The sequence below is a fragment of the Muscardinus avellanarius genome (assembly GCF_963383645.1).
Source record: "Muscardinus avellanarius genome assembly, chromosome: 15".
NCBI lineage: Eukaryota > Metazoa > Chordata > Mammalia > Rodentia > Gliridae > Muscardinus > Muscardinus avellanarius.
The window spans coordinates 27,495,727-27,639,905 of record NC_137801.1 but is presented as its reverse complement, the minus strand read 5'-3'; the positions used below and the strand labels follow the sequence as shown (position 1 = coordinate 27,639,905).

The 144,179-nt window shown below is 41.3% G+C and overlaps 2 protein-coding genes across 2 annotated transcripts; one reads left to right on the top strand and one right to left on the bottom strand.

Annotated features, from left to right (window-relative positions):
• Positions 1 to 62,112: 62,112 nt before the first annotated feature.
• Positions 62,113 to 77,416, top strand: FAM98A (family with sequence similarity 98 member A; the record flags this gene model as incomplete). Its single annotated transcript, XM_080711064.1, has 8 exons — positions 62,113 to 62,306; positions 66,254 to 66,402; positions 69,149 to 69,283; positions 73,390 to 73,574; positions 74,575 to 74,655; positions 75,209 to 75,325; positions 76,497 to 76,664; positions 76,754 to 77,416. Exons 1-8 carry the CDS (start codon positions 62,254 to 62,256, stop codon positions 77,414 to 77,416), a joined length of 1,551 nt encoding a protein of 516 aa, XP_080567190.1. The 5' UTR covers positions 62,113 to 62,253.
• A 21,125-nt stretch (positions 77,417 to 98,541) lies between these two features.
• On the bottom strand, positions 98,542 to 143,155 carry RASGRP3 (RAS guanyl releasing protein 3; the record flags this gene model as incomplete). The annotated part of the gene is made up of 16 exons (XM_080711351.1): positions 98,542 to 98,612; positions 101,447 to 101,812; positions 102,116 to 102,241; positions 105,946 to 105,982; positions 112,015 to 112,162; positions 115,758 to 115,873; positions 118,026 to 118,142; positions 123,042 to 123,119; positions 130,096 to 130,371; positions 133,927 to 134,043; positions 135,085 to 135,258; positions 137,044 to 137,191; positions 138,632 to 138,763; positions 139,354 to 139,424; positions 141,805 to 141,899; positions 143,086 to 143,155. The coding sequence occupies 16 exons, from the start codon at positions 143,153 to 143,155 to the stop codon at positions 98,542 to 98,544; spliced, it is 2,142 nt and encodes a 713-aa protein (XP_080567477.1).
• Between the last annotated feature and the right edge of the window lie 1,024 nt (positions 143,156 to 144,179).

Here is a 144,179-nt window from a genome sequence, read left to right as displayed (position 1 = left end):
GTGGCCCGCAATTTGACTCACTGTTCTTGAGTACGCAGATGTAGCTGTACTGGATTCGGTGAATTCTCTGCTGCTGCCGCCGGTGGCAATATGGCACCGCTGCTACGCCCTCGGCCGTGAGGCTGGCGTATTTCTTCTTGGTTTTGATTTCCACTCTGAATCCCTGCAGCGCGTGCTGAGCTCAGCCACTGGGAGCTTTAGATTTTACCCCACGGCAAGAAATCCCGCCTGGCTGTTCCGCAGCGGCTCACCTCGGCTTGCTGTAGCCGTCCGGTGAATTTGCCACTGCCGCCGGCAGTATGGCGCTGCTGCCACGTCCTCGGGCTTGAGGCCGGTGTATCTCCTCTGTGGCTCTGAGCTCTGTTCTCAGTCCGCTTTCTCTCTGGAGCCTGGTGATTTTTTTGTTTCTCTGGTGATGGTGTTTTCTGGCTATGAAAGGCGCTGATTTTGTGGTAATGGAGATTGGTTGTTAGCGGGGCTCTTAAGCCCCGCTTTTCTCGGTCACCATCTTCCCGGAAGTCAAGAATCTCTTGAGCTAAAGAAATTTGAAAGTGCAAAGAAAAAAAATGTAATATTAGCTTATTTACTCTAATATGAAGTCATTCATGGTACCTTTCCTAGCACTTAAATAATTGCAGTAATTTCAGTGTTGATAAACATAATTACTGCTTTTAATATGAGTGTAGAATTAACCTTTAGGCTCAAATCTTTGAATTCTCTATATGTTCATTATGTAGTGATTTGGCGATTTTGTTCTAATGACACTATAAAATGAACCCTATACGAAGCAGGTTTATCTTGACTTATTTCCAAGGATAATTAAGTATCAAAAATTTGCTTTTAGTGGCCCCATTTCCAAGGTAGATCCAGAGCTTGAACCCTATGGAAAAATATTATAAGAAGCCTTCCATGTTGTTGGCTCCACTAAATCAAATCTGCTTCTAATTGCACAGTGTATGATGTTTAGACTTTCCCAAATTAGTGGTTGATTTCCTGGCAAAACTTTGTAAACACCAAATGTCAATAAATTGCCATCCATAAAGTATAAAGAATATTTCAAATTCATACCAAATGTAATTTCTTTTTCATAAACACCAAAACATTGTTCTGAAAGGAGCTCAGTTTTCAAATACAGTATGTTGTGGTTCACAAATTCCCATGCATGCAAACTACTACCAGACTGCTAATTGGTTGCCTTACTCATTTCTTTTGCAAGGACTTTATATTAAGCCTTAATAGTGACATTTTACTTCTTCACTCTAGACCAGGTTACATTATTAGTCAAGCTGGCATAGTTCGAAATGAGAAACAAAATATTTCAGTGAGCAATTATTTAATAGAGAAGAAAATATCAGCATATTGTTCCAAGTACAACCACTTGTGTAAGAGTACCATCTAGTGGTGTCTCATATTATATTCTTGAAAAAAAGTATTCTGGCAGATACTGCAAGCAAAATATCTGAAAAGAATTGGAGAACCCATGGTTTACCACATTGTGAAGTTTTATTTTGTAAGAACTAAGATGGAACATTCATGGTGGCACACACCTGTAAGCCAAGTACTTGGGAGGCTGAGACATCTCAGGTTTGAGGCCGACCTCAACAGCTTAGCGAGGCCCTCCACAACTTAGTGAGGCCCTCTTTCAAAATTAAAAGTAAAATATGTGTAGCGCATAAGTAGAATGGCTCTGGGTTCAGTTCGATCCCCAGTACAAAAGACAACTTAGATAGCCAAATTGAGAGTGTAAAGTAAATGTCATTATTAATCCTATTAAATGTCCAAAAAAGCAATATCCTAACATGTTTGATCACAGGATGCCAGAATAAACGGTCAAATAAGGATATAGCAGATATATTTGTGGAACAGTACGTTATTAAACGACCATGTGACATGCATTGTTCTAAGGAGATAAATTATAGTAAGATAAATCCCATAACCTCAAAGAGTTAAAATATCATTGTGAAGCCAAATAACAAAATTATAAATAAGTGTGAACAAAGAGAGATAGTGTTAGCAAGAAGACAGTGCAGGATAGTGAACAGATCAAGTAAGCTCTCATACAGTAGTATTCAAAAACTTGACTCAAAAATGGCCTTATCAATAGTACTTCACAAAACAAGACATTCCAAGGCCCTGTGGACTCAGGGTGGTTAATTCAGCAATTATGCGATGTTACCAAAAGCAAGATTAGGTGCTATAGTGTGCACCTGTAATCCCAGTTACCTGAGAAGCCGAAGCAGGAAATATCAGGTGTTCAAGGCCAGCCCGGGCCACACAGGAAGACCTCATCATAAAAATGAAAACAGAAAAGAAAAAAATGAAAGGTGTCAGTGGGAGGTGTCCACGCTGGAATATTTTATCTTTATTCAGAATGGTTGGTACATAGCAATAATGAAAAGCAGATTGGCTTTTAGTTGGTTTTATGAATTTTTTAAAATACACTACAGGAGAATGTAGTCCTGTATTGCTTTCATTGTCCAGTAGCCAGTATTGAAGAAGAAAATGAATAAATGAAATAGTTATGTTAGTTCAAGAAAGGGGAACAGAATGCAGTCACCACTCATGGATGGTACCTAATTTACATGGCCTGGTGGACAGAAACGCAAAGAATCCTTTCCTAGCAACACAGAGACTCCTCTGGTGAGCAAGTTGTCATTCCAGGGTCTGTTCCCTGGAAGGAGCTCCACTGTCCTTTGTCCTCTTGGACCTCTCATTTTAGTCTCTGAGACTGCGACCTCATTCATTATTCTCATGGCTACATGAGAGGAGCTGGAAAGCATGCCTTCTTGGGCACCGCACATCTTCAGCAGCTCAATGCATCCTGTATCTATTGCTAAGCCAATCATCAGTCAGGAACCAGGATTGCTAATGATTGCCGTAAGAAACAAATGATCCCGTGGAGTGACGTGTATAACATGCCATAAATTGGGATTTAATAAAGAAGGGAAGTCAATAATTGATATATGATAGGTAGACAAGTGAACAAAACGGGTAAAATACGCTGCAGCTATTCTGTGGAAGACATTCTAAGATGTTTTCTACATGCAAAAGCATGAACATCGAACAGGGTTCATTCCATTTGTAAATATACATTTATAAATGCATTTCTGGACTAAATGCAGGCTACGGCACACCACATTAACATCTGTAAGTAGGAGCTTATATGGCAAGTATCTCAGATACTGAAATAGAGATGGATGGCTCTTCCCTGACTAGACATCTCTGTTTATTGTAGCATTGTTCACAATAGCCAAAAAATGGAAACAACCCAAGTTTCCATCAATTGCGAATGTATAAAAAACATGTACATATACACAATGGAATACTATTTTAGGCATAAAAAAAGAAAGAATGAAACTCTGTTGTTTGAGATGACATGACTAGAACCGAAAGTGAAATAAACCAGGTGCAAACAAGTACCAGAGGATCTTACACATGTGCAGAATATACAAGTTGCTGAGGAGAGTGGGCAGAGAGAAGTTCAGAATTGGTTTGCTGGTTTGTTGGTTTTTGTGTTTCCAGAAATGGACGTTGAACCTAGGGCTTCACACATCGCAGGCAAGTAGTCTATCACTGAGTTATATCCCCAGCCCTTTTGTTTTTTATTTTGAGACAGTATCTCACTAAATTCCCAAGGTTCGGCCTCAAATTTGCAATCCTCCTGCCTCAGCATCCAGAGCTACCAGGATTACAGTCATGCACCACTGCACCCAGCAGAAAAGGGGTTTTCAATGGATATTAAGTGACAGTTAAATAGGAGTAGGAAGTTCTAGTGTCTATTGTCCCCTATCTGACCATAGATCATGATTATGTACCGCACATCTCCAGAACCTGTAAGGAAAGATTTGGAATGTTTTCAGCATATAGAAGTGATAAATGGTTGCCTAGACAAATACGCTTATGCCGATTACACAAAGTACAGATGTATTAAAACATCATTACTCCTTGATATGTGAAATTTTTGTGTTTTTATCGGTTAAAAGTAAATTTAATTAAGAATAAAATAAATAAAAACTAGGGAAAATCTTGAAACCTGGGCTTTGAAAATATTTAAAAACTTACCTATAAAACCATTTATGCCTGAAACTATTTTTAAAACAATAACTTATGAGCAATCTTTGAGGTCAGTAGACCATGACTCTTGGATGAGCTTGTTCCTCTCCACACTGAGAGGGTGGCCTGTTACTCTGGAGAATTCTTGCTGGCCCTGCACTATAGGGCTGAGCCAGCCATTGTATAGGAAGTGGGGCCCTGGCACACTCGACTGAATGCATCCAGGCCTGCCGACCACTATGAGCTAGCAGAATTGCAGAGATGTGAGCGCAGAGGGTTTAAAATTTTGCTCTGGCTAGTCCCAAATTTTACCTTACTTTTAGAGTACTTTGAAAACACACACAGTCACTAGGTGTGGTAGTGCATGCCTATAATCACAGTTCTTGGGAAGCTGAGACAGGAGGATTACAGGTTTGATGACAGCCTCAGCAAGTAGTGAGACTCTCGTCAACCTAGTGAGACACTGTTTCCAAACAAAAAATAAAATAGGGCTGGGGTGTAACCCAGAGGTAGAATGCCTCTGGGTTTCATCCCCAGAACCACACACACGAAAAAAGAAAACCTATACAGTCATAAAGAAGGAGGCCAAATGTGCATCTGATACAAGTTAATCTATACTTATTTGATATTTTATGGAACTCTTCAGTATGTCTAAGCTTTTGTACAGAAATATAATATCCTTGATGGAAGTGATTGGAAGAAAATCAATTTCCTCTGTACACCGGGGCTGTGACAGTGGGGTGTATAAATGAGCTGGCAGGCTCTGACCCCTTCATGCTTTTTATTATCATGCTCAGTGCACTGTGCCCAGCTCATCTTCTGTTCTTCATATGTAAGAGTCAGCCATTCCTAAACCAACTGGTAGCAAGGCCAACTCCATATTGAATAGTAACAATAATCATATACACACATATGTATACATATAAAATTATTATATATGTGTGTAATATTGTGTGTATTACAGTGTTTCCTGTGGAGAGGACATTTGTCCCACTGGAATAGTAACAATAAATAAATAAATAAATAAATAAATAAATAAATATATATATATATATACATATATGTGCATATATACACATATTATTGAATTTATATATAATTGTGTGTGTGTGTGTGTGTGTGTTAGAGTATTTCTTGAGATAGCAGAACTGTGTTTTTTGCTTGTTTGTTTGTTTGTTTGTTTGCGGGTCTGAGGATGGAACCCAGGAGCATTCGACCTCTGAGCTACACCCTCTGCCCTATTTTTTTTTTTTTTTAAACCGGGTCTGAGTTGCAGAGGGCCTCACTTAGCAGCTGAGGCTATCTGCGAACTGCGATCCTCAGGTCTCAGCCTCCCAAATGCTAGGATTACAAGCGTGCGCCACCACGCCCGGCTTGAACTGTGTTGTTTAAAAAAAGCAAAAGTAAGAATCAGGGAAATCTGGTCTAGGCCACTTTGTAAAACTTACTGTATAAAAGTGGGTAAGTCACAATCCCTTTGACCTCAATCTCCTTGTTTGGAACCAAAGAAGTTCAGCTCTCTCTAAGATACCCCCTCCATGTAATTCTCCTCTGCAAGAGATATTGAGAGGAAAATGAAATGGAGACAAAAACAATAACATGATGACTTCCCAGATATGTTCCTTTTCAAAAGCCAAGTCAATTTTTTTTTTCTAATTCTTGGGGTCTCTCTTTGCTCAAGCTCAGTATTTTCCACAGTCAAGTCAAAAACTCAAGAGTGGCACAAAGCGGGTGTGGTGGTCCATGCCTGTAATCTCAGTACTTGGGAGGCTGAGACAGGATTAAAGGTTCAAGGCCAGACTCAACAATTTACTGAGGCCCTCTGAATCTTAACGAGACTCTTTCAAAATTAAAAGTGACATAGAATTTGGAGTGTAGCTCAACTTAGTGAGATCTCGTTTCAAAAATAAAAAATTATAAAATAAAATCAGTCTGAGAGTATAGAATACCTAGGGGTTCAATCCCAGTACCACCGGCACTATATATATACTCAAACTAGCTGGGTTCTAGAGTCCTATACTTTAAATATTTTTTAATACACTTTTACGTCCTTCTGACACCAAGGAAAGTCTAGGGACAGAAATTCTGATTTCAACCAAGGGCATCAGCCCCTTCCCAGCCGCTGATCCTTCAAAGCCGTGGAGCGGAGCCATTTTTATAACATGACATGGGCCACTTATTTTCTCTTGCTCTCAGTTTCCCGTCTATATAATGAAGTCTCCCTGAAGTCCTTTTAAAAATGATAGAGAAAGAAATAGATGGATATTTTCTGAGTGTAATAGGTTATTTATTTATATTTATTATTCTATATATTAGTTTATTTCTTTATATCATATTAATTATATATGTACATTTTTATTTCAATTCCAAAGCCAACACAACAGGACTAAAGTGGGTGCTATTATAGGTGAGAAGAAGACAAGGAGGATGTTTACCCAAAAATCTATTAAAATGTCATTTAATTTATTCAAGTTTTCCAAGCAGTCAATGCTATGAATTTTCTCCAACATATAGCTTTAGACATACTCACTAATTTCCAATGTTAGTTTTCTAAAATGCCTAATTCTATATCTCATAGGTTTTTCTAAGTAGGCTATTAATAGCAGTTTGAGTCTCTCTTTGATCCCAGTTCAGAAACCAACCATATGATTGTATGAATGATTATTATAATCATAGTCTATATGATTATAACCTTTCCTATGAATTAGTTATATTTAATATGATCACATTATATTACATGGCATGTGTGATATAAACAGGTCTGAGGGATCTCTGAATGCATGGGCTCTGCTCAGCAAACCTCACTTTATTGAAAAAGTGTTTGATCACCAGACTTTTTCTCATCTGCATCTATCTCACAAAATCAGTTTTGACATATATGGGACAGAATCTCTAGGGAGTGTAGTATCTCTGGGTTTTTTTTTCAAAATGAATTATTGAATCAAAGAACAAAGCAATTGTGTCCTGAGTGATGACCCTGTCCCTCAGGCAATCTTCCTCACTGCTGTGGTTACGAGTCTTTGACCTGACAGCAACATGATAAACACCATCTATTATTTATCAATCAGTTGCACAATGGACCCAGACAGGGCTCTTTGTCACAGGTCCTAACTTTTTCTCTCCACTGCATTTAGCTTATTGATGGGGTGCAAAGAAGTAGCTTTCTAGGAATAGATGTGGGGATGCTCTGTGGGAATGTTTACTCCCAACGCTATCATCTATCATTGCAGGATGACTTTTCACAGAGATGACACAGGGACAAAAGAGCCCCGTGAATAAAATTTCTTGCTTGCTTGTGCTGCTGGGGACTGAACCTAGGGCCTCATGCCTGCTAGACAGGCATCGTGCCTCTGAACAACACCCCCAACTTAACAGATGAGTTTTAACGTGATTTCATAGGCAAGGAAAAGCTTTAGACATTTCTAATACTACATTGGCATAATAGGTTGAGTTCCTGAATAGATTTTTTTGTGTGTGTGGTACTGGGGTTCATGGAAGCCCTTCTACCTCCGGGCTACACTCCCAGACCTATTTTTACATTTTTATTTGGAAACAGGGTCTCCTAAGCCAGCACACGCAGCTGGCTTCGAACCTGCGTGATCCTCCTGTCTCTGCCTCCCAAGCGCGGGGATTACAAGTGTGCACCACCATGCCCAGCTCTGAATAAATCTTTTAAATACTATGTCAGAGTCCGAATAATAGCCTGACATACAGATTGAATTAATGAAGTAACAGTGATAGGTAAGGTGGTAACAGGTAAGAAGATTAATAATGATCCTGATAAGTGATAAATATATTGGATAGCCAGACCAATAGACACTTAATGATCAGACCCCAGCAGGGCTTCTACTCGATGGGCTCTGAAATTGCTTAGAAATGGAATAGTGTTACAATCTTCCTGTCAGTGTGGATCTTAAATAGTTCTCATTGGAGTTCCAAAAATTCCTCTTCTCCCTATTAAAATACTAGGTACTACTAGTACCACCTAAATACATGCTACAATGTTTAGCTATTAAGATGTATAATTTGTCAAAGGGCATCCTGTGCCTTGCCTTGACTGTGGTTATGTGGAAAGTCCTGGGTGTCATCTGAGCTGCAGAACAGTGGATGTTAATATACGTCCCACCTTGTCGTCACAGTCTAGTGAGGCCTGCTCATGTCAGGAATATTTTATAGGAATATATAGAATTATCACGTATAAAAATACTCAAATCTTTTTCAAGGTCCTTTAATTATTTGCAAATCTCACCACCTTGGCTCAGTATGAACAGCTACTATTTGACATATAAGCCAAGGATTACAAGTGATACCTAAGAAAAAATCAAAAGAATGTTTTCTGATATATATATATATATATATATATATATATATATATATATATATATATATATTGAAAGCAGGGGTGTTGGCCGGGCGCGGTGGCACATACTTGTAATCCCAGTACTTGGGAGGCTGAGACAGGAGGATCCCAGGTTTGCAGCCAGCCTCAACTACTTAGTGAGGCCCTCTGCAACTTTGTAAAACCCTGTTTCAAAATAAAGAATAAAGCCAGGTGTGGTGGTGGTGCACGCTTGTAATCCCTGCACTTGGGAGACTGAGACAGGAGGATCGCTCAGGTTCAAAGCCAGCCTCAGCTACTTAGTGAGGCATCTTAGTGAGACCCTGTTTCAAAATTAAAAAAAAAATAAAATAAAATGGTTGGGGGTGTAGCTCAGAGGTAGAACAGGCTTGGGTTCAATCCAAGTACATAAAAAGCCTTTTCCCTGAAGATGCCACCCACAAAACCCAATGATGCATGATCTATTTCCTACAGCCACACAGAACTGTTTCATTACTACTTACATGCGACAGTCCTAAAAATATTTAAAGAGTGCCATCACATTTTCTTTTCTCTTCAGGCTAAACACTGCCATTTATTTCACATATTTCTCCCACAACGTGGTATTTTAATGTCACTCTTCTCTTTATTTCTCCATTTTTCTGGCCCTCACCCATTTTCCTTCCGTACCTCCCGTCACTCTGACCAAGCCTTGACTTGCATGCATACCCTTGACCACTCAGCCAGCGTGGCCCTGACATTCTACTGGCAGAAAAACTAGGGCTCAGGACTACTTTCTGCTCTTTGGATGTTAATATTGTGGCTGTCACCCTAAAGTGATGAATTTTAATCTGTGTTCCTGAAAATCTGAGTCTTCGGGAGAAGTGTTCCAGGACAACTCAGGAGGTAGGAAAGACAGAGTGGACACATCCTGCATCCTTTCACCCAGAACAACTATGCTGTTATCCAACTCTGCATCCAGCCTCTGTATGGAATTTCACTGGAAAAGACTGTTGTGGGGGGAAAAAATTACTTTAAAGTTTGAACAGCATTGCCCTAGAATAAAGATAGCAAGAGTACAAGGATGTCTAGGAGAAAGCTAGAATCCAAGAAGCCGAAGAAGTGGCCATGGATCTATGCGGGCAAGAACACCTTGTCCCAGGCCGGGCACTGTGGCGCACACCTATAATCTCAGGACTTGGGAGGTTGAGACAGAAGGATCGCAGGTTTGAGGACAGCCTCAGCAAGTAGTAAGACTCTCATCAACTTAGTGAGATCCTGTTCCAAAATAAAAATAAAATAGGGATGAGGGTGTAGCTCAGAGAGGTAGAACATCTTTGAGTTCAATCCCCAGTATCAGAATGAAAAAAAAAATTGGTCCTAAGAACTCACCTTCTTCTAAGCCATCCATCACCTTGAGATCAACGTACTAATTACATTTACAGGCTGTCACCTCTTCTTTTAATAACATGGGCTACTTCTTTCTCCTTATTAGGATGAGCTCCTGCCTGGCAAGACGAGGAATAATCAGCTCAATCCAACCAACCAGCGTTGGGAATACAGAGGGATAATCCCACTGTCCATGGCAAGGGCCTTTCCTAACGTCCAGAATACATGATGCCGTACTTCCTTCCATTCCTGAAGGAAGAAATGAAGGTCAGGGGCTAGTTTCACCTGGGCAAGGATGAGCTCATTATCTGGAACATAATTTTAACCTCAGCTCCCTGACCCCGTGTCCTTTTCAATGGTATTTGTTGAGCATTACATTCCATGCCATCTCCATGCAAACGATCTCCCGCTCCCTCCACTGCCCTATAACTTGAAAAGCACCTGTAACTTTCTGGCCACCAAATCCACTCACTCAACTCTCAATAAAGGTCTGAGTGGTCATAATGTGTGTGTGTGTGTGTGTGTGTGTGTGTGTGTGTGTGTGTGTGTGTGTGTAGAATTAGACATTATCAGCTGAGCGTAGTGGTGCATGTCTGTAATCCCAGTACTTGGGAAACTGAAACAAGAGGACCTCAGGTTCAAGGCCACCCTCAGAAACTTCAGCAACCTAGACTCTGTTTCAAAATAAAAAATAAAAGAGCTCAAGGTATAACTCACAGGTAGAATCCACCTGATTTCAATCCCCAGTACAGAAAAAAAAAAAGAATTAGATATCATGGGCCATTTTCTTCCCCTCTAGAAATTCTTGTCAATAATAATTGTCAATAATTCCTGAGATTCTTTACTCTCTTGGTGCTTCCAGGCCCCTCTCTCAATCCTCTTCCCTTCTCCATGCTCCAATAGTTTGCCGCCTTCTATGCAGATGACTCCTTTACAACAATATCACTTTCTACCTCAATCAACATATTTATTCTCTCATATATTGCAACTAGTATTACCTTCAACATCAATATCTTCTGCTCAAGCACCCTCAAGACCCAAATTATATATTTTCCTGCCCACTTAAGCATCCACCTAGGTGTCCCACAGGCATAGAACACCCAACATATCCAAATGCGTCTTCTACCTCCTTAAATGACTCTCCCCAACATTTATATCTCATTGAAAAGAATTTCATTCAGTGGTCTAACTTGTGAAGCAATCTAACTAGTACTTCTTCCCAGCCCCCACATCACCAGTGAAATATTCCAGAAAAAAAAAAACCTTCAATTTACTTCTTAAATAGATGTTCTTCTTTTGAGAAATACGGGACGAATGCCATGCCATTTCATACATGCCCAGGGGCATTCTTCCTATGAGCCACATCCTCAGCCCTATTTTTTAATTCTTTATTTTGAAACAGGGTCTCACTGAGTTGCAAAGGGACTCACTAAGTAGCTGAGGCTGTCCCTGAAAAGAAATCTTCCTATCCCAGCCTCCCAAATTCTTGAATTACAAGTGCGTGCCACCATGCCCAGCTTCACATAATTTTTATTAGAATTCTCTTAGCAGTGGTGGCATTTCTGAACCTCAGTATTAATAGCTGTTAGTGAAATTCCATAACTATGAAATTGAATATGTCAATCAAAACTCCTTAGATTTTATAAATTTTACATCTTTTTAATGAGAAACAATGCTCAATTAGATGCTTTTCTTAAAGCAGAATTTGACTCTCCTATTTCTCCTTAATGCAATATAAAGATCAGAATCCTTTATAGTCAGTACTTCTGAAAAAAAAAAAACTAAAAAAGAAGAGGAAGTGGTATATTTAGAATTTATTAACATGTAATAAGGACAAAAGCTATCTATAGGACAGTCTCTGTATGCATTTGCACACAGAAGCATGTTTCCTCGGCCTAAAATAAAATAGAGGGGTATTACAAACTTTCCTTACTTTTCTCAAGAAACATTATAGAAAACCCACCCAAAACTCAAAGAAAAACCTCTTAAATACTTTCTCCTTTCCAGTTTTTCCCAGTCTGTTCACTTCCCCTTCCAATAAAATAAAAAGGTCTCTCTGCACCCAACTAGCTAGGGATGCCCCTCCACACCTTTGTTAACCTATTCCCAGGACCTCTTTCCAGCTACTTTTTCCCTCCCCTCTACTATTTCTACTAATACACTTCTCCCTAGTTTCCCCAATCTTTGTACCTGTCACCTAATTTTCCCAATTCTAGGTAATTTTGAGTGCCTGGAAACCAACTGGTAAATACAGGATTGTCTTTTGACACTAAAGAGAGGAGAGAATTTGTGTGAGCAAATATGAAATTACCTTTAGTTAGCAAAAGAGTGGGAAAGCTCTTTCTTTATGAATAGATCTTGCTCCCACCACATGCATTTATATATAGTATGCAGCTGCATGGCGATTCATCCACACCATCTTCCCACCGCCTCTATGTCTGGAGGGAGCCAAAGGAACTTGGGTTCATAGTTTTATGTCTCCTCCACAAAAGCAAACTGCTGCTCTCATGTCTCTCTACCGCCTGTACGGTCCTATGACTCGTGGAAGAAGTCCCTCCAACATTTTCACTGCAGATCAAAATAAAAGATTGACTTCCAGAATGACAGTGTGAGGCACTTGGCAGATCTACTTTCCCCAAAGGCAACCGTGACTGTTGAAAATTGTAAAATTTCATTTATAGTCTCTTGACATTTTGGCAGGAGCATACAGCAAAAAAAAAAAAAAAAAAGAGGCCGGGCGTGGTGGCGCACGCTTGTAATCCCAGCATTTGGGAGGCTGAGACCGGAGGATCACGGTTCGTGGACAGCCTCAGCTACTACTTAGTGAGGCCCTCTGCAACTTAGTGAGACCCTGTTTCAAAATAAAGAATAAAAAATAGGGCAGGGGGTGTAGCTCGAAGGTCGAATGCCCCTGGGTTCCATCCCCAGACCTGCAAAAAAAAAAAAAAAAAGAAAGAAAGAAAAGAAATCTACTAAATCTTGGTAAGAACAGTAAAGGGTTGTGGCACTTGAGCCAAGACTCCCTACCCTCTTACCCCTCCAGCTCAGCATGAGGAAAGCTTCAACCCGGGTGGTTGTGGCTGAGAACATAGGGCTCCCTGTCTTCCCAGTTTTCCATCAGAAAATGAGGCATCTCCCCAGGAGAGACAGGCTTGTGAAGAGGCTAAATTCCAGGTGAGCAGAGCCACGATGGTTGAGGGTTTGCCCCTGGCATAGCAGGCAAGAATACTATGGCCCTGATCACCCTTACCATTCATGGAGTGGACATTCCATGTCAGAGAGACAAACCAAGAAGACCAGAGGTTACTTGTGTCACCTAGAACATAGCTCACAATACAAGGGTGTTGCTCCAAGAGAAAAAGGCAGCCATTCTTACTCTCAGCTCTAGAGCAGTGATTTAAGAGACTTTTCCAGAAACAGAGGCCTTTCTCCAGCCTAGCCCAATGTAGTGATACACACCTGTAATCCCAATACTTGGGAGCCTGAGACTGGAGGATGAGAGGTTGAAGGCCAGCCTCAGCAACTTAGTGAGACTCTGTTTCAAAATAAAAAATAAAATAGCACTGGGGGTGTAGCTTGGAGGTAGAATGAATAGCCCTAAGTTCAATATCCTCAGTTCCACCAAAAAAAAAAAAAAAAAAGTCTTCCTCCAAAAGAACAGGCTTTATTTGGAAGAATGTGGTGAAGGACAGCCCAGAGAGTGCCCTCAAAAACAACAAAGATTTTAGTGGTAAGTGATTAAGAAGAGGCTGGAAGCTTCACGAGAGAAGCAAGCTCTATCATAGGCCAGCTAGTTTGCCAGAGAGAGGCAGGGTGAAAGACAGCCCACCAGATCCTTACTGGCATCAGAAAAGTCTCAAGACTGGCCTTAAAACCTACCCATGCAGGCAGGCAGGGTGGCACATACCTGAAATCCCAGCACTTGGGAGGCTGAGATAGGAGGATAGTCCCTTTGAGGCCAGCCTGGGCAACTCAGTGAGACCCTGTCCCAAAACTTAAAAACATACCTAAATAAAAAGGGTGAGAAATATAGCTCAGAAATAGAGTGCCCCAAGGTTCAGTTTCCAATACCAAAATAAAAACAAAAACGAACAAAAACCCTACCTATGCGACAGAATGAAAAATTAATTGAGTAGTTTTTTTCTGGAGTAGTTTTGTCTCCGGGGCATTATTTTAAAACAATAGCACAGTCAATCAACATTACTGGAGCCAAACAGCTGGACAAGATACCAACAAAAAGCAGAAAGCTTAATAAAGAGACAAAGAGAGAGGCGCTACAGCAGGGCTCACTACAGGCACGGTCACTCCAAGGTGTGAGCACCAGCCCAAGGCTGTGCCATCTGAGAGTCGACTTCAGTCTCCATACTTCAGGGGGAACAGACTTTACAAAACTATCCAACTCACTGAACAAATAAGCAGTCAAGAACAAAATTATGTTGTTTGCAGAAAAATGGGTGGAACTGGAGAACACCAGTGCTACGTGAGATCAGCCCAGCACAGAATGGCAAGGGTCTTCAGCCCGTGGCAGAAATTCAAGGGTCAAATGTTTTCTCTCATATGTGGAAGTTAGAGAGAAAATAGAAAACAAAAGATATTTTAGATAAATGAGGAGACCAGTAGAATAGTGGAAGGGGGTTTGCAGGAGGGAGGCGGGGAGGGGACAAAGGAGAATTAAAGAAGGGAACAATTCAAATAGTACTATGTCCATACATAAAGAGATCACTGCCAATCTTACTAACATGTATATAATATCACGGGAGGAATTAAAGTATTTCATTAGAAAATATTCATTTAGTGCAAAAGAAAGCAGTAAGGGATAAACAGAGGAACAAAAATGCTATGAGACACAGAAAAAAAAGTAAAATGAAAGACTTAAACTACATACTTAACATTAAATATAAATGATTAGAAATTATCACACTGGATTAAAAAGCACCACCTAATTATATGCTGTCTACAGAATACAAACTTTTGATTCAGTGGCACAAATGGGTTGAAAGTAAAAGGATAAGACAGGATTCTCATGAAAAGAGTAGTTAAAAAGATAGAGTGGCTATACTAATATCAGACAATACAGACTTTAAAATGCCACTAAAGATTAAGGGGGTTATTTTATAATGATGGAAAGGTCAACACATCAGGAAGGTACAACAGCGTATTTTATAAGATCCCAAAAATAGATGAAGCAAAACTGACAGAACTGAAGAGAGACAGAATTTAAGATAGATGATAATGATTATGATGATGATGATATGATAGGTAGATAGATAGAGATGATAGATAGATAAATGGATGGATATATAGATATATAGAGAATCTTTGTCCTTGGTTCCTGATACAGAGCTCCTAACACCCAAGTCATTTCCTAATAGAAATATCTTGGCCGGGCATGGTGGCACACACTTGTAATCCCAGTACAAGTGTGTGCCACCATGCCCGGTGGGAGGCTGAGACAGGAGGATTTGGGTTCATGGCCAGCCTCAATTACTTAGTGAGGCCATCTGCAACTTAGTGACACCCTGTTTCAAAATAAAGATTAAAAAATCGGGCTGGGAGTGAAGCTCAGAGGTAGAATACCCCCGGGTTCAATCCCAATCCCTAGCACCACACACACACACACACACACACACACACACACACACACATACACACACACACACACACACACACACATATATATATATATATATATATATATATATATATATATATATATTTGTTATTTATAATGAGCCCCTCTGATTCCACTGAAGTTTCTGCTAATGAAGTGACTTGAGGTAAAGTCACTAGGTAGCCTCTGGATAGAGTTGGTCCCCAGAAAGACCAGTGACAAAAACTTGGAACTGTTAGTCCCGTTCACTGACCTCCAAGAGAATCGTCTCCACAAGGTTTCTTGAATCATGAGCGCCGATGGGCATCAGGGTCTGCTGAACAGGAGGCAACGTGGGGAAGGCACAGGAGGACTGTGTCCCCCTCTCCAGCCCTTGCTCTGTACATCTCTTCCATCTGGCTGTCTCTAAGTTGCACCCTTTACAATAAACCTGTAAATACAAGTAAAGTGCTTCCCTGCGTTTAATAAATGTCAGTAATGTATTTGCCTGGGCCAGTCTGGCAAATGATCAACTGTGTGAGAAGTCATGGAGCCCGCGATGTATAGCTTGGTCAGGCAGACAGCAGGAGCCTGGAGTTGGCCTTGGTTCTAGGAGCTGGTGTGCGGCCAGTTTGTGGGGCTGAGCCCTTCACTGTGGAATCTAATGCTAACTCTGGACACACAGAGTCCGAATTGACCTACACTGTAGGACACCCAGCTGGTGTTCAAAGAGCTGGAGAACTGCTTGGTGTAGAAAAACACCACACATTTGGTTTCAGAAGTGTTATGTGAGAGTATAGAGAAACAGTGGGTTTTAGGTACGGAGCTTTTCAAGCCAAAGAGAGGCCCAGCAGGCAGGCAGTTTCTAGTGGGCCACATCTAGCAGGCAAGAATTTGTTTGAGGAATTGGTAGGATATTGCCCCTCCTCCTTGTCTTCAAGCTCCTCTCTCTCCAGCTGCATTTCAGAAAGAAATTCATAGGCACAAACTCCCCAGGAGTCATTCCCTCTTCTCAAGATTTACCTTCATAAGAAAGACCCCACACGAGAGCTATCCCTATTCTCCCTGTCTGCTCCTGAATCCGGACTCACTGTTCCCAAAACAGGTCAGCCCCCAGCATGATAGTAAAAATGGATACTTATTAATGATTTCTTGGGAAGGAAAGAGGAGGTGGGTTTACATTGAATAATGTATGGTAAAAACATCATTAAAATAAAAATTGTTGGGTGAATGAGCTGAATATCTACAGTGCTTGTCTAGCATGAGGCAAGTTCCTACCTTTGATCTACAAGTTAGGTAGATATATACATGCATAAAAGAAAGACAGATATAGAGATAATATGATAGAAAGATAGAAAGATAAAAAAATTACCTTTGAAAATCTATGGGTTTTTTTTTTTTTTGGTGGTACTGGGGTTTCCTGGAAGCCCTTCTACCTCCGGGCTACACTCCTAGACCTATTTTATATTTTTATTTGGAAACAGGGTCTCTTAAGCCAGCGCGGCTGGCTTCGAACCTGAGCGATCCTCCTGTCTCCGCCTCCCAAGCGCGGGGATTACAAGCGTGCACCACCACACCCAGCTTGAAAATCTATGTTTTAATTTCATGTCTCAAAACCCACTTTTTTTGGTACTTAGCATTGAACCCAGAGGCATTCTCTCCCTTAGCTACGCCCCCAGCCCAATTTTATTTTTTATTTTGAAACAAGGTCTCACTAAATTCCTGAGGCTGGCCTCAAACTTACAATCCTTCTGTCTCAGCCTCCCAAGTACTGGGATTACAAGCATGTACCACCAAACCCAGCACAAACCACGACTTTTGCCTTGTCTACCCCTCCTGCCCCACCTGCAGACACTTCCTCCAGCCTCCCTGCTGCCTGTTCTGCCTCTTATCAGCACACACATCACTACCCATTTTTAGGCTGCATCCTTCTCAGAAAGGAGTTAGTGAGAGAGTCATGGAGAAGCTCTTTTTCCTGTCATACCAGAGCCAAGGACATCGTCACTGGGTCTGTTTTGCTCAGACTCCCCATAGATGGCCCCATTTCTCTCTTCTTTGCACTTCAACTTTCTCTCCCTGTTCTTCTCCATGGTTCCTACTTTTTCTTAAATGGTTTCTATCTCCTTTGCACTTTCACCAGTTGTTTCTCCCCTTCTCTCTGCAGTAGGTGGGTGAGGGTGTGATGTGGAGCCAGTGAAGACAAGGGAGGTGGTGAGTAGAGGGGCCCGGAGGAGGGCCTGCGGGCTGGCTGGGGAGGGAATCTGTCCTTGGCAGCCAGGAGGCAGAGTCTGACACTGGATTTGGATGCAGGAGATTTTGTTAGGTCAGAGGCCGCATGGGCCCCTGGGGGGTTCACAGCTACAGCTACATGGGCCTCACAAGCACAGCTGCGCCATGATAACGCAGGGCAGTCTGACCTAGTCTAAGGAGCAGTTATCAAAAAACAAGAAAACAGTCACCAGGGGGTAATATTCCAACCCTGAGCGCCACGGCCAGCCCTCACCACCCGTGAGCAACTGAGTCCGGCTCTTCCCGGGACCTTCCTTCCCTGCTCTCTCTGATATAAAGAGTTTCTTGCTTCCCCCTAGTGTGGCTGCTCTCCTGCGAGAAACAGCCCCGCAGCTAACCTCACCTGCAGTAAACTCTCCCTAAGTTGACCGACCTCTGGGGTCTCTTGTCTCTTGGGTTGCATTGATCATCTTACAGATGTGTTACAGGGATGTGCTCAGCGCGAAACACGTAGGGGAGGGAATCGCTAAGTAAAAATTACGGGGCTATCGTTTCGGATGAAGTTCCTGCAACAGACTCCAACAGACCAAGCTAAAGTTCAAATGGAGTCAACTATGTTTAAGTTCCCATCACCATATTAGCTCAAACTACACTGTTCATCTGACCGTCTGGAAATCCAAAAGGAGATATAATAAACAGCCAGATTTCCCAAATGATCCAGTCAGTTTCTACTGGCATTATGACGTGCCCCTACCTTAGTCCTTACACAGAGAAAGGATTCTGTAGGTAACCAATCAGCTATTTTTCTACCATTCTTTTTGTCCCTGCCTAACAAGGAAAGTAACTTTGTGTATGTGTCTGTGTGTGTGTTATGTGTGCGTGTGAATGTGCATGTGTGTAGTGTATATGTGCATCTATTATATGTATATATGTGTATATATGTTTATGTGTATATGTGTATGTGTGTTATGTATGTTGTGAATATGTATGTATGTACATGCATCTATGTATATATGTGTGTATATATTATTATGTGTATTATGTGTATGTATGTTATGTATATTGTGAATATGTGTATATGTATGTGTATACATGCATCTATGGGTATATGTGTGTATATATGTTTATGTGTATGTGTATGTGTGTTATGTATGTTGTGAATATGTGTTTATGTATGTGTATACATGCATCTATGTGTATATGTGTATGTCTATGTGTATATGTATGTATGTATATGTGTGTATGTATGTGAATATGTATATATGTGTGTGTGTGTGTCTATGTATATGTGTGTGTGTGTGTGTGTGTATGTTTCAGTTAGCATTCTCACTGCAGTAATTCAAACCCGTGACACCCACAACACAGAAGAAAGATTTATCTGCTTACGAATCTGGAGAGTTCAGCCTGTCAGACTGATTTCCAAGCAGGACAGGAGCCGGGGCTGCAGGTGCTCAGGGCATAATGGCAGGGAACAGAGAGAGCACAAGGGCGAAAGGGTCAGAGAGGCATGCAGCATCTGAGGAGACCCAGGACACACACTCATTATATCAGGCCATGCCCCCAGGGACCCACCTCTGAACATGGCTGTCTCTATAGTACAGCATGAGGTCTGGGGGAGATTTTAAATCCAAACCATAAAGCCAGGCATGGTGGCATGCACTTGTAATCCTAGTACTTGGGAGGCTGAGATAGGAGGATAACAGGTTCGAGGATAGCCTCAACAAGTAGTGAAACTCTCCTCAACCTAGTGAGACCCTGTTTCAAAATTAAAAAAAAAAAAATAGGGCTGGGGGTGTAGCTCAGAGGTAGAATGTCCCTAGGCTCAATTCCTAGTTACACACACACACACGCGCACACACACACACACACACACACAAATCATAACTCTGTGTGTGTGTGCGTGTGTGTGTGTATGTGTGTCTGCGTGTTGGGGGTTGAGCCCAGTGCCTTGCACATGCTTGGGCTCCAGGACAATTAGAGCCCCTTTACAATTAAGATTTTTCAAAGAAGCCTCAAAATGTTTTTTTTTCCCCCTCTGTCCTACCATTATTCTGCTAACTTGTTCATTAAACTACTTTATTCACCTAGCTTTCTGCAGACCGTTATCTCATGCTTCAGGCAAAGAACAGAAACTAAAACTGTCCCCCAAAGCCCTGGCACCTTGAGGATGCAAAACAAACCAACAAACAAAAAACCACATGCCTGGCTGAATCTATATATCTACATATGTATATTTCTTGGCTTTTGTTCTCCATGAATGATCTATAAATTGTAAAGTTGCTGTGGAGGCATATAATAAGCTATCTTCCCAGTTTGGACTGAACTACAATTAAATTCTTTTCTTCTCTTTGTATAATTTTTCTTTTTCTCAGATGCAATTGCAAAGTTACCAGTCACAGGTGGGTAACCAAGTCCAGTTAGTTAGGACCCCTGGCCTGGGCTTCAACAACACTACCACAGAGCAGACAGGGAAGAGAGGGAGAGAATCTTAAAAAAGAAGAAAGAATAGAAATATGGACAGAATAGAAAGTGTTGGGAATATAAAAGAATAGAAAACCAGAAGCTGTTTGTTGAGGTATAAAAGATAAAAGATGAATTGCTGAGCCAGGAGGAAAACGAGGCCTGTCTGTGAACAGTCTTGTGAAAGTAGAAGAAACAGAACAAACCTTCTCTTGGATTTCTGTTAGGAAGATGTTCAAAATGTGACTGTTTCCCTAAGAAACCAAAATGAAAGGAAAAAAGTTAACACTTTCAGATAATAGCTTTAAACAAAGCAATGACTTTTCACCTATTTCTTGGCCAACTTTTACATTCTCTCTCTCTCTCTCTCTCTCTCTCTCTCTCTCTCTCTCTCTCTCTCTCTCTCTCTCTCTCTCTCATCTATCTATCATCTATCTCCTTCAGACACCAAAGTCTGCAGCATGCAGCACAGGGGCCAGATCTTCTGACAACCTGAGTATACTGGACTTTCCCCTTTACAGAGCTTTTGGGATCAGAGGCTTAGGACAGCTCATCGTCTGTGAAAGGGAAAGATGATGGACACCCGCCCCTTGGACTAAAGATGCTCCTATGGAATCTAACCTGTCTCCAAATTTGTGACCTTGGAGTGAACTCCAACTGCCTTCTGCCCATACTTATGTAATCTAATCTTTTGTACTGTGATTGTGATCCCACAACTCTTCCTTTGATGGGTCCATAGGTACTGATAGTACTCCCTAAATTCCCTAACGGGAAGTTGCATGACTCCTGAATCAGGACCCATGAGTGGACAACGCAAAGGATCAGCAATCGCACCCCGTCGGTGTTCCCACTCCTGACTTCGGGGAGGCTTTTCTAACGCGCTGTCGTGTGAGCAGGTGGCGATTTCCTGAGTTCCTTCTTCCTGAAAAAAAAAAAAAAAAAGATTTCAGATGGGAAACATGACGAGGGGAAGCATAAGAGGTACATGTAGTGAAATAAGTAGACAGTTTTAAGAGAAGAAGCTGGGTTATGGGAGAGGTTGCCCTCCAGAGAGTGTCCAGAGCAGTCCATGTCCAAGAGCATGGAGTCTTCCATGTGAAGAGTTTTGTTGATCTGGAAACCTACCGTCTCATGTATATGCATGTGGGAGGGTACCGTCTCATGTATATGCATGTGGGAGGGTCACTGCCCTTTTTCACTCCACAGCTTAGTGTATCTGCACTGTTTCTATCTGCCAAGCTGGAAACTTTTCCATCAGTACCTCAGCGAAACCCACGAGCTCAGTGCTGTGTGCATGCACAAAAATTGGCAGGCCCCTTAGCCGGTTGCATCCAGTTCCTTTTATATTTAAGAAAGTAGTGCCAGGCATGGCCACACATTCCTTTAATCCTAGTACTTGGGGGACTGAGACTGGAGGGTCAAAGGTTCAAGACTAGCCTTGGCAACTTAGGAAGACTGTTTCAAATTTTAAAAAATGAAAAAGGCAAGGGGTGTATCTCCGAGATAGCATGTTTCTAGGTTCAACCTACAGTACTAAAAAAAAATTAAGTAGTAACTGACCATGAAGGAGGTAGCTTATGAAAGGGGTGTCTCCATTGCCTGAGGGGAGTGACTTTTTGTCATTCCCAGTGGAGTGAGCCCTGATTCTTCCTTCTCCCACTTGCTCTACTGCTGAGTCTTGACATTACCTCATCAATTAGGCTCAGTGCTCCCAAAATCAAAAGCTACTTCCCAGACTGTGCATGAAAGAGAAAATCAATATCCTGCTGTACCAAGGTGAGGTTGTCCCATCAATAGCAAAATAAAGGATAAAGGGGCTTGGGAAAGGCATGTTGCTATAAAGTCTCCCAGACCAAAGGAATTTTATTTGCAGTGCACCAACAAAAAGTTCTTGAGTAGCATCAAGATGAAAACCCTCTTTTCTGGCTGAGGTGATCAGAGATCACTGTTTTGACTAGAGTGAAGAGAGCTTATCTTGAGGTTGTGAGCCAAAATGCCATTTCTACTGATGGTAGTAATAAGATGAAACTAATTAACACCCTGTCCCACGTGATTCCAAGTAATACTGTGCCATTGTGTCTGAGAAATACAAAAGACAGCTTTAAAGAATGATTTCCAAGTTCCCCACAAGAGAAGTCAAACCTATAACCATCAGAAGGCTCTAATTTAATAAGGAGAGACAGCGCATGAAAACCTGTTTACAGCTCATGTGTGCCAAAGAGAATGAAGTACTCTGCACTTTAAGCCCTTCTTACAGTGGTGGATTAGGTGAAATAAAGCCCAGCACAGCTTGTCTCCACCAGGAAATGAAATGATCATCTGTTTATCTATCATTTACTTCACACAGAGGGCAAACACCATAAAACTCTGATTTCATAGAGCTTGGCAGGAAGATAAGACCAATAAAACATACCACACACTTTTGTGGCCTAAAAATATGACTCTTAGACATGTGGACCAAATATTGACAAACTAGCCTGTCTCATTATCTTTTATTTTCAGAGTGATTTTTTTTTCACAATATGGTAATCCTTTGTGTATCTAGAGGTCAGATTCCAACAACCCTTTAGGTACTGAGCAGGATCACTGAGCTTGGAATCTCACTGGGAGGACAATGTTCTGAGCATGTAGTCTAATGCCTGCGCAGCAGAGACAGCACTGAGCTGACAGTACAAAACTTTGCCACCCCGTCTCCTACTCACTGGGGCAGGACAAAAGCAGATGGAACAGAGAGCCTAGCCAGGGCTAAGGAGATGCCCCCCAAAAGACAAAGTCTCCCTTCTGGAGTCAACATTCACTTTAAGGACTTTTTTTTTTTACTGAATCTTTGACATATGGCCTCTGAAATCTTTTCTTCAGTTCAACAAAAATGTGTTTAGTGATACTAGAACACTGAGGACATCATGAGGTAAGAAGGCCCTTCAAGGAGCTTGTTGACTGGGGAGATAGACAAGGCAACCAATGGGTCCAGCGTAGCCTGATATGAGAAGCACACAGGGCAGGAGGATGTACTAACCCTGTTGGAGAGTGACAGGGTTGCAGAGATGTGTGGACATGTCTTCAGAACAACAGATGCTTCAACACAACTGAATTTTTGCATTATGATTGTGTAAAATACTAATATTTCATATGGTATGAAATTGCAAAATATATAAACAACTTAGTTTAAAATATATAAGGCAGGGGCTGGAGGTATAGCTCAGGGGGAGAGTGCTTGTCTAGCAATTGCTAGGCACTAGGTTTAATCCCCAGCACAACCAAAATAAAATAAAATAAATCTATGTATATGCATATAGTATATACACACATATTTGTATATATATACTTGTGTATATATTTGTATGTGTATATATAAATATATATAGTGTATATATACTACCATATATGTATACACTACCATAGATGTATACACTACCATCTATGTATAAACTACCATATGTATGTATATGTAGTATATACATATATATGGTAGTATATACATATATGGTAGTATATATACATATATACATGTATATATGTACGTATACATGTATATGTAGTATATACATATATATGATAGTACATACATAGATATGCATATACTACATATATATGGTAGTGTATACATATATGGTAGTATATATACACTATATATAATATATATACTCTATCATATATAAGCATTACTTACAAGAAGCCACACACCTTGACTCTATTGTCACCATAGATAGGTCTCTGACTCTCCTTCCATCCCTTCACAGAATTCCCATCCTGAAATGGAGAGGGATTAGAATGATATTCCCACATTAAAGAATAAAAGGGCCAGGCAGCAGCATGAGCTAGAAAAAAAGAGGAAGATTCAAATTTGACTAAGACATGGAACTAGAAAGTATCTTTGATTACTTGAAAATGATAAAAAAAATCATCAAAATGGCCATACTTCCAAAAGTGATCTACCAATTCAATGCAATACCCATTTAATTACCAAGGTCATTCTCTCACATAGAAAAATCAGTCCTTAAATTCATTGGTAACAACAAAAAAAACAGAATAGCCAAAGTAGTTCCCAGCAACAAAAAAACATGCAGGAGAAATCATAATACCTGCTTTTAAACTATACCACAAAGCCATAATAATAAAAACAGTATGGTACTGGCACAAAAACAGATACATAGACCAATGGTGCAGAATAGATTCAGAAACAAATCCACACACTTAGAGCCAATTGATTTTTGATAAAGGGGCCAAAAACATACACTGGAAAAAAAGCCTGTTCAACAAATGGTGTTGGCAAAACTGATTAGCCATATGCAGAAAATGGAAATAAATCTCACTTTCTCACCCTGCACAAGAGTCAACTCAAGATGGGTCAAATACTTGGAAATTAGACCAGAGACCTTAAGGCTCCTTGAAGAGGGCCTAGGTCCAACACTGCAACACATAGGCACAGATAAAAACTTTCTCAAAATGACTCTGAAGGCACAATAAACTAAAAGGCAAATCAATACGTGGGATTGCATGAAACTGAAGAGCTTCTGTACAGACAGCTAAAAGAATGGGAGAAGATTTTTGCCACCTACTCCTCCAATAGAGGACTAATATCTTGAATATGCAGAGAACTCAAGAACTCAGCACTAAGAAAACAAAAAGCCCAATTAAAAAATTGGCAAGTGAATTAAATAGACACTTCATGGAGGAAGAAATTCAAATGGCCAATAAATGCATGAAAAAAATGCTCAGCATCACTAGAAATCAGAGAAATGCAAGTCAAAATACCCTGAGATTTCACCTAACTCCAACTAGAATGGCAATCATTCAAAACAAAAAACAACAGATGCTGGCGAGGATGTGGAGAAGAGGGAACTCTAATACATTGTTGGTGAGATTGTAAATTAGTGCATGCACTTTGGAAAACAGTATGGTGGATCCTCAGAAAAATGGGAATGAGCTAACCATATGACCCAGCAATACCACTTCTGGGTATCTACCCAAAAGAAAGGAAACAAAACTACCAAACTAATGCATGTATATCTATGTTCATAGCTGCACAATTCATCATTGCCAACTATGGAACCAGCCAAGATGTCCATCAACAGATGAATGGATTACAAAACTGTGGGATATGTACAGAATGGAATTTTACTCAGCCATAAAAAAAACCCACAATTATGTCATTTACAAGGAAATAGATGGAACTGGAGGACATTATGCTAAGTGATATTAGTCAGTCACAAAAAATAAGAATTCGGATGCTCTCTCTAATATGTGAAAGCTAGGGAAAAATTGGTCATAGGAGGAACTCTGATGAAGAAGGAGATTCTATAGATGAGCAAATAAGGCAACCTGAGAGGATGGGAGGTGGGAAGAGGCAAATCCTCTAATGGACATGGTGTACTTTCGCAAATATATCAAAGTCAATCACTAAGCCAAGCATAAGAAGGAGGGAGTGGGGCAGGAATTGGGTAAGGGCTAATTGGGTGATGTGTGCATGTGTGTCTCCACCATCTTGTATCCCCTTAAGATATATGACTACAATGCACTAATAATTTTTTTAAAGTACTACTGAAGTTGAAAAATCATAAAGGGAAAAAAGAAAAGTAGAAAGGAAGAAGAGTCAACAGTCATGATAAAGAAAAACTTCCAGAAAGCCATAATATGAACAGCAAACAGGAGGGAAAAAAGATAAGAAAATTAGAGAACCAGAAAAGTCTAATATCCAACTAATAGCTTTCAAAGTTAAAAACAGGTGAGAGCCATGCAATTCTACTTCCAGTTACATGCCTGAAAGAATTGAAAGCGAGGACTCAAAGAGGTATTTTAAGCCCTGCTTCATAGCAGCTCTGTTGACAATAGCTAAAATGTGGCCACAACCCAAGGGTTCATCAACAGATGAATAGATAAACAAAATATAGTATGCATATATACTGTAATATTACTCATCCCCCAAAGGAAGGAAATTCTAACACATGCTACAACATGGAAGAATCTTGATACAATTATGTTAAGAGAAATAAGCCAGACACAAAATAATAATATATGATGATTCCACTCACATAAATGTGATGGTTAATTATACGTGTCAACCTGTGTAGGCCACAGCACCCAGATATTTGATCAAATGCCAGGGTAGACATTTCTAGTTGGTAGAGTGAGTAAGGCAGTTCACCTTTCAAAATATGAATGCAATTCATCCAACCAGCTGGACAGTTGGAGGGTTTCTTTTTGGGGGTTTTGTTTTGTTTTATTTTGAGGCAGGGTCTTGCTATATTGCCGAGACTGATCTTGAACTTATGGGCTCAAGCAATTCCCCTGTCAGGCTTCCCCAGGAGCTGGGACTACAGATGCACCCCACCACTTTGGCTTTAGTTGGAAGTCTTAAGGAAACAATGACTGACTTCCACAGAGGAAGAAGGAATTCTGCCTGAAGATGGCCTTCCATCTCCGGCTCCAACTCATTTTTCTTTGGCCAGTTTTTGCAGCCACAGTAATTTCACAAATCAATCCCCCCCAGTTGTTGTTGTTGTTGCTGTTGTTGTTGTTGTCGTCGTCGTTGTTATTGTTTTTTTAGAGTTTTTTTTGTGGTGCTTGGATCCAGCATGTGCTAGGCAAGCACTTTACCTCTGAGCTATATCCCCAATGCTGTGAATTCCTTCAAATTAATCTCTTGTGTATATTTCTTTCTCTCTCTCTTTTTTTTTTTTTTTTGTGGTACTGGGGTTCCTGGAAACCCTTCTACCTCCGGGCTACACTCCCAGACACCTATATTTTTATATTTTTATTTGAAAACAGGGTCTCTTAAGCCAGGAAGACTGGCTTCGAACGTGCACAATCCTCCTGTCTCTGCCTCCCAAGAGCGGGGATTACAAGTGTGCGCCACCACGCCCGGCTCTCATGTATATTTCAGTATGCATCTTATTCATGGGTATGTGAATATATTTGCAGCCAAGTATGGTGGCACATGCTTATGATCTCAGTACTTGAGAGGCTGGAACAGGAGTATTGCAGGTTCACAGCCAGCTTCAGCAACTTAGTGAGGTCCTCTGTATCTTAGTGAGACCCTGTTATAAAATAAAAAAATAAAATAAAAGGGGGCAAGGAGTAGAGCTCAAAGGCAGAATGCTCCTGGGTTCAATCTCCAATACCACACACAAAAAAACAAATAAATAAGTATATGTTTGCATAAATATTTCATACATTTGTATATACATAAAAAATAAAGCAAATAAAAAGCAAGGCTATTATTAATTTCAGGATAAACAACAAATGCACAGAAAAATAAACATAAACAGGGAAAGTAAGTAATGAAATTAGGCTGAGAGGAAAGCATAGTTTTAAAATGTTAAATCTTCAGCCGGGCAGAGAGGTGCACTTCTGTAATTCCAGGACTTGGGAGACGGATCCGGGAGGATCACAAATTCAAGGCCAGCCCAGGCAACACAGCAAGACCCTGTTTCAAGATGACAATTAAAAGGGTTGGGGGTGCAGCTCAGGGGTAGAGCAACCCTGGGTTCAATCCCCAGAACCACACAAAAATATATAAAATGTTAAATCTTTATCCCTTATAATGTGAAGTAAAAACATAATTATATAATTAATAAATCACGATATAGCAGGATTTTTTGTTTGTTTTGCGGGGGTTTTTGTGTGTATGTGTGTGGTACTGGGAGTTGAACACAGGGGCATTTTACATCCAAGCTACACGCCAGCCCTATTTTATTTTATTTTTTTGAAATAGAGTCTCACTAAATTGCTGAGGCTGGCTTTGAACCTGCAATCCTCCTATCTTAACTTCCCAAGTACTGGGATTACAGGCATACACCCTCATGCCTGGCTACGGTCTTACTGTATTTTATTTATGAGGTACTGGAGATTGAATCCGGGGGCATTCTACCTCCAAGCAACACCTCCAGTCCAATTTTATTTTTTATTTGGAAACAGGGTCTCACTAAGTTAATGTGAGCCTCACTGAGTTGCTGAGGCTGGCTTCAAACCTGTGACCCTCCTTGTCTCAGCCTTCCACGTGCTGGGATTACAGGCACGTGCCACCACACCTAGCTGTAGTTTTATATTATTATTATTATTATTATTATTATTAATTATTATTATTAATTATTTTGGTGGTACTGGAGTTTCTGGAAGCCCTTCTACCTCCGGGCTACACTCCCAGACCTATTTTATATTTTTTTTATTTGGAAACAGGGTCTCTTAAACCAGCGAGGCTGGCTCCGAACCAGCGCGATCCTCCTGTCTCTACCTCCCAAGCGCGGGGATTACAAGCGTGCGCCACCACGCCCGGCATAGTTTTATTTTAAATAGAGGCCTATACCAAAAGAAATGAGTGAGAGAGTTAAAGTGTTCACCAGCAATTAGAAATTATAAAAAGTGTAAAAAAGTAAATCTAGTAGATTTTGGGTTATTTTCCTTATTTTTGTTTAAGTGCTAAAACCACATCATAAAAATTTAAATAAATCTAAAATTTATATATACATCTATTAGCATGTCCAAAATCCACAAAAAAACACTGATCCCACCAAATGTTAACAAAGTTGTAAGGAGCTCTCAATGGTTTCCAAGAACAAAAAAATGTACGGCCACTTTGGAAGATGATTTGACAGTTCCTTACAAAATTAAACATACTTTTACCATATGATCTAGCACTCGTGCTTCTTGATACCTGCCCAAATGAGTGGAAAATGTAGGTCCACACAAGAACCTGCTTAAAGATGTTTATAGCGGCTTTATTCATAATTGCCCTAGATGGGAAGCAACCAGGTGTCCTTCAGCTGGTAAGGTAGATAAACTGTGACATATCCAGACAATGGAATATTATTCGGTGCTAAAAGGAAATGAGCTCTCAAGCCATGAAAAGACATGAAGAAATTTCAAGTGGAAATTACTAAGTGAAAAAAAGCTAATCTGGGGCCGGGCATGGTGGCACACACTTGTAATCCCAACATTTGGGAGGCTGAGCAAGGAGGATCACGGTTCACAGACAGCCTCAGCTACTACTTAGTGAAGCCCTTGGCAACTCAGTGAGACCCTGTTTCAAAATAAAGAATAAAAAATAAGGCTGAGGTGTAGCTCAGAGGTAAAATGCCCCTGGGTTCCATTCCTAATACCACACACACACAAAAAAAAAAGCTGATATACTATTTGACTCTAATTAATAGCTTTCTAGAAAATACAAATTATAGAGACAGAGATAGTAGGGGAGGCTGTATATATGTGGGGCCAGAAAATAGCTGGAGGCCCCTGTACCTCCTACTTAATTTTGCCGTAAACTTAAAACAGCTCTAAGAAACAAAGTCTATCTAAAAATTGTATAAGCATTATCATAAATTGAAATATCATCAATAAATTATGGATTTTATTTTGGTGGTACTGGGGTTCCTGGAAACACTTCTACCTCCAGGCTACACTCCCAGACCTATTTTTATACTTTCTTATTTGGAAACAGGGTCTCTTAAGCCAGCACGAGCAGCTGGCTTCGAACCTGCGTGATCCTCCTGTCTCTACCTCCCAAGTGTGCGCCACCATGCCCAGCATCAATAAATTATGTTTATGAATGTAAATGTATTCATAAATTTTGAAAACTTATTAAATAATATGATATGTACTTGAAAAAAGAAAAATAGGGGCTGGGGTGTTGCTCAGTGGTAGAATAGGTGCTTACTTAATATGCGTGAGGCCCTGGGTTCAATCCCTAGTATGGATTGAACTATGGATAGTACATGGACTGCTGAGGCAAGAGAATTACAGTGGGGGAAAAGAGGAAAATTAAAAGCAAAGACTATTTTTATAAAACTACATTGCAAAAAGTTCCAGATACTTATTTCTCAGCAATGTAAATATACTAAACACTACTGTACAATTAAAAACAGCTAATATGAGTTGGGTGTGCTTGTGTACGCCTATAATCCCAGTACTTGGAAGGCTGAGACAGGAGAATCACAGGTTCAGAGACAGCCTCAGCAACTCAGTGAGGCGATCAACAACTTAGCAAGACCCTGTTTCCAAATATAGAATAAAATAAGGCCGGGGGTATAGCTTGGAGATAGAATGTTCCTGGGTTCAATCTCCAGCACCACACACACACACATACAAAAAAATGGCTAATATGGTAAATTATATGTTTTTACCATAAGAGAAATATAAACAAGTAATATGAACATATATAAAGATTGCTATTACAACATATGGACATAAAAATCTAATTTAAAAGTTATGTTAGAACAAGAAACTACATAGGAACTGCTCTACTGGTGGTCTTTCTATGAGGAAGCAAAACCAAGTAGAGCTGGTATAAAATCATGGAAAACTGAAACAGAGAAGGAGAGGAATGCTTCCTGCTCTGGATCTGCACCTGCACGACGCTGGCCACATCTGGCCCCTCTTCGGGGCCTCGTGCTTTGCAGTGAAGTACTAAGGAGTCATTCTAGGCCAGCACGTTCCCAAGTGTCTGTGATCGAGCATGAGCTCCAAAAAATGGTGTGTTAGGAAAACGGGAATTTAAATCACTTTGGGAAGCGTAATACAACATGACTGGCCTCTTGAAGACTTTAATCCTCATTAACCTTTTAAGGGTATGTGAAAACTCACGATAAAGAAAATGTTATATTTACTTAACCTGCTTCATAAATCACTGGGCTATGAGCTCTCCTCACCATGTTTTTTTTTTTTCTTTCTCCTTTGAATCCATTAATAGTTCTCTGAACTGCTGTTGTGTGAAAACATAGGGAGCAACCACCCCAAGTTACTTTCTAAGGGGGACAAAAATTCCTATGTGTATTGCGTGTGTGTATGTGTGTGTGTTACTAGGGATTGAACCCTGGGGCATTCTACCTCTTCTACCTCCAAGCTACACCTCTAGCCCTATTTTATTTTTTTGTTGTTGTTGTTTTGAAACAGGGTCTCACTAGGTTGCTGAGAGAGTCTTGTTACTTGAATAGGCCAGTCCTCAAATCTGCAATCCTCCTGTCACAACCTCCCAAGTACTGAAATGACAGAGACGCACCACCATGCCCAGCTCCTTTATTACTTAAACTCCATGGCAACACCCATATGATGATCCTTGGATAAAACAGTGATAGATTTAGGAAATGCATATGCTTAAATCATTTATTTCCATGATTTCTATCTTGATCATTGTGAAATAATTTTTTAAGAAGTCATTTAAGCTGGGCGTGGTGGCACACGCTTGTAATCCCAGCATTCGGGAGGCTGAGACCAGAGGATCATGGTTTGCAGACAGCCTCAGCTTCTTAGTGAGGCCTTCTGCAACTTAGTGAGACCCTGTTTCAAAAAAATAAAAAGAATAAAAAATAGGGCAGGGGGGCCGGGCGTGGTGGCGCACGCTTGTAATCCCCGCGCTTGGGAGGCAGAGACAGGAGGATCGCGCAGGTTCGAAGCCAGCTGCGCGCACTGGCTTAAGAGACCCTGTTTCCAAATAAAAATGTAAAAATAGGTCTGGGAGTGTAGCCCAGAGGTAGCAGGGCTTCCAGGAACCCCAGTACCACCAAAAAAAAAAAAAAATAGGGCAGGGGGTATAGCTCGGAGGCCGAATGCCCCTGGGTTCCATGTTCAGACCTGGAAAAAAAAATAAGAAAGAGAAAAAGAAGTCATTTATTGCAAGGTTATAAATGTTATTTCAGAAATAAAATTTCCACAAAACAAAGGATAGTTTCAAAAGACAGCTTGGACTTACAGAATTGTTTTATCTAAAAGTATTTTATGTGGCCTAAGTTACATAATAGATAAAAGTCTTCTTATCTGAAAATGAATAAGCATACATGGAAGCCCAGCCAGATGTCATTCCATATTCAAACAAAGAACCCAACCAACTCGGCCTGCCCTTTCTGGCAAAAAGCAAATCTTCCTCTTTTGATAGAAATAAATGTGCATAAAGAAAATGTTCTGTATTATTTCATACCTGTAAGCTAATTATCTTCTGAATTTATGAGCACAGCTAGTGGGCACCTCTATCTGTCAAAGCCACGATGCAGAAAACACTTCTCAGAAGCAAAGAAAAGAGAAACTCATTAAAATGCAGTCGATAAGACAGGTCCACCATAGATCACACAATGCCAAGAGAAGCTCCCGCTTTAATGCCCTTCCAACGGTGGGAGCAGATGCTGTTATTGGCACAGGAGAGCCCTCAAGGAAACATAAATATAAAATAGTGGTTATTCAAAAATGCTTAGGGGTCCTGTGGTAGTAGAGGGAAAATGGGTCTTCCTAGCATAAGGCACCAAAAGAAGTTGGGATTTATGGCAGTTTACAGCTGTAGAAGAGACTGGAGCCCTTGACATCATTAACAACAATTCCAGGTAGATCTTTCCCACCTGGGAAGTGTTTATTGGTCAACCTGCAGTCATTATTCAGGATCCTTCCAATTAAGATTATATGAAAAATATAAACTGCCAGAATTAACATTCTATGGGGGTTTGTCTTCCTGGAATCATCACCTTGGCTAAGAAAAACAAAAGTATCCCTTTTTAGGCCAATTTAAATTAAATTACCATCTGCTAGAACAGAAAAACTTCACTGGCTGTGGAACAAGGACACCATTTCAAGGCCATTGTTAAATATCTGCTGTAGTTACCAAAAAAAATTAAGTGTCCCCAAAGGCTACTGGGCTCATTGTTATTTAAATAAAATATAACTATTTTCTACTTCATTAGGGCTTAGTCAACTCATCTTTTGTCTTCTACATATTTTACTTTATTTTTATTTATTTTTTTATTTGTGTGGTGTGTGTGTGTGTGTGTGTGTGTGTGTGTGTGTGTGTGTATTTTTGGTACTGGACATTGAACTCAGGAGCATTCTACCTCCAAGTTACACCACTAGCCCTATTTTTTTGGTGTGTGTGGTACTGTGGGTTGAACCAGAGGCATGCTACCTTTGAGCTACAACCCCAGCTCATTTTTATTTCTTATTTGGAAACAGGGCCTCACCAGGTTGATGAGAGTCTCACTACTTGCTGAGCCTGGCCATGAACCTGTGATCCTCCTCTCTTAGCCTCCCAGTACTGGGATTACAGGATACACCACCAGCCCCAACTTGTCTTCTATATGAAAGATGATACTTTCTCTAAATTTTATTTTTTCAGTTAAGAAAAATAACATACACCTAAGCATTGGTGTTTACTAGAATAAACCAATTTGGTAGACCATCATGTAGATAAAAATGTGCCAGGTAGAACAGGAAATTGTTATGATGTTAGTGTCTACACAATAATGAAATGAGAAAATGAGAAACAAGAAACCAAGTTTCTGTGGTGTAAGTCAGTTGCATTTTAACTTCCTACACCAATGTGCCAAATGAGCCACCAGCCTCCTCTCCCACCCCCTGTTAGGAGGAACTCTGAGGCTGAACAGTGAAACATACTAGCCAGGGTCCATTGACATCAAAACTTATTCCACAGTAAAGGGAATTCCATGATCACAAAGCTCCTTTACTAAGATCATTGGAACAAACATATACTTACAGTTAAAAATAATTATAGTTGGCTATCTAGAGAAGCTTGAGGGTATTAAGGGATATTTTTTATTTTTTACTTTTACTCTAGCAATGCTGTGGATCAAATTCAAGAACTGCTGCAAGCTAAGTATGCATTCTACCACTAAGCTACACTCCCATGTTCCTGGGGCTATTTTTTTTAATTGGACTTTTTTGTGGTACTGAGGATGGAACCCAGGGGCATTCTACCTCTGAGCTACACCCCCAGCCCTATTTTTTATTCTTTATTTTGAAACAGGGTCTCACTGAGTTGCAAAGGGCCTCACTAAGTAGCCGAGGCTGTCCTCAAACTGCGATTCTCCTGTCTCAGCCTCCCAAGTATTGGGGTTATAAGCTTGTGCCACCACGCCCAGCTAATTGGACTTTCTTAAAGCAAATTATACTTTTTTCAAAAGAAACAGGAGAGAAAACATAATGTACTTTTATAATGTTCAAGTGATTTAGTCCTTTTTGAAGGGGATCGGGTAACGCCCCCACAAAATATGTCACTGTGGCATAAAAATTATGTTGAAATAAAGCCATTTATTTGTGTTCCTGAAATCCTTTATGCACCTAAAAGCAGAGACCCTCTGTTATGGTTTGGGTTAGGAATGCCCCCCCAAAAGGCTTATGTGTTGGGAGCATGCCCCCAGTGCAGCCATATTCAGAGAAGGAACAATTGAATCAGGGCTCTAATCTCACCCGTGGATCAATCTACTGAAAGATGACTGGCTTGAATGTCTTGGTGGGTGGCAGCTTAGGCAGGTGGAGTGTAGATGGAGAAGGTTCACTGGGGGCGTGGCCTTGGGAACCACATCTGTCCCTGGTCACTCACTGTCCCTCCCCCTCTCTGCATGGCGTGAGAGTGGCATCCCTCCACTATGCTCCTTCATGTGGTTTCTGCCTTGGAGCCAGCTAACTATGGACTGAACCTCCAAAGCTGTGAGCTCAAGTAAAACTTTCCTCCTCTAAGCTGCCCTTGTCAGGAATTTTGATGACAAAAACAAGAAAAGCTGACTAAAACAGCCCTGGAAGAACTCATCATAAATGCCCTATCCAGGTTCAAGTCCACGCTTCTCAGACCTAGGAACGAGTTGGTGCCACTCACAAACATCATTTCTAGACTGCCAGATCCCCCACTAGCCCGTATATCATCCCCAAAAGTCATTTGCTTTTCCCTAAGTGCCTTTCTTCCCCTCCCCTTCATCTATCAAGTTGCACATAAGGCAGCTGGGCACAGTGGCACACACTTGTAATCACAGTACTTGGGGGGCTGAAACAGATGGATCACAGTTTTGAGGCCAGCCTCAGCAACATAGGGAGACGCTGTTTCAAACATTTAAAAGTGCTTGGGGTGTAAGTCAAAGGAAAGTGTCTTCAGTAAATATATATATATATATATATATATATGTATATACATATATATGTGTACACATACATACATATCACATAAAATATACATTACATATTTTATATTTATATAAGATTTCTATATATAAAATATTATATGCATATATATATATATATATATATATATATCCCAATTCTAACAGCCCCTTGGGTTTCTCATCACTGGGCACTCCCATGTATATACTTGGCAAAAATCAATACACCATTTTTTCTCTTGCTTCTCTGGTTTTTATCAGTTGATTCACAGGCCTCCAGCTACTGAACCTGAGTGGATAAAAAAAAGTTTTTTCCTCCCCTATATTTTTCAGACAGGGGCTTAATTCATTTTAAAATACACACTGATATTTTCACTCAACAATATAAACATGCAGAGATTTAAATATTCATATCTTGAGCAAGGCATGGTGCCACATGCTTCTAACCCCAGTACTTGGGGGGCTGATACAGGAGGAGCACACAGGGTTAAAGCCAGCCTCAGCTACTTAGTGAGGCTCTCAGCAACTTAGTGATAACTTGTTCCCAAATAAAATATAAATAGGTCTGGAGTATATCCCAGAAGTAGAAGGCCCCTGGGTTCCATCCCCAGTACCACAAAAAATAAAAATAAATAAGAACTCATATCTTGAGTGAAGCAGGGTGGCACATGCTTGTAATCCCAGTACTTGGAAGTCTGAGACAGGAGGATCACAGGTTCAAGGACAGCCTCAGCTACTTAGTGAGGCCCTCTGCAACTTAGTGAGACCCTGTTTCAAAATAAAGAATAAAAAATAGGGCTGGGGGTGTAGCTCGGAGGTAGAATGCCCCTGGTTTCAATCTTCAGTTCAATCCCCTGCAAAAATAAAAAATAAAAACTCATAGCTTCCTTTGTAGGCCAGGCCTAAAGTCCTCCTGGTGGCCCTATTGTTGACAGTATGTGGCCTCCAATAGGTGCTGACAGTCTTAGATTATAATAAGGACTTAGCAAAGCTGCTTCTACTGAAAGCAATGGTTCCACTTGGGCCTGCAAATGGCCAATGGGAAGCTAAAAGTAAGATGAAAAGTAAGATGAAACTCTGCCTTCATTTTACATGTCTCCTTAAGTACCTTAATCTTTGGGTCAGGTTCCTGCTTGACTCTGCACATAGCCATGGTAATCATTTAAAGAATACTCTTATAAAAACTAGTAATACAAAGTTTACTGGACCTAAACTTACCTAATCAATCGTGTCCCCTTTTACGATTGAGACCAGATTTGTAGCATCCTGTTCAACACCCTGGAATTGCACCTAAAAACTTTTAATGCTGTGCTATACCTCTCAGGAATAGCAGGAACAATTATCTCAAGGGAACTGAATTGCCCTCGTTGAGGATCACAGGTCTGACAGATAAATATCCTGCTAGTCCCTCCAGGGATGAGTGCTTCTTGGGACCACCTTACAGGCAGAACCATTCAAGAGAATGAGCAACCAGACCACAGTCTGATCAAGACTGTTTAAAAAACTGTTTGGCTATGCATACGTCTCCCTCTCTGCCCCAGTTCGTCCTCTGCTTAAGCACCTGTCAGCAGCCTGAAGACAGACAACCCTGAGATGCTGGGTCTCACTTTGTCTTCCCAATATGGCCATATTGGAGAAAATTTCCTTTCCTACTTTTTTTCTTTGTTTTTGCAGTACTAAGGATGGAACCCAGGGGCATTCTACCTCCGAGTAACACCCCCAGCCCTATTTTTTATTCTTTATTTTAAAACAAGGTCTCACTGAGTTGCAAAGGACCTCACTAAATAACTGAGGCTGTCTGTGAACCGTAATCCTCCTGTCTCAGTCTCCCAAATGCTGGGATTACAAGTGTGTGTCATAAACCGGCTTCCTTTCCTGCTTTTTACCATAACTTTCCTCCTTGGTACTGAGGAGACTAATATTGTTAAGACCTGGTTAGTTGGGACCTTTAGAGTCAGGCTCTGGATTAGGACTCCCATAACCAAAAGAGAAAAAATTCAACAGTATGCAAGCTTTCTCAGCTGCTAAGGTTGAGTCACAAATTAGGAGCAGACTGTCTTACTAAGTAAGCTATGATCTGGATGTCCACTTTTCCAGTGACATACATATAAGGCAGGGAGCCAGCTATTGTCCTGGGGAAAGAAGTGACAGAAACCTCTATGGGCTTGGTAAAGATGCCTCAACTAAGACTCCTTTGCATGCAGCTCTCAGGAGGAGAATTAGCCACTTTGCTTAAGGATTCCAAGACTGATTTTGAGGGGAGAGATAGTATATCCCCAACTGACCCAGGCCAATGTATACAATAGACCACTGGCTGGAAAAATGTCAAGAGTTCTCTGGCTGCATGTAACCGTTTGGATTTAAAATGTCCCCCCAGCCCTCTTGGAAATAAAGTATCAATGTTAGAAGCAGGGCTTGGTTGCAAGGAGAGGTCCCTTGGGGTGTGGCTTTGGGGATTATATATTGGCTCCTCCTCCTATTCTTTCTCTTGCTTCACCCTCCATGAAGTGAGAACCAAGTCTGCCACTTCACATGGACTGAACCCCAAATCCCCAAGGAAATCATGAGCAAATAAACTTCGTTCCTCTAAGTTATATGGTCAGATCTTTGGATTATAGCAATGAGAATCCCAAGACACTGCTGATCTGGAGATATGGTCTCTTTTTCCCACACATGCTCCAAACACAGTGATACCACCATTAGGCCTGCACCAGGAGCCTTGCCATCCTGCAGAAAGTGGAAGGGCAGAGAGCTCTTGTATCTGCTGTTTGTCATTTGCCTTCAGCTTAAAATAACCAACATGTCAAGGTGGTATATCTCAGAGAGGTGCGTCCCATCCAGATCTTGAACTTTCAGCCTCCAACACTGTGGACTAAATAAGCCTCTTTATTTTATCAAGTTAAAAATTAAAGAAAAGAGATCAAGCACCCCAAAGACAAGTACAAGGGAACAAAGAGTCTGGACCAGTGAACCAGGCTCATCTAAAAGGCATAGTGTGGAGTCTGAGCCAGGTACAGAGTGGGGCTTAGCGTGGACACCTCTAGGTCCCCCGCCACATAAGCTGTGGGGCTGAGCATGTGACTGTCACCTTGGAGTCCAAGCCCGGAGCTCTGCACAGCAGCCTCTGCAAGAACCTATACCAGCAAGGGCATCACTGAAGGAATGGACAGGACTCCATCCAGCTGTCCAAGACGCTCAGCAGCATAACTGAACAACAGCATCTGAAGCCAACATCAGCTCATGGGCCGAGTGGACCCCCCACCTTGGGCTCTTCCTGGGGTATGAAAGCAGCAAGGCCTCATTCCAAAGTTCTTGGACAACTGGGAAAAGCAGAAGAAAACTAAAGTGGGAGGTATTTGGTTGCTTTCCAAATAAGGAATGTGATGATAAAGAAGATGAAGTGATTTTTTCCCCCAAGCTAGTGAAACAGATATACCAAAGACAGAAACTCATTTGCATTATTTGAGTTAATAAATATGTAACAACTGTTTGATTTAACAAGGCTGTTCATCATAAATGATGAAAACTAGTAGTCTACCTCATCCCCTTAACCATACAGGGAGAAGAAAAGGCTACTGGTTTGAGAAAAACATTAAAAAAATATATACAGATAACAGTTTCAATAGTATCAGAAAGTAAGGAGAATGATAGAATTATATGTTCCTGTTTGAAGATTATTTTTACAGAATATAACACCATTTACTATTGGTTAAATTTTGCATCCAAAGCTGGGCTTGGTGGTACATGCCTATAATCCCAGTACTTGGAGGCTGAGACAGGAGAATCACAGGTTCAAGGATAGCCTCAGCAAGTAGTGAGACTCTCATCAGCTTAGAGAGATTCTATTTCAAAATAAAAATAAAATATGGCTGGGATGTAGCTTGGATGTAGAATGCCCCTGGGATCAATCTCCAGTAACACACACACATACACATACACACACACACACACACACACACACACAGAGTTCTCATCAAAGGATAGGTTTACATTATCAGGTAACAAATTAGTAAGACATACAAATATTCACAGAAATTTCTTCATTGCACAGAAAAGAGTCTAATGAATGTTCCCATTGCCTTATCAAATTAGATATTTGCTTAAGTGCTTTCAATGACACAGAAAATCCTGTCTACCCTAGACGGTACAGGACAGAGAGGATCTATTTTATCTTTTTCTGAGCTTCTTTATTAAATAGAAAGATTCTTGCTAGAATTATAATCAAAATGAAGACTTAGTGGCTTAGAGATCATTTTAACAAAGGGCAGTAAATTATAAAGATATTATTAGGAAAAAGGATTGGGGCTTTTATGGTTAATCATTTGTGTGAAAGCAACTAAGAAATACATGGAAATGATGGTTATTTTAGGAAATTTTGTTTATGTAGACTCATCTCAGTGCTGGCTCTCCCATCTCTTTTTAAGAGTCGCTGACCAATCAGAGGGTATGGAATAGGGGAGGATGGAGCCTCTTTAAAACGCAGGAGGTACATAAACAAATGTATCAAAGTTAATCACCAAACAAGCATGGGATCGAGGGAGGGGGAGGGAATGGGATGGGGGCTGGATGAGGGCTAATTGGATGATGTGTGCTTGTATATCCTCTCAAGTCTTGTACTCCAATGTGATTGATATATAACTACAATGCACCAATTAAAAAAATAATAAATAAAAAAAGAGTCACTATCCTCATACTGGTACATGGGAGAGGAGAAATGTTTGCCTTGCTATTAGGCAGAACATGGAAGAACAGAACAAGAGAGAGGGGGGAGAGAGAGAGGAGGGAGCTCTTGTACCTCCTGTTTCCCATTTACCTTCAGCTTAAAACAATCACCATGCCAAATGATTATGATCTTGGAGTGGCATATTCCGATGCCCTTCAGTAGCATCACTTTCATTTTACTGAGTTAGAAATTTTAAGAGTACTGTGGGTGATATGCATTTTTAGATAATTAAAGAGAAAGGGAAAGGGAAGTGGTGGCACACACTTGTAATCCCAGCATTTGGGAGGCTGAAACTGGAGGATCGCGGTTCACGGACAGCCTCAGCTACTTAGTAAGGCCCTTTGCAATTAATTCAGTGAGACCCAGTTTCAAAATAAAGAATAAAAAAAATTGGACAGGGGGTGTAGCTTGGAGGTAGAATGCCCCTGGGTTCCATCCCCAGACCCACAAAAGAGAGAGGGAGAGAGAGAGAGAGAGAGAGAGAGAGAGGAAGAGAAGAGAAGAGAAGAGAAGAGAAGAGAAGGGAAGAGAAGAGAGAGAAAGGGAAAGAAAGAAGTCATAGACAAAGAGAGATGGAGATCAGTCTCCTGGAATTATTTTATTGGTACTATCCAAGACTCTCTTTTTAACTTCTATATGAAGATGAAGATTATAAAAGGAAGTAGCAAACCTATTTTTTTTTTTGTGTGTGTGGTACTGGGGATGGAACCCAGAGGCTTTCTACCTCTGGGCTATACTCCCAGACCCATTTTATATTTTATTTGGAAACAGGGTCTCACTAAGTTGCTGAGAGCCTCACTAAGTAGCTGAGGCTGGCTTCGAACCTGTGTGATCCTCCTGTCTCAGCCTCCCAAGCGCGGGGATTACAAGCGTGCGCCACCACGCCCAGCATAGCGAACCTATTTTACCCGTATTAGTTCTGCATACTGGATCACTTCCTCAAGCTCTGCTCTACTCTTTAGGGTTGTTGAGCGGCTTCCTCTTCAGGGTTTCTCTCTGCTCACTTGAGACGTCCTGGCTGGCCATGCCACATCACCAAAGCCCTCCACCCAGCCTTCTAACCAGCTTCTATGGCCAACTGACTCTTAGTTCCCCTAGTTTTCCCATCCTAAATTCACAGGAGAAAAGTGCTTGGCTTGGCTCATCTTTTCATGCAAGGCAATGAATCTTGGGGGATATCATATTTAAGTGAGGCACAATCTCACCCAGTCAAGTGGGAGAATGATATGGGAGAATAGAGGGCCATTTATTTGTTGTTGTTAAAAACAGCAGAGAAAGTGTCAATAGAAGGGAAAGTGGGGGAGGCCAGAGAGTGATCAATAGTTCTTGTATAGCAACAAATGTAGTTTTAACATCAATTTAAATATCTATTTTAGCATTGTATTTTTTTTTATTTGTGGTGCTAAAGATTGAACCCAGGATCATTCTACCTACAAGATAAACCTCCAGCCCTATTTTATTTTTTTGTTTCGAAAGAGTATCTCACGAAGTTGCTGGGGCTGGCTTGGCTTCAAACCTGCAATCTTCCTGTCTGGGCCTCCCAAGTACTGGGCTTATGCATCACCACACCTGGCTAGCACTGTATTTAGAATAAATGTTTAGAAGATTTATCACTTTTCAGTACCCAAAACCTCTGAGGTATCTTTGTCTTCCTGAATTTCTTCAAGAAAACGGAGTTACACAAATTTCAAATACAGAAGAAAAAGATCAAGCTAATTCAAATTTTAAGAATTTTAGTCATTTCAGACTTTGAAATCAGATAAATAATATGATCATGGGACATATAAACCAACAAGTTAAAGGCTGTGTGTGTGTGTGTGTGTGTGTGTGTGTGTGTGTGTGTGTGTGTGTTTTACTGGGGATAAAACCTACAACCTAATTCAACTTTCCAGACAGATGTCAAATTTGAGATCCTTCTGCCTCGGCCTCCTCAGAAGCTGGGATTATAGAAGCAAGCCACCATGGCCAGATAATTAGGTCGTTTTAACTAACATTTTAAAAATTATATTTTGCCGGGCGTGGTGGCGCACGCTTGTAATCCCCGCGCTTGGGAGGCTGAGACAAGGAGGATCACACGGGTTCTAAGCCAGCCTCAGCTACTTAGTGAGGCTCTCAGCAACTTAGTGAGACCCTGTTTCCAAATAAAATATAAAAAGGTCTGGGAGTATAGCCCGGAGGTAGAAAGCCTCTGGGTTCCACCCCCAGTACCACCAAAAAAGAAAAAAAAAAAAATTCCAAGATGTCCTCAAACTTGTAATACTCCTGCTCAGCCTTCAGAGTAGCTATGATTATAAGCATGCACCACCACATCCAGCCAATTTTGCCTGTTTTTGTATTTAGATAAATGGAATCATATACTTTGTACTCTTTTATGTCTTGTTTTTGTTATTCAACTTTTTTTTTATTTTGATAGCTTTATTAAGATGGTGGTGAATGCCAGTAATTCCCATACTTTGAAGGCTGAGACAAGAGGACCACAGGTACAAGGACAGGCTCAGCAACATAGCAAAACTCTCAACAACCTAGCAATTCCAAAATAAAAATAAAAAGAGCTGAATGTATAGCTCAGAGGTAGAATGCCCTGAGGCTCAATCCCCAGTACCAAATAAATAAATAAATAAATAAATAAATAAATAAATAAATAAATAACATAATTTACCTGCCATATGATTCATCCATTTTAAGTGTACAATCCAAAGGATTTTGGTATAATGAGAGTTGTCTGTCTATGTCTACATATCTAGGAGTAGAATTGTCAGATCATAGAATAATTGCATTTTTATAAATATCCTTGATTAGCATGTATTAGTGGTACCTGGCATGGTGTGTCAACACGTGCACAGAGCATACGTTGATAGAATCAGGGTAGTTAGCATTCCCATATCCTTAGCATTGCCTTATGTTTGAAGCCTTTGAGTGCCTCCATTATTCAATTTCATTTGTGAAACTCATGAATACTGATCATTTTCATTTCTGTTTAGTATGAGAATGAATGTCATAGAAAATGAATAATGTATAAAAGAAATGCAAAAGTTGTCAGAATAAAAAATGGAGTCATTTGTATCAATCCTAACCAAAAAACAAAAATTGTAAATAAAGCAGGAGTTTATGGAGAAAACTTTTTGCTATTGTTGTTACTGTTTGTTTGTGGTACAGGTCATTGAACCTAGGAGCTTTCTACCTCTAAGCTACACCCCTCAGCCCTATTTTAATTTTGAAACAGGATAACGCTAGGGTGATGAGGGTCTCACTACTTGCTGAGGCTGTCCTGGAACCTGTGATCCTCCTATCCCAGCCTTCCAAGTACTGGGATTACAGGTGTCCTGCGCCACCTGCCTGGCTCAAGAAAGGTTCCCATACAATTGCTTGATAATAGCCATCTCAGAAGACTGCCAGAATCACAAGTTTGCACAAAGACCACCAAAACCCTATCCAAGAAGTACTTCTAAAAAGAGAGAGGGAGGGAGAGAGAGAGGGAGGAAGTACAAGGTACAAGGAGATTTGTCTTGTATTTGTTTAAACTCAGACTTTTTAATAATTGTGGCCAAGGATTCTTGTTTCAAAATATCTGATGTAATCTTCCTTACTTCCTCTTACCCTTTTGAATGTGCCCATAATTTACTTTGGCATGAGTATTCTCATTGCAACGCCCTACTAGTTTCAGTTAAATATCAGTATTATCTGGAGAATCTCTCTGATTACATCTTTTTTATATTGACAAGTATCAAAAGACAAAATTATAATGATTTAGTTCATTATAATTTAGGTCTTAAGCGCTGTCTTAAGAGACCCTGTTTCCAAATATAAAAAAAAAAAAAAAATAGGTCTGGGAGAGTAGCCAGGAGGTAGGAGGGCTTCCAGGAACCCCAGTACCACTGGGCAGTTTGGGAAATTTGGTTATTTTTCTCGATTAACAGCTTAGTTTGGGTTTGGTGATGTGGAATGTCAGCATGAATGACTTTATTTTTATTTCAGCACATCTGTTGGGCCCAGCACAGGAGTCTAGTCCAAACAACGGCCTCCTGTAGTTGTTTGGATTTTTAGTACTGGGGATTGAATTCACAGGCATTCTACCTCTGAGCTATATCCCCAGCCCTATTTTTATTCTTTGTTTTGAAACAGAGCCTAAGTAGACAAGGCTGACTTCAAACCTGTGATTCTTCTGTCTCAGCCTCCCAAGTATTGGGATTATAAGTATACACCACCACACCTGGCTTGCAGTTTTTATTTTACACTTGGTATACATTCGGGGTAAGTAAGGAATACTTATAGAGTGTAAGCTGACCTTGGTATAAAGGGAACCAAAGTGCTATCATCCGTCCCATGCTTTAGGGTGGGAGCATTGGGTGGCCATGCAATAACTCAATGTATCCGCCTTCTGGTTATCTCTCCACCGTGAGCATATTATAGAGATGAACCAACTGAGCACTGAATGAGGCCTCACTGTGCCCTATAGAGCAAGAGCCCCTCTGATGGGAAAAGCCCAGAAGAAGCCCTAACACTACCTCCTTGATTCTCTCATCCATCCTTCGGGGGGATGTTCTTTTTTTTACAACATCCTCTTTGGCTGCACCTTAGGATTTAAAAAGAAGCCTCTCCTAAGTCCTAAGAAGCTTTCTCAGGCTGTCCTACCCATAGCAGGTTGAGGACCTGATATCACTGTTAAGACTCAGGCTTTGTAGTTCATGTGTATGATTCCTTTGCCAGAACAGCTCTCCCCCCGCCCCTTTTTGTGGTACTGGGGATTAAACCTGATGGGGTGTGTCCATACATGTTAGTGATCTTTATCCCGGATAGGCTAGGCTATTTCTCATGGGAATTTCCCTCATGGCTTGGTGCTATAAGCATGTTTGGAGAGAAATAAATGAGATCTCGCTTGACTTGACTCCCGGCTCGTGGGTTTGTGTTCGAGTCGTCGGTACTCATCATCTCGTCAAGCCCCGACAGCTGTCGGGCTGGATTCCCGACATAAACCCACAGGTATTCTATGTCTGAACTGTACTCAAGCCCTATTTCATTTTTGCTATTTTAAAGCAAGTATTGTAGAAATTCTCTGAAATAAGTGACTCGACACCAATTAGACTAGGAAACAGGAAGTTTATTACGCCGGCAGGCCAGTTAGGACAGCTCCTTAAAGATTCCAGCCCTGAGCTCCATGTGAGCTCCCGTTTTATAGATTGTGTCAAAAGGTGGAAGCAGTCGGGTGGGCTTACAGAAGTTGAAACATGACAGCTAGTGACTGCAGGATCACTAGAGGAAGTTGAGTACAGGAAGGGCAAGAAAGAGAAATTCCTGAGCAGGTTACTGACTTACCTGACCTTCTACAAGGCCAGATATGACCTTTACCTGTCTACAGGTGGTTGCCTGGCTACCTGACCCACTGCAGGCCGCTTGTCTGTAGTTACATTCCTTTGTGGGTACCAGGAGAGAAGTAAGTTTTGGCCTTACATTTTAGTAACTTTTATTCTTCTACCACACAGAGTCTCACTGAGTTGTGGAGGGGCCCATGAGGTTGCTAGCCTCAAACCTACAGTCCTCCTGACTCAGCCTCCGAAGTACTGTGACTACAGGCATGTACCACTATACCCAGAAAACAGCCCTTTAAACAGGTTTCTTGTACTCTGACTTGGGTCCATTCTATGTTCTTGTGTGTGTGTTTTGTTTTGTTTTGCTTTTGGTTTGTGCTTTTTTTTGTTTGGTGATACTGGGAGTTTAATCCAGGGGCATGCTACCTCCAAGCTATACTCCCAGCCCCACTTTATTTTTTGCTTGGCAAGGCAATTTTACTCTTTTGCAAAAAGGGGTGCTCCCAAGAATGCGAGAGAACACATCCAATTTTATTTTTTATTTGGAACAGAGTCTTGCTAAGCTTCTGAAGCTGGCTTCGAACCTTTGATCCTCCTGTCTCAGCCTCCCAGGTACTGGGATTACAGGCATGTGGCACCACACCCGGCTTGTTTTTCTTCTTTAGATGGAGTTCTCAGAGTGGCCATGTTCCTTGACTTTCTTGTTCTCAAGGTAGTCTTACACAAGTTAATCATGCATACCTGCAGTTGACAAGGCTTCAGGGAGAGTGCCTCACATTTCATCTCTTTTCCAAGTCACTAGAAGGATTTACAGGGCAGAACACATGGGCTGACACATTCTCTGAAATGTCTTAGTTTATTCAGTCGTTTATAAATTGATGAGTTTCGGTTCAACCATGGAGTCAGTCTTCAGTTTTTGTTCCCTGAAGCCCTCAATATTAGCTTTTTCTAGTTGAGGTTGAAAAACAATTGCTTCTTCTAAGAATATGTCCCTAAATTTAAGGACTTTCTCTATTTCTTTTATTTATTTCTTTTTTTCTTTTTAATTTTTTTCTTTTTTTTTTTTTTTTTTCGGTGGTACTGGGGTTCCTGGAAACCCTTCTACCTCTGGACTACACTCCCAGACCTATTTTTTTATACTTTTTATTTTAGAAACAGGGTCTCTTAAGCCAGCATGGCTGGCTTTGAACCTGCATGATCCTCCTGTCTCCACCTCCCAAGCACAGGGATTACAAGGTACGCCACCACGCCCAGCCTCTCTATTTCTTTTAATTACTGATTGCAAGCATAACAATTCTTTTGAGTCCATCACTTTCTAATAATATTTTGCAAATACAATTAACTGAAATCCACATAAACTTCTAATCTGAATGATCCTTTAGGAGAACCTTTGTGTGACTGAGTAGACAGCCATGCTTTTCAAAATGCTGTGTGGCATCTGAATGCCTAAAGCCAATTTTATTCGATTATATCATACTTCTCCCAAATTAATGCAGGGAGAGGGAGATTTTGCAATATTTTGGGCACTGCATAACATAGACTATTGGATTATTGTCTTTCCAGTATCCAAACCTCATCTACACCCTAATACTTTGGATCATCTCCCTCTCGATGTTGAAAAATATTATCAAGCTAGGCACGGTGGCACACGCTTATAATCCCCACACTTGGGAGGTGAAGACAGGAGGATCACGCAGGTTCGAAGCCAGCCACGCTGGCTTAAGAGACCCTGTTTCCAATAAAATATAAAGTAGGTCTGGGAGTGGAGCCCAGAGGTAGAAGAGCTTACAGGAACCACAGTACCACCAATATATATATATATCAAATTTGTCTTCTCTGTTTTTTATAATATCTCTCACCCTCAGATTCTTTTTATTAGATTTTATTTTTTTCAGTGCTGGGGACTGAACCCAGGGGAATTCTACCTGGGCTCCAACCCCAGGCCTATTTTTTATTCTTTATTTGGAAACAGGTTCTCACTAAGTTGCAGAGGGCCTCACTAAGTAGCTGTGGTTGTCCATGAACTGAGATCCTCCTGTCTCAGCCTCCCAAGTACTAGGGTTGCAAGCATGCACCACCATGCTTGGCTTTAGAAGGAATATTTCAAAATGTTTCCACCTGTCTAAAACTCATCTCATGATCTTGTTCCACAAATCTAGTCTTTTCCCATGGTGCCACACAGCATTTTGGAAAGTATGGCTGTCTGCTCAGTCACACAAAGGTCCTCCTAATGGATCATTCTTTATACTCTAATCTTGCTTAACCATCATATCCTAGTGATGTCAGCGTCACCATGAGGCTATGCAAGCTTGCCAATGGCAAAACATGACCTGGAAGAATCTATAGAATCTATATGTAGAAAAGGATTAAACTCAAATATAAACTGTGATCCTACAGTCATTCTTAACATGAAAAAGAAAATTTTAACTGGGTATGTTGGTGCATGTCTCTAATATCAGTACTTGGGAGGCTGACACAGGAGATCACAGGTTCTAGGACAGCCTCAGCAACATAACAAGGCTCTCAACAACCTAGCTAGACCCTGTTTAAAAAAAATAAATTAAAAAATTGGACTAGTGGTATAGTTTCAAGGTAGAATGCACCTGGGTTCAAACCCCAGTAAAATACACACACACATACACACACACGCACGCACACTCATACAAAAAAAAATTTATGCACATGTCATACAGTGCTTTGCTTTCCCCAAAATCTGTCATCAAATTGTATTCCACAATCGGGAAAACAGAAAACAACATGTATTTAAAAACAACAATGCAGCCAGTTTGTGGTGGCACACACTTGTAATCCTAGTACTTGGGAGGCTGAGGCAGGCGGAACACAGGTCTGAGACCAGCCTCAGCAACTTAGTGAGACCCTGCTTCAAAATAAAAAAATAAAATTGAGCTGGGGGTGTAGGCAGCACAGTTACTTAGGAGACAGAGTTCCTTGTTTGAGTGAACTGACCTGCTCTAGGTCAGGAGAGTTGATGAACTGATACCTGAATCGATAGCCTGGTTCTCAAGGTATCGTGCTTGCTTGTGTGTTGGGGGGAGTACCGGGAATTGATCTCAGAGGCATCCTACCTCCGAGCTATATCCCTAACCCTTTTTGCATTTTATTTTGAAACATAGTCTTGCGAGGTTGCTGAAGATCTCACAAAGTTTCTGAGTCTGGTCTTGATCCTGCAATCCTTGTGTCTCAGCCTCCCAAGTACTGGGATTAGAGATATGCACTACCATACTCAGTCAGATGCTGTTTTAATACTGGTAGCAATAGCATGCATTTCATGTTAACTGCAGCTCTCGATGACATCAAGAGGCCAGACTGAATGACCTCTACCATCTAGGTTCATGTAAATACACACTATGATGTTTGCATAATGAAGCAATCCTGGAGTTAAGTAGTGCATAAATACAGTCTAAATGTTTGCCATACCTCAATAATAGTTTATAAAAATCAGCACTGGTCATTGAACTCAGGGCCTTGTGCATGACAAGCAGGCACTCTACCACTAAGGAACATCTCCAACGCCCCTTTTATTTCTTCGAGATAGGATCTCACTAAGTTGTCCAGGCTGGCCTAAAACTCACCATCTTCCTGCCTTAGCCTCCTGAGTAGCTAGTATTAAAGGCACATACCACCCCACCCAGCCCAAAATATTTTTCTTTACAGTTCTTTATCCTTTCTTTTCCTGCTCTTGTTCGTCAGCTTCCTGTCACAGACAAAATACCTGAGATAAACAAATTAAATGAAGATTTCTTTGGCCTCATGGCCTTACAGTGTCAGAGGTTTCAGTCCGTGGTTGTCTGGCTCCATGGTTTCTGGGCTGTGGTGAAACCAAGCATCAGTGTGAAGAGGGCGTGGTGGAACAGAGCTATTTACCTCATAGCAGCTAGGAAGGAGAGGGAGAAGGAGAGAGATTGAAAGTGGAAGAAAGGAAGGAAGGAAGGAAGGAAGGCCGGCCAGGGTCAAGATGTACCTTTCAAGGGCACACCCCTAAATGAGACATGTAAGAGCTCATGCTCCCCAAGAGATATTTAAAATTTTCCCCTTACATTATAATGGGAGGTGACAATGCATCAATAAAAGCATATTAAAGAATTGGTTTTTTTTTTTTTTTTTCTGATTTTGACAACCAGGGCTACCCCTAATGCCTCTAGGTCACATGGAGATGTTTGCTTTGGCTGTGGTAGCTGCGGTTGGTCCATCCCAGGTGACTGCACTCCACAGCCTCCCTGCTTGACTTCACCCCTCTGCTGCTCCTTGAGGAGGACGCCCCTAGACTGAGCAGAACGCCTGTAGGTGGCTGGTAGGATACCATGCATGTGTGTGCCTGCATTTTTTCTACATAAACAGCCTTCCCTGTTACAGATTGATAATCTCTCCTAGAAACAAATATTATAAGGCAGTGATCCCTTGTCTTTGGTGCTTGCTTCTCAAGAGAAAGACTTCAAATGGAAAGCATTAATAGGGGAATGTAAGAGGTTTACTTAGGGAAGCAGGGATACAGCTTAAGAGAAGGCCCGTTTTAGAGAAAGGGTCTGGACAAGGTTGCTTCCTGTACCAGTATTGGGAATGGCCTAGGAAGATTTGAGAAAGCTCTGATTATTAATATATTTCAAAAATAATTGTGTCAAAATGGTGGCAGACCTGGAAAGAGAAAGGCTTGGCTTTGGTCAGGAAGCAAACAGCTATTGAAACTTAGATTGACTTAGCTACATGTAATTAGCAAGTCAATAGGAGAGGAGAACTAGGCCTTTCCCTATCTAAAGACAGATCTACATGACTAGATAAGCTAGCTAAGATGGTAGGAGGGGTCGACCTTCATGAAAGGAGACACCTTGCCACACCTTGCTGGGGGAGGTACCTTACAGGGTAAGGGGAGGTACCTTACAGGGATGTTTACTATGTCAGGATTACGTGAACAAAATGGAGGTCATGGGTATAAAAAGGTTGAGTCCACGTGTCATCCCTTTGGAGTATTCATCCCTTTGGAGTCACCCCTCCATGCCAGTCTGGTATGGAGCTGTACCTATCCTCTGTATGTCTATCTTTCTAATAAACTTCTTCAAATCTTCAGCAATTGTACAAGCTATGCATATTTATTCTTAGCTTAGGACAAGAACCCACGGTAATTTTCTGATTTTGGTCATTTTGGGTTTTGTTGTGGTTTAAGGGAAATTGTGTCGGGGACCCTAACAGGGGTCCCCAGGAACAGTTTCCCCACAACCATATTCTCCCAAACCGTAACACTTCCCAGAGCAGAAAAACAGTGGCCGTCTTCCATGTGCTGAGCTTTATCTGTCTGGAAACCTTCCCCCTCACAGATATGCATTTGGAGAGGTCACCACATCTTTTTGCACCACCACATAGTGTGTCTGCACTGTTTTCACATGGGGATTGAACCAAACGGCATTCTGCCTGAGCTACATCCCCAGCCCTTTATTCTTTATTTTTAAATAGGGTCTCACTAAGTTGTGAGGGCCTAAGTTGTGGAGGGCCTCACTAAGTAGCTGAGGCTGTCTCAGCCTCCCAAGTAGAAGCTTTCCCATCAGTACCTAAGAGAAACCTAGGAAGGGTGATATGATCCAAATGGCAATATAAATGATACCATAACTGCCAGAGGCTATCTTTGAGAGGGTAAGTTTAGCCTTCTAATAGCACTGTGATTCTATAACCCCAGCAGGGCAGAGAATCCCTGTATTTTCTTCCATAAAGGCTTGCTTAATTTCCCCTCAGGTTGATCCCAATCTTGCCTTGACCTGCTCAAATCTCTGGAAGATGGTCCCAAAGAGTTCCAGACAGCAGAGGATGGAGGTATGGACCAGTGAGTTCTTTGACATACTTAACAGAAAAGTATTTCAGCACATGTTAACAGAAACTTGTCTGGGAAAGCAAGGAATACACATTCAAGGAAGTGTCCAAGCTATCTTGAGAGTGAGAAACACTTTTGGGGTCCCTGGATCCTCTTTTAAAAGAAACTTGGTGAGAGATGGGTACAGAAATGTATATAGAGATGGCATCTGGTGATCTTAAGGTTTATGGTGGTCTCTTCATTCTCAGGATCCTTACACTGACATGGCCTCCACTACCTAATCAATAGATAGTGTAAGGGTGCTGGAAAGCAGGCTGGAAGAAGCGCTCCCCCCCTCCCCCCAGCATGAGAAGTTAACTAGAGAAGTCTTCTCCCATATTAGGATTAGAAATAAGATATTAGAATATAGAGTTAAGATATAGAAGTAAGGTAGGATTGGAAACAGAATGAAGATCCGTAAGCCCAGCTGCCCAGGTTGCAGGATTCAAGGACCAGGGCAGGGGACCCACCAGGTCAAAGCCTCTAATCTCCAGCTTGCCGGCCAAGGTCTTTGTCCTCCCCGCAGCTGCCCCCACAGCTGCAAGCAACATAGGCCCCATCCTCATATCTCTGAGCCGATCAGCACTCCCCCTCTGGGGAACAAGGCCATGCTAATCTGCTCTCCAGGCAGATTCCTCAGCGCAGAGATAAGCCTGGCCCAGCCAAGGTGGGTGGGAAAGGCAGCCCTAGGGAACAAGCACATACCATAAGGGAGATAAGCAGTCTTTAGCAGGCTCTGACATATGTGGATGCATGTTTTAAAATTATTGGTTGTACTTGTTTGTCCTTGTATCTGATTGGTTGTATTCTAAGGTTGGCGGGCTCTGATGTGTGTAACCACTCCCTCCTGGGGCTATAAATTTAGATCTTTGAGTGAACTCTGGGTCAAAACCTCGACCATTTAGTGTCTTGGTCTCAACCCCTGGCTTGCCAGGACAGAGCTGCAGCACAATAAACCTCGCTTGCATTTTACATCTCTTGTGAGTCCTTCTTTATTTGGGTTGGTGGGCGATTCTCGGACCCTTCAATAGCACTAAGCCATGTGTGGTAGCATGTGCCTGTCATCCCAGTTTTGGGGAGGCTTGAGAAAGGAGTGTCATGGGAATACATGATAATTCCGTGGGATTTTGGGCTTCCGTGGCAGAAAAGAATTTCAGCATGCACCAGTCAGAGATGTGAGGAATACACATTCCAGGAAAAACACAGGCCATCTCAAGAAGGAGAGAGTGTGTGCCAGATAGATTCATCTAGTGGATTTTACAGTTCTTCTTTTATAGAATCCCCGTGACGAGGTGGGTAAAGTCGCACAGCTGGGGTAAAGTCTGGACTTCTTAATCCTCAGGTTCCCAACAACAATGGATGGTGGCTGGGTGATGCCTGACTTGGCCCCTCCTTATGGATCCTTTGTTAAATTAGCATCTCAGGAATCCCAGGTGGGGGAGGGGCCATTGTGATTAAGGGTGTGGGCTCCTTGAGGCTTCTGCCTAAAATAGAACATGCCTTATTGGGTTGAGTTAGAGATTGTGAAGTTTTTAGATTTTAAAAATGTATTTTCCCTTTCCTTCCCAGTTGATCTCCTTTCTACCTAATATTTTATTTCCCCTATCCTACCTCAGGAGCATTGTAGGTTTGCAGATAGCCTCAGCAACTAGCAAGGCACTCCGAGACTTAGTGAAACCCTGTTTTAAAATGTTAAAAATAAAAATAGGATTGCAGATGGAACTCTGAGCTGGGTTCAATCTGAGAAAATAAAAAGCACTACAGAGTTCCCTAAACTATAGGCTTCTCAAAACATCTCCCTTTGGTTAAACTATTATTGGGAGGGGGGTTAATTAATAGTGCACTAGGTAGATTTACAGATTTCCCTGAAACTTGGGAGTGACAGCTCTGGGAGTGAGACTGCCTTAGGAAGTGGCAGGCTTAAATAAATATGCAGAACTTTACATTAAAATTATATTTCCTTAGGGAGACATGGTGGTCCTGTAATCCCAGTACTTGGGAAGCTGAGGCAGGAGGTTCACAGTTCACAGTCAACATCAACAACTTGGCAAGGCCCTCAGCAAATTAACAAGACCCTTTTTCAAAATAAAAGGACTAGAGGGTGTAGCTTGGAAGTAGAATGCCTCTGGGTTCAATCCCCAGTACCAAATATATATATATATTTATATTGTACCAGTATTGGGAATGGCCTAGGAAGATTTGAGAAAGCTATAATTATTAATATATTTCAAAAATTGGGTGAGGGGCAAATCTGTGCAAGGACTTGGTTTCTGCCTAAAAGCAGGCAACTATTCCAATGTAAATTAACCTAGCAAAAAGTAATTAACAAGTCAATAGGAGAGGAGAACTAGGCCTTTCTCTATATAAAGACAGATCTACATAATAAGGCAGCTAAGATAGTAGGAGGGGTCGACCTTCATGAAAGAAGACACTGTACCACACCTTGCTGGGGGAGGTACCTTACAGGGAGTTCACCACATCAAAATTACATAAAAAAGATGGAGGTCATGGGTATAAAAATTCCGGTCCACATGCTGTATCTGGGGAGTGGTGAGTTGGCCCGGGCCACCCTCCCTCCTCAAGCCATTTTGGCATGGGGCTGTAACTATTTTCTGTATTTCTATTTTCTGTATTTCTATCTTTTTTAATAAACTTCTTTAAATCTTCAGCAACTGTCCAAGCTATGCATATTTATTCTTAGCTTAGGACAAGAACCCGCGGTTTTTCTGTTTTTGGTCGTTTTGGGTTTTGTTATGGGTTGGGAGAAAGTGTGTCCGGGACCCTCTCAGAGGTTCCTGGGGAACAGTTTCCCCACAACCATATTCTCACAAACTGTAACACATTTATATAAATATATTTACATATTTATATCACATATTTTATACATTACATATTTATATATTTATATTTCAGATATAAATATATATGTAAATGTATATATTTGGTACTAAATATATATATATATATATATATATATATATATATTTCTTTATCCTTCTTCTATGTCTCCTTTCTACCTATGTATTATTTCTTTTACCCTTCCACCCCATCAGAACAGTCTATGTACTGCTTTCCCTTATACGGCAGCATTTATTGCAATAAGACCTGTTTTGAATGGATTTTTTTTTTTTGCCTGTTTATGATTTCTATCTTGAGTAGAGCAGTCTGAGCTGTTTTCACTAAGAGCTCGTAACACTAAGACTGCTGGCACTAAAACACTGAAGGTGGCTAGCAGCAAGAACATGGTAGGGAGTGAGAGTAGCTGGGAGCCACTAGCTCTTGCTGTTAGGAGAGTTTCAGATAACTGTCACTAGCTTCTGCAGGCTCCAGCTACCAGACAGTGAGGAGGGCAGCTAACACTAAGAGCTGAAAGCTGATGGCACCCAAAGCTCAGAGCTGCTAACACTGAGGAAGCTATACTTTGCCTACTTAAGATTTCTCTCTGAATTAAGCAAAGGAATCCTCAGGCAACTGGTGACACAAGGGCCTACTTCCTCAAGTAGGCCCCACCTCCCAAGTTTCTACCACCTCCCAACAGCCCATTACATTATGAATTCATAAATGGATGGATCTAATGATGAGGTGAAAGGCCTCATGATCCAATGACCCCAGCTTTGAACATTGCTTTCAACAAATGAGCCTTTAGGGAATTCCAGATCCAAACCATCACACTACTTGAGTCAGGCCAGATTCTACTTAAGTGTCATTGCCCTTATAATGTGTTTTAGAACCATTTCTCCCAGACAAGCCCAAGTCAGCAGTATCCTTGATAACTTTGACCAGAGTCATGCTTTCTGCTGATGGTGAGTTCTGTGGTGCTGCAGATTGAAGCCACTGACTCACTTATGCTAGCAAGCTCTACCACTGAGCTACATCACCACCCATTTTCATTTTATTTCAGTACAGGGTCTCACTAGGCTGTCTTTGAATTTGTGATCCTCCTGCCTCAGCCTTCCTTGCTTAGGAGTGCAGGTATGTGCCATCACACCTGGCTCAGGCTAAGTTCTCTATAGAATCTGGTTGATTAGAACCTGGCAGTTGGTTTCTTTGCTGAAAGAAGCTGATCAACTTCAGATATTTACTAATTTTCCCCCAGCTAACCTCCCCAGGTGTGTCTGCATCCTTAGAGGGAGGTCGTCTCAGGCTTTTCTGCTGAGGTAGTCTTGCATCTTATCTGTTTAGAGAGGGTGGTTAGGTCATAGGCTGAAATGCCGAAGCTGAAAAAAGATTTTGAGATCACCTGTGTGCCGTTTTCCCCACTTCTGTTCACAACGTATTAGTTACTTGGGAGCCAATTTAGTGAACACAGGATCTTACATATGCTAGGCAACCAACCAACATTTTTTTTTAAATATATGAAAGTGGGGGAAATAAACCTCATGATACACAGCACATAGCCAGGGCTATGGGCTGTTTCATGAAAATGTTACAGCTGTTTAAGGTGTACATATGTGTGTTACGGTGAAATATGTTATGGTGTGGGAATTACGGTTTGGGGGAAACTGTCCCCGGGGACCCCTGTTAGGGTCCCAGACACAATTTCCCTCAAAACACAACAAAACCAAAAAAAAAACAAACAAACAAACAAACAAAAAAAAAACACGGGTTCTTGTCCTGAGCTAAGGATAAGTATATATAGCTTGGACACTTACTGAAAAGATAGAAATACAGAAGATAGTTACAGCCCCATGCCAGAATGGCATGTGGGGGGGAGGTGTCCGAGCCAATTCACCACCCAAAGATACAGCACGTGGACCGGACTTTTTATACCCATGACCTCCATCTTGTTTACACAATTCTGATGTAGTAGTAAAGTCCCTGTAAGGTTCCTCCCCCAGCAAGGTATGTCCTTTCACGAAGGTCGACCCCTCCTCCCATCCAAGCTAGCTTATCTAATCATATAGATCTGTCTTTAGACAGAGAAAGGCCTAGTTCCCCTCTCCTATAGCTAGGTTAATTTACATTGGAATAGTTACCTGCTTTTAGGGAGAAACCAAGTCCTTTCACAGATTTTTGAACTATAATAATCATAGCTTTCTCAAATCTTCCTAGGCTATTCTCAATATTGGTACAATGTGTAGATCTGTGTGCCAAAGTACATCAAGTCATTATGGGAAGTAGGTTTCTTATCAACTGATATGAGCTTTTTAAAACCAGTAAGAGGCCGGGCATGGTGGCACACGCTTGTAATCCCCGCACTTGGGAGGCTGAGACAGGAGGATCACGCAGGTTCGAAGCCAGCCTCAGCTACTTAGTGAGGTTCTCAGCAACTTAGTGAGACCCTGTTTCCAAATAAAATATAAAAATGGGTCTGGGAGTATAGCCCGGAGGTAGAAAGCCTCTGGGTTCCACCCCCAGTACCACCAAAAAAAAAAAAAAAAAAAAAAAAACAGTAAGAGTTGGTCTAGATTAGTGATTCTCAAATTATGGTCCAGCAGAAGGAGCTATTTATTATGTAGGACCTGGGAATCGTTAAGAAATACAAATTCTTGACTTTATCCCAGACCTACTGAGTCAAAACATCTGGGGATGGGGTAGAGCAGGCAGTCTCTTTTAAAAAAATAAAAACTCCAGGTAAGCTAGGTGTGGTGGTACATACCTGTAATCTGAGTACTTGGGAGGCTGGGATAAGAGGATCACAGGTTCAAGGACAAATTCAGTAAGTAGTGAGACTCATCAACTTAGCAAGACCCTATTTCAAAATAAAACTAAGCTTGGACTGGGGGTGTAGCTTGGAGGTAGAATTCCCCTAGGTTCAATCTCTAGTAACCATATATGCATACATACATACATACATACTTCCAGGTAATTCTGACACACACACAAAATTTGAAGGCCACTGACTCTAACTAATTTAGCCTTTCTCAATTACAGTCAAGACTTAAGTCTTGAATAAAATGATCTTGGACTCTTGTTTCTTCCCAGTTGATAGCTGGCTTTCCACGTGACAAAGGAAAGATGTCTTAGGGCAGGAGGGGCTCATTCTTAGGAGTGGTTGAAAAGGGCTAGTCTAGAATGATCTCCCAAGGTCCTCTTCAGAGTTAAATTTATTTGACTACCTGAGTGTTTTGGAACATAAAATAATCCATTACAAGAGTTTGAATATAATTGTTTCTGCTTAAAATATATTTTCTTCTTACCTCTGTTATGTTTGCAAACAATGATCCCATTCTGACAACAGAGAAAAAAATTGAGTACATAACTATTACCAAGAACTGAACTTAAGATTTGCTGAAGTCATTAAAAATTAACCTCCAGTTCACTTGTCAATTCATAATGGTCATATTTACAAACTCTCCCTAGGACTTCAGGCTCATAGCCCTTATTCTGCCTTAGCCCTCTGTAGTTCACAGTGTACTGCAGATCAGTAACATCTTGCAACACAATGATTCTCCTGGGAACTAGTGGGGGGCAGAGAGCTCAAAAAGTCCCCTTAAGGATTCTAACTCCTCCCCCCTTACCCCACACACACTATATAAACAACCACTGTACTAATATACATGACAAAGTGGCTAATAACAATCCAAGTCAGCAAAGAACACATCATCCTACCCAAAATAGCCAAGTTTTAAATAGACATTGACTGAGTTCCAGGATGATCCAAGAGGTCAGCACACAATTATTGCACACTAATCTACTGCAAAGAATCACTTTATTCTTTCAGAAGAAAGAAAATTTTGGTTATGAGAAAGAGAATATTTTTTCTTTTTCCTTTTTTTTTTTTTTTTTTTTTGGCAGTACTGGGAATGGAACCCAGGACATTCTACCTTCAAGTGACACCCCCAGCCCTATTTTTTTTATTCTTTATTTTGTAACTGGTTCTTACTGAGTTGCAAAAGGCTCAGCAAGTAGTAGCTGAGACTGTCCTCAAACTACGATCTTGTCTCAGCCTCCCAAATGCGGGGATTACAAGCGTGCACCACCATTCCCAGCTGAATATTTTGTCAGTCAACTAATCAACATTTTCATGCCTCTTGTATACACATCAATCTATCAGACAATACGTAGGATGTGTTGGTTTTACAACTGGGAAGATCAGAACATATGGCATAAGCAACTTTTAAAATAAAACGAAGTGAAAAGTTATGAAGGACTAATTATGAAATCATCTGAAGTGGTTTTAAGAAATATAGAATCCTGCTGGGTGCCTCCCTATAATTCCAGTACTAGGGAGGCTGAGACAGGAAGATTAAAGGTTCCTAGCCAGCCTCAGCAATTTAGTGAGACCCTCAACAACCTAGCAAGACCCTGTTTCAAATTAAAAATAAAATAGGGCTGAGGGTATAAAACGGAAGTAGAAAAGACCCTGGGTTCAATCTCCTGTACCCCTACACACACAAAAAAAGATTTAGATTCTTATACCTAACCCCAGACATGATGACACAGATTCATCAGCATGAGGGCCCAGAAGTCAGCACCAAAGTCCCCCAGATAGTTATTACAGTCATCTGAGCTGGCCACCACTACCACAGAAACCAGAAGAGGGGACATTTAATTTTAATCTGTGCAGTCAAGACATGCCTCATTGTGGAGCAGCAAAGATGCCTCAGGCCTTGGGGACAGGGAAGCAGATGAGCAAAGCAGCAGAGAGAGCAGAAGGCAGGAGCGTGGGCTGTGGCTACCTGTGACAAAGTGCCAAGAAAGCTTTAGAAGGTATAAGATGAGGGCTCAAAGCAAGCAGAGGCTTCTTCAACTGAGGCCTAAAGACTGAACAGGAGGAATCAGCACGGCAGAGAATGCAGGAAAGGGGATCTGGGCAGAGAAAAGAACTTGTACAAAAGTGTGGAGGTGATCTGGCAGCAACCACAAGATGCTCATAAGATGGGCACCTACAAGTGTGCCCAGGAGCTGTGCAGAAAGATGCAGTCGGTGTAGTACGCTCTCTTCTGAGGGTCAGCTGCTGGCAGTTGGCAGTTGCCAACTCTCTGTTCTCCATGGGGTTTCCTCATAACCATCTGGCCTAAAAACGCTCTCAGACTGAGACACAAGGCCATGCAAGGCTATGTCATAAACTGGATTTGTGGTGGCTGCAAACACCCTGAGGCTACAACCTACAGCAAGCCTGTCAATCATGATGTCTACCTGTTAAAATTTGCTTGAGGTCTTTAGTCTGTTGCCAAGGATTAAGATGACCATCACCCCTGAGCCTAAGAGCCCTGAATTCTTACTGGATGATGAAGATTCCAGGTATGAATTCTTTAAGGTTATCCAGTCCATAAAGCTGTCAGAAATCCTGATACTTAGTAGATCACCATACCCCTCCATAAGTACAGGGACATCTGCAGGCCCCAAGAGTTGTGGCTTTTCAAAGGGTCTCAAATTCCAGCTATTAGGGTTTGTTGCTATGCCACTTGGAGAAGATTTGATATTCTTCAGCTCCACTGACATGATTAATAATTGTAAAATTTATACTTAATATGAAATTGGGATAGTTATGTCTGCATAAAAATATTATCTATTAAAACTAGACTGCAAGTCAGGGGTGGTGGCACATGCTTGTAATCTCAGTAGTTGGGAGGCTAAGACAGGAGGATCACCAGGTTTGCAGCCAGCCTCAGCTACTTACTGAGGCCATTTTTATTTATTTTATTTATTTATTTTATTTTATTTTTGCAGTACTGGGAATGGAACCCAGGTACATTCTACCTCTGATCTACACCCCCAGCCCTATATTTTATTCTTTATTTTGAAACAGGTTCCCACTGAGTTCCAAAGGGCCTCACTAAGTAGTAGCTGAGGCTGTTCTCGAACTGCAAGACTCCCAGTCTCAGCCTCCCAAAGGCTGGGATTACAAGCGTGCATTACCATACCCAGCTAGTGAGGCCCTTAGCAACTTACTGAGACCCTGTTTCAAAATAAAACAATATAAAATAGGGCTGGAGGTGTAGCTTAGAAGTAGAATGCCCCTGGGCTCAATCCCCCAGTACCACAAAAAAAAGAAGAAAAAAACTAGACTACAGATTGTTTCATGAATGTTTTGACAAATTACAGAAGTTAAAGTACAACAATGTTTGAAGACTAAGTGATGGTGTATCCCGTTTCTAATAAGAAAGTCTTTACTTTTACTTAGGGAATTATATGTTAGTGTTTAAAATATGTGTGGCATAGTAAGTGTAAATACTTTTTTTACATCTATCATAATAAAGAGTTGGGGGGGAGGGGACTAGGTGTGGTGATGCATGTCTATAATCCCAGTCCTTGGGAAAGGAGGATCACAGATCTGAGGCCAGCCTCAGCAATTTAGTGAGATGCTGTTCCAAAATAAAATAGATAAAATAGATAAAAAGAGCTGGGGCATATTGGAGGTAGATTGTCCTTGGGTTCAGCCCCCAGCACCAAAATAAATAAAAAGCAAGGGGGAAAGTGTAGAGGCATGAAAGGGCAAGGTCCGTTAAATGAAATAGTAGATGCTCCATGTGACTACAGAATAGAGTAAAAAGGAGGCAAACTTATGAGAAATAGGGTAGGAGAAGCAATCAGTATTCTTAAGAAGTAAAAGACTAAAAGGGGCTAGAAATTTCACATACTAAGTTGCTGGATGTACATGCATGATACATTTTGGGAGTGATAGGGTCTGGAAGCCAAAAGATTCATACTGAATCCAGAAGGGATAGCCTACTCAACCAAAGCCAATCATTGCCTTTATGGGCAATAAGGACCCAGTGCTGCCAAGTCAGCTAATTTTTCTTCCTAAGAAAAGCCAGAAAAAAGTTTTTGAACAAAATTTCCAAATTCTCAAAGGTTGACTCAAAATTCTTTAAACAAAATAGGCCAAACAAATATAACTCTTGATCTGATGTGGATGCTGGTTTATACCTTTGGGATAGAGTTTAGTAACTTACTGTATCCTTACTATGTGCCTGATTCCACAGGTTTGGTAGAACATGGAAACTTGGCTGAAGCCTTGTTGGGAGAACAAGAAGTCAAGTTTGGAGTTCTTGTTTTGGAAAGATCTATTTAGATCTAAATATAAATATATGTGTGTGTGTGTGTGTGTGTGTGTGTGTGTGTGTATATGTGTATATATATATGTATATATATGTGTGTGTGTGTGTATCTTTCTAAATTTATATTTAGAAAGATCTAAGTATAAATGTGTGTGTTGTATAGGGAGTACACCAAGTTAAGCATACAGTAAGTACATAATAACCTCCCCACACTCCCAATGATGCAAAATAAGAAACTAAAAATGTATTACTGAGGTTAGAGAATATTTATCTATTAGATGCAAAAGTGAAATAAAATCTGATGCACTGTGATAAGTCTTTAATTAAAAACCTACACAAGTCAGGTGTGGTGGCTCATGGCTGTAATACCAATATTTGAGCGGTGAGACCAGAGGACTGCAGATTGGAGGCCAGCCTCAGCAACTTAGTGAGACCTTGTTTCAGAGCAAAAATAAAAAAATAAATAAATAAATAAAAATAGAGGGGTGGAGGTAGAATGCCTCTGGGTTCAATTCCAGTACCAAAATCAAATAATTAAGCAAATAAAAGCCTACACATAATATTGCAATTTATAGTTAAGTGTAATATTCTAAATATGCCATCCATCACTTTGAAAGCATTTTTCCTCATTTTAAGTAGCTTCTAAGCACGGAGTCAATAACTGCCAAAAAATCATAATCCATCATGAATTGAATGCTACACCCAGGCAAATAAGGTCAAAAGCATTGACATTGCACTCCCAAAGTTTATTCACTGTCTACACTGCAGGGACTTATATGTACTCTGTTCTAGTCCATACGGAGTTAAGCCCCTCTTCCCCCTTACTAAATAAGATGTTAAGGGCTCCAGAAGTCGGAGGGCAGAGAATGCACAGGGGGAACGACACAACTTTCTGATTACATCGGCGTCAAAGGAAAGAGCCCATTCCTCTGTAACGCCGAAATTCACCTACTAGTGACAAGGGAATCACACACCACTTAATCTGCCCGTAGGCCACAGCGCACTGGGCGGGTCTACCCCTGACCTGTGGAGAGCACGAGCAAAGCTAGAGGTCGCCGGCGAGCCGCAGAGTCCCTGTGGGTTCCCTCTCTGGCGCGCAGAGCCGGAGCTCCGCAGCCGCCGCCCCTCGAGCTCTGAGCCCCGCCCCCGACAAGCCCCGCCCCGCCCGCCTCGCCCAAGATCCGCACATGCGTACACCGAGGGCTTAGAGCGCTCCCCATCGACCGGTGTCTGAGCCCAGCTGCCACGCAGCCAGACCGCCTGCCCTTCTCCGGGCCGCCGGCTTCACCGCTCAGTTGTGCGCATGTGCAGGCCGGGGCCGCCGGGCTAGCCTCGGGCCCGCGGGGGCGGGGCTAGGGGCCGACCCACGCCGCTTGCGCACGCTCCGGACATGCGCAGTGCAGGGTCTGAGGCGCCAGCTGTCGACTTGGAAGTTCCGGGGCGAGAGCGCAGGCGCGAGTGTACGCGTTGCCGGCGAAGAGGGGAGCCTGACGACTCGGAAATTTGAATACCACAGTAGCATGGAGTGTGACCTCATGGAGAATGACATCTTGGAGTCGTTGGAAGATCTAGGGTAAGACCGCCAAGTCACGGGTGTCCCAAACCCCACATAGCTGGCGACCCCGGAACTCCTCCTGCGCCCCAGTCTAAACACCTGCCTCTCCACGCCGCACCCCATGGCTCCTGCTGTAGCTTCTCTGTGGCCCCGGGACCCCCTTCGCCACGTCCACTGCCCGCGCTGCTCGGTCCCTCCAGCCCCGACTCCCCCAGTCTTGCCCGGGGCTCCCCACAGCCGAGTTGCCCGCAGCGTTTGCCAGTCACGCGTGTCATTGTCTGGGCTCTGGTTCTCGCCACCCCCACTCCCCGAGCTTCTGTGCTAGCTCCCCACCCTCCGGCACTACCCCCAGTCTAGAGGTCGCCAAAGTTGATTTCTGGTTTATTTATTTATTTATTTATTTACTCGTCCTCCAGTTCTCCTGCCTGGAACTCCTACCCCACCCCACTTCTCTCGCAGAATCTCCTTTGCCCAGTCATTCTCTGCGTGCGCCCGGGTTTCCCTCAGCCACATGTTGGGCTCTGCGCCCGTTCCTCTGGCCAGCTCACTTGTGCACCCAACCTATCAACCACTGGCAACACTGCCTCCAAAAGCCTAGGGTCATCTTCACCCACGAAGAACCTGCATATCCGTTTCCATTTTCTCTTTTCTCCTCTTACCAGTTACCCAGCCATAATTCATCGGTGTCAAGAAGCTTGGAAATAGGGCTTCTTATCTCTCTGGGTCACCCAGATCAATGTACTCTATGAAACTTGAGAACATAGCATCCCTTGGGCTAAATGTGATTCTAGAAACAAATTGTATGATTTAGTATTTGTTTACAGGTACTATAGTTTTTTTAAAAAAAAGAAAAGAAAAAGAAGGTACAGATTTAGCTAGCTCTATAAGTTACTCTTATTCCTTTATCAAAACTTTGACTTTTCCATGACAGAAACCTTTAGAGTTTCTTGAGAATTCGCAAAGTCTGCCCATTTAAATACTTTGCTGTCCTTATAGAAATATTTAGGAAAGGGAGCACTGGTGCTTATCCTCTCTGTTGAAGTGTACCACTGTTGTTTTTTTAATTTTTAAATCATACTCTACATTTTCATAAATATTTCAGACTGTAGGGGGCTTATTCATTATTAGGGTATAAGTAAAAGTCACATTCTTCAAAATGGCCTCATCTTAATGGAAATCTCAGACTGAATTGCTTGTTTGCATGTGAAACCATTTACTCAGGGAACAGTTTTGAGAACACTTGCTCTGGTTGTTTTTTGTTGTTTTGTTTTTACTGGAGATCTAACTCAGGGCCTTGTACATGGTAGGCAAGTACCCTACCACTGAGCTACACCCCCAGCCCTCTTAAAAAACTTTTGAGACAGTCTTTTCATGTTTCCCATTGCCCATTTCCCTATCTCAGCCTCCTGAGTAGCAGGGATTGCAAACACACTCTGGAATCAACACCCATTTCATTTCTTAATGTAAACATAGTCATATTTATTTATTTATTTATTTATTTATTTATTGGTGGTACTGGGGTTCCTGGAAGCCCTTCTACCTCCGGGCTACACTCCCAGACCTATTTTTACATTTTTATTTGGAAACAGGGTCTCCTAAGCCAGCATGCGCGGCTGGCTTCAAACCTGCGCAATCCTCCTGTCTCTGCCTCCCAAGCGTGGGGATTACAAGCTGGGGATTACAAGCGTGCGCCACCACACCCGGCCTTATTTATTTATTTATTTATTTATTTATTTATTTTTATTTATGGTACTGGGGGTGGAACCCAGGGGCTTTCTACCTCCAGGCTACACCCCCGGACCTATTTTATACTTTATTTGGAAACAGGGTCTCACTAAGTTGCTGAGAGCCTTACTAAGTAACTGAGGCTGGCTTCAAACCTGCGTGATCCTCCTGTCTCAGCCTCCCAAGCGCTGGGATTACAAGCGTGCACCACCACGCCCAGCTCTAAACATAGTCATATTTTAAAGGGAATTAGAAGCCAGGCGTGGTGGCGCACGCTTATAATCCCAGCATTCGGGAGGCTGAGACTGGAGGATAACGGTTCACATACAGCCTCAGCTACTTAGTGAGGCCCTCTGCAACTTAGACCCTGTTTCAAAATAAAGAATAAAAAATAGGGCAGAGGGTGTAGCTCAGAGGCCAAATGCCCATGGGTTCCATCCCCAGACCTGCAAAAAAAAAAAAAAAAAAAGAATTAGAGTTGTCATTTCTTTAATATAATTAAACCTAATTATCACATTATGTTAAGCACACTTAATGTATGGTCTTTAATAACCTTTATCAATATTCATTTAAGAGAATATAAAGTAATCTGAATATACATACACACACACACACACACACACACACACACATATATTTGGTGGTACTGGGATTGGAACCTAGGAGCCTTTTACCCCTGGGCTATACTCCCAGACCAATTATATATATATATATATATATATATATATATATATATATATATATATTTTTTTTTTTTAATTTGGAAACAGGGTCTCTTAAGCCAGCTGAGGCAGGCTTTGAACCTGTGTGATCCTCCTGTCTCAGCTTCCTAAGCGCAGGGATTACAAGTGTGTGCCACCACACCCGGCATACATATATATTTTTAAGGTTACTTTGGGTTTTTTTTTTTCTTCTTGCTTTTTTGGTTGTCTTTTGTTTTATTGTATTTGTTTTGGTGGTATTAGGGACTGAATCTAGGGGCTATCTCCTAGCTACATCCCCAGTCTTTTTTTTTTTCTTTTTTTGCAGTACTGATGATGAAATCCAGGGGCATTCTACCTCTGAGCTATATCCCCATCCCTGTTGTTTTTTTACTTATTTTGAAACAGGGCCTCACTGAGTTGCAAAGGGCCTCACTAAGTAGCTGAGGCTGTCCATGAATCCATTCCTTCTGTCTCAGACTCCCAATTGCTGGGATTGCAAGCGTGCCCCACCAGGCCCAGCTCCCAGCCCTTTTTTATTTTGGAACTGTCTCAGTAAGTTGCTGAGGCTGGTCTCAAACCTACCTTTCCCCTGTCTTAGCCAGACCTACCTTTCCCCTGTCTTAGCCTCCTAAGTGCTACTAGGGTTACAAGTGTATACCACTACATCTGGCTTTTAATCTTAAATTCTAGAACATAGGTGATTGAGTTTATTATTATTGTCATAAGTGCTTGAACATTTTATAATTTTTTGTTTTCTTTCTGTGCTGAGTTGAACCCAGGGCCTTGTACTTGCAAGGCCAAGTTTCTACCACTGAGCTACATCCCCAGTCCCTGAACACTTTATAATTTGTTAATAATTATTTAGAATCACTAACAGAGAATTAGGATTCATATGTACCAGTTCAGTTATTAAACTAGTCTTGACATTTCTCTGGTTTTAGTGTGTCTTACTCATCTTAACTGTCATTATATATAGGAAAAAGAAATAAATGATTAATTGGAAAGTTTCCGTACAAGAAGTCACTAAAAACCTAACCTAATTGATTTCTGGAAAAAATTCTAGGAAAAGTAACCTAAGTTTTATTTCCAAAATAGAGGATAACTAGCTATCACTTGTTAATCTAGTTTTAATATTCAGTTACAGTAAGAAAATAAACATTTGGGCTGAGAGTGTAGCTCAGTGGTAGAGTGTTTGTCTAGCATGTGCAAGGCCCAGGTTTCAATCCCTACTTCCACCAAAAAGGAAAAGAGTAACCATAAGAGCTTTCAGTAAATGTATAGAGTTTGAATTAAGTTAGTAGTATTTGTGATTCAGTTAAATTGTCACATATATTTTGGGGAGATGAAATGCAGGTACCATTTGGCTTATTTTTCTAATGGTTCAGTGCAGTTCTGTTTTGTTTATATTTGGAAGTTTAGAAATTGGTCGTCATAATTTAACTTTATTATTATATAAATAATGCATACTGTATTTTACCCAGATTATATATCAGGGGGATTTTATGTTCTTCTAAAGTGTCATTTTTTATTCACCAGCTACAAGGGCCCATTGTTGGATGATGGCGCACTGTCCCAAGCAGTCTTTGCTGGAGCCAGTTCCCCAGAGTTTACCAAACTCTGTGCTTGGCTGGTGTCGGAATTAAGAGTACTCTGTAAACTAGAGGAAAATGTGCAAGCAACCAACAGTAAGTAAACATCCACTTCTAAGTGCAAAGCATAAAAATAAAGTTGGTAATTGTCAGTGGAACATTATCAATACTAAAACTTGATTTCAAGGTTTGTAAATGTAAAACGAAATTGTATAATAGAACCATGGTGCTTTTAAAAATATCCATTGTTTTTGGAGAAAAGGTGATTCAAAGGTTTAAAAACCAGAACATAGTCTTACAACTTTAAGAAATTGTGGGAGCTGAAAAGAACCCATTACTAGAATACAGAAAAATGGAGAGCACACATATGGAATGTAAGAACTTTCTGTATTTGGCTAAAAAACAAAACAAAAAAATACCAAAAACAAATGTGAGGTTCTGGATTGGTGGCTGGAACTAGAAATTAGGATGTTTTTCTACCCAATTCCAGAAGCACATTGTAGCATGGAAAGTAAATGCATAATTCTGCATGCTTGGGAAAAGAAAACACTTTGTTAAGAAGCTTTCTTTATTATAGTACTTTGTTTCATTAGATATGTTAAAACCACATCCTATGGACACCATAAGATTTATAGGTATGGGAGCTATTTTATATGTATAATTTCATTATCATTTGAGCACTAGTTTTTTGACTCCACAAAAGAAACAAAAACTTGGAACCTGACACTCTACCATCTGGTTCCTTCCTGCTCTGGGTAAACCTCTAATAGGAGACAAACAAAAATACCCACCTGCTAACCTAGCTTCATAGAGAACTGTACTTATAATCCTTTTCCCACACAAATCCCATTTTGGAAATCTCACTCTCTTGCCTCTTAGTATATTTAATGAGTACATGTTTGTTGTATCCAATTCTAACATGTGTTTGTGTATTGAGGGTTAAACATAGGGCTTCGAGCATGGTAAGCACGCTACCACTGAGGTGCACCCGCAGCCAAATATGGCCAGTTCTAATTATTATGGAAGGTTTAGTTTAGTAATAATGATAGCAGAGCTTACTTTTATTGAGTACTCACCATGTTCTAAGCACTTGTGTAAACTCATTTAAACCTCAGGGCACCCTTTGGGGGCAGGTTTTATTGCTTGCATTCAACAAGAACTCAAAGAAGTTAAATACATTACTTAAGGTTATATAGTCTTTAAGAGGTAGAGCCAGGACTCAACCCCCACAAGTCAAGTTCAGGGACCAGTGCTCTTAACCACTGTTTGTTCTCCCTCTTGATCTGACATGTCAGGGCTTGTAAGAAACTTTTTTTCTTTTTTCCGGTACTGGAGATGGAAACCAGGGGCTTTGTACCTCCAAGCTACACCCCCCAGCCCTATTTTTTTAATTCTTTATTTTGAAACCGTTTCTCACTGAGTTGCTGAGGGCTTCACTAAGTAGCTGAGGCTATCTGTGAACCCTCTGTCTCAGCCTCCCAAATGCTGGGATTACAAGCGTGCGCCACCATGCCTGGCACTGTAAAAAACTTTTAAAACCCTCATATAGCATTTAAATTTGTACCCCCTTTGTTCAAATGGCACATTATATAGAAGCTGTCATATAAAACAGGTAAGAGCCAGGCATGGTGGTGCATGCCTCTATTTCCAGTACTTTTGAGGTTGAAACAGGAGGTTAGCAGGTTGGAAGACAGCCTCAGCAGTGTAGTGAGACTGAGCAACCTGGCAAGACTCTGTTTCAACAAAAAATAAAAAGGGCTGTTTGTGTAGCTAAAAGGTAGAATGCCCCTGGGTTCCATTTCCAGTATCTCCCCACACCCCAAGAAAAAAGAAAGAAAAAGCTAGTGAGAAAGTGTAACAATTCTTCATGCAGTGGAGAAGGGGAGCACTGTTAGCCAAATCTTTCTTCCTCATCCTCCCCAGCTGCCTGAAAAGGAACTCTGTGGAACTCAAGGGTTCATAGGTCACAGTTAACAAAACACTGATGATGTGGTCTTCCTCTTCGTCGCCCCAGCTGCCCATAAAGGAGCTCTGTGGAACCCTAGGGTCAGCAAATCACAGTTTACAAAACATTTGTAATAGAGTCCCCTGCTGTACAGAGACAAAAGCGGACTGGAGTCCAGAGAGTTTCTCCAAGTTTATTAAGTCCTACCCTTCTTTGGTACTGAATAGAGAATGATCAAAATAATAAAGAAGAAAGAGCTTTTATTTTCCTCTTGGCTCACCCAGTGAGCTAGGTACCTTTTTACATGTTACAAGTGTGCTGAACTATGTAAGCTGTATTTGCTGTCTCCAAATTTAGTCTAACTGGGAATACTAGGTACAAATGAGACAACTGGATGTTAGTAATTAATTGCTTCCTTTTGTGGGTCACGGGGGAGGGGGGGTCAATGAGACTGAAGAGCAAGATCCGCTGGGCTTTTGGTTGAGTGGGATTTCCTAGAGAAGAGAGTAGCAGGCAGCAACTTAAGTGAAGGCTTAAAAGTTGCCATGAAGCTGGCCTTTCCTGGGACACTGAGGAGACTGGCCTGGCACCAATAGAGGGAATATTTATGGAGGTAGTAATGACTGTAACTAAATGAGTTGGGAAGGGCAAACACAAGCAGCTGTGAAGAGTCATTAAAGGCAGATTGAAAAAATTCGATGAGGTATACATTAGAAGCCATTAAAGAGTGTCAAATAAGGGAATAAGAAATGAAACTTTACAGTGGTATAAGGACGAATTAGAAGGGAATGGAATGCAAGTTTGGGGAAACCTATTATAATTTCAGTTTATATGTACTTACTATGCTTATGGAAACAATCCATATTATTAAGTAAGACTGTTTGAATTCTTCAAAAGGTCCCAGTGAAGCTGAAGAATTCCAGCTTGAGGTGAGTGGGCTACTAGGGGAGATGAACTGCCCGTATCTTTCACTGACATCTGGGGATGTGACCAAGCGCCTTCTTGTCCAGAAGAACTGCCTCCTTTTGCTCAGTAAGTTCAGGGCTACTAGAATGTAGCTATTTTCTATGTTTTCATGATGAATAAGTCAGTTGTTTGTGTTCTGTTTCGTTATAAATTTAATTCAAATACTGTTTATTTTAAAGAACACCTTATATTTCCAGGTTAGCTGATGGTGGGTGTATGAACTGGGAGCCTTGTTGTCTTTATTATTGATGCTCTTTTATTATTTCACCTTTGGCGCAGTACTCAGAGTCTTGCTTCACCTATTATGATGGATGGTAGCACTGGAGCGTTGTTGAAGTGTGTGATCATTAAATATTCTAGACTAGAAGTATATTGGGAAAATAGTGTGAAAATAGTAATTTTATTTTATTATTATTATTATTATTATTATTATTATTATTATTATTATTTGGTGGTGCTGGGGCTAGAACCCTTCTACCTCTGGGCTACACTCCCAGACCTATTTTTATATTTTATTTCAAAACAGGGTCTCTTAAGCCAGCGAGGCTGGCTTCGAACCTGCATGATCCTCCTGTCTCTGCCTCCCAAGTGTGGGGATTACAAGTGTGTACCACCGTGTCCGGCTGAAGGGATTTTTTTATTTGAGTAGTCATTTATTAGATAGAGCTAATGGTCATTAGTTTGTCTTGCTATATCTTTGTGGTTTGGTGATTAGGGGTTTTGGTTTTGTTTGCAAATATTCTGGAATAGTACTTGGTTCCTGTACTTAATGATCATTTTGGGAAATAAAATTTCATGAACAGTTATTTCCTTCCATGATTTTATATACTAATAGCTGTTTGTCTCTTCATCCTTAAAAACAGTAAGTAGACTCACAAATTTTATTGCCCTGTGTAAACTTTCCAGTGAATACATCCAATAGTCTTAACTCATAACTTTTATAGCATTGTGAAATACACTTAAATTAAGCTTTGGTTAATTGAATATTAAGTTCTCATTTATGACAGACACTATTCATAGGATTTTTTTAAATGTTTGTAACTATAATCTGTCTATACACTGTGGTCCCTGAAAAATTATAAACCTTAAATTCCAAAAGTTAAGTTGTTAAAAATATGTGTTCACAACCATTATACTTAGTCACGAGTTTATTCCAGAATCACTTTCTTAACTTCCCTTTTGTCCAGTGATTGCTATTAGGTAGATATTCATGTAAGGTCAGATATTGCTGCATCTAGTTCGTATGCATTCATTCAGTATCCTTCAAGTTATATGATTTCCATAACTGGCTCAACAGTAGCTGAGCAGCTGAATTCAACAGACTCTTCCCTCTGTAGCATTGTTTTTCCTTACCAGTAATATTTGGCACTTAGAATATGTTGTCTATCTACGTAGGAAGATGGCAGTTATGTGAAATGCTTGGTATTACATGAAATACTTGTTAATGACCCTGAATTGCTTATTCTTCCAAAGAGCTGAGAGTTGAGCCTTAGTACTGATGCTTATGAAAACCACTTTGAATATAATTATTTATAAAATGCTTTTAACTCTTTCCTTCTTAAACAGGCTGCACTGAAATTATTTTGAACTCAGAGTCATCATTATTGATTTTATTTTTAATGTGTTAGCTTTCAATACCTCAAAAGCTTTTCAAGACTACAACTGTTTGCTCTTCAACTAAATGACTAAGTCAGCTAAAGGTTCCTGGCTTTTTAAATTCTTCATGCACCCACACCAGTTCCTTCTTCAGCTTTGCTTCTGCTGTTTTTCTTCCTAGTTTGTAACTTCTTTCATTCTGGTATTTTCTACACATACTCACTGCTGCTCTGTGTAACAATTTCTCATCTTTCCAAGTTCCAGTTGTCACATCTTGATGCTCTCATTTCATTTTTCCAGCAACCTTGCCTCACTAATTTTAACCTTTTAGCATATTGTATTTGGAGAAGAAAAAGAATTTCATTAGAACCATTAGTAAGATGGAATAGTTTTTGAGTGAGTAGTAGAAAAACTCATGTTGTCAAGTGAAGGACCCTGTCTCAGCTTTTCATTGGCCTTTTATGGGTCTCAGATTATTTCCTGTGGGTAAGTCAGATCAGAGTTTCTAAAAAATGAAGAATTAGTCATCTTTATTGCGGGTGGAAATATATCTTTATTCTTAACTGGATTTTCAGTAGAGATAATCTTTTTGGTGTGGTTTTTATAATATTTCCAATGCCTTCTTAGTGCTTTGAACACATCAATTACAGCTACGGTATTTTCATGGAAATTGTATCAGTGAACTAATTTTGTGAATGCCTGAATTATGTTGCCCCATATTTAGAGAACCAGTTTATTAAGTCATATAAGTATATGATTTTCTAGAACAAGGGTTGGCAGGCTTTTTCTTAAAGGGCCAGATAGTAAATGTTTCTGGCTGTGCAGGCTGTGAGGTCTCTGTAACAACTACCTAAATCCACTGTTGTAGCAGGAAAGCAGCCACAGATAGTGTATAAGTGCATGAGTGTGGCAGTGTGCTAGGAAAACTTAACAGTGGTTATTTTAATAACTCTGGGGTTTTACTGGTTTAATGGGTTTTTTTGTTTTAGTTGTTGTTGTGGTTTTTTTGTTGTTGTTTTTTGTTTTTTTGGTGGTGGTACTGGGTTCCTGAAAACCCTTCTACCTCCAGGCTACACTCCCAGACCTATTTTATATTTTTATTTGCAAACAGGGTCTCTTAAGCCAGCGCAGCTGGCTTCGAACCTGTGCGATCCTCCTGTCTCTGCCTCCCAAGCGCGGGGATTACAAACATGCGCCACCACACTTGGCTTGGTTTAATGTTTTAAAACATGAGTTCAGTTTGCTATATGGAGCATGTTAGAATTTTATCAAACCTGTTTAGAATGACTTGTACAGAAACTTAGCCGTGTTTGTTGTTTTAAACAAGAGGTGTCAGCTTTTCAGAAATGATCTGCCAAAATGGTTTGTGGTAGCTCATTCCTGTAATCCTAGTAACTCTGGAGGCTGAGACAGGAGAATCATAAGTTTGAGGCCAACCATAGCAACTTAGCAAGACCCTGTCTCAGAAGTCATTTAAGGGCTAGTATGTAGCTCAGTTGCAGAGTGTTTCCTAGCCTACTGTAGGCCCTGGGTTTATTCCTTAGAAACACACACACACACACACACACACACACACACACACACACACAATTTGCCAAAATATAGTCTCCATGCTCCTAGCCCAATGCCTTGAGTTAGTAAATGAGATTTTCAAGCTGACCATTCTTTGTACTTCTGGTAAGACTTAATGGCATAGAAAATATCTTTTCCAAAACCATCTTCTTAAAGGATTTCACTGTGCCATATAATATGAAGTCCTAAGATTCAAATGCTTATTAATCATCTTTTTAAATAGTGTAAACATCCTTCTTAGTAAAGTTAAAAGAATGGAATTGAATATTTTACACCTTCAGCTGAATTACCTGAAACAGATTGTGGCCCTCATTATACCTTTCTGAAGTCAACACACAAAGGAGACTGTCAAGAAGTGAATCAAAAGTTTTGTTTTGGGCGAGCAAGGTAAAGAAGGCAAGGGAAGGATGGAGCCAGAAGAGGAGGCTCTTTAAACAGCCAGAGGGTGACATACGGGCCCTGGAGACTGGAAAGGAGCTTTAGGGAGTTTAGTGCCTTTCCACTTCTCTTAGTTAAACTTTTAACTCTTAAAGCTGTTGTTTCATACCAGTTCTGACTCCTAATTGTGGGAGACGAGAGCAAAGTGATTGTATCACCAGTTCTCCTAGTGGTGAGAAGTCAAAATATATAAATACGTCACCAAAAACTGGCTACCTCTTACAAGTTTTGTAACAGATGCCAACCCCTGTTCTGGAGGTTCCTTAAGAGTAGAATGTAAGACTTCATATCTTGAGATGTGGTCCACCTTGATCCTTTGGTTTCAAAGAACAATTGCTTATTTTTAAGTTAACCTTTAAACATTATATAATGATGAAGTACCTGAATTACATAACCAGTTTCTATGTTATGTCATTTGCAGGTAAAAATGGTTTTCCTTTCTTGTTTCTATCCATTCTTGCAGCTTTAAAGTTACGTATCATTAGGTCTATAGATTTGTGACTCCAGACTTATGACTATTAACTGTAGCTGTATCTCATTTTGAAATCTTATTTTGTTTACTTCAGCATACCTCATCTCAGAACTAGAAGCTGCCAGAATGCTCTGTGTGAATGCTCCTCCAAAAAAAGCTCAAGAAGGAGGCGGTAGTGAGGTCTTTCAAGAGTTGAAAGGCATATGTATTGCTCTAGGAATGTCCAAACCTCCAGCCAATATAACTATGTTCCAATTCTTCAGCGGGATTGAAAAAAAAGTAAGACCTTTAGTACCAGATTGTAGTGTATTAAAGGCATAGTCCTACATTTGTTTGAACTGAAACATTAAGTTTATTTCTCTTAATGGGAACCTAATGTGCATATTATTAAGTACTTGTGACTAAATGAGTTTTGGGTTTTAACTCCTAGATGCCTTAAAGAGAAATTAATATTTTAGTATTTTAAAAAGCAGTTTCTTTTTCAAAAAGGAAACTTTACTCCTTGGTTTATGAGCAGAAGTAAGCTAGATATGATGTAATAAGAATTAAGATTTAAGTCCTTTTCAAAACTATTGAACTTGGATGCAATTAATTTTAAGATCTTTATCATTGAATGTTACCACCCTCCTCCCTATTCACTAGACAGAGAAAGTATGTTAATATTTCTGTTTTTTTAATCCAATGACTTCAGGTCTGTATATGTTCCAATTAACAAACTAGATTTATTGACTGCTAAAATAATCCAGTGTGTGAAAATGAATAAGAATTGTTTGTATACCTCACAGTATCAGTAATTAAGATATTTTAATGTTGATTAGGAACAAGCAATTTAACAAAAAATGAATGTGTAAAAGAGAATGGTATTTGTTGTAGCAGAGTTATTCCCTTTGTGTATATCTGCTGGACTCGGTACATTTGCATAGTGGGGTGGATGGACACCATGATGCACAGACTTGGCTGAACGCTACAGGGACGCAGCAGTGTATCTGTGGTCCACATTTTTCTGTGTGTTCATTCATTCATTCAGCAAGTGCTCATTGAGGCCCACTGTTGTCAGGCACTGATCTGGGTCCAGTGAAGGATTCGTTCTTCTGTAGGCACGTGAGGAGTGGGACAAGTGAGTGTCTAACTCGTGGGTCTTTACATTTGCATTCAAAACATCCTCTACCTTTGCCTCTGTCAGGAATCTTCTTTTGATGGCAAGAAATGATGGGAATTGGGAAGATGAGGAAGATGTGTTTACTTTGAGATGTTTTATTTATTTCTGTTTTTGTGTCAGTTAAAGGAAACATTAGCAAAAGTTCCACCTAATCATGTGGGAAAACCTTTATTGAAGAAGCCAATGGGACCAGCCCACTGGGTGAGTGAGTGATCCTCTTGAGTAAACCCTGTAAGAAGCCATCTACTTATTTCATAATTTTTATGCAACATTTATATTTTGTGCTTTTTAAACTGTTTTCTAACGCATGGTTTTCTAGATGGACATTCTTAGAATCATTTTTGTAAGTCTCAAGATTTATATGGAATAATTTTGTGTTAGAAGTATTTAGGTCATAATTTGTAAATATTTCATAAATTGATTAAAATAAATTGAAGTTCAGTATGGTGTGTGTTTCTCATCACCAGATAGAGTCAAGCCAAAAATTTCAGGGGGCTGAGCTTCACACAATCAATTAGGAAAAGCTAAACAAGAATTTTATACTTTAGCAATGTTTTATTATGTCTTGAGACTTAGCTTTTTTATTTATTTATTTATTTATTTTGCTTGTCACTTCATTAACTTTATCCAGTGGAAAGGACTATGTCTGTTAGGTACTGGGGATTCCACTATGAAGGAAACAGACAAAGTATTTGCCCTCTAAGAACACATGGTCAAGCAGATTTAAAATCTGTTCATTTTAATTTTGCTTCAGGAAAAGATAGAAGCAATTAACCAAGCCATAGCCAATGAATATGAAGTCCGGAGGAAACTGCTAATCAAACGATTGGACGTCACCGTGCAGTCCTTTGGCTGGTCTGACAAAGCTAAGGTACACATTAATTTTTTTTTTTTTTTTTTTTTTTGGTGGTACTGGGGGTGGAACCCAGAGGCTTTCTACCTCCGGGCTATACTCCCAGACCTGTTTTATATTTTATTTGGAAACAGGGTCTCACTAAGTAGCTGAGGCTGGCCACGAACCTGTGCGATCCTCCTGTCTCAGCCTCCCAAGCGCAGGGATTACAAGCGTGCGCCACCACGCCTGGCTCACATTAAATAATTTAAAAGAGCATAATACTTATAAATATGACTCTTAAACATCTGAAGAGACAGTCTCCACCCACTCCTGTCCCCACCTTCACTTCTGGCTCTTTCAGCAAGTCTGGCCTCTACTTACACAAGATAGTTCTTGACTATCTAGGGGCAATGGAGAATATATAACTTTTTCTGTCATCTGAAATTTAGTAAACACCATTATCAAATGTGTGTGTGTGTGTGTGTGTGTGTGTGTGTGTGTGTGTGTGTGTGTGTGTTACTAAGGATTGAACACAGGCATTCTACCTCTGAGTTACACCTCTAGGCCTATTTTTTTTGTTTGTTTTTTGTTTTTCTGTTTTTTTGGTCTTGTTTTTGTGTATGGAGAGAGGTACTGGGGATTGAACTCAAAGGCATTCTACCTTTGAGCTACATCCTCAGCCCAGTTTTATTTCTTATTTGAAAACTGGGTCTCACTAGGTTGATACGAGTCTCACTACTTGCTGAGGCTATTCTCGAACCTGTAATCCTCCTGTCTCAGCCTTCCAAGTACAGGAATTACAGATGTGCACCACTATGCTCGGCTTCTTTTATTTTTGAAACAGGGTCTCACTAAGTTGCAGAATACCTCACTAAGTAGCTGAGGCTGGTCAAGAACCTGTGATCCTCCTGTCTCAGCATCTCATGTACTGGGGTTTATTGGGGTTACAGTGTGCACCGCTATGCTGGCTTTTATTTATTTTAAAACAGGGTCTTGTTAGGTTGATGAAAGACTCACTACTTGCTGTGGCTGTCCTCAAACTGCGATCTTCCTGTCTTAGGCTCCCAGTTACTGCGATTATAAATATGTGCCACCATGCCTAGCATTCAAATCTTTAATTGAGTGTTAAAGATTTATATTTAATATGAATGTTTTTTTAGTCATCTTGAAAATTGACATTTGTGTTTGAATACTTTTCCTTCAACAGAGTCAGACAGAAAAATTAGCCAAGGTTTACCAGCCGAAGCGTTCAGTCTTATCTCCTAAAAGTACAATTTCTGTTGCCCATCTCTTGGCTGCAAGACAGGACTTGTCAAAGATTGCAAGGACAAGCAGTGGTTCTGTAAGAGAAAAGACTGCCTGTGCCATCAATAAGGTGATTAGAGTACCTTTAATTTCCTTTCAGATACATTTATCTCTGTTTATAAAGTGAGATAATTTAAAAATATCTTTCTCATTCTGTAGGTGTTGATGGGTAGGGTGCCTGACAGAGGTGGTAGACCCAATGAAATCGAACCTCCACCTCCAGAGATGCCACCGTGGCAGAAAAGGCAAGATGGCCCCCAGCAGCAAGCAGGAGGCCGAGGAGGAGGGAGAGGAGGCTACGAACATTCCTCATATGGAGGGCGAGGAGGCCATGAACAAGGAGGGAGAGGTGGACGCGGTGGCTACGAGCATGGTGGCCGAGGGGGAGGAAGAGGAAGTAAGCATCACGGAGGCTGGACGGATAGTGGGAGTGGAGGAGGAGGTGGCTACCAAGATGGTGGTTACCGAGATTCAGGTTTCCAGCCAGGTGGCTATCATGGTGGCCACAGCAGTGGCTATCAAGGCGGTGGCTATGGTGGCTTCCAGACATCGTCATATACAGGAAGTGGTGGATACCAGGGTGGTGGATACCAGCAGGACAACAGATACCAAGATGGCGGGCACCACAGTGATCGAGGCGGTGGTCGTGGTGGGAGAGGTGGTCGTGGAGGCCGAGGGGGTCGTGCAGGCCAGGGAGGGGGTTGGGGAGGAAGGGGGGGCCAGACTTACCACCAAGGGGGTCAGTTTGAACAGCACTTCCAGCATGGAGGCTATCAGTATAATCACTCTGGATTTGGACAGGGAAGACACTATACTAGTTGAGGCTACAGAATCTTCCATTTTGCTAGAGCTCAGATAATAGAAACCTAGTTCCAGAATCCTGAATCCAACATCTGTTAGGAATTAATGCAAGACCACAGGTGGCAGGCAGATTCCTGCTTGGCATAAGCATTTGTTGGTCTTCTTTGATTCTGTTTTTTTTTTGTTGTTGATGTTTTTTAACGGACTTTAACATAATGCTGTTTATTTGAGAAACACATACATCTCTCCTTTCTATGAAAATGTTTTTAAAAGGTAAATCAAAATTGCCTTTAATTGACCAGTAGACTAATTCCACAGTCAGAACATGCATACTTTTTTGAAGAAATTACTTGAATAAAGTAGTTTTCAAATGCAGTTTTGAAAATGAGGATTCGCCTAGACTTTTTTTTAGATCTACTAGGATATCCTCATATTAACAAGTCCATTTATATGTGTTTTGCGTAAAGTATCTTAATGCCTACTTTCTGAGCACAGCTCTGCCCCTGAGTGGCATTTTATTCAGAGAGGAGGTGCCACATTTGCTTTATGATAGACTCCTTAGGTCAGTTCCTATTAAATGAGCTCTTCTGCAGATAGCACAGTCAGTAGCCTTATTCTGTTGGTGGAATACTGTACCATATGCTCAGCTCAAAACATCGAACATGGCCAAAATCCATAAAGACTATAAAAGCAAACCAAGTTGTGAACCTATAGTACATTTAAGCATTAGTTAAGTATAGTAATTCAAACTGACCTGCATCCGTCTAAAACAAGTTCCTCCTTCAACCTTATTTTTACTTGAAGTCTGCTAGAAGAAACAGCAAACAGAAATTTGTTTTATGCACGAGTTAATACCACTGGCTCAGCTAATACAAGTTAGTTTGCGTTAGGCAGGAGACCTTTTTTATAATGGAAAAAATGCACTACAAAGTAAGATAGATCTCTGCTTAGTGCAGGAGGCCCTTTATTATTGCTGCAGAAAACAAAAGCCTGGCTGAGTTAATGTTTTACCTTCTCCTTTACTGAAATCTACACAACATGATGCTTCTTGCTGGGTTTTTGTATAAGTAAACATTGTCAAGCTGTGAAAGAAAATGGCTGGAGGTATGCTTTGTGTGAAAGGTGAGCAATAAAGTATCTGTATGTTCTCTCTTTGATTTGAGTTTTATTTTAGCGACTTTCTAAAACTAAGTTATTCTGTATACTTGCGTCAAGCTCATGAACTAAGGCTTTTGTTCGCAAAGAAGCTTGAATATTTTCTTAAAACCTAATATATAGTAAAGGTAGCATTTATCCTAAAACCTTAAATAAATTGAGAAATGGCCATTTACAAATTTACCTTTCATAACGATGTGGCTAGAAAACTTCACTACTCAGCGCTGGCCACTGGGTGTCGCTGTTGCTATACATTAACAAAGATAAATTAATATCCCTAATCTTTTAAGGATTTTATTTTGTTTCTTTGTTCTTCTTAAAATAGGGGGCTTATCTTAAAAGGAGGTCAATTGAAAATATAAATTTTTTATTAAATGAAATCGTATCTTTTTCTACTAAGTGTGGCTTTAAAAAACTTAAATCATGTCTTGCCATGAAAAATATTCTACTAACTATAAAGATAAAGAACATTTTGATAACTAAACTGTCTTTGAAAGACCATATTGATCTTTTTGTTAACTTTACCTGCTTATTTTTTTTAGCTAACCTTTACCATTTTAAAAGATTCAAAATGCTACATTAAGCAAAATTTTGTTTAATGTAAAACAAAATTGTAAAAGTTTGTCTCCTTATGATAAATAAGAATGGTTAATAGGAGTTTCCTGTTAGAAATAAAAATGACACGGTTCGAGATCTTGAAACTACATCTTGGAAGCTGATCACATTTAGCTTAACATTTGCTTTAATTAGTTCTGTAGCCTGTGACTATAGTGTCGAATTTATTATTTTTTTTGACATGTCATTTTGATTTTGTGATAACTGGTTGCTTTTTCAAACATGAGCATGCATGAAAGCAAGTGAAAGACTTCTCCAAGGTGGCTGTGAAATTTGTATCCTCGCTGCTTCAGACAAGACCTTTTTCTCTATGAAACTGTAAAAAAAAATGAGTTTTTTCTCTTCAGCATAGACTGCATTTAGAAATTTATCACATAGCATCAGGCAGTTCAATTACATTACAATTCTTAGGTTTTGTTTCGATAGTGTCTTTTTTAGAGAATTTTTTATATGAAATCTTAAAATATCTCTTAAATTGATAAATAGTAGTTTTTGTTCATGTTTTATTTTCTCTGTCACCAGGAACTGGAACAGAATATTCTGTATGGGATTTATTAAAGCCATACACGCAATCATTTTCATTACTTGCTCTAGATTCAAACTAAGCTAGTGTCCAAATGTGCCACACATAGAATTAAATAAATTCTTGAGAAGAAAAACATTTGAACTCATTTCTATTTTTGGGCACTCAGTGCCCAAATCACCTGAGTGATTTTCTTCAGGTTCCGCCCCTTCTACTTTTCTGGATACTTTGTCTACTTGTATTATGTCCTTTTAGAAATAGATTACATTATCTTCCTTTAAGTAGGTTTGGATTGTTTTTTCATTGTGTTTAATATCTACCACCAAGTGCCCAGCCTTAACTAAGGCGTCTTTTTTTTTCTTCCTCTTGTTCCTTTCATTGAACATTAGTATGATTATAATAAGTAGAAATGTTTTCTGTTATCCGTTATCACATTTTCACAGTTGTACACACCACTGTATTCCTAGAGTGCAAACCATTGATTTGATTGGAGCAGGTGGCACGTTAGCACCTGAACTTGCTCTCCACCTCGCATGCTTTCATCTGCACATTTGTTGGTCAAGAACCTGCATTAAACAAATTGTTGATATGAGAACTTGCACAGCAAATCGTTCACTGTCCACCAAAAGTAAATGAGGCCTAGGGTGGAAATTGGGAGAAAAAATTCTTAATATCTTCCTCAGGGATTTGGAGGGAAATCTTGGAGGAAAAATCAAATCTCATAATGATCAGGATTTGTTAAATTGAATTACTTCATGAAAAAAAAGGTTTGCAGTTCAATAAAAACCTGAGTTTGGGCAGGAAATGTAGTTTAATGGTTCAGCACCAGCTTAGCATGTAGGAGGCCTTGGGTTTTACCTCCCCCACTGCAAAATATTTGTGGGAAAAAAAAAAATTTGTTTTTGAGTACCTGCTATACTCTAGCACTGTGTTAAGCTGCAGTACAAAAATAAGTTAGAAAGTCCCTTTGTTAGGTAACCCAGAAACATAATTGCAGCATAAGTAATGAACAGTGGAAGGCCAAGATACTAGGATAACAGTGTTTTTTGTTGTTTTCTAAAATAGAAATTGGCAGGCATTTGAAAGTTACAAAGGCCAGATATTATAGGACTCTGCATCCCTTTCTAAGTAAATTGGACTTTACAGTAGCATACTATCGTCCCCTAAGACTCCGACCCGCAGGGACTTAGAGAACGACACAGACACCTCTTCAGCTGAAACATGAATTCTTCTTTAATGAATCCTTAATATGTCTCTCAATATGTCTCCTAATATGTCTCTTCTTCCTCTCAATATGTCCGACAATGCGTACAACAAGCACAATATATATCAGCATAATAATCCCTCCCTCTATTCCCTACCAACCCCAAGCTTTCCACAGCTAGGGCATGCACATTTCTGACTTTCTCATAGGCAGGCTGGTGGTAGCACGAGGTGCTGCGTCACTGATCATTCTGCAGGCACATAGCATGGCACACTGCGCATGCTCAAGGAGACGTCCATCTTGTGAGTCTTATGACTTGGCTGCAAGCCTAGGTGCCATCTTGAATCCATGCTGGCAACAAGCCTGGGTGCCATCTCGGTCCAGCCGAGTGGGCCCCGACAGCATACATCAAGAAAAAAGAATGTAGCATTTTCAGATACGGAGCCTATACGAATGATAGGCCAAAGTAGAGAATAGATGGGGAGGGTGGCAAAGACTGGAACAAGTAATAGAGCTAAAACTAATGTAGTGATAGGAACACAAAAGGGGGGCAGATTTGGGACATGGATGAAATGTGTAGTTATTAAGTGAAAATAAGAAATTGAATATGCCCCTTGGGCTTCTCTGAATGTGTACTGAGTGGAAGATACTGTTAATTTTAGTCATGACTATCAAAAGGGGAAAGGGAAAGTTATGGCATGAGTTTAGTCTAAAAACTACAAGAGAGGTTTGTACTGATTTGAACAGGAATTCGAGGGTTTTGCATTGGGACACTTAAATCAGAACTGTGATTCCTTATAAAATCATCTGAAGGGAAAAAGAACAATGGATCCAACGAGATCTTGGGAAATAACCATTTAAGAGACAGATGGAGGAGAATCGGTAAGAGGGAACAGTGGCATGGAAGTGTAGGGTTAGTAGTAAGTTTGGCCTAAACCTGTCTAATTGAGTGTTCAGGTTTGGTCCAAAGCAGCCTCCCCATCCAATGGATTGTACCCTGGCTTGAGGTGTAAACAAATAAATTGTAACCTAATAGTATACCCTTGTAAACAAGATAATATACCCACATTTAAAAAGTGCCCTCTACAACCAATCAGGTTGTTTCCTATGTCACTTCTTTGGCTGTAAATAGAACCTGTGGGGTAAGGATTGTGTACTGAACTGTTAGCTTTGGAATGTTCCAGAAATTTACTCCAAGTCAATTTTGCAAAACTTAACTGGTCTTAGCTGTTCTTTTAACAAAAGCAGTGTGAGCAATACTCAACACCCAGCTCACATACGAGGAGGCCAAAGCCAGAGTGATTGATCAGACTTGCCCAAATCCATACGGCTTGTAAGCAGAGGAGCTAGAATCAGACAGAAGGCCCTCTGGCTCCAGAGCTTGTAATGAGCAATTCCCCGCGCTCCAAAGGAATCTGACACGACAGAGCTGAGGGGTCACTGTCACATCTGGCGAACCTTTTCACAAGCAGTTTCAGAATAAAAGACGATAGTTTACTGGAAATTAGGGGAAGAATAAGAAAGAAGTTCAGACTGAAAGACAATAAAATAACACTAAGTTTTAATGGAGTAGAATGATCACAAAAAGATAAAGGATCTCAAAAAGTCAATGTTTTCAAGAAAACAGTAATTAAAAATCTTTCAGAACTCAAAAATTCCCATTGCAGAATCTGTAGGAATTTAAAGGAAATGTGCCTAACTTTATACCTTAACTATTCTTTTGTATTGGCACGTACCAATTTTACAGAATAGTGGGGTTCATTGTGACCTTTGCATACATAAAAATGTGTGTGGGGGGGTGGTACTGGGGATTGAACCCAGGGGCATTCTACCTCCGAGCTACACCCCCAGTCCTGTTTTATTTTTGTTTTGAAACAGGGTCTCACTAGAGACTAGAATCTCAAAACTTGCTGAGGCTGTCCTTGAACCTGTGATCCTCCTCTTAGTCTCCCAAGTACTGGGATTACAAGTGTGTGCCACCATACTCGGCTAAAAACGTAATTTGATCAATTATACTCCCCAGTACCTGCCATTTCCCCGCTCCAATTCCTTTGTCAATTTTAATGGTCTCTCTTCTACTTTCATGGCATCTCTTTAGCTTCCACATAAAGAAAAACATACAATACTTTTCTTCCTGAGTCTGACTTGTTTTGCTCAAAATTATGGTCTCCAGCTATTCTTTATGAGATATGTACAAAAGGTTGAGGTAAATCAGATTTTCTTTAGGGAATGTGTGAATAGAACTGCCAAGCCCTCAGAACATACTGGTTTACTCCCAATTATATGTAACTGGTCGCATTTAACCACAGCCTTAGCCGATGTCATCTCTAACGTCCCTTAAGGCTTACCTGCTTCATGATTGTTTTGTAATAGAAACCAGTGGTGTAGAAGTTGACCAGTCACAAGTCAACTGCACTATACTGCAGAGATGCTTGCTTCCTTTTACTAAGCCTTAATTGTCAGAAATTAGTGGGGAGAAAATTTAATAAAACAAGTAGAAATAAAGCCCAACATAAAAGGATCTTGTAATCTTATTTATAGTGACAGTTAAATACAATACCTGTTTTCAATTTTGTGATGCTGCTGTCTGAAAATTAACTCATTACCAAGTTATTTAAGTGCTTACTGGAGGGGCAAGTAATAGGATGTATGTGTCCTCTTCTGGCACTTTTTCAAACTAGGGCAATAAAATGTATACCCATATTAAAATTGGAGAGCAATGGGTAGTAGGTGCAACCAATACTTGTGTAACAATTTATTGAGAGCACTAGGAGGCAGCTGATCTGGGTCCAGAAGTTTGGCATGCTAACTATGTGATCTTGAATGTGCTAATTAACCTAGCAAAAGTATAATCTTCCAATCTGTAAAATTCTTAGAAGAACTGTGAGAGTTAAGTGTGATAATCCGTCTAAAATACCTACCACAGTCTATAGCATATAATATGCACTCACAGTGTAGGCGTTATCATCAGTACAGATGTAGAGGGTGCTCAGGAGGAGAACATCTCTTATACCCTAGCTCAAGTTTGGAACAAAATGGCAACGTGCATAGAGCACTCAGTTCCCTGTTCATACAACTGGCACACACCCTACAGTACCTCCAGAATCTCTGATGGGCAATCTGCTATGCATCCTTTTGCATATATATATATATATATATATATATATATATATATATATAGATATAGATATATATAGATATAGATAATTTTTTTAATATGACAGCCTTTCTTGGTAGTAGCTAGTATGTGTAGAATAAGCAGCCTCGCCATGGCATTGTCAAGAATAATAAAGGGAGTAAGTTAAAGATTGGAAGACTCCTTGTTTGATCTATGTTACAGAACTCTTTTTATATCTCTTTAGGACAGCCCATCTAGTTGGGCACATTTTTTTTTAATCATTTGAAATGCAATAAGGCTGAGAATGTAGCTCAGTGGTAGAGCGCTTGCCTAGCATGTGCAAGGCCCTAGGTTCTATCCCCAGCACTACAAAAAAGGTTTGAATTATGCCAATAATTTCGTAACATTTCTTAGGCAAAGCCATTGCAGGGATATGCTGCTCAAGGGAGTTTCCAGATTCTCGTCTTACATAGCTACCCTTTCCCAAAACTATCTGAGAAAACAAGTTTTTCTATTACACAGAAGGCCCCAAATGCATTCCCATATCTTGTGAATTGCCCCAAATATAAAACCATCCAGGTACCAAAGAGGCGATCCAATACTGGTTCAGGAAAGCCTCCTTTTACATCCATTTAAAGTGTTCTAAGCCCCGTGTGGTGGTGCAGCCTTATAATCCCACTACTTGGGAGACTGAGACAGGAGGATTGCAAGTAAATTTGAGGACATCCTCAGCAAGTAGTGAGATTCTCATCAACCTAGTGAGACCCTGTTTCAAAATAAAAATAAAATAGGGCTGGGGGTGTAACTTGGAGGTAGAATGCTCCCGAGTTCAATCCCCAGTACTCCCCCCAAAAGTCCTTTTATTTTTGCTTCCCCTAGCCTGTCTAAGGATATGTTCAAAACAGTATAGGTTAGTTATATGGGTTGTTTTAAATATAACAAGAATGTTTAATAAGACCCTAATCTCTAAAGATATATTAGATAAAACTCACATATAAACTGTTAAATGACTTCTTTCACAGTCAGCTCTTTATGCAGTGAGGTTGTTAAATCTTACTGTCATACCACATCATGAAAGACTTATTCCAATTATAGTCAATGATTCAGTTCATTTCATCTTCTAGCAAAAAAAAAAAAAATTAGATGTATGGTGAACCTTCGTGTTTAAATTGAAGATAGGCAGAAAGACCATTAATTTGGTAAGTGCCTTTGAGTTCTATCTGAGGACTACTTCGGTACTAATGCACTGTCCTAGACAGGCACGGTGTAGACCGCATATTGTATACTAGACTAAGACCCCTTTGTAATAACCTCTACCACCCTGTGTGATGGAAACATATCTTTGAAGTAATTTCAGGTACAGAAAAAAAATAAGAGATACTGGCAAAAGGACTATATTAGGAGTTCTTGAAAATCAGCTTTCTGTCTCAGTTCTGCTAATAATGAGTTCTGTGATATTTTTTCTGTTTCATTAAGTGATTATTTAACTATGCAGCTGGCCATGGTGGCACCTGCTTGTAACCCCAGTACTTGGGAGGCTGAGACAAGAAGATCACGGGTTTGTGAATAGCCCCAGCCTCAGCTACTTAGTGAGGCCCTCCATAACTTAGTGAGAGCCTGTTTCAAAAAATATAATAATAAAAAATGGGGCTAGGATGTAGCTCAGAGGTAGAATGCCCATGGCTTCAATCCCCAGCACCACACACAAAAAAAGAAGAGTAACAGCCGGGCGTGGTGGCGCACGCTTGTAATCCCCGCGCTTGGGAGGCAGAGACAGGAGGATCGCGCAGGTTCGAAGCCAGCCGCGCGCGCTGGCTTAGGAGACCCTGTTTCCAAATAAAAATGTAAAAATAGGTCTGGGAGTGTAGCCCGGAGGTAGAAGGGCTTCCAGGAACCCCAGTACCACCAAAAATAAAAAATAAATTTAAAAAAAAGAAGAGTAACTATGCATTCTTACGGAATCAATCTTTATAGTTGTACCCGGTCACTTTTCTTTCTTTGTGACAAAGAGGACCTATATAATTCTACTGCTGTTATTTAATTTCAAATAAGTAGTACATAGTTAAAAATAAAAATAAAAACACTATCCAGTGAGGTCTTCTTTCTTTTTCCACTAACCTACTCAGTTCCCTTCCCTTGGACATCTAATCTGTTAGGTACCCTGGCTTTACCACCAAAGTACCTTCTTTCAGAGGTTCTTCAAACACGCAACAAGAATATCTAAGTTCATTCATTCTTCCTTGCTTGTTCACAAATGATAGCATACAATATTTACTTTGCACCTGGCTTTTATTTAAAAACTTATCTTTGGGCTGAGGGTGTAACTCAGCAGTAGAGTACTTGTCTGCCATGTCTAAGGCCCCGGGTTCAATCCCTAGCACTGCAATAAATAAATAAATAAATAAATAAATAAATAAATAAATAAATAATCAATCAATCTTGGGTGGATATAGCCATTTATTTAACCAGGTCTTTATTAATGGATTTGGTGTTATTTCCAATCATTTCTTTGCCAAACAGTACTGTAATACTATTGTGAAAAAAAACCTTCATTCACTTTTTACTTCTTTATGTTTAAAAATATAGACTCTGAGCCTGTTAAGTCTTGTGAACAAGCCAGGCGTGGTGCACGCTTGTAATCCCAGCATTTGGGAGGCTGAGATCGGGAGGATCACAGTAGGCGGACAGCCTCAGCTACTTAGTGAGGCCCTCTGCAACTCAGTGAGACCCGGTTTCAAAATAAAGAATAAAAAATAGCCGGGCGTGGTGGCGCACGCTTGTAATCCCCGCGCTTGGGAGGCGGAGACAGGAGGATCGCGCAGGTTCGAAGCCAGCCGTGCTGGCGTAAGAGACCCTGTTTCAAAAATATAAAATAGGTCTGGGAGTGTAGCCCGGAGGAAGGAGGGCTTCCAGGAACCCCAGTACCACCAAAAAAAAAAAAAAAAAAAAAAAGAATAAAAAATAGGGTAGGGGGTGTAGCTCGGATCAAATGCCCCTGGGTTCCATCTCCAGACCCGCAAAAAAAAAAAAAAAGTCTTGTGAACCACCCTATGCAAACTTCTTAGAACAGTGCCTTCTTGGTAGCAAACACTGTAACTATTAGCTACTGCTAACCTGCTGGTACAACTCACTGCCATCCTCATTATCTTTAGGATACATTTCCAGATGTGGAATCCCTTAGTCAAAAAGAAAGTACATGTGAAATTGTTGTGAATCCTGCCAAAATCGTTTTCAGGAAGGTATCACAAATGTACATTCACAAGAGTAATATGTAGATAGAATATTTGTTTCCCACACCTGTGCCGAGAGAATATTAAAATTTTTGAATCTCATGTATGATTATGTTATCAGTGTCGTTTTAAGGTCCATGGGGTCTTATTGTTTTGTTGTTTGTTTTCTTGAGGTGCTAAGGGTTGAACACGAGGCCTTGTGCGTATGTACTCTACCACAGAGCTTCATCCCAGCCCCTGCATTTCTTTTTTAATGAAAGGGTGACATAATTTCACAAGTTTCATGGATTTCTTTTGGTTTGAGTTGTCTATTCAGATTTTGCCCATTTTATTTAAAACCAGGGTGCACCACCACACCTGGTGATAGCTGGCATTTTTAATCATTGTACACTTATTTACTTATTTTTGCAGGGCTGAGATCAAACGCCAGGCCTAACATGTGCTAGGCAAGCACCATACCTCTACACCCCCGGCCTCACATAGATTATTATTTTTTGGATCTCTTTTATGGTTTCTGGGTACTGTGTCACAATTAGAAATGCTTCTCTTGTTCAAGATAATAATTTAAATAAATAATTTACCCCATTTTATTTTATGGTTTTATTCTTTCCCATTTACATTCTTCATTCATTTGGAAATGATCATGGTATAAATTTTGAGGGGTAAATCCAAATTTATTATACGTTCACTATCTAGTTGCCTCAAATTGGTTATTATACAATATTTTTTCTGAAATGACATATGATGTCTACTTTGTCCTGTACCGAGTCTCCATGTTTCTTCTCAGTTGGGGGCTTGCTGTCCTCTAGGTGTGCATTGCACTCGTGATACACTGTTTTTCACTTGCTGAAGCTTTGTTCTATATCATGACGGGGCTGGCTAGTGCTCACTCCTTACTCCTTTTCAGCTATTTCCCAGCTATCCATGTTTGCTTCCTCCCACCCCACCCCCCACCCACCATAAACTTTAAAATCAATTTGCTAATACAGAAAGAAAACTCTTAATGTTTTGGGGAGATCACAATATCAAAATCCAAGGTTACTTGAAGAGGACTGAAATGTTCATGATGTTTTCTTCCTATTCAAATTCTTGGTGCCTTTCCAATGATTTTTGGCCTTTGGAATCTCTTGGGAGAGTTTTATATTATCTTTATGCTTGCTTGTTTCTTGTTAAATTTATTCTTTGGTAATTTTTTTTTTAATTTTTTGCAGTACTGGGGATTGAATCCAGGGGCATTCTATCTCCGAGCTACACCCCTAGCCCTATTTTTTATTTTTTATTTTGAAACAGGGTTGTGGAGGGCCTCACTAAGTAGCTGAGGCTGGCTGCGAACCTACAATCTTCCTGTCTCAGTCTTCCACGTACTGGGATTACAAGCATGCCTAGCTCTCCTTGATAATTTTATCTATGCTTTTTACTAATATATGGAGTCTTATTTTGTCTTCTGATTATGGTCAGAATTTATGAATAACTATGCTATTAATTTAATGTCCAGCAACTTTGTGGATTATTTTTGCTCTGTGTGTGTGTGTGTGTGTGTGTGTGTGCATGTGTGTGTGTGTATGTGTGCCGTGCATGCATGCATGCTACTGGTGATTGAACTCAGGTGCATTATACCTCTGAGCAATACCTCTAGCACTATTGTGTGTGTGTGTGTGTGTGTGTGTGTGTGTGTGTGTGTTACTGGGGATGTAACCCAGGGGCCTTCTACCTCCAGACTATATCCCCAGCCCTATTTTATTTTTCATTTTGAAATGTGTTCTCACTAAATTGCTGAGGCTATCATTGAACCTGCTATCCTCCTGTATAAGTCTCCCAAGTATTGGAATTATACAATGCTTAGCTTTTATTTTTTATTTTGATAAAGGGTCTTCTTGCTAGGTGGCTGAGAAACTTGCTTAAATTGCTAAGGCTGGTTTCAAACCTGAGATCCTCCTGTCTTAGCCTCTCAAATACTTTTTACTGTTTTAGTAAGTTTTCAGGTGATTATCTTGAGTTTTTAGGTATAGGATCATTTCCTAATAATAATTTGGCATACTTTTAAATATTTACACTTGTATTTTTATCTCTTTGTATAACAATATCTCAACGGCAGTGTTAGATAAATCTGATAGTAATGACAGGACTTCGTAGACAAATCTAGTGCTTGCACTGTTGCTTTTTAAGGAATATGCTCATTTGGGGTTTGAAGGAGATATGCATATTATAAATATATCTATAAATTTTCACTTGGGGAGTGTGTGTGTGTGTATGGTACTGGTGATTGAAGACAGGGATGTTCTTCCTCCAAGCTACACCCTAGCCCTATTTTATTTTTTATTTTGAAACAGGGTTTCATTAGGTTGATGAAAGTCTCACTCCTTGCTGAGGCTGTCCTCAAACCTGTGATGCTCCTATCTCAGCCTCTCATGTACTGGGCTTAAGGGTGTGTGTGCCACCACTTTTGGCTATTTGGGGGAATTTTTAAATCAGAATTTATGCTGAATTTTGTCAAATGTTTACTTAGCAATTAAATAACTCTTAGGATCTTTTAGAAGAAGCAAACAATGTTATCAAAACCTGGTAAGAATTGTCCAACACAATAGATCTGGAATAAGCTCATTTGTAAATATCAAAGCCAGTCTGAAATGTTCTAAATACAATAAGAAAATGAAGGTTGATACTAGAAACTCAAGAATGGCTCAAGAGCCAGGAGTGGTGGCCCATGCTTGTAATTCCCTGTACTTGGGAGGCTGAGACAAGAGGATCACACAGGTTCGACCTCAGCTACTTAGGCTCCCAGCAACTTAGTGAGACCCTGTTTCCAAATAAAGTATAAAATAGGTCTGGGAGTATAGCCCAGAGGTAGAAAGCCCTGGGTTCCACCCCCAGTACCACCAAATAATAATAATAATAATAATAATAATAATAATAATGGCCCAAGAGTCATATATTTATAAATATAATTAGGCTTCCTTTAAAAGATACTAGAATTTTTGTGTGTGTTCTAGAACAATCATACTAACATTGTCTGTACTTAGAAAGTTTCATAAAATTTTCTAGTCGGATCATCCAATTCTGATGATAATTTTGGGCAGAGTCCCTTCAACAACATTTCTTATATTTGCATGTCAGATTTTGTAGGTTTCCTAAACAAAGTCTCCATTTTAGCGATGTTTTCGTTTCTTTGTAGATTTGAGTAAAGTGGCCATTTATTTGTATTTTTTTTTGGTCTGTTAATGCAGTTAAGACAGTAGCTTTTCTTCTGAGTAGTGCTTATACCCTACAGCTAATACCTGCAGTGTTTTCATGACCGTTTGTTGTACATCCTGTCATTTCAGTTTCCCCCTTGACCTATGACCCATTTGAAAAGGTGAATTTTGTCTCATTTCATTTTCTGAGTTTTAGATACTCATTTTCTGGTTTTGCTACTAAGTCCTAATTTTCTAGCATTATGATGCAGTTTTATCTGTACAATTTCCAATCTTTGAAATGTAGAGATGTTGCTCTAGAGGCCTAGCATATTGTGAGTCTTTGTGAATATTTCACTGAGGAAGATGAAACAGGAGATGGATCTCTGTTTTCAAGACAGAGCTCAGTATATATGTTTACCAAGTATAGCATTGTGGTTTAGAGGACAGTCCTTGGAGCCAGACTAATGGGAACACAATCCCAGATGCATTACTGTGATGTTATGCAAATAATTTATCCATGCCTCAGTCTCCTCATCTGTAAAACAGCTGTAAATGTAAAACAGCATCTACCTTTAGGGTTGCTTCAAGGATTAAATGGATTAATAAAAGCCAAATGCTTAGAATGGTATCTGAAATGGAATAAACACTTCGTACGTGCAAGCTGTTATAACTATTTAGGTTTACCTTTTTTGATACTGGGGATTAAACCCAGGAGTGTTCTACCTCTGAGCTACAGCCCCATCCCTAGTTTATTTTTTATTTTTGAAACAGGGCCTTGCTATGTCACTGTGTGCTGGCTTTGAATCTGTGATTCTTCTGTCTCAGACTCCCAAATACTGTAAATATAGACATGTACCACTACACCTGAATAAGTTTACTGTGTGTGTGTGTGTGTGTGTGTGTGTGTGTGTGTGTGTGTGTGTGTGTGTACGTACCGGGGAATAAACCCAGGGGCATTCTACAGCCCTATTTTTTATTCCTTATTTTGAGACAGGGTCCCACTGAGTATTGGAGGACCTCACTAAGTAGTTGAGACTGGCCGCAAGCCTCCAATCCTCTTGTCTCGGCCTCCCAAGTACTGGAATTACAAATGTGGGCCACCACTCCTGGCAACATTTACATTTTTAATTTACTTTATCTAGAGCAACTGTTAGGTCAACCTTCCTGAAAGGAGACACCTTGCCACACCTTGCTGGGGGAGTTACCTTACAGGGACATTCACTACATCAGAATTACACAAACAAGATGGAGGTCATGGGTATAAAAAAGGCAGTCCACGTGTGATCCCTTTGGTGTATTCATTCGAGTCACCCCTCCATGCCCCATTTCTATTTTCTGTATTTCTATCTTTCTAATAAACTTCTTTAAATCTTCAGCAAGTGTTTGAGCTATGAATACTTATCCTTAGCTCAGAACAAGAACCCACGTTTTTTTTAATGTTTTGGGTCATTTGGGTTTTGTTGTGGTTTGAGGGAAAGTGTGTCCAGGACCCTAACAGGGGTCTCCAGGAATAGTTTCCCCACAACCATACTCTCTCAATCCGTAACAACTTAGATTCTGAATGATTAAAAATTCCAATATGATTGCCAATAACATTTTTAAAAGATAATATAAGTGTTTTTGTTTGAGGTCTAGAGCTCTCCAGATTCCAGCCAGCAGGTTTTGGATGCAGGAGGAAGCTATGCTTAAACACCTTCATTAGGTATAAAATACATTCTAGTCAGCAAATAAATGACTCTACTTTTAAAAGCGAATACTTCTTTTTCTTCTATTTTTACTATAGCAAACTAAAATTTTTTTAGCTAGTCTGTCTTCTTTCTCTCTCTCTTTTTCTTCCTCCCTCTTTCTCTCTTTCTCTTTTTCTCTCTCCCTCTCTCTCCTTTCTTTCTCTCTCATCTCTTTCTCTCTTTCTCTCTTTTTCTTCCCTCATCTGTCTTTCTTTCTCTCCTCTCTTCTCTCCTCTCTCCTCTCTCCTCCCTCCTCCCTTTCTCTCTCTCTCTCTCTCTCTCTCTCTCTCTCTCTCTCTCTCTCTCTCTCTCTCTCAAGGACTCACTGTGTTACCTTAGCTGGCCTTGAAGTCCTGGGCTCAGGGACCCTCCTGACTCAGCCTCTCGCAGCTGGGGCTATAGGCACACATTTCTACATTCAGCTCTATCAGCTAGTGTTTTAAGTATATTTGTGCCTTGGTCTACTTACATGCACCTAATATATGAATTTTTTCTAAACTTATTTACATTTTACCTGTTGATTTACATCTTGCCTACATATTTCCAAGCAAGGGTAGGGATAGCCAATGTTAGAAAACAAACCAGGGCTAATCCCATACTTGGAATTTTTTTAAAAGTTATTTTGGATCTTTTTATTCATACTTTTTTTTTTCCAGTACTAGAAATTGAACCCAGGGCCATTCTACCTCTGAGCTACATACACCCCCAGTCCTGTTTTCATTCTTATTTTGCAACAGTCTCACTAAGTTGCAGAGGGCCTAAGTAACTGAGGCTGGCCGCCAACCTGAGATCCTCCTGTCTCAGCCTCCCAAGTACTGGGATTGCAAGTGTGCGCCACCATACTTGGCTCTTCATACTGTTCTTAAAAATAATTTTTGAGCTGGGCGTGGTGGCGCACACTTGTAATCCCCGTGCTTGGGAGGCAGAGACAGGAGGATCGCGCAGGTTCAAAGCCAGCTGCGCGCGCTGGCTTAGGAGACCCTGTTTCCAAATAAAAATGTAAAAATAGGTCTGGGAGTGTAGCCTGGAGGTAGAAGGGCTTCCAGGAACCCCAGTACCACCAAAAATAAAAAAAATAATAATAATTTTTGACAGAAAGTTTAATTAAATGTTGGGTTTTGAGCCTCCAAAGAATAAAACCATAGAAGACATAGAAAAGCCTGGGATCTTAAAACACTGTTAGAAGAGAACCCTGCTTAATTGTGAGATCACATTAACTTATAATATTTTTACCCAAGTATTTTTACATTTCTCTTTTGGCTTGACCTTTACAACAACTTTCTGAGGTAGCTGACAAAGGCAGTAAAATGTGTTTCTTTCAAATAGAAGTTCCAGCCTGGCACAGAATCCCACAATGTTAACAGTGGACGTGAAGTATAAGGCAGGCAGTGGATGGCATGCCAAAGGTACAGTTCAGTAATGTGAAGTCACCGAATTTACCTCCTCAGTTGTCCTGGAGTCTTGTAACCACCATTTTGGCAAAGTCAGTGTGTTTATCTTAGAGATACTTAAACTTCCTACCATTGATAACAGTTTGAAGCTTCCTTGTCCAGGTCCTGCCTTCCCTTTTAAACAGTAAACCCCTCAGGCCATTGGAGAGGCTGCTCCAGTGGAAATCTGAGGATGGTATTTTTCCGGAGGCAGCCTTTCAACAAAAAAGTTCAGCCAGTGATGCATGAAAGGTTTGAGTCGCCCCTGCCCCACAGCTCTGCGATTCCGGGAGGGAACCAGGCCTCCCGGGTCAGGAAGAAGAGAGTGCAGAGTTCAGAGAGGAGCCCGAGAGGGAGGGACGCACTCTCTCCCCCGCCACCAGCCCCCCACGCGGGGGGCTGGAGGCCGATCTCCCACGAATAAAGATATCCATAATATTTACTATGGATCTCCGCGTGTCTCTATGCGCCAGTGGGACTCGCCTAATATATTATAATTCAATGCATACTTGTAATCCCTGCTCTTGGGAGGCTGACACAGGAGGATCGCACAGGTTCGAAGCCAGTCCCAGCTACTTAGTGAGGCTCTTAGCAACTTAGTGAGATCCTGTTTCCAAATAAAATATAAAATAGGTCTGGGAGTGTAGCCCCTGAGTTCCATCCCTAGTACCACACACATGTACTAGTATTGGGAATGGTCTAGGAAGATTTGAGAAAGGTATGATTATTAATATATTCCAAAAATTGGGTGAGGGGCAAATCTGTGGAAGGACTTGGTTTCTGCCTAAAAGCAGGCAACTATTCCAATGTAAATTAACCTAGCTAAAGATAATTAGCAAGTCAGTAGGAGAGGGGAACTAGGCCTTTCACTGCCTAAAGACAGATCTACATGATTAGATAAGCTAGCTAAGATGGTAGTAGGGGTCAACCTTCATGAAAGAAAACACCTTGCCACACCTTTCTGGGGGAGGTACCTTACAGGGTAAGGGGAGGTACCTTACAGGGATGTTTACTACATCAGAATATCAGAATTATGTAAACAAGATGGAGGTCATGGGTATAAAAAGTCCAGTCCACGTGCTCTATCTTGGGGTGGTGAATTGGCTCAGTCCCCCCCCCCCCGCCCCCAATCCCATTCTGGCATGGGGCTGTAACTATCTTCTGTATTTCTATCTTTTTCTCTTTTTCTGTTGTTGTTTGTTTCTTTGGGGAGTTTTGGGGAAATTATTCCCAGGGTCAAACAAAGATCCCTGGGGACAGTTATCCAAACCATATTCTCCCAATCCGTAACACACACACACACACACACACACACACACACACACACACACACTTCAAACAGCAATTACAGCAGCCCTGGTTTAGGCAGGTGTAGAACATCCGTCTGATCTGTCCATCCTTCAGGGAAGATTCAGTTGAAGCATTTAGTAAATCTTGCTCTCCTAACCTAATATCCACTGTGAAGAATTTGGTTTTGGTTTCCACCTTCAAGGTGACAGTGAGCATCAACCTTACAAAACAAAGGACTGGAAAAAATAACCTTAACCGTTCCTTTGGCTCCATTCTGGGTTCGCCTATTTTGTTTATTTTACTCATTATGGGAAGTCGATAGTTTGGAAACAACAGAGTCACCACTGGTTATGAGCAAATCATATAACAAAGTTATAAAGTGTAGGGGTGCTGGAAAGCAGACTGGAAGAAGCGCTTTCCCCCCCTAGCATGAGAAGTTAACTAAGCCCAGCTGCCCAGGTTGCAGGATTCAAGGACCAGGGTAGGGGACCCACCAGGTCAAAGCCTCTAATCTCCAGCTTGCCGGCCAAGGTCTTTGTACCTGGGACCTGATCCTCATATCTCCGAGCCAGATCAGCACTCCCCCTCTGGCCTGGGGAACAAGGCCATGCTAATCTGCTCTCCAGGCAGATTCCTCAGCGCAGAGATAAGCCTGGCCCAGCCCAGGTGGGTGGGAAAGGCAGCCCTAGGGAACGAACACGCACCATAAGGGAGATAAGTAGTCCTTAGCAGGCTCTGACGTGTGTGGATGCATGTTTTAAAATTATTGGTTGTACTCGTTTGTCCTTGTATCTGATTGGTTGTATTCTAAGGTTGGCGGGCTCGGACTTTTGGTGGGCCCTGACGTATGTAAACACTCCCTCTTGGGGCTATAAAGTCAGACTGTGGAGTGAGCTCTGGGTCAAAACTCGACCATAGTGTCTGGGTCTCGACCCCTGGCTAGCCGGGACAGAACTGCAGCACAATAAACCTCTCTTGCATTTTACATCTCTTGTGAGTCCTTCGTTATTTGGGTTGGTGGGTGATTCTCGGATCCTTCAAAAGAAGCTTTGTTATGGATTCAGATTCCTCCTCAGCAAGCTACTCATAATTGTATGTGTTCGCATGTATACATACTATATGTACCAGTATTGGGAAGAGGCGTCAAAATGTGTTAATATACCAGTATTGGGAAATAATTTCAATTTTCAAAATATATCTGAAAATAACTTTGGTATAAAAAAGCCAGAAGCTTCAAGGAAAGGGCTGCAGATTTCCTGGCACCAAGGGTAATTAGTGAGAGAATAGAAGAAGCCCAAAAGCCTAGGGTGTTTTACATTTTTAAGAGAAGCGAACTTCCTCAAGGATGTGGGGGAGCCATGAGCCTCCAAGAGATCCCAGACTCCCAATAAGCAACTAACACATTTTGGAACATAACAAAAGGCATGGGGTCTGTGCCAGAGACAGGGCAGGTCTACAAGGAGGAATCTCCGCATCAAAAGACCTGCCCTGGAAAAAGGGTGGCTCTAGTCTGGTTAGAAGATTATTGATATAAAATACTCTGTATCCATAAATCCTTGGTGACTTCTTTTCAACACCCCCCATACTATCTTGGTATGGGGCTTTATTAATCTATATTCTATCTTTCCATATTTGTAATAATAAAGTGGCTTAAGATATATACACACATACACATAGGCAGTTTATATACATAGATACATGTATTTATTGTCTTTTTTACTTTATTTTTTTATTCAAGGCACATTTAGTATCTTATCACAGGGAGGCTGACAATATAAAACTCTTGTTATAGATGAAAACTCATAAATATTCCAACTAAGTGTCAAGTAAAATCATTCCTCTGAAAAGAAAACATTTTATTAACAAGTTTCTTCCCAAATTTTCTTCAGTTTTTTTTTAACACAAGAAAGCTTCCCTGTACTTAAATTGCCATTTTCTGTTTTTATTTTTATTAACATGTATGCCATTGCTTTTATGAATGGGAGTAGATAGTGTATATACATGGGGCAAGTACCTGGGGATGGTCGTTTGCCCAGTGAGGTACTTATGAAGGACTGAGTTCACTTATCTAGCTTAATCACAGCTCCTTCCACTAATAATTTAATGTAATTTGCAGTATTTCCAGCCTCTGAATCTGTTTGGCACAAGTCATTTCTGGCAAACTGAAGCCGTATTTTAGATCGCTGGAACCACTCTAACCTACTGTCTACAGGTTCTTCCTTTCCAAGGATGGAGACCAAGTCTCGCTTATCTGGGTGCATCTGGCATGGGACCTGCCCAGAACAGGTGCTCAGCATGTTTGCTAAGCACAGTTGTCATCAGTGAAAAAGAGAGCAAAGGAGGCCTTACTGAAGTGACTTCCCACATAGAAAAAATCCATTCCTACAGAATGTGTGCACTTCGGACTCCAAACATGGACTGTTGTCACTCTGTAGGACAGTTCCTCTCCAGGGAGAGAAATCAGTCCCCTCCCCATAAACTTAATCCCTTCTCATTTTTAAATATCTTAAATTGGGTTCTCTATTCTTTAATCACTTAGGAAATAGACCCACATATAGTTATCTGGGGTCAAAGGAAGATATTTAAATTGTTAATTTTTAATAATTTTGGTGAAATATTAGTCAAAGATAGTTTATTATTATTTTTGTTCTAGGTGTGCCGGTATTGGGAAATATCTTTGGTACTAATTTAAAAATGTATCGATTTCAAATGCTTTGGCATTAATTTTAAAATGTAAAAGTAGTCCCATTCAGTTGCTGAGGCTGGCCTCAAATAATCCTCCTGTATCAGCCTCCTAAATACTAGGATTATAGGCATGTGCCACCTTGCTCGTCTAAAAAGAAAACAAAATTCTTAAAATTACTTTGGACTTTTAACAACTGGTGGTTGTTCTGCATATATGTGGCTTTTTTAATGGTTTATCTGCTAAATTTTATCTCTCAAACCTTGAGTTGCTTTCTTCACTGCTCCTCCTATTTCTGGAATCTTAAGAAAGACAGGTGAACTCAGATGGAACAGGTATAATTTTCCTCATGATTATTACAAGTATTAGGAGAGCTCCTGTGGGCTCGCTACAGCCCCTTAGTGATGCAGAGTTGGTAAGATGTAGGTGTCATGTACACTTGTGACCTGTTATACATCCTGGTAACCACGTGGGACGATAACACTGTAAACAACTTCTCACTGCTTATCTTCAGTTGAGGAGCCCTGAATTCCAGGATCCAAAGAGTTTCCTTATTCCTCAGAAAAAGGTTAAGCCCTGGTCCCATCCAGAAAAGCACATGAAAAGACCTCTAAGTCAAGTCCTTGTTAAGCATCCCTGCACACACACACACACACACACACACACACACACACACACACACACAGTTTATAAAAAAACACTGAAATAATATTGTCACAAAACAGCAATGGTCTGAGTTTAGAAACTGAGTATCAAGCACATGCACAGAAGCTTTCTTTTAACCCCTATATAGATGGCTCTCGAGAAGGGTACATGAGATAACTACTGACCGCATACTGCGGTCTTTTTGGCACCTAGCGAGGGACGGGGGGAGAAAATAAATAGTTCATAGTGAGCGTAAGTCCTCTGTCCCATAGTCTAATCACGGAGATTCCATGACATCACGAGGCGGCAAACATCCAGCTATCTCTGCAGACAACTCCCTGCGGCCGGAGAGTTCATTTCTCATCTCGCTCCTTCCCAAAGCCAGCACGGTTGCCTGTCGGCTTCCTCGGCCCCGTCAGCCATCCTACAACACAACAGAGACTTTGTGTGACCAGGTCTCATCTCACACAACAAGGGGGCCCAGAAAGTGGCTTTCCAGGTGAGTTTGAGGAACATCTCAAATATACCTTGTTGTGTCAGGATTAGAGGGCATTGGAGATCACGGCATCCACCCAGCACGTGAGATCATAGGGATAAGCTAAAAGATTCCCATGCGGAGTCCAACGAGGGCATGTCCTCTGTAGTGTTTCCTAAAGGGTACTGCACACATCACTAAACAGTCCCTCAAAAAGCTCCTGGAGCCGGGCGTGGTGGCGCACGCTTGTAATCCCCGCTTGGGAGGCAGAGACAGGAGGATCGCGCAGGTTCGAAGCCAGCCGTGCGCTGGTTTAGGAGACCCTGTTTCCAAATATAAAATGTAAAAAGAGGTCTGGGAGTGTAGCCCGGAGGTAGAAGGGCTTCCAGGAACCCCAGTACCACCAAAAAAAAAAAAAAAAAAAAAAAAAAAGCTCCTGGAGAAGCTCCTCAAAAAGCTCCTGTTTTTCTCTTAGAAACCCACAGCATAAATTTGCATGTAAGGAATCTAAGAAAATTTGTAAGAAAAAAAATTTACATACAGATATATACATCTATATTCATGTAAATGTGTATGGCCATTTATATATTACAGAGAATTCATAAACATTGAATTGTGTTTATTCCACTATTTTTCAAAGCTTCAGTGTGTGTGTGTGTGTGTGTGTGTGTGTGTGTGTGTAGTACTGGGGTTTGAACTCAGGAATAGTCTACCTCCAAATTATACCCCCAGCCCTTTTATTTTTGTCTGGAAACAGGGTTCCTCTAGGTATCTGAGAGTCTGCTATGTTGCTGAAGTTGTCTTCAAACCTGTTATCCTCCTGTCTCAGCCTCCCAGGTACTGGAATTGCAGGTGTGCACCATTACAATTGGCACAGAAAAGTTCTTGAACTTGAAAACCCCTTTCTTTGCATATTCAACTCTTGGATACAATTTTGTCCCATTTTTTCCTTCTTGCTTTTTTCCCTGAACAAGGTCAACCATCTTCTCATTCATTACTGATCTGGATTAGAATGAGACTGTATATCCTATATATGTATTTTATCCAAAAGATACTGTATTAATTAGCACAAATAAAATTAAATATTAGTGGCCAGTGAACCAACCCTATGCTTATGAGAGGAGAAAAGTGAAGGCTTAACATCTGAACATAAAGCTTCATTTTCTTTTCTTTTTCTTTTTTTTTTTTTTTGTGGTACTGAGAATGGAACCCAGGTGCATTCTACCTCAGAGCTTCACCCCCAGCCCTATTTTTTTATTCATTATTTTGAAACAGCACCTCACTGAGTTGCAAAGAGCCTCACTAAGTAGTTGAGGCTGTCCTCGAACTGTGATCTTCCTGCCTCAGCCTCCCTAATGCTAGGATTACAAGCGTGTGCCCTACGCCCAGCTATGAACTTTCTCAAAATCCATCTTTGTATTCTCAATTTGAACTGTGCTAGGCCAGGAGGTGTGGGAGGGTAGGACTGAGGCATTTGCCAAGATGATCAGTAGAGAGATGTGAAAAGTAAAGTTGAATCTGTAGAGAGAAAGCGTAAAGTAGTTGGTTCCCTGGGGCCGAAGGGAGGTGGAGGAGCGTGCCTGCTGATGGGTCTAGGTTTCCTTTGGGGATGATGAAAGTGTTCTAAAATCAGATTGTAGTAATGGTCATGCGACTCTGTAAATATACTAAAACCCACTGAATTGCATACTGTGTGTGTATGGGGTGGGAGTACTGGGGGTTGAACCCAGGGATATTCTACCTTAGGCCAATACCCCCAGCCCTAATTTTATTTTTTATTTGGAAACAGGATCTTGTTGAGTTAGCCTCACTAAGTTTCTGAGGCTGGCTTCAAACCTGTGATCTTTCTGTCTCAGGCCTCCCAAGTAATGGGATTATAGGCATGCACCACCAAGCCTGGTTGAATTGCATACTTTAAATGGGTGCATTTAGTGGTGCATAAATTATAATTCAATAAAGTAGATTTTATTTTATTTTACCGTTTCCTTTATTTATGTACTTTAGTGGCTGAGGATTGAACCCAGGACCTTACACATGTTCGACACATGTTAGACCACTGAGCTACACCCCCAGCTCCAGTAAAGAGATTTTTAAAATGCATGCTATGGGGCTCTGGTGTGGATCTGTGATAGAGCACTTGCCTAGTATACATGGGACCCTGGGTTCCATCCCCAGCACTGCCAAAAAGGAAAAAGAAATAATTAGAAGAGCTATGGTTTGAATAACTGTCCCTCAAAAGCCCATGTGTGAGTGCCGGGCGCGGTGGCGCACGCTTGTAATCCCCGTGCTTGGGAGGCAGAAATAAGAGGTTCGCGCAGGTTCGAAGCCAGCCTCAATGGCTTAAGAAACCCTGCTTCCAAACAAAAATATAAAAATAGGTCTGGAAATGTAGCCTGGAGGTAGAAGGGTTTCCAGGAACCCCAGTACCACCACCAAAAAAAAAAAAAAGAAAAGAAAAAAAAGAAACACTGATTTATATTGTGCACCGGTATATTGGATACACACAATAGTCATGGGTCTCTGGGGTAGCATTTCAGTACACAGACGTGACAACCTTTGCTTTGTTTTAGAACTCAGTGCCGTTCAGTTTTATACATGATGAAACTGAGGTCCACGGAAAAGAAACCATCTCCCCAGAATCACATAACTAGCTGACAGCAACACTAAAAGTGATGTGTCTTGATTCCCAACTACACTGCTTCCCAAGCCATCCAGCTGCCTTCTAGACCCACTGTACTGCTCAGCTCAGCCCCTTCTGATTTGTCTGTGATGTGACCCCGCACTGACCTCAACATCCTGCCTGGTCTCACCCTGACCTTCATCCTGGTCAGAATCGAACTCAGTGCCTCGGTCCACAACATCCACGCCGGCCTGAACCCTGGGCTTCTCGTTTTCCCACTTGGCAAAGCCTTTGTCCTTTGCTGCTTTGTCATGGAACTTGGATTTCATTTTGGGAAAGGTGTGGGACCCCGAGTCCCCCCAGCCAGCCTCTGACCAGACAGGTTCCGTCTGGGTGGCCTGGCTGGCAGTGGCCCGCTGTAGCCTCACAGAGATCTTGCGTGAAGAGCCCGTGACCAGTGTGATGGCTCTGCTGTCCAGGTCCCGGTGTCCAGCGGCGACCCCAGGAAACTCAAACACCTCATCCTGCACTGGAAAGGGAGAGAGGGTGGTGATTGCTTGACACCTGTGTGCCCGACCGCAAGCTATCAAAACTAGTACGATCAGCAAGAGTCCGATGTGCCAGGTCTTGAAGAAACAGACTGGGGACAGAACCAAGGTCCCTGCAGGTGAATGGCACATTAGTGAGACCAGACAGCAGGGAGAAGCCAAGAGGGTCCGTGGTGTAGCCACAGCTGCTCGCCCAAGAAAGGCCCTCATGCTTCAGGCCCGATCGAGGTACAGGGTGGGGAGGTAAGTGGAGGGATGGATACCAGAGAAAGCAGAGGCATTACCTGGGGGCAGCGAGGGGCTTCCAGGCAGTGACCCCTGACCACTGCCCAAGGAGGGCGCCCGGGCAAATCTCCGGCAGGCCAGAACCAGGAGGTCTTTGCACTGTTTGTGACAATTGGCTCCACAGTCTGAAAAATCCCAAACGTGTCACAGATGATGAGCTGACTGAGCTTCCGGGGTGGCGCTTGAGATGCCAGTCCCCCCACCCAGCCCTGGTTTCTGGGTTGACCCTCGGGCCCTGGAGGATGTGCATGGGCCAGGAAGGGGCCACCATGCCTCTCCTGCTCCCCAAGGCTCCCAAGGCTCTTCTATATTTGCTCATCTTGTTCTCAAAAAGCACTAAAGGAGCGACAGAGCAGACAAGCCATGTCTAGCCTCCGAGCTTAGTTGCCTTTGCTCCAAACTAAATGCAAGTCATGAGGGGCTAGGTTGAGGGGCTCCTGGCCAGAACAAGGGCCACACATCTCCCCTTCTAGTCTCAACCGCTGCCTCTGATCGTTTACGGTGAGATGTTTCTTCATTCAGTACTCATCTAGATTTTTATTTTTCCGTGTTTCCCAAAACCTTTCTCAGAGCAAGTGACTATGTCTTCTGCTTCCTTTTCTTGTATGGAAATAGAAAACAAGGTGGACATATGCTTGATAAACATGGTCCATATTTGACAACAGCTTTGAAATGGCGTGCAGCAGATTCTGTGACATTTCCCACAGGAAGCTTTGGTTAAGGAGGTAGAATATTCTTCTTTTTTTTTTTTTTTTTTTTTAATGGAGATTGAACCCATGAATCTGGGGGCATTCTGCCTCTAAGCTACACTCACAGCCCTATTTCATTATTTTATTTTGAAACAAATAAATATTTTTTCCTACATTGCTGATGGCCTTGCTAAGTTGCTGAGGCTGGCCTCAAATCTGTCTTCTTCCTGTCTCAGTCTCCCAAGTATGGGGATCACAAGTGTGCGCCACCACACTTGGCTAAGGAAGTAGAATATTCATAACTACTTGTAATAGAAAATTTTAGCCACTTTGGAGGATAGTTTCCATTCTATCATACCATGTGGGGCCTACACTTCATTTAGAATCACTGATTTTAAGTGATGTGATCATTTGAACCATTTAGATCATAGATAAGATCATTTAGATCAGATAAGATTATTCAACAAGTCCATTTCTCTCTTGCCAGTCTGTTTCCAATACTTGTTTCCCTCCAGAAGGTCTTGTTTCAAATAGTTTTAATGTTATGTGTTATATTATCTGTTTTAGTTTGTTTTAAAAATTCTATATGCCATTAAGAGACTATATCAAATGCATAAATACAATTGCTTTTCATCTTCATAAAACTGTGTGTGTCACCGGGTGTGGTGGCGCACGCTTGTAATCCCCGCGCTTGGGAGGTGGAGACAGGAGGATCGCGCAGGTTCGAAGCCAGCCGCGCTGGCTTAAGAGACCCTGTTTCCAAGTAAAAAAGTATAAAATAGGTCTGGGAGTGTAGCCCAGAGGTAGAAGGGCTTCCAGGAACCCCAGTACCACCAAAGAAACAAACAAAACTGTGTGTGTGTGTGTGTGTGTGTGTGTGTGTGTGTGTTGTTAGGGGATGGAGGAAAAAAACTAGAATAGCTAAAGGCTCATGGCTGAGAAATAAGACATTGCACTATCTTTGCTGCTTAAAAGCAAAAATCGAAGTTGGACCCAGACCAGTAACAGGAAAGAACTACAATAACAATCCTCTGAGCATTAGCAGGGGCCCCCTCAAAGGGCTCCCTCAAGGTTCAGGGAAGCCTTTCTGTTCATACAAGATGAAAATGAAGTCGGGTGCAGCAGCGTGCACCTGTAATCCCGGGGCTACTGGGGAGGCTGAGGCAGGAGCATGGCAAGTTCAAGGTCAGCCTGGGCAATTTAGCCAGACCCTGTCTCAAAATAAAATAAAAAGGCCAGGGATGTACCTCAGTGACCAAACACTCCTGGGTCAGATCCTCAGTTCATTCACACACACACACACACACACACACACACACACACACACACACTCACACATAGGAACCAAATGACGTGCATCTAAACTGAGCATTCATCTGTGATTGAGATGTTTCCTTTATATTTTTTTTCTTTGTTGTTTTGTTTTGTCTGTTTTTTTTTTGTGTGTGTGTGTGTGTGTGTGTGTTTTGCAGTACTAGGAATGGAACCCAGGGATATTCTACCTCCAAGTGACACCCCCAGCCCTATTTTTTATTCTTCATTTTGAAACAGGTTCTTATTTGTGTCTTGAGACAGGGTCTCACTATGTTGCCCAGGCTGGACTTCAGGTCCTGGGCTCAAGCAATCCTCCTGCAGCCCTCTGAGTAGCTGGAACTACTATGTTTCAGTAATCCAGTGCACCCAACTAGTTTTATTATATTTTTCAAGAGCATTGTCATATTCTTAAAAGAACCAGTATAAACTATTTATATAAAGTATTCAGCCAGGTGTGGTGGCACACACTTGTAATTCCAATTCTTGGGAGGCTGAGACAGGAGGATTGCAGGTTTAGGCCAGCCTTAGCAACCTAGAAACTTAGTGAGACCCTATTTCAAAAGAAAAAAGAAGAAAAAGAAAAAGAAAGCTGGGCGTGGTGGTGCATGCTTGTAATCCCAGCATTTGGGAGGCTGAGACAGGAGGATTGTGGTTCACGGACAACCTCAGCTACTTAGTAAAGCCCCTTGCAACTCAGTGAGACCCTTTTTCAAAATAAATAATAAAAAATAGGGCTGGGGATATAGCTCAGCGGTAGAATGTCCATGGGTTCCATCCCTAGTACTTCAAAAAAGAAAAAAAAAAAAAGAAAGAAAAAGAAGAAAAAATGAAAAAGAAAAAGAAAAATAGGGCTGGGGGTGTAGCTCAGAGACAGAATGCTCCTGCATTCAATCCCCAGTGACACACACACACACACACACACACACACACACACACACGTATTCAGCAACTTCTTAAATGCCCATAATGTGTAATTACCATGTATCTGCAAAAAAGCAACACATTTCTAAATGCTTAAAAAGCACTTAGATTGCATTTGTCAAATATATATTCAGTCATTTATAAATTTCAATTAGGTAGAGAAAGGTAAGTCAGGTGTGGTGGCACATGCCTGTAATCTCAGTACTTGGGAGGCTGAGACAGGAGGATCACAGGTTTGAGGCCAGCATGCACTCAGTAACTTAGAAAGATACTGTTTCAAAACAAAAAGTCTTTGGGGTGCAACTCTGAGGTAGAATGCCCCTGGATTCAATACCCAGGATCCCCTTACCACTGCCGCCACCCTCTCCCCACACAAAACAAAGAACCAAACAACCGCAACAAAAAATGAATTCGTTGGAAGGGACAAAGTAAGTTTTGAGGTATGTCCTCTTTTTCATCTGTGTGGTTGAACACAGATAGGAAGAGCTATATGAGTGTGGAAAGAAAGGCCTTTGTACTAGAAAAATGGGTGATTTTCTTTCCCTTGAAGGAAAAACTTCTTTTATGCAATATTTCAGTTGAGCCTGTCTCGCCCTAGAATTTTCACAGTTCCCATCTTAACTGGATGCGAAGATTCACAAGAGGTCTTAGCAATAATGGAGGGTGGTGTTAGCTGATGAAGGATAGTTTGCCTGTTCTAACACTACAAAATTCAAATGTTCCCTCTCCCAGACTCCAAACATTCCTTCCCAGGCATGTGAAGTTTCCATCTGCCAATGGCCCAAGAGACTCGAGTTCTCCGTGATGCCAAGAGCTTTCCCGTTTCAGAAACAGACAAATTTGCTTCCTACCTACCGTGTCCAATAAAAAAAAAAAAAAGGAACAAAACAGAGTTCATCATTTACCTTTGCATTTGTAGCCTTGTTTGATGATACCCCAGAGCTGTAACAAAAGACAATGACACGTCAGGGGATCTGGAGAGCAATCTGAAAGGAAAACAGGGTGACGACGGGGAGAGAAGGAAATCCTGGGACGTGGGATGAGGGCACAGCGCAAACAGGATGTGACTGCTCTTCACACCCTTCCTGCCAGAGACATCCCGCTCCAGCCCGCTCCAGCTGTGGCCATGATAACAAGAGCTCTGCTTCCCTTTTCTTTCTCAGAGCCAAATGGGAGCCCGGATGGAAAACTGAAATTGGCACGTTTGTTGGACTTTGATGATGCACGCTCTCTGCAAAGTTTCCATGGGAGACGGAGACGACCATCTGGTCTTTGGAAGCCCCTACCTCCCTCTGCTTCTAAGTGTCCGTGGGTGTGTGTGTGTTGCTAGAAATTGAACCCAGGGGCATTGTGCCTCTGAGCTACACCCCGTCCTATTTTATTTTTTTATTTGAAAACGGGGTCTCGCTAAGTTGCTGAGGCGGGCTTTGAACCTGCGACCCTCTTGTCTCAGCCTCCCAAGTACTGAGATCACAGATGTGTACTACACACCCGGCTCCTCTGCCTTCTTTTTAATGACTTCAGCTGCTCTTGGCATTCTCTACAGGAAATAAAAGAAATCTAAGAAGTGCACTTAAGCAGATTTGGATTTTGCCAGGTTGTTGTCTGAGTAGTGTTTCTACTTTGAAGGAAATAAAAGAGAAGAGGGTCTTATTCACATATTCCTTCTCCACACTGCCTCTGTGTTGGTCAGGCAGCAGGGCCCGGGGAGCTGGAGGAAAGGCCCGGATCTGCCAAACAAGGAGTTAATGACTTCTGAGTGGTTAATAAGAAGGAAGTGACTGTTAAATAAAAATTACAGGAGGCCATTGTGTTGAACTAATCTGCTACCCTGGGCCCCAACAGATGAGACTAAAAATCAAAATGGAGTCAGCCAAACTGAATCTAAGCTTTGAAAATATACTCTTTATTGGTGCAATGTGATTATACAGCATCGTGAGATTCCAAGTGACACATATGTCCATGCACACGTCACTTGGTGTATCCCTCCCTACCCCACCCCAGGCCCCTTCCTCTCCTCCCACACATGTTAGCGAGATTGGTAGTGAGACCTTTAGGTACTGACATCAACTTCTTTGAACTATTCCCTTATCTGACCTTCCTAAGAAACAACCAAAATAAGAGATGACAGCCAAATTTCCCAAACAGGTCAGTTTCAATTGGCATGATAATGAAATTCCCTCTACTTTAATTCTTGCATTGAAGGAACCTGATATTAATCAATCAATCAATCAATCAATCATTTCTCTATTGTCCTTTCCCCCACCCAAGTGACTTTGAAATGACCAATCCGCTTGTTTTTCTTTTCTCTTTTTGTGTGGTACTGGGGATTGAACTCAGGGCCATTCTATCTCTGAGCTACAGCCCTAGCTCCATTTTATTTTTTATTTGGAAACAGGGTCTCACTAAGTTGCAGAGGGCCTCCCAAAGTTGTTGAGGTTGGCCTTGGAACCGCAATCCTCCTGTCTCAGCCTCCCAAGTACTGGGATTATGAGCCTGTGCCGCCACACCCAGCTTTGCTTTTTCTTTGTTTCTGCTTTGTTCAGTAGTCCTTAGCCAATAAAACCTCCTACTAGACCCACTGAAACATTTATTCCGTTATGGAATGAAGTGTTGCCTGGTTCTAGAATTAGAAACAAAGACAATTAAGATCTTTAAGCTAAACTGCAGTAAGTATGTCCTTTGGCGTGACCTCAGGAGAGGTGCAGGACCTGGGGACCAGGCAGCTCGGGGCAGCATGCTGCTGGAAGTGTCTTTGCCATCTGACAGATTCCTTTTCAACATGATGAAGAAGTCGGCCTTGCCATGTCCTTTCTTGCACCTCTCTATAGCGTCTGTCCTGGGTAGCAGGGACACCAGTCACGTAAGATTTGGGGCTTAGCTTAATTAAATAGGCTTAATTCATGAAAGCTCCATTTCCACTTTTTAGTGGTTTGGTTTGGTTCAGTTTAGTTTGGTTAGATTGCCATTGTTTGCTTAATAAAACGATGTTGAAAGAAATAGTCACAAAAATAAGAAGTCAGATGCTCTCCTTAACATGCGGAAGCTAGGGAGAAAATGGGTCAAAGGAGGAACTCTGGATGAAGAAGGAGATAGTATAGATGAGCAAATAAGGAGACCTAAGTGAGGGGATGGGAGAGGGGAGGAGGGAAATTCCCTACTGTGCATGATGTACGTTCACAAACATCAAAGTCAATCACTAAGCCAAACATGAGAGGGAGGGAGAGAGAGGAAATGGGGTGGGAACTGGGGAAGGGCTACATGAGTGATGTGTGCATGTGTGCCTCCACCATCTTGTACCCCATTAAGATGTACGACTACAATGCACCAATAAAAATTTTAAAAAGAAAGAAAGAAGCAGGGCCAGTGGCCTCCTGGGGCAGGGGGTGGGACAATACCGGTCACAATATATGACAGGGGAACAGTGGCCCTGAGTGTGGGCATCCAGATCCAGGCTGCCACCGGTGAGACTCTCCTTACCTCTTCACGACAAGGAAACTCCACTAGCGGGAAGCCCAAAGATTCCTTTGAGCCCCAAAAGCTATTTATAATCACTTCTTGTCAAGAGCTATGAAGATCCTTAAGATGACCTAATTTGCTTCTCCTTTGTAAAAGGTGACTGTGATGATCCAGAAGACTTAATAATTTCTGAGGCCCCACAGTCTGGAAAATGTAGTGACAAGAAATTCTCTCCCCAGGGAGTACTTTGTCATAGCAGTAACAGTAAGAATGATGATAACTAATGTGTACTTGCTATATGAAAGGCACTGTTTAAGCTCTTGAGGTGTATTAACCTACTTTAAGCTTATGATATCCTGATGGGCTAGATAATAATATTTTTCTCTTTTTTACAAGTGAAGAGATTGACCCACAGAGATGTGAAGTTGCTTGGCAAGGTCTCATAGCTGGAAAGTAGGGAAAGAAGACTTACCTGTGAGAAACACAGGAAGCCATTGCTCCCAGGTGTTTTGTGTGTGAGCAAGGCCAATCAGGTAGGAGCAGAAAAGATTTAAGAAGGGCTATCCTAGCTGGATGTGGTGGCACACGCTTTTAATCCCAATTCTTGGGAGGCTGAGACAGGAGGATCGCAGGTTTGAAGCCAGCCTCAGCTACTTAGTGAGGCTCTCAGCAGCTTAGTGAGACCCTGTTTCCAAATAAAGTATAAAATAGGTCTAGGAGTATGCCCTGAGGTAGAAAGACCCTGGGTTTCCATCCCCAGTACAACACACAAAAAAAAGGGCTATCCTAATATCCAGTTATGGTATGTTATTAGCATAGCTGCAGGAACTGCTAAAAAGATACAGTCAAGCAAGAGTCCTGTCAGGAGGGCAACTCAAAACATGGTTTTTTGATGCTACTTAATAACCAGGAGAAAAAACTAGCCAGAAAAAGGCACTGGGTCAACACATGAGCCAAGGACAATAGAAGGTGATCCGAGGTCGATGGACACACAGGTCCAGGGACGTGGACTTGAGGACCCAGGCTGCTGTAATCGTTGGAGTGGCTCTTTGTACTGTCGGGAGGGCTGGAGTGAGAGTCAAGACCAGACTGTGGTTCAAGGTCCTGCTGCTAATGATCTGTGTGATCTAGGGGAAGTCACTTCATTTCAGATCTCAGTTTCTTTATCTACAAAAGATGGGGATTACCAGCACTCTTTCAGTTCTGGAATCCTAATTCTGAAATAAATGTACTGGACTGCGAGCAGGGTCTATTTGTTTTCCTTAGTCTTAAAATGGAATTTATTTCAAAAATAATTTTTTTTGTGTGGTACTGGAGGTGGAACCCAGGGGCTTTTCTACCTCCAAGTTATGCTTCCAGACCTATTTTATACTTTATTTGGAAACAGGGTCTCACTAAGTTGCTGAGAGCCTCACTAAGTAGCTGAGGCTGGCTTCGAACTTGTGAGATCCTCCTGTTTCAGCCTCCCAAGCGCTGGGATTGCAAGTGTGCACCACCACGCCTGGCTGGAATTTATTTTAAAATTTATTTCAGTTTAAAGTTCAGGCACTTTGGAAGGTTCCTTGCATTCTCTCAGAATTCCTTTCGACAAGATTATCTTTTTTTTCAACTATATATATGCATATGTATATATGCATATATAGTTATATGTAACTATATATATATTTAAATATATAATCTATATATTTCTGCATTGGGGATATGGAACTTTACCCCCGAGCTACACCCCCAGGCCCATTTTATTTTTTATTTGGAAACAGGGTCTTGCTAAGTTGCTGAGAGCCTCGCTAAATTGCTAAGGCTGCAATCTTCCTGTCTCAGCCTCCCAAATGCTGGGATTACCAGCATGTGCCACCATGCCCAGCTCAATAACATTATCTTTGAAATTATATCTACAAATGCCTTTCAGAAACCAAAGGGCATGGGCTTTCTATTTCATCACAAGAATGTAGCACCAGCACCTCTGTTGTAATGAGTTGAGAAAGATATCTTGCTGCTTCTACAGAACCTGTGCCTCAGAAGAAGGGCAGGATGGGAAAGCAGGAAAGCAGGATTTGGTAAGGGCCTCCTGCCTCTCACTCCCTCAGAAGCACAGATGAGTCAGCCTGACCTCTGACTGGGCCATGCCCTGGCCTAACAGCCCGGCGTTTTGTCCACTGGGTCCCCTTGCAGGAGAGTGTCACACAGGCCCTACCCCACTTCAGCATCTTCAAGTCTAGACACTTCCAAAGACTCCCATCGATAGAGAACTAGAGACACATGAAAAAGGTTAATTTGTTTTGTGACAAAGTGGTCTGGTGATGCGCTTTCAGTGGAGACACAGAGGAGGTGCTTCTCCCAGGATGGTTAAGAATGGACTCAGCTAGCCTGGCCCCTCCACTGCATGGGCTGCTCTGACCACCTGTGGCTATCTTTGAGGTAATTGCTGTGTCTTATTTACCAGCCTCAGAGGGATGCGTGCTTAAAAACAGACTCCTGGCTGGGCGTGGTGGCGCACGCTTGTAATCCCCGCGCTTGGGAGGCAGAGACAGGAGGATCTCGCAGGTTCGAAGCCAGCCTCGCTGGCTTAAGAGACCCTGTTTCCAAATAAAAATATAAAATAGGTCTGGGAGTGTATCCCGGAGGTAGAAGGGTTTTCAGGAACCCCAGTACCACCAAACAAACAAACAAACACCCTCACCTGAAATACCACTTTTTCCATGTTATTTAACTTTGGGGTCTCAACTGGAAGATATTCAGGACCAAGAATCTCTGTTAATGCACAAGCCAAAAGCTGACCTCGCTTTCTAAAGAGTTGCCAAACATGGTGGGATGGAGTGTCCAACCTTCATGTACTGCAGTGGTGTAGATCAAGCCCAGGATTCCAGTCAGAACTCTGTGCTGAATTACTAGCCATGCAATCCTGGGGAACCTGGGCTAGCCTCTACGTATTTATTTTAGGCCAAATGGGGAGAGGAGAATGTCTCCCTCAAGGGCTTGTTTTGAAAATTCACTACGTTAATGTTCACGGCAGGACTCGGTTACTGTGAGACATTAAGTAAATGTTATTTGTTATCATAACCATCTTCTCTCCAAAGATTTTGTTTCTCTATTTGATTTGGGAATTACTCAGCCATGCCATGATGTATTTCTAGTAACTAATACCATATTAAATGAGTGCTGGGAGGAGCTGGCTGAGATAAATGTTCCCCTAATTGCAACCACTTAGGAATATTAGCGAGGAATGCAGGGCTCACTGGGCTGACACTTTCTCCTGGCATAGGTTAGAGACAAACCACTCTCCCGAGTAAACAGGCCTCACCAACCTTGCCTGTCTTTGCCAGCCCTGCATTCCTGAACGTAGCCGAGCTCGAAAGAGCTTCCCTTTGCTTTCCTTTAAGTTTTATTTTCAGAGATCCGTCGTGTTCTACTTCTGATCTGAAGCAAGCAATGGACTTTATTCAGTCAATTTTAGACTTGTCAGAAGGCTGCGAAAGTAACTACATGCGAGAGAAGGCAACAGAAAACAGACTTACAAATCCTGCGCAGTGTTCGCAGAAGGTCGGCTTGAGATAGGTCATTTCCTGAAAGTTGTGGATAAACCCTGGTCCCATTTTACAGTGGAGCTGGGATTTGGCTCTCAGGAAGTAGGCCATCATTTCATCTTTACTAATTAGGCCATCTCTGTTAGGAAAATCAAAGAAGGGAGAGGTCTTTGAATACCATGTTGCTAAGCAGTTACCATACTTTGATCAATCCCTTTCCAAACCTTGATGGCCAAAAGCAGATGAGGAATGCTCATTTCTGTTACGTCTAAAAGAAGGGGACACCTCAAGGACACCATGAGGTGTTCAACATCTTTTGCAGTAAGCAGAAAACGGTGCATGCGTGTGTGTGTGTGTGTGTGTGTGTGTGTGTGTGTGTGTAGGCAAATACACACATGAAGACATATTTGTCCTGTATAGATTCAGAAAGTCTCATTTGTTACTGAATATTGGCTTCCAGATGGACATCTTTCTTTCCTCTTTCTTTCCTTCTTTCTTTTTGTGGTGCCAAGGATTGAACCCAGGGACATTCTACCTCTGAGCTACACTCCCAGCCTGATTTTTTTTTTAATTCTTTATTTTGAAACAGAGTCTCACTAAGTTGCAGAGGGCCTCAGCTAAGTAGCTGAGGCTGGCTGTGAACCTGCGATCCTCCTATCTCATTCTCCCAAGTACTGGGATTACAACATGCGTGTGCCACCACGCCCGGCTCAAGATGGTCATCTTTCTAACCCTTGGCTAACAACAGGGTTTCAAGAATCAAGCATCTGGGGAAAAGGTAGGAAATTATAGTGACTGAGCCCACTGCTCTCAAATTGATTCAGCCCAGTGCCTCCCAGGTGGCTTCCTCAATCATCTTCTCCTTCAGAACTTTTTGGCTCGCAGCTCATTTATCAAGCAATTCTCCCAAACCTGCACACAGATCAGACCTCCGGTCCCACCCAGCCCCAGTTCATCAAATACCCTGACTCCTTGTTTATCAAGAAGGTCACACTGACTTAACATAGGCCAGTTCTCAATTGCCTCCTCTCTGTGCCTGTGTTGGAGGTCATGACTGTCCTGGCTAGCTCAGAATTCCCTGTATCTCCTCTGTCCCTGCTTGGGGTCCTCCTAGGGCATAGAAAAGGAGGCTCCTATCTCCCCCTCTCCAGCCTCTGCAGAACGCTGCTACTTCCTGGCCTGCTCCATCTCCTCACCTGTTCCTTCCTTTGTTTACAAATATGCTCAGAACTTCACCCCTGCGAAATCTCTTTCCTCGATCTTGCTGCCAGTCTCCAACAATTCTCTTTTCTCCCTTCCTTCTCTTACTCTCAAAGTTTTCAAAAACAATATCCATCACCCTTTTTCCATTTTCTTCCACTACTATATACTCCACACAGTCAGAATTCTAAAGCTACCCTTCTACTGAAACTGCCACCAAGGACATCCTCAGTGGCCTTTCCTCATGCTTAGGAAGCGCTGCCCTCTTGGCAGCATGACATGGGCACACATTTTCTTTTTGACACTCTCTTCTGCAGCCCCTGTGATTCCATGCAGCCCTAGTCTTCTTCCTCTCCTACTCCCCTTTGTCTTGCTCTTCTGCAGAACCCAGATCCTTAGTGCCTTTCAGCATCCACATGCGGGGAGGGAAGTCCCTGCAGCCTCACGTCTCAGCCTCTGAGCTCGCCTCCTCCGTAACATTCCCATCAGACTTTGCATGCACACTCCGGATTGCAGCTAACATGGCTGGGATGAAGGCAACCTATGCCTCCTGTCCCGCTTATTCTCCTGACTTTTCATATCACGTCTTCAACACTTGCTAGACGTCTCTTCCTGCGTGGCCCATGCTCCTCTCAAAATCAACATCTCCTAGCCCAACTCCATCATATCTTCCTTTCCAATACACCCTGCCCCAGGTTTTCCTGTTGCTCTCCGTGACGCCTCAGTTTCCTCCCATACCTGAGAATTTAAGATCTCTTTCTCAATACATATGCAAAATAAACTTGAACAATCATCAGCAAAATGTATTAGCTTTGCTTCTTTATTATTTTATTAATAAATTCTATTTTATTTTATTTTTTTATTTTTTATTTTTTTGGTGGTACTGGGGGTGGAACCCAGGGGCCCTCTACCTCCAGGCTACACTTCCAGACCTATATTCTATTTTATTTGGACACAGGGTCTCACTAAGTTGCTGAGAGCCTCACTAAGTAGCTGAGGCTGGCTTCGAACCTGCGTGATCCTCCTGTCTCAGCCTCCCAAGTGCGGAGATTACAAGCGTGTGCCACCACGCCCGGATTTTATTAATAAATTTTATTCACACATTGTATAAAAGTGAAAGGGTCATCTGATGTTTTGCCAACCTCAAAAAGAGAAAATTATCCTGTGATTTCTGCATTAATCAAAAACACACATAAGAAACCTGGTGCATTTTTTTTTTGAAATATATTCATGGGGAAGAAAATAGACCAAGAGATTATAGATATCCAGAGAGAGGTATGGCCATAGATACAGATAGAATCACTGAGTCACGCAACTGCAGGGGCACCTTTTGAAAAGGAAGTTCGTTTCCAGTATTGTTATTTATTTAAAAATTATTCTCTGAGCTGGGCACGGTGGCTTACACTTGTAATCCCAGTACTGGGGAGACTGAGACAGGGGGACTGCACAGATACAAACACACACACACAAAAATTCTTTGTCTTGGGTATATAATAAAGATAAATTTAAGATTTCAAGTTATTTTTGTTCAAAGCATTCCTTCGTATATTGTGTGACTTACGGATTTCATTTTTTAATATTTCAAACCAGCAAAAATATTAATGGCACCTAAGTGACTTAATTTGAACATTTAATCAAAATAAAATTGAGCATTTTATTATAATTTTAAAATTATAAATTAATCTCAATTTTTTAAAAAATTTTAGTAGCGAGGATTAAACCCAGGGATGCCCTACCTACAAGCTACATACCCACCCCTCTTTTTATTTACTTATTTTTATTTTTACATTTTTTTGCTAAATTGCTGAGGCTTGCCTTGAATCTGAAATCTTCCTGTATCAGCCCCTCAAGTACTGGAATTACAGGCATAGGTAGACCCTCCCAGTTTACACCATTTTAAATTAATCAAATCATTAACATCAGGCTTTCTCATCAATTATTTAATTAATTTTAATGAATTGAATTTTAGCCCTTGAAGCCATTAAATTTTTAAGGAATCATATGAAGCTAAAGAAATATACCTTTTTATTGTATAAGACAACTTTCGATCAATCAAATTTTAAAAAAAACAAAATATGGAACCTTCTTGACTATCAACATCTATATCTGCTTTCATGAAGATCATAAATAATCTAAAAAAGAAATCTCACTCATTCCTTGAGTTTTATGGTTGCCCTCTGGTCCACTGATGCTGGGGACTTTCCCCCCAATTAAATCCAATTACGCTTCTCCTCTATTGTTTTAATAGGATTTTTTTTTTTTTGGAGCTAATAGATAAACAGTAGAAGAAATAGAAGACGTGCAGAGCCAGGCTACTTTGCGAAAGGGTAGTTAGTATTTAACACTGATGATGTGGTCAACTCTGTGATCCCATCCCACTGGTCTTGTCCATGGACACCAAGAAAGAGCTCAGTTGTCTCATAAAAGCGCTAAGGCTGAAGCTGTCAAGATGTAAACTAGAGGTTTCCCTGTTCCCCTTTGAAATTTTCATACTTTATGACAGTTGCATTAAAATATACAGAAAAATAGCTCACTGATCTTTGTCCAGAACGCAGAAGGAATCCAGGAAGGGGAAATTGGCGGCTATGCTTTCAAAGTCCTCTTGTGAGATGTACCCATCATGGTCATGATCGTAGTTCCTAAACACAGACTGCAAAGGAAAGACAAGCATTTATTGAATGGCAACTTATGAATCATGTTCTAAACTTGTTATTGCAAAAGCAATATTGCCTTTTCTACCAAGGAGTTTAGAACCTAGACAGAGTAGCTAAATCAACTTTTTTTGTGTGTGTGTGGTACTAGGGTTCCTGGAAACCCTTCTACCTCCAGGCTACACTCCCAGACCTAATATATATATATGTATTTTTTTTTAATTTGGAAACAGGGTCTCTTAAGCCAGCAAGGCTGGCTTCAAATCTGCGCGGTCCTCCTGTCTCTTCCTCCTAAGCCGCGGGGATTACAAGCGTGCGCCACCATGTCCAGCTTAAATCAACTTTTTATATGATAAAAAGATAAGTGGTTTGTGGAGGATTCATTTAGAGGGTGAATCCAGGTGTGGTGGTGCACACCTGTAATCCCAGTACTTGGGAGGCTGAGACACGACAGCCTCAGCATGTAGTGAGACTCTCCGCAACCTAGGGGGACCCTGTTTTGAAATAAAAATAAAAATAGGGCTGATGGCGTAGTTCGGCGGTAGAATGCTCCTGAGTTCAATCCCAAGATTAAGAAAGATTTCCTGGAGAAAACAAAGTCTAAATGGAGACTCCAGGATTGAGTAGGAGTTAGGCTTGATGAATTTACAAACTGTATTTCTACGGCAATAGAAAATGAAGCTTTAAGATATCATAGGGCTGGGGGTATCACTCAGAGGTAGAATGCTCCTGGGTTTCATCCCCAGTGCCATAAAAAAAAAAAAAGGCATGGTGGCACAGCCCGTGATCTCAGTACTTGGGAGGCTGAGAAAGGAAGATCACAGGTTGATGCTAGCCCCAGCAATTTAGCAAGACTATCAGAAACGGTTTAAATTTTTAAAAAATGTAAAAGACCGTGGGTTTAGCTCACAGGTAAAATGCCCCTAGGTTAAATTCCCTGTACCAGACAAAAAAGTTATCTAAATATTAAAGGTATATGTTTGATGCAATTTCAATCAAAATCCTAGTGAGAATTTTTTAAAATTTATTTGTTTATTTTGGGGAAGAGAATTTGTTTTAAATGAACAAATTAATTTTAAAGTTCAAATAGGCGTGACTATATTAGCAGACTAAAAATTGTTCAGAATGAGAAGTAATGAAGAAAATGCTCTTTAAGAAATCAAATATTAGAGGGGCGTGGTGGCGCACGCTTGTAATCCCCGCGCTTGGGAGGCTGAGACAGGAGGATCGCACAGGTTCGAAGCCAGCCTCAGCTACTTAGTGAGGCTCTCAGCAACTTAGTGAGACCCTGTTTCCAAATAAAATATAAAATAGGTCTGAGAGTATAGCCCGGAAGTAGAAAGCCTCTGGGTCCACCCTCAGTACCACCAAAAAATAAAAAAAAAATTAAAAAAATCAAACATTCTACAAATCTATATTTACCAAAACAACATGATACAACTTACTGTAGAGAGCATAGTCCCAAAAAAGATCCGTGTAATATCAAATGTATCTTTTCATATCCACAGAGAAATTAGTTATTCAACAATTGCTATTGAGTTGAATGGCCAATCATCTTGCAAAATAAATTGTCCCCAAACTAAATCCTAGATGCATTAAATATTTTTATAAAGTTTAAAAAGCTATAAAATACTTTTCATATCTTATAATCTTTTGGTAGAAAAGATCTTTTTAGCATGATATTAAGGCCAGAAGCCATAAAACATATTTTAAGACAATGAAATACAAATAATACGAATAAAAATTTCAATTAATAAGCCGGGCGTGGTGGCGCACGCTCGTAATCCCAGCATTCGGGAGGCTGAGACCTGGAGGATCGCGGTTCGGGGACAGCCTCAGCTACTTAGTGAGGCCCTCTGCAACTCAGTGAGACCCGGTTTCAAAATAAAGAATAAAAAATAGGGCGGGGGGTGTAGCTCGGAGGTCAAATGCCCCTGGGTTCCATCCCCAAACCACACACACACACACACACACACACACACACACACACCAAAAAAAAAAAGAAAGAAAGAAAGAAAGAAAATAAAAAATAGAAAGGTCTAGGGGTATGGCTTGGAGGTAGAATACCCCTGGGTTCAATCCCCAGCACCGTAGAACACTCTGGAAAGAAAACAAGCCTTCAGTGCTCTGCGTTCTCCCCCAACCACTTACCTCAACTAATTTCCTGATGTGCTTGTTGATGACCGTGGGGTCAGGCTTTGGCATCACGCCCGAGGCCCATTCCAGGGGCACCACGGGCTTCGTGGGTGTTGTGGGGGAGGCTGGCTGCTGAGATAAAGCACACATACAGGTTCTCAGCTTAGCTGGACGGTGAGCAAGGAGGACCAGGGACATCGAGAAAGACGGTTTCATGCATTAATACCATAAAAACTAACATTCATGGAGCACTTAAATGTTTCTCAATAACTTTTTTTTCTTCAGTGCTGGGGATTAAACCCAGGGGCATCTTCCCTCTGAGCTACACCCCCAATCTTTTTTATTTATTTTATTTTATTTTGAAATAGGGTCTTGCTAAATTGCTGAAGCTGACCTCAAACTTGTAGTCCTCTTATCTCAGCCTCCTAAATACTGGGATTACAGGCATGCACCACCACACCCAGCTCCTATAAACCTTTTTTGTTAATGGAATCTAGTCTGTAACTAAATACATGTTTGTAGCTGTTTTGTTTAGTAGCAGCCTAAATTATTTTATTTTTAAATGGGAAAAAGTGATATATTCCCAAGGGTTTTCCAGCCAAGCACTCCAAGTATCACTAAGTTATCTAAACACCTATATAATAATCATCAGAGAAAATTGTATGATAGAAGATATATATATAAAAAAACAGATCAGCTGGGGCTGGGCGTGGATGCCTATAATCCCAGCACTTGGGAGGCAGAGACAGGAAGATTGCAAGTACAGTTGAAGAACAGACTTAGCAAGTAGTGAGACTCTCATCAACCTGTTTGAAAACAAAAATAAAAAAGGACTGGGAGTGTAACAGAGGTAGACTGACCCTGGGTTCAATCCCCAGTCACACACAGGGGGGGGAAAAAAAAGCCTGTTACCTAATTCTTTATACTGGTCTGAGTGATAAATTTGCATTAGCAGGTGCATGTAGTAACTGACCATCAGTGCGTGACCAAGTTTACGGCCTGTGGCCGGCGCCTTGGTTAATGCACCTAATTGCTTCTGACCCTTCTCTGAATCTTTAGGGCGCTTTGCCCCACGGGGCAGGCTAGGTTTCTCCACAGGTTTTTCCATCAGGATTGTCCCTTCGTTTTGCAATTTTTTTTCTTTTCTCTTCTCTTCCTTTACCCCCCCCCCCCTTTTGTGTGTATTACTGGAAATCGAACCCAGGGGCATTCTGCCTCCTCTTTTCTCTTTTTCTTATTTTTCAGCAGAGTTTCACTAAGTTGCTGAGTCTGGCTATGAACTTGCAACCCTTCTGTCTCTGCCTCTCAATGACTGAGATTACAGGCACGCATCAGCACGCCCAACAAAGACATTTTCACTTAAAAATGTATAAGGAAGATGGTGGCAGTCCATCAGGAGACCAGGTCAGACGAGGTGCAACTTGCAGCCTCTCCTCTCTCCATGACCTTCATATGTGTACATTTGCTGGTACACACGTGCAGGTTTTATTCAATAATGAATTGGGAATAAACATTTTTGTGAGAAGTGAGGAGTTGCTATGCTCATTTAAGATCCTAATGACATTAGGAGGTAGGTGTCACTGGTATTCCATGAGCTACCAACAACACCACTTGGATATGCTCACCTGCACACTCACACATGCGCACACACGCACATACACACAGACACTCACACACACACCTCACACCCACACCATGGCTCTTTCATTTTCTTTTCACCTTATCAATATAGTATTCATCAATATTTTTATAATATCCATCTGCTGAATGTTGTACCTCCATTCCCAAAATGTACAGCACAATGTCCCAGAGCCCTGTGGCAAATTCAGAAGAAACCAAAAGGCATTTGAAAGTTCCCAGTGTAATAGAGCCAGCCTCAATGCTTGTTGGACAGCATAAGAAGGGGTCCACAGAGCCGGGTGTGGGCCACGCTTGTAATCCCAGCATTCAGGAGGCTGAGACCGGAGGATCGTGGTTCGCGGACAGCCTCAGCTACTTAGTGGGGCCCTCTGCAACTCAGTGAGACCTGGTTTCAAAATAAAGAATTAAAAATAGGGCAGGGGTTGTAGCTAGGGGGTCGAATGCCCCTGGGTCCCATCCCCAGACCCACAAAAAAAGAAGGGGTCCACAGCCCACCACCCATTAGATCACACTAAATAGCTTCCAATGATATGGGACAAGAAACAAGGGTGGCGTGTCCATCTGCTTCTAAGATTGAAGGAACTGGACAGTGTCCAACAGGTATACACATCCATTAGTAATTGTGCTTATTTAAGAATAGACTAAAAATGGCAGTTGGATTTTCATTGTAAGTGTATTCTTTTTTCAAATAGGTAGAGTTGTTAGAGCACAGATATTGATTAACTCATTTGGAACTAACTATTCTGAGTGGGACTGTTGAGTGATTCTTTTGATCTAAGCTTCTGAGACACTAAGTAAAATGCAAACAACTAGTGACGCGCTATGAACAGAACTTCTCAGGCTGACTATTTAGCTTAGGTCCACCGGTGCCAACTGTGGGCACATTCAAGCCACAGGCTTCTACTGACAGAACCTGTCTGGAAACCATTCTCTAGTTATCAGCACATGTTAAATGTAGGACAAGAGACTGGGAAACTTGTTTTCATAGATTCATAGGATTTTACCACTTGGAAGGGGCTTCAAAAGCTTCTACTTTTACAACAAATTAAGTGGCTTTTTTGTTTGATGGGGATGTCTCTCAAAATTGGCCCAAGTTTATCCTGAAAATAAACAAAATCTGAAGAAACGCAAAGCAGATGAAGGCACCCAAACAGCACTTCCCTACCTGTTCCTGATAGGAGGGATGGTAGAAAGAATACAGTTGTTGAAGAAGGGCCTGGGACCCAGTCCCTGGTCTCCAACTCACTGGCTGTGACCCAGTGAGATGCCTGCACTCATCAGAAGGGTTTCCTTAACAGAGTTTGTGAGACAGCAAGTCTATGACGCCTGCCAGGTTCTAGTAACCAGGGGCAACTATAGGGCCTGGTAAAGGTAGAGGAAGGTGTGGGGAGGTGGAAAGTCTGTATGCACGGGTGCAGCATGGCTTAACACACCACGGCTAGTTGATCACACCAAACGATGGAATTAGGCAGGGATGTACACCCCACACACACCACCACCACCACCACCACCACCATAGCCTTAGCTTTCTTCCTAGCTCTCTTAGTCATGTTAAAGAGTTTGGGTCCCCACTTCTCCCTTGTCTATACCCTCTCTCCCCACAGGGCTCTGTCCTGCAGTGCTCTGGAGAGATGGTCTCCAGGGACTGGCCAATTGAGAATCTGCTCAGAGAAACAGTCCACACACTACATTAAGGGCAGGTGCTGCCAGGCCTGTTGACTCAGACCCAAGTGTCAGCCCCACCAGTGTGGAGAACAGCTCTGGCGTCCTGTCACTTTGAGTCCACTGGTTCAGAGTCACAGAAGGCATTCATAGACACAGGCTGTGCTACTAACAGGCCACAGAGCTCAGATGGCAAGGAGGCAGGAGTGAGAAAGAGCTGCATAAGAAAATAGACTTCAGCCGGGCGTGGTGGTGCACGCTTATAATCCCAGCATTTAGGAGGCCGAGACAGGAGGATTGCGGTTCCAGGACAGCCTCAGCTACTTGGTGAGGCCCTTTGTAAGTCAGTGAGACCCTGTTTCAAAATAAAGAATAAAAAAAAAAAATAGGGCTGGGGGTGTAGCTCGGAGGTAGAATGCTCCTGGGTTCCATTCCCCAGTACCGCAAAAACAAAACAAAACAAAACAAAAAAAACTGACCTCCAGATCTGATAATAAGAAGCAAACATGGATACCTTTATCCTTGACATGAAAATCTCATCCTCACTGTGAATTTTAAGTTCACCCCTCTCCCAATGCTATGGAATCCAGAGCCTCATTCATGCGAGGCAAGCATTCTACCAATGGGTTAACACACCCAAAACCCATCCAGGTATTTTTTTATATTATTGTAAAAACATATAAAAAATACAGCAGCATACATTCAGTAAAGCAAGTTTGTCAATCTCATGACATAAGGTGTATTTACTGAGGGAAAGACCTTAGTTAAGTGCTACACTATCCAGTGTGGACTGAAATTCTAAGCTGAGCCAATGATGTTGTTGTTGTTGTTGTTGTTGTTGTACTGGGGACTGAACTCAGAGGCATTCTACCTTCAAGCTATATCCCCAGCCCGATTTTTTGTTTCTTACTTGGAAACAGGGTGTTATTAGGTTGATGAGTCTCACTACTTGCTGAGGCTGTCCTCGAACCTGTGATCCTCCTGTCTCAGCCTCCCAAGTCCTAGGATTACACTATGCCTGGTTGAGCCAATGATTAGTAGTGGATTTCATGAACTATGACCAGGCTATTTGAAATTTATGAAATCTCATTTCATGTTGATTGGAGTTTTTGGAAAGCCTGGAGGGGCATAAGTGATTTTTAACATTGAGTTCTTTCTCTTTTACTTTTTCTTTCTTTTTCTTTTTCTTCCTTCTTTCTTTCTTTCTTTCTTTCTTTCTTTCTTTCTTTCTTTCTTTCTTTCTTTCTTTTTTTGGTGGTACTAGGGTTCCTGGAAACACTTCTACCTCTAGGCTACACTCCCAGACCTATTTTATATTTGTTTTATTTGGAAACAGGGTCTCTTAAGCCAGCGAGGCTGGATTCAAACCTGCGCGATCCTCCTGTTTCCTCCTCCCAAGTACAGGGATTACAAGCGTGCACCACCACACCCCGTGTTCTTTTTCTTTTTAGTCTTATGTGTAGGAGAGTTCTCAGGGGAGACACAAGAAATCAAAGATTACTAATAAGACAGAGCAATAGGATGGAGTTTTTATTAGCCTCTGATATGAAGAAAGAATTCTCAAACTCTCGGGGCTAACCTGTTCCATTGGTAAAATGGGAATAATAAAGAATGACTTTAATTCCTTCATCTTTTGAGCACAGAGCACCATTATAACAGCCAATTCCTATAAATGACAAACAGCGGCGTCTACGTGGATCCTTAGAGATGACAAAATTTGATACATACCGACTTAGAATTCCTAGGCTCCAGCACCAAGGACAGTTTGTAAATGTCATCTTCTGTGTGGTAGAGGTCCAAAGAGAGCTGCGAGAAAATTAGGAGGGATACATCACTCTGTGGGGTGATATTTCTTTATTTACATCACTGAACTATTTTTCAAAGTGAATGTTTAAGTTCCAGCATCCAATAATCTAAATGAACAGAGAACAATAAAAAGATGGCATACAGAGGTGGAAAATAGCATTGAATACAAAAGAAAAAGTGAACCCCCTGAGACCATCAGCATCAGTAAGAATCACTGACTAAATTCCTCTGCGGTATTTAGTGAGAAGCTCTTAAGTGCTAAGTCCCGGGCTGAGAGGAGGGATACCTGAGGTTTCCAGGTTAAAGCCAGGAACAGGCACATAAGATAAGACCTTATAAAGGTAATAAATGCTGCCTTAGAGTTTGATTAGGGAACTGTGGAAATACAGGAAAATTAACTAGGTCGCTATTTTGGGGGAGCTCTCTACAGGTGGCACAGTGATATAGAATCGTTTCCTGCCCTCCTGGGCCTGGCAGTTAATGTGGATAAAAAGGACCTGGACACAACAGGTGTATTTCTGCCAATGCTGGCTCCACACTGAGAGCTATGGGGACCGGTCAGAAGGCTACCCAGGGGCTGTGTAGCCAGGCAGGCCTGAGTTCAAATACTGGCCTTAGGAGCCAGCCAGTATTTAAGAGAGACAAGTGGAATACACGAAACATACTTAGAGACATTCAGACAGTGTTTTATTGGGGAAAAAAAGAGTCTTTATCTTAGAGGTCTTTTCCATTAAAAAAAAAAAAAATGTGTGCTAAATGGGATTGTGCACTGGCTCTCTGTCTGGGAAGCAATAGGGAGAGGAATGGTCTGTGGCCAGTGAGGATCACTGCTATTCAGCTGTGACAGGCTGTTGCATCCCAGCACTTGATACATATCAAGCTTCCAGAGCTTCTGATTTGTCAAGAGAAATCAGAAATCTGGAGTCTTATATGAAATAGCCCCATATATAAACACGAGCAATGAACGACAAGCAATTTTTATAACTTGAGTGAAATTAAACATCAGCTGCGGACAGTTGCCCTCCATTTGGTAAATTCCCCCATAGATGACTGTGCCGGGCTCCGGGCCTCCTGGAGGTGGGTGGCTCATCTGTCTTGTCCACCTCTGTACCCTCGGTCCTACTTGCAGCCTTGCACCGTGAGGCTCCATTAATAAGGAGAGATAGGCAAGTGATGCCTTCCACCAGAATCCCTTGCTATCAAGAGTTAGTCTGGACTTTGACGAGCACAATCCTTTCCTCCTGACAGCCCTCCAAGCCCTGGGGTAACTGGCACTGGCATCTGCGGACGAGACACCAGCAGCACCAGGCTATTCAGCTAGCAACCCAAGGAAGTTGAGGAGAGGCCCTTGCAAAAGAAACAACCTCCTTGGGCACTTTCCTATGTCGAATAGACAGATAACACCCACCGAGAGAACTATTGGGCTCTTCTCCATAAGCTCACTTTCTGCTCATTGGTGGTGTGAGCCTGGGCAAGTAATGCAGTCGACTGATGTGTACAGTGGGAGTCATAGATAACAGCTCTCTCCCAGAACTGTGTGAGATTAGAGGAGCTAACATGCATCTTCCTGGGTTTGCTTCGAAAGTCACTGGTGCAGGGTTTGGCTTCTAGTTAATGCAGCAGCCAAGCGCCACTGAGCTTCTCTTTGAATGAAAAGCTGCCCGTGGGATCGCTGTACCCATGTTGACTTCTTCTTTTTTTTTTTTCTGTATTGGGGATGGAACCCAAGGACATTTTACCTTCAAGCTATACCCCCCAACCCTATTTTTTATTTTTTATTTTGAAATAGGGACTCACTAAGTTGTGGAGGGCTTTACTACATACCTGAGGCTGGCCACAAACCCGGATCCTCCTGTCTCAGACTCCCAAATGCTGGGATTACAAGCGTGCGCCACCACACCCAGCTTTTCCACCATAATCCTCCTTCCTCTCTCAGATTTCCTCCAAGCTTTAAGGATCTGTCCAAAGAGGGATCTGTTCTACTTCACAAAGAGAGACCTGTTCTACTACTCACACACCTATTTATCTATTTGGTTTTATTTATTTTTGTGATGCTGGGGTTTAAACCCAGGGCCTGGTTCATGCTATGACTCTACCTATACACTATTTAATTACATCCCCAGGTCCTGTATGCTATTTAATAATATGGGCACCTTCTCATGAGGATTTAGTCTACATGTCAGGATAGACATTGGCTTGAATGTCTGTGTAAAATAAGACACATTTTGACATTGAATTACCTCCCCTTATCATTTTTGCAACTCTTCTTTGTCTTTTTTTTTTTTCAAATGAGACTGTGAAAATACAGGGGTTTTCCAGTTATTTGCATATCCTCAGAATGGTAAAAGTAACTGATAGGACTAAAAATACTATAACAAGAATTAGACTGTTTCTAGATCATGAAACACAAGAACCAGTTTTCAGAGCTTCTGAGTCCATAAAACAGGACCCTAAGGGGATGTGTCTTCCCCAGATCCTCCCTGAGAGGAGGAATTACCTGAGCCCCAACAGTTTGGTGGCTGGGTCCTCTTCCCTCACACGCACCAGGCTGTCCAAGGGGCCAGAGACACGATGATAAAAATGACATAGTTCTTGCCCTTATGAATTTTCTCCAATTGACTCATTCATTAAGCATCCATGAAGGACAGAGGGTGGTATTATTTATTGTGTGTATGCGCACGCAAGTGTGTCTATATGTGATACTGGGGATAGAACCCAGGGGCAATCTACCTCTGAGCTACACCCTCAGCCCTATTTTTTAAAATAAGACCCTATTTTATTTTAAAAACAGGGTCTCACTAAGTTGCAGAGGGCCTCATTAAGTAGACGAGGTTGGCTACAAACCTGCGATCCTTCTGTATCAGCCCCCCAAATACTGGGATTACAAGTGTGCACTCCCATGACTGGCTTATTATTTACTTTTTAAAGATACCAAATAAATTATATATTAGCAATATACCTACAATAAAGAGCAAATGTCCACCTGAGACAAGCCATCTGCTATAGTTTGAATCTTAAATGTCCTCCAAAGACCATGTGTTACAGGCTTATTCCCTAGTGTAGTACCATCGGGAGATGGTGGAAACTTTAAAGGTGAGACTTAGAAGGAGGTCTTTGGGCCATTGTATGTGTGCCTCTGAAGGAGATCCTGGGACCCCAGACCCTTCCTCTTCCTCTCTCTTTGTACTTCTGGGCCATGAGATGAATGGTTTTGCTCAGACACAGGAGCAACAGGTTTTGCTATCACTATCACATGCTGCCTGTCCACAGGACCAAAGCAATGGGCCCATTGATCATGGACTGATGCGTATAAAACTTCAAGCCAAAATAAAACTTTTGGGGAGCTGGTTTATCTCTGCCATTGGTTTGTAAGTGAAAGCTGACTTATACACTTACACATGGGGATGCAGAAGACTGCTTGCAGGCCTTTTGACCTTTATCAATCTCAGTTTCTCTATCATGGGCACCCATGAGAATTTACCAAGGAAACATACATGAAAATCAATTATAGAAAGTCCAAGCACTGATAGAGTAGTGTTATTGTTTTTGTTTTTGTTTTTAGTTGCCAATTATATAATTAATTGTTGATTAACTTAAGAGCTCTTATTTTTCTTTCCCCAGAGCTCTCTATCATAGATTGGTTACCTCGCCTGGGGCCACATTTAGACAAAATCAATCACTTCAGGCCAAAACTTGACTTGCAATCTTCGGGGGAGGGGGAATGAATCATCCCTTTAAATGCAGTACTTAGGGACACACACAGGCCTGTAAACAGCAGTAGTTGTCACATGACTCTAATCAAAACCAGGTGTGGGCTTGGTGGCCCACACTTGTATTTCTGGTATTCAGGAGGCTGAGTCTGGAGGATTGTGGTTTTTGGACAGACTCAGCTACTTAGCGAGGCCCTTTGCAACTCAGTGAGACCCTGTTTCAAAAATAATTAAAATAGGACTGGGGGTGTAGCTCAGAGATACAATGCCCCTGGGTTCCATCCCCAGTACTGCAAAAAGAAAGAAAGGAAGAAAGAAAGAGAGAGATAAAGAAAAGAAAGAAGTAAAAGAGAAAGAAAGAAAGGAAGGAAGGAAGGAAGGAAGGAAGGAAGGAAGGAAGGAAGGAAGGAAGAGAGAAAGAAAACAAAAATGGGTGTGTTTCATAAAATGGCTACTGGGGTCTCATGAACTTGTGGTGAAAGTCTCCTTAGTTCTTGTGTTGAGATTAACATCCCAGTGTTCATAAGGGTGCACTAGATTTTCTCCTTGGTTGTGAGGAGGGAGGGAGGATCTCGGCTTTTAGTGGCAACTGACTTGACGTTCTGTGACTTGAATGCTGGACTGCGCTATCCTGGGAAGTCACTGGCCAGTACCAAAGAAATGACTCCTCATCTTATGGGTTCCACTGTTCCTTATAGCTAGAATCATAGAATTCTAGACCTGGAAGATACCTCCTAAATGAGCACAAGACCCTTATGAAAAATCCAAAGTCAAAGTTAGTTAGCAGGAGACAGAACTAAGTACCCCAGAGGCAAAGCTTTATGCAAGACCTCCCAGCTAGGATTTTGTCACTGAGCTATGCTATGTGGCACAGCACTTATTAAATGTGGTGCTTTGGGGCTTCTAAATTTTCCTTCAATACCTCTAGGAGGCAGAGGAAGATGGAGGGAGGTTCTGACATCTTTTTTTCCCCCCTGCCGGTGCAGCTCCGCAATGCAGGCTAGTTTCTTTTCTGGTCTCTGGTTGTTCTTCTAGTCTTCTTTTTCTCTGTCCCTTGTGTTTACACTTTTTATTTCTCTGCTGATAGTGTTTTCTGACAATGAAAAGTGCTGATTTTATGGCAATAGAGACCAAGTGTTAGCAGGACTCGTAAACGCTGCTTTTCTCAGTTCCCATCTTCCCAGAAGTCTCTCTGACATCCTTTCCTTTTTGCTTTCCCTCCCAGCTAAAAGGAATGATTTCTTAGCTTTTATTTCTGGAGTTCAGGTTTTCCATTTTTTTTTTACCATTGAAAACTACATTCAGAGTTCTTCAGTCTGTCTCTAAATATCTTTCTTTTTGCTGCTTGATGCTCTTATAACTCAAATTTTATTTTCCTATTCCATTCTTATCTTTTATTTGGATGAGACATTGCCCAAGTGTAGGTGCCTGCTCGATGAAGTTATGCCCAACATCAAGGATGTAGTCTGGACACAGATGCTTGAAACCCCGCCCATCCCTTGGGCCTGGTCCTCAGACATCATCTGTGCCTGTGGCTTTGCAGTCTGATCAGGGCTGCAACTCTGGTCATTTATTTATGGAAACAGATTTACATGGCAAATGGTTAATCAGTGCAGGTGGTTGGATTATTGTGAGTTGATTTTCTCCCCTCCCCCAACCCTGAGAGTATATCTATGTGTTTACTACGTGTCACATGCATTCAACCCCCAAGAGACCTGTGTTTCTGTGCAATGGCCACTTCTGCTTTGTGGTAAAGGCACAGCTAGCACTATCACCTAATCACTACTAGGAGCCTTTTTTTTTTTTTTTTTTGGTAATCAACTATGTGCTCTAGGAACAGGTGGTGAGAAGTCTAGGAACCCTGGCCCTATTCCAGTAACGTATTCCTGAGGGACTTAGGCTGTCAGAACTTAAGAGGAGTCATTGGTCTCATTTTCCACCATCATAAAAGGAAAATCATCAATTCAATATTGCAGCTGCTCCAGTGTTAGCAACCCATACAGGGAAGTTGCACCTTGGCTTGTTCAAGCAAGGGTGAGAGAATTTGGTTATGTTTCTTCCTCCTGGCAAAGAAGAGCTAATGGGAAATGCTCTCTTCTATTATGCCCCAAAGTTCTACGACCTCGATAACTATGCCACAAACATCCTAAAATGTGAGTGGCAGATGAACTCTGTCCGACTCTCATGGTTCCTAAACGCTCTGTTCACTTCCTCTGTTGAGCGTCAGGTCCCAGGAGAAGTGCTGGGAATGTGAACAGCAGAACTGAATGCAGAGGGATGCCCCCTGTGGTCAAGCACACAGGGCACCGCATGCGGCAGACACGACACTGCTCTTGAGGGGAATAGACAATGCCCAAGAAGGATGGAGTCTTCTGAATTTATTATTATTATTTTTTGGGTGGTACTGGGGGTGGAACCCAGAGGCTTTCTACCTCCGGGCTGTACTCCCAGACCTTTTTTGTATTTTATTTGGAAACAGGGTCTCACTAAGTTGCTGAAAGCCTCACTAAGTTGCTGAGGCTAGCTTTGAACTTGTGCGATCCTCCTGTCTCAGCCTCCCAAGCGTGGGGATTACAAGCATGCACCACCACGCCCAGCTGAGTCTTCTGAATTTAAACTAATTTAAATTTGAATCTTTTCCTTGGATGGAGAAGGAAAAGATTTTCCAAAAACATACAGAGGCCAGGAAGCAGAAAGCAGCATTTTGTGGTGGAAAATACAATTATTTCTCAAAGACTGGTGTGATGTGGGAGAGGGACAAGGACGCACAAGGCTAGATGGATGGTCAGAGACAGAGTTGGGAAGGGCCGAATGTCAGGCTGGAGGCTACCTCCTGGCGATCTGGGGAGGTGGGGACCCAGATCACACTCCAGACTCCAGCTACAGACGTGCGGAGAGTATGGAGAGAAGCTCAGATTTGAGGATGCACAGACAGAGGTGATAAGTTGGACCAGGGGGCTGAAGGGGAGTGAAAAGCTGAGGATGGCCCTGGAGAAGCATCCTTTCAGGACTTCAGAGCTGTGTGGGCAGAGAGTGGGCTCTGCCAAACGAGGAGAAATACATATGCCCCAATATTATAGACTCAAGTCAAGCTGGTTATGGGTGTGGGGTTGCTTTATCCTCATCCTTTGAGATTTCTTCCTAACTACTGACCCCCAAGTTAGTTCCCCAGCCAAAGCAAATTGCTGGCACACATCTCCCTATGGTCCCTGGACAGTGAGGAGCATAAGGGCTATTGGGCACCAACTTGGGCCCCGGGAACTCACGGTGAGCAGGTTGATCAAGTCCATGTTGGGCTCTAAGTGGGGCGAGGCGTTCTGCAGGGAGACCAGCTCGCTCAGCGTAACGGAGAGCTGGTGCATTTTCACAATGTTCACTTTATTGTCCTCCATCCAGTCTGGGAAAATGACGTGCACCGCAATCAGGTCTTTCAGGTGGACTCCGAGGATGGGGATCTTGAAGCCTTCGCAGTCAGCAAAGGCCTTGCGGTAGTTACAGTAATTGCCATTGGAGGACACCAAGTCGGTCATTTCGTTCCAGTTCTGGGAACAAAGGGAAAGGTAGAATCTTCAAACATCCATCTCTTCTATCCACCTCCAGGCCCCACAATGTGTGGCTGGAAAATTTCTCAACAAATGGTAGAAGTCTCAATTGCACCCAACACCGGTGCAAGGAAATATTAAACAGGAAAAAGAAAGTTCAAGAAATATCCTAGACCTGGCGAGGAGTGGGACTGCCTGTTCCACTCTGCTACAAAATAGAAATAGCTTGCACCTCTGTCACCTACTAGAGAAGCTGGGGCGGTTGAATGGCATCATGTAGACTTTGTATTTTGTGATTTATGAAAAGATTACAGTCTACAAATTCAAGCTTGTAGCCTATTAGTATTTTCTAGTTTCTCCAAGAAGCATTCCAGATACTACTTGAAGCTTCATCTGAGACAGGATAGGGAAGGAAAAGTTGCACTGAGATGTGTGAGACAGCTGTGGTCTTGGACTCTGCACTAACCACACGACTGAACTTGAGGGGGGGTGCACTTCACTGCAGGGGGCTGAGGGTTTCAGTTTCCTTTTCTCTAAGGAAAAAAGAGTTCACTGGGTGTGGTGGCTCATGCTTGTAATCCCAGCGTTTGAGAGGCTGAGACCAGAGGATCGCAGTTCTAGGACAGCCTCAGCTACTTAGTGAGGCCCTTCACAACTTAGTGAGACCTGTCTTCAAAAAAAGAATAAAAAATAGGGCAGGGGGTGTAGCTTGGAGGTCGAATGCCCCTGGTTTCCATCCCCAGACCCGCAAAAAAAAAAAAAAATCTCTTTGACTTTTTTGTTTGAAATTTAGTACAAAGCTAAAAGAAAATAAATATATAATGAATCCTATTATGCAGGGAATAGGTTCAGAGTTTGAGATCAAACAGTAGTACTTTCTCTTCTTTATATGAATAAGTCATTATTGGTTGCTTAACAGCAACCAGAACTTCTTCTTTCTTTTAAATATACTTTCATTTGCTTTATTTATTTATTTATTTATTTATTTATTTATTTATTTTGCTGTACTAGGGATGGAACCCAGGAGCCTTCTACTTTTGAGCTACACTCCTGCCCTATTTTTTTATTCTTTATTTTGAAACAGGGTCTCACTGAGTTGCGGAGGGCCTCACTAATAGCTGAGGCTGGCCGCAAACCACGATCCTCCAGTCTCAGCCTCCCAAGTGCTGGAATTACAAGTGTGCCCCACCACGCCCGGCTTTAATACTATACTTTTATTTGTGCATTGTAGTCTCACACCATAATGTAGTTCTGAGTGATAAGGACAGACATGCTCACGGCACTTGGTGAACTTCCCCCTAGACCTTCTTAATAGATCCCAATTGTGATCCGTTTTCTCCTCCCCAAAGCACCTACAGGACTCAGGCAAAACTTCTTTACCAGGACCAAGAATGGGTTGTGATTTATCATCACAGTAATTCCATCCCTCTGGTTTGTGATTGGTTTGGGAACTCAGAGTTAAGCCAATTGGTATAGTATACTTCTCTGACAACTGCTATTGGTCTGGGGCAAACAAATGACTTGAGATGGCCCAATCTGTCTAAGAAGAAGGTCTTTGATCCCCTGGGGGCAGGGTTGAATTCATCGGGGTTGAATTCAGAAGTCCTGTCTATCTCCAACTGTCATAAAAAAGGGAGTATAACTTTCCTGTTGCTATAGACAGCCCAATCAGGATGGAAGCCAGTCTAATGAGGCAAACCAACCAAAAATAAATAAATTAATTAATTAACTCAAAACCCTAAAATTGAGCCAAGCCTTTTTTTTTTTTTTTTTTTTCAGTACTGGTGATTGAACCCAGGGCAAGCTACATCCCCAGCCCAATTTTTTTTTTTTTTTTTTTTTTGGTGGTACTGGGGTTCCTGGAAGCCCTTCTACCTCCGGGCTACACTCCCAGACCTATTTTATACTCTTTATTTGGAAACAGGGTCTCTTAAACCAGCATGGCTGGCTTCGAACCTGCGCGATCCTCCTGTCTCTGCCTCCCAAGCGCGGGGATTACAAGCGTGCGCCACCACGCCCGGCCATCCCAGCCCTATTTTTTATTCTTCTATTTTGAAATGGGGTCTCCCTGAGTTTCAGAGGGCCTTGCTAAGTAGCTGAGGCTGGCAGCAAACCTGCGATCCTCCTGCTTCAGTGTCCCAAGTACTGGGATTACAAGCTTGGGCCACCACGCCCCATTGAGCCAGGCTTCTGAACAGGCCACACCTGAAGTGAGCTCTGCTCTGGCTGGGCTCTACTCTAGGTACGCTACACAATACATTGTCTTATTTTTAATCTGTTTATATTTTTTACCTTTTATTTTTTAACTGAAAGTGTCCTTACTGATAAAGCAATGTACGCTCTAACAAGAAAATCTTTTCATAAGGATCAAATGCTCCTCTTTGCTCAGTAGGAGAAAACATTATGAATAAGGTCTAGACATAAATATGGAAGAAAATCTCAGTTTGGGAAATGATCACTATTTCTTAAAAAGAGTTTCTGGGGCCAGGATGTAGCTCAGTGGCAAAGCGCCTGCTTGGCAGGTGCAGCACTCTGGGTTCCATCCCTGGTTCCAAAAAGACAAGAAAAAAAGAACCCCTTAAAAAATAGATTCTTGGTCCCTGACAGCTCAACTATAAATCTGAGAGTTTGTCAGCCTGACTTCCTTCCTTCCTTCCTTCCTTCCTTCCTTCCTTCCTTCCTTCCTCCTATTCTTTTCTTTTTTTTTTTCTTTTTTGTGTAATACTGGGTATTGAACCCAGGGAACCATTCTATCACTGAGATAAACTCTTGGACCTTTTAATTTTTTATTTTGAAACAAACTCTTGCTAAGTTACTAGGAGATGCCCTCAACCCTGCAATCTTCATGTCTCAGCCTCCTGAGTACTGGGATTACAGGAGTTTGCCACCTTGCTCAGCTTAACTATGAATATTTCTATCAAGGCCTGTGCCTTCTACTGTGCCATTCAACGTGGTCAAACACAAGATTATACGAGCAGGCACTCAATGACTGTTTTCAGGAGAATTAGATAAGCATGATTTCTTCTGCTTTATCTGTTACTCCCTTTGTATATCATAGCGCCTATCACATGTTAAGCACCAAGTAAATATTTCTTGAATATGTATAACTACAATATCTTATTCATATTCGCATGTCAAAACACTCTTTTTTTTTTTTTTTTTCTTGCTGGGGATGGAACCCCCAGGGGCATTTTACTTCTGAGCTACACCCTCAGCCATTTTTATTTTTTGTTTGGAAACTCACTAAGTTGCTGATGTGGGACTCAAACCTGTGATCCTCCTTTCTCTGCTTCCCAAGTACTGGGGTTACAGGCTCCCCACCATGCGGGGATCGCAGCGTTCTTCTTAGAAGACTTACTGCCACCTTCTACCTGTTTTCCATTATAATTCAGCTGGTATGGCTCTTCCCTTCCTACTTTGCCCTATGAGTGTAACCTATCTTTGGTTTAAGAGGACGGTGTTCCCATGCTGAGTGATTTTGTTATATCTGAGTGATTTTGTTTGTAACTATAGTTACAAACACTGACTTGGAATCGGAGTCGAGATCCACTGTACCTTTGTAACTTCTGAGGGAAGATGAGAATGGGTCTCTTTGAGGCGTGAGATGGAGCTGTGGCTGAGGCCTCCCGCCACGGCCATCAAGGTGTTAAAGTTTTTGAGCTGAAGGAGCTTCTGCAATAAAAATGTTAGCATCAGTACTTTGTAATGGTTTTTAAATGATTCCGAACTTTCTGATTCACAGATGAGTACAAGCACAATGTTAGTAATAAAAAGCCCAGAAAAAAAAATCAATTTAAAATGAAACATAAATAGAATCTCCTAAAAATAGCGATTATTTTACAGGAAAATGACATGAAATGTTTCTAACTGTTGCTTTTTAAAAGTGATCTTCCAAGTCGGACACGGTGGCACATGCCTGTAATCCTAGAACTTGGAAGGCTGAGGCAGGAGATCACAGGATCAAAACCTTACTATTTAGTGAGGCTGTCACCAACTTGGTGAGATCCTGTTTCCAAGTAAAACATAAAATAGTGCTGGGGATTTAGCTCAGAGGTAGAATGCCTGTGGGTTCAATCCCCAAGACCGCAAAATGAAACAAACAAACAAAAAAAGGATGTTCTAGCCAGATATAGTGCAGTACACCTGTAATCTAGGAATATGGAAGGCTGAGACACGGAAATTTCAGATTCAGGGCTAGTCTCAGCAATTTAGTGAGACTCTGTTTTAAAATTGAAATAAACAAAAGGGCTGGGGATGTATCTCAGAGATAGAATGCCCTCAGGTTCAATCCCCAATACCTCACAAAAATAAAAATAATCTTCTAACCAGGCATGGTGACACATGTCTGTAATCTAAGTACTTGGGAGGCTGAGACAGGTGTATCACAGGCTCAAGGATGGCTTCAGCAATGTAGCAAGACTCTCAGAAACCTAGTAAGACCTTGTTTCAAAACAACAAAAAAAATTGTTTGGGAGTGTAGCTCGAAGGTAGAATGCCCCTGGATTCAATCCCCAGCACCACAAAAGATAAAAAATAAAAATCAAAGCAATCTTTTTGTATGAGAGAAGTATGATTTGTTCATTAGATATCTATGAATAGTTTAATTATCCAATGTCCTTCTATTGTGAATACCAAACTTTCTCATGGACTTTTTTCAATAGAGTTAAAGAAACAGCTAGAATCCAAGAACCCCAGTCTGATTCCCAGACATACCTTTGCAACATTGATAAACTTCGTGATGACTTCTGCCCTTTGCTGGGGGGTTGGTTTGCTAAGAACCATCAACTGGACCCACTTAGAGATTCCATTAAATAAAGCAATAGATCTCTCCAAGGTTGGGTTGTTCTCTAGACAGCCATGGATGACGTAGCTCTGATAATCAGTGAACTGGTAAAGGAAGAGTCAGAGATTTTGAATTATAATGGAGCTTTTGCAAAACCAGAAATTGGACCGTGGCATTATAGAGCTGAGATATTCTTTCATAACAATATATATACAATATATATATATATATATATATATATATATATATATTATATATATATTTTTTTTTTTTTTGGTGGTGGTACCAAGGGTAGAACCCAGGGGCTTTCTACCCCCAGGCTGTACTCCCAGACCTATTTTATATTTTATTTGGAAACAGGGTCTCACTAAGTTGCTGAGAGCCTCACTAAGTAGCTGAGGCTGGCTTCGAACCTATGAGATCCTCCTGTCTCAGCCTCCCAAGCACGGGATTACAAGCGTGCACCACCACGCCCAGCTTCTTTCATAACAATATAATGTTTTCTTTCATTTCACATTTATGATGGCATCCTATGAGTCTGAATATATATTGAATATATATGTCCCTGTAAGAGGTTATTTTGCTGCATTTCAAATTCTATTCTTAAACACACACACACACACACACACACACACACACACAGCTACACATCAGTGTTGTGGGGGAGGGGATGGAAGGGGTAAGACTCAAAGTCATACTCCAGAGAGTCCCAAATGTGCTGAACCATAAGATCTGCCTGGGCTGTTTGCCAACATGCCGGCTTCTGGGAACACCCAAGACATTAGAGATCAGTATCTCCAGAGGAAGAAACTAAGAATCTCCACTTCTAACATACTACCAGTGACTCCAGTAATCAAGCAAGATTACTATACAACCGCATACACTAAAGAACAGGAAATGACTGTAAATATCAAGATTTTGAATCAGAATCTTTTTTAAGATTGTTTCAAGAAGAAAAAAAAAGAAAGAGGAAAGAAAAAATATCTGTTGATATAAGTCAGCTCTTTGGCAAAATAGACATACTTTCAGAAAGCTAGCACAGATGTCATCAAATGTATATGAGGCTTCTATCATAATAACAGTGCAGGGAATCCTCTCCGAAGGCCTGCCCATGGGAATCATTAAGGTTCTCTCCACTCCAGATCACTTAGTGAAAGAATCAGTCCTTTGTAAATCCACGCTTTTAATCAAGACTGTCTTGTTTGCAAGCAGTAATGCAATCCACCCCCTGGCACCCTGGAGGAGTGATTTCCCCAGGGTGGGAGGAAACAAATTAAAGCACCTTGCTGATTGTGAACCACCGGAGGATATTATCAAAACGGTGGTTCGAGCCAGGAGGCTGCTAACAGTTCACAGTCCAGGATGAAAAGAAAGACTAAATGAAGCTTTCACAAGATGGGTGGGAAACAAACGTTGAATTCAACATCTCTATCCCTGGGAAACAGTCTGATGTTGAGATTTTCCTCAAAGTCTACGATGTCTTTTCTCACCCTCTACTCATAATTAGGCATTTATACAAATCCCAACCTAATTTTTAAAAAGTCCTCCCAATAACGGGCCTAGCAAAACACGTTCACTTGGGAGGAGTCAACAAAACTAAATAAACCTTGAATGCTTAAATCTCCACGGGGCATTTAGAAAAATCACGCTTTAATCCTATGAAAGGAGACATTGAAAATAGCGACAGAAATACAGCTCCTGAGCCATAAAATAAAGACAGGATAATATTTATCTTTGGCTAAAAGGGATTGTTCCTGTGAATTAAGGGCACGTTTCCAGTAGAGCCCAGTGACGGGGGCTGCCAACACGTTAGAGTATGAAAACGCGGCTCTCGGGAAAGTTGGCATGGGGGTTGTTATCCTTGGAAGAATAAATGTCAGGTTCCTTACTGAGATCCTTCTAAAAGATTTATGCTCCAGAAAAGTGAGGTGCTCGGCCAACTCAATGGGCTCCAGATGGTCAAACAGCAGACAGGCTTTTCCCTTCTTGGATACTTTTTTCCTCTGCGTGACTCGTCTCATCCAGTCATAGGAAGGACTATAAAAGAAGAGTGAGCCTGGTCAATGTGCTGAAACCCCATTCCACTCCATGGAAGCTATTAACCTACTGACTCTGTAGCTCTTGGCCTGCTTCCAGGAGCGTGTGCAAAATACACGCCTTCCCCTTCGTATTCGAAGACAAAACCATTGACCCGATGCCAAGAGAACATAAACTTGGAGTTGTTTTTCCAGACAGGGTAGGTTTACACTGATTCATCCAGAATCTCTTACTTGATTTTCCTCGTGACCAAGCAAGATTTGGATCATAAAGAAGAGGTCAATGGTAGGTATATAAATTTCAGTTTATCAGCATAGAGATGGTGATTTAAGGCCCATGGAAACCACCAGAAACTGTGGTTCTCATGCTTTGACATAATATGAATTGTCTTATAAAACTTGTTATGAAGACAGAGGCCTAGGGCCTCGCTGCCAGAGATTCTGATTTACTAGAAATGAACCAGGATAATACATATTTAAAAAAGCATCCTTGATGGTTCCTGGATCATTCTCTGTTGATCATTTTTGAAGAAATACTCCAGGTAAAGAGAATATGGTATAAGTGCCTAAGACAAAAGGAGATACATTTATAAAATGAATAGCCATACCTAGAATCACGAAATCATTCCCCAGGGCAAAGTTAGCTAGTCAATATGAAATGAGCCTAGTCAATACTAAGTTCCTAATAACTGAGTTAACCAGTTCACAGCATAGCTATGGTCAGTGTGTGTGAGAACATCAAAAGCACCATGGCCTGGGGCTTCTCTAACTCCGTTGAAGTGCAGATTCCAACACACAGATTTCGGGTGGGCCTCAAGATTCTTCATTTCTAATGAGCTTTAGCTGATGCCAATGTTGGTGAACCAAAGACCACACTTGGAGTACCCAGAGCATAGGAGACATTGACTCGATTCAGAATCAGTAGCCAATTGCCAAGCATCTCTAATATGACAAATGCTTTTACATGTTATCTCATGTAATTTATTTATTTATTTATTTGTTTATTGCAGTACTGGGGATGGACCCCAGGGACATTCTACCTTTGAGCTGCATCCCCAGCCCTATTTTTTATTCTTTATTTTGAGTTGCAAAGGGCTTCACTAAGTAGCTGAGGCTATCCACAAACCGCTGTCCTCCTGTCTCAGCCTCTCAAATGCTGGGATTACAAGTGTGCATCACAACACCCAACTTGGCACATGTGTTTTAGATGCTTATAATAACCCCACAAGAAAGGCTTTATCCCGTTTCACAAATAATCTGCAGTTTGAAGAGATGAGTCACACTCATTGTAGCTGCACTCATTATAGCAAGTAGCAAGGCTGTCCTCAGAGAAGCAAACTAATTCTAAGACCGTATGGATCTGGGCCAAGTGGGCTCAGCGCTACTCAAGCCTCTCAGCATTGACTCATCAAGTTTGAAAGGACACTCATGCCACTCTTACATGCTGGATATGTCGATGAGGCCGATGTGTTTTTCATATCCTAGTTGACTAGCTACTTCCCGGAATTCCTCAGTCATCCGAATCAAGCCGAGATCCAAATTAAACTCCGCAGGGAACTTCAGAATCCAGTACCTGCAAGGTATGAAAGACTTTTGATAGCTGGAAGATTTTACATTGAAAATCAATGGAAACTGCCATTCGGTTTTACAGACCATTTAACATGGAATCCAATACTCTAGGAAACCATCTCCTATCCCAACCATCACACTGGATCGATCTATCTATCTATCTATCTATCTATCTATCTAACTCTATCTCTATCTCTCTGCTCTCCTTTGATTCAGAACCAAGGCCCACCCCTCCAACCCTGAGCCTCTTTGACTCTAGCGAAGGCAGCTGAGTGGAAGTCCCCCACTCCTCCACCTCATGACCTCATGGGTGGAAGTAAAGTCTGTGAGCTGCAGGAGAAGAGAAAATCAAACTCTCCCTAAAGGCTGATTTCATTCTCTAATTGTACTTGCCATTACTCCACCGCCAGTCTACAAGGTAAAGTCCACACCCCCACCCCCAAGAACAGTGGAGGGCCAATTTTAACAGAGTCACTTAAAGGGGGATTTCAGTAGATTCCCTCACCAACCTAATTTTGTTTCTTGGAGAAAAAGATATTGCTAACAATCCCCAAGCTAGAAGCTACAAGAAATGAAATTCGTAAGCTCTTTTACCTCATGAAGTAGCAGATCTTTAATCGAAACTCATCGCAGCTCTCTCCAGTAGCATTTTGATACGTAGATTCGTTAAAGAAAAAGTCCTTGACCTTGTGTCTTTTGCACACACCTGCAGTGGTTTCATCAATTTACGTGAATTCCTAACAAGAGGGCCATACTGGGGACATTTGGGTTACAAGTTGAGCACCTCTAATCCGAAAATTTGAAATCCCAAATAGTCCAAACTCTGGAACTTTTGGAACGCCTACAATGCCACCAGTAGAAAATGTCACCATTGACCTTACCTGATACATCAAAGTGAAAACACTGGCTTATAAAAAAGATCATATAAAATAATTTGGGGGATACATGTGTAAGGTGTATATGAAGTGTAAATGAATTTTGTGTTTAGACTTAGGTCCCATTCTTAAGATACCTCATTAGAGATATGCAAGTACTCTAAATTCAAAAAATCCAAAATATAAACTATTCTAGTCCCAAGAATTTTGGATAAGTTATACTCAACCTTAATATAGACATTCAAATGGAAAATAAGGTAGTATTTGACCAGTCTAAGGCCGGGTAATTAAAAGTTGTTTTGTTAATGCTATCAGATATATATATTTTTTGGTCTGGAGAAGAAGCTGCTTATAAAATTAGTTTTACCTTCCAAAGTGCTTCCTAATCAATGACTTCCAACTGTCATTACAAATATACTGTCGAGTATACATAATCAAAATTGGTAGTTTATAGAAGCATTGATTTCAGCCCAAAAGGTCTTTGTTTTGGGGATAAGTGCCTTACATAACTACTCTAATTTTCTTCATGTTTTTAAATGTTGCTTTCAGTTATACTAATATACAAGTTGTGTTATTTATCCTTAATTTTATTTATTGCTATGTTTAAAAGAATTTCTATTGAGCTTCTATTTTATGCCAGGATATGGAGTGAGTGAGAAATCGAAAGGAAGGAAAGTTGAAAGGAATGTTGACTCAGACTGATCGTTTTACAATCCGGAGGTTCACACATTCGACTTTAACGTGCCCAACTCTACATTTTATTTGTGTTTCTAACATTGGTGGATATGTTAAAGGTGAGCACACAGTTTGTGGTGCATCCTTTGGACAACGTGTGCATCACGAGAAGGCTAGGGCCAGGCGACGTCAATTCCCTCCATCTTTCCCTGTACTCTGCTCAATAGGCCCTGTGGAACTTTTGTACCATTAGAAACAAGAATGTTTGTGTGTTGAGGGGGCGCTCTGGATCAAACCCAGGAGCTTCCTACCTCTCAATTATACCCTAAGCCCTTTTATCTTGAAACAGTTTCCCACTAAATTGCTGAGGCTGGCCTCAGGCCTGCTATCCTCCTGTCTCAGTACCGGGATTACAGGAGTGTGCAACCATGCCCAGCCCCTTGCACCTTTAGAAACTAGAATCTGCTCACTTTCAAGGACTTTAGTTCAGGGTACATGTCCCTTTACCCTCTCTAACATTCCCTTTTGCCCTGAGGTTGTGGGGAGGATTCAGGGAAGAAATGAGAAGCGGAGAGGCTGAACTGACAGGTGGAATCCCACAGGATCCCAGCAGCTTCAGGAGGCCCTGATAATCCTCAATGGGCGCTCTCCCTCTCAGGCTCCCCAAGACCCTGTGGGGTCTCTCACTCATCTAAGGACCTCCTGGGCTTAAGAAATGGCAGGAACCATCATTACAGATTGTATGGTAAACATTAGATCTCAGGAAGTAAAAGTTTATTATAAATGTGAGACTCTGTTATTGGTCACTTTTCAAGACTGGGATTTCAAACTATGTGGATTTTATGTTTTCTTTTTTCAGTGTTAGGGATTGAATGCAGTGCCTTGGGCATGCTAGGTAAGCACTCGACCACTGATCTATACGTCATCCCCATCCAGATATTTTTGTTTTGTTTTTATGCAAAAGAAAATCTAAAATTAGCACCAATCAACAAATTACAATAAACCCACTAGAATGTTCACCGTATCTTGCCAGCAAGGGAAGATGTGAAGGCTAAATTGGTGCTTGTGCCTGAGCCGAGCATGTGATCTTGGTTAGCATCTCCAGAGGTGTCAGCTATATTCTCTATGCCCACCATTTTGCCATTATAGAGGGAATAAATTAGGCCTTAAATCAATTCTGAAGATTTCTTCATTGCACCAATAGTCAAAATGTTTAAGGCAAGTTAGAAACACTCAGCCCACAGCCTCTGTTTCATATTGCATCTTAGTGGTTATATTCAAGTAAAGTCAAAACATCCAACTGGATGGTCCACTATTTGGCTTATTATCCAGATGTTTTGTCTAGACATCTATATACTCTCAAAACAGCTGGATAACCGACCAAAGCCTGTTTATTCATCTTAATTTACAGACTGCATGTAGACACTCTAACTAAATGCAGAATTTGATTTATGATGGCAAAAATCACACAGTAGTTGAAAAGATATATGCAGAGAAGTTTTTCTGCCAGTTCGGTGGATGATAAATACCATCGGTGCATCAGTAGAACTATTCTTGGCAAGTAACTGTTATTCAGCTCTCCATTGTCATCTGTTACAAAGAAAATAAAATAAGAGGTAAGGCAATACAGTGCTGCTCTTCTCTCTAATACCAGCCGAAAAACAATAGTGTCAACAAAATTTCTCATAGATGAAATTCTCTTTTACCTCCTCCTTGCAAACAACAGTGAGTAGATCTCACCCTTCCTCTGGTTTGCAGTTGGCAAATTTAGCAAAAAAAATAAATAAATAAAGGTCACCAGGTCAATTTGAATTTAAGGTAAACAATGATTGGTTTTTTTCAGTATAAGTATCTCCCAGGCAATATTTAGGACATACTCCCAAACTGTGATTCATGCAAAATTTGAATTTAACTAATGATGCTCCATTTTCTCTGGCAACCATACTCTGGCAACTCTAATTCTTACAGTAATCAGTTAAGCAAACAACTTTTGTGTGACTTTGTGCCCAGAAGGATCCAACACTATGGTGGATATGTGCACAATGAAAAAGCACATGGCTGTTAATAAAAACCATCAGATTTGAACAAATACAGAGTGCAGTAGATTGTGCTACCCACACCTGGGCAAGCCTAAAGACCAAGCAGTCATCACAGCAACGTGCAATATGTGCCATAAGAAAGTTACACAAGGCCCCGGGAGAACAGAATTCCTATTACCAGGCTTTTTTTTGACAGGGGTCATAGGAATGGCATTAGAAACATCAGAGATGACAATTGACATGAGCTTCAAAGCAGAATTTCAATGAAAGAAGTGTATAAAGTCATAGAAATCAACGTGGTGGCGCACGCTTGAGACCGGAGGATCGCAGTTTGCGGACAGTCTCAGCTACTTAGTGAGGCCCTTCACAACTCAGTGAGACCCTGTTTCAAAATAAAGAATAAAAATTAGAGCAGGGGGGTGTAGCTCGGAGGTCGAATGTCCTTGGGTTCCATCCCCACACCCATACACACAAAGGCATAGAAAGAGAAGTGCGGGGAATATTCCCGAAATATTAAGTGGACAGTTTGGCTGACGTATGAGCTACGGATAGTTAAAAAAAAAATAAGAAATGCAGGAGAGCAGTAAAACTGGAGGATAGATTGGGGTGGACTTTAAAGGCCTTCAATGCAAAGGTGCAAGAGGTCTAAATCTGTTCTGCAGGCAACCTGCGTCTGGATTGAGGGAAGCGACAGCATCAAACTATACAAAAGGGACAAAAGGAGGCGAGGCTCCCACCAAACATCTCGATGCAAGTGATCAGCAGCTCATCCAGCGTTGCTGCTTTCCCAAGGCCGCTGGACCCCATGGTTCTTAAGTTGTCATCAAAAGACCGGAGACATTTTCTGCACGAGAGAGATCAGCTCCATAATCATGCAAGTTGGCGGTTTTAGCGCTTCCGTTCTTAGTTGTACTTCAAGTGAACTCTAAAAAAAAAAAAAAAACAAGAAGAAAAATTAAAGGATGAGAGTTCAGGCCCCATTAAAGCACTGTTTTCCTACTTGGAAATAATATGACTTCCCTTGACTACATCTTTCTACAAGAAAGGTGTCAAAGTGATTGAGATTATCTCAACCACCACAAGGGCAAAATGCCTGAGGAAGTGTCCTTTAGCATGTATGATGCTTTGAGACCACGGAGATAGTCTCTGTTAAAGGCCATCCCATTTCACAGATGAAATATTTTTGGCACAGTATACTTGTTTTAAAATTATTATGAGTATAAAGCTGGGCTTGGTGGCCCACACCTATAATCAAAGTTCGTGGGAGGCTGAGAAAGGAGGATTGCAGGTCTGAGGCCAGCCTAACAGTTTAGTATGACCTTCAGCAGCTTACCAAGACCCTGTTTCAAAATAAAAATAGGATTGGCAGTCTAGCTCATAGGTAGAACAACTCTGGGCTCAATCTCCAGTTACCCCTCTAAAAAATTAAAAACACACACACATACACATAAATGGAGATACATTTTAAGTTAAAATATATTTATAAGCATTACCCTCAGTGATTTTATAAATGTTTAATAACTGTGCGCAAAAACTCTATTTGCCTAAATTTGCTAATAATAACATTAGTAGTAGGAGGAGTAAAAATACAAACATTAGATTTTTGAACTACCACCTTAGATATGGTAATAAATGCCTATTATTCAACTTGACTTTCATAACAGTACTCTGGGGAAAAATTATTATTCCTAGTTCATAGATGAGTTTGTGAGACTTGCAGAGATTTGGCAATGTATCCCAAACCACACAATCATTACAGCCTAGAAACATGACTCCACTATAATAAAACTTTTGGGCTCCCTATCTCCCCATTGTGAGTTTCTCTAAGTGT